The sequence below is a fragment of the Symphodus melops genome (genome assembly GCF_947650265.1).
Source record: "Symphodus melops genome assembly, chromosome: 8".
Lineage (NCBI taxonomy): Eukaryota > Metazoa > Chordata > Actinopteri > Labriformes > Labridae > Symphodus > Symphodus melops.
This window is the reverse complement of record NC_136698.1, coordinates 19,526,297-19,670,475: the sequence shown is the minus strand read 5'-3', so window position 1 is coordinate 19,670,475 and position 144,179 is coordinate 19,526,297. Positions and strand designations below refer to the sequence as shown.

The 144,179-nt window shown below is 39.3% G+C and overlaps 4 protein-coding genes across 16 annotated transcripts in view; 3 read left to right on the top strand and 1 right to left on the bottom strand.

The window, feature by feature from the left end:
* The window catches only part of szt2 (SZT2 subunit of KICSTOR complex), an 83,855-nt gene extending 68,377 nt beyond the window's left edge, over nt 1–15,478 (top strand). For 5 of the 7 annotated variants that reach the window (XM_079351230.1, XM_079351231.1, XM_079351232.1 and 2 more), the window contains 8 exons: nt 1,050–1,124; nt 7,511–7,724; nt 8,405–8,582; nt 8,683–8,805; nt 9,525–10,041; nt 11,565–11,675; nt 12,487–12,555; nt 13,086–15,478. In XM_079351230.1, the coding sequence (XP_079207356.1) occupies nt 1,050–1,124; nt 7,511–7,724; nt 8,405–8,582; nt 8,683–8,805; nt 9,525–10,041; nt 11,565–11,675; nt 12,487–12,555; nt 13,086–13,229 (1,431 nt within the window). In that variant the 3' untranslated portion in view covers nt 13,230–15,478. Of the gene's footprint in view, nt 1–1,049; nt 1,125–5,664; nt 7,207–7,510; nt 7,725–8,404; nt 8,583–8,682; nt 8,806–9,524; nt 10,042–11,564; nt 11,676–12,486; nt 12,556–13,085 lie in introns of those variants that run through there. The other 2 variants (XM_079351233.1, XM_079351234.1) reach the window with 2 other exon arrangements.
* Nucleotides 15,479–16,079: 601 nt separating this feature from the next.
* hyi (hydroxypyruvate isomerase) lies at nt 16,080–20,278 on the bottom strand. Of its 3 annotated transcripts, XM_079351272.1 has the most exons (8): nt 19,938–20,265; nt 19,730–19,841; nt 18,387–18,501; nt 17,439–17,517; nt 16,982–17,031; nt 16,835–16,904; nt 16,496–16,630; nt 16,080–16,408 (listed from the first exon to the last, which is right to left on the bottom strand). In XM_079351272.1, the coding sequence occupies exons 1-8, from the start codon at nt 20,134–20,136 to the stop codon at nt 16,353–16,355; spliced, it is 816 nt and encodes a 271-aa protein (XP_079207398.1). In that variant the 5' UTR covers nt 20,137–20,265; the 3' UTR covers nt 16,080–16,352. The 3 variants fall into 3 exon arrangements, with proteins under 3 accessions (XP_079207398.1, XP_079207397.1, XP_079207399.1); XM_079351271.1 differs by having other exon boundaries at nt 19,730–20,269; XM_079351273.1 differs by lacking the exon at nt 16,080–16,408 and having other exon boundaries at nt 16,977–17,031; nt 19,730–20,278.
* Nucleotides 20,279–30,714: 10,436 nt separating this feature from the next.
* On the top strand, nt 30,715–109,264 carry LOC306828688 (receptor-type tyrosine-protein phosphatase F-like). Of its 5 annotated transcripts, none has more exons than XM_079351236.1 (33): nt 30,715–31,034; nt 51,170–51,341; nt 54,939–55,084; nt 56,393–56,534; nt 58,534–58,722; nt 60,749–60,766; nt 63,157–63,267; nt 70,115–70,384; nt 71,284–71,862; nt 73,071–73,207; nt 74,094–74,238; nt 76,250–76,443; nt 77,449–77,575; nt 80,143–80,724; nt 83,078–83,175; nt 83,869–84,128; nt 86,422–86,503; nt 88,383–88,595; nt 90,344–90,507; nt 93,465–93,476; nt 94,118–94,227; nt 94,977–95,074; nt 95,608–95,731; nt 95,854–96,029; nt 97,076–97,195; nt 97,413–97,567; nt 99,040–99,325; nt 101,539–101,717; nt 102,357–102,483; nt 103,470–103,595; nt 105,846–106,000; nt 107,720–107,855; nt 108,447–109,264. In XM_079351236.1, the coding sequence occupies exons 2-33, from the start codon at nt 51,248–51,250 to the stop codon at nt 108,513–108,515; spliced, it is 5,424 nt and encodes a 1,807-aa protein (XP_079207362.1). In that variant the 5' UTR covers nt 30,715–31,034; nt 51,170–51,247; the 3' UTR covers nt 108,516–109,264. The 5 variants fall into 5 exon arrangements, with proteins under 5 accessions (XP_079207362.1, XP_079207361.1, XP_079207365.1 ...); XM_079351235.1 differs by having other exon boundaries at nt 83,066–83,175; XM_079351239.1 differs by lacking the exon at nt 60,749–60,766.
* A 6,197-nt stretch (nt 109,265–115,461) lies between these two features.
* On the top strand, nt 115,462–139,336 carry kdm4aa (lysine (K)-specific demethylase 4A-a). Its single transcript, XM_079350347.1, has 22 exons — nt 115,462–115,587; nt 118,548–118,712; nt 120,829–121,004; nt 121,447–121,561; nt 121,695–121,888; nt 123,424–123,473; nt 123,786–123,889; nt 124,050–124,187; nt 125,101–125,330; nt 125,636–125,799; nt 128,439–128,845; nt 129,270–129,366; nt 129,508–129,692; nt 131,262–131,466; nt 132,912–132,988; nt 133,804–133,859; nt 134,101–134,209; nt 135,042–135,230; nt 135,433–135,603; nt 136,684–136,803; nt 136,904–136,996; nt 138,515–139,336. Exons 2-22 carry the CDS (start codon nt 118,572–118,574, stop codon nt 138,653–138,655), a joined length of 3,162 nt encoding a protein of 1,053 aa, XP_079206473.1. The 5' UTR covers nt 115,462–115,587; nt 118,548–118,571; the 3' UTR covers nt 138,656–139,336.
* The last annotated feature ends 4,843 nt before the right edge of the window (nt 139,337–144,179 follow it).

Below are 144,179 nucleotides of genomic sequence, written 5' to 3'. Positions count from 1 at the left end.
AGCAGGCTAATGTTAGTGCCTAGCTTCACATTGCAAATATATTGACACAGGATGACCGTGATGTCAAAACACTTAAACACTTAAGCTTCTCACTCATTATATATATATATATATATATATATATATATATATATATATGTGTGTGTGTGTGTGTGTGTGTGTGTGTATAACATTATGTATTGCCATGTGGTTAAATACAGTATATTTGAACCCGCCCATGTTACTGTTTCTGCCTTAGTATCTCAAGGCAAATATTCCCAATGAGTTTCCCTTTTCTTCCTTTCTACTGTAGCTACTGAGTCTTTAGTCGCAAATAAATCCTTAGTCACAATTTATATGCTGAGCTTGTGAGAATGAACTGGGTAGGTTAAATTAGTCCAAAGTTTTTCTCCTCTCCATATATTTTTAAATACCGTGTTGTAGCCAATTTTGTGTTTCTTTAAAGCTGCATATATTATCTAGTTAAATTAAGTATTTATTGATTTGCCATGAAATATTTTTTTGTTATACTGCAAGTTAATTTATTTAATGAGAAACAGTCATTTATATCCTGTCTAGTTTTATCTGTAACGAGAGGTCACGCAGATATGGCTTTGAGTAGGTCTACGTCACTAGGACTGTATGAGATAGAGGCACTCAGGTGTAGTGACTGGATGGCAAATGTCAGGTTGAGAGGCTTGCGGTGAAACCAGTTTTTGACCACTTCTAACATAACACTTCACTGGCTAAAAGTCTTAGTTTTTTGTTTATAGTTTTGTACGCAGTCAGAAATATTTTTTGTTTACCTTGGATGTACCTGAAAGAAGACTTTTTTTTTTTTTTTGCAAATAAATCTATTTGAGGAGAAACTGGAGTCGGAGTTGGCAGTGCGTGTGAAATTGCATCACCTGGCCTAGCTCAGCCCACGACCTTTGGTTTGGAATTTGGAAATGTTTGGAAAGGCCGATACATACCGTGTCTGTATGTGTGTGTGCGCGTCTGTGTGTTTTGTATGCATAACTTTTATATGTGAATAACCATTTTTTTCCATGTTTTTCATTTTGTTCCAGGGGTGTTACTTCTGTGTGAAGCAGTATGCGCTGGAGTGTTCACGCATTCCCATGGGCCAGACAGTCAACTCTCAGGTAAATTCAATGCTCTGTGTTTGTATTTCTCATGAGTTGGCCTTTTCTTCTTCTGGGTATTGTGGAGGATGAGAGAAGACAAAAAGTATTCTGAAGGAGCATGTACTGACTTTCTTTTGAGCCAGTTGTTTTATAGTTTGGTAGAGGAAGGTTCCGAGGTCTTTGGGAGTTCAAAGGCTCTTCTTGGAAAAAGTTCCTTGAGGACCATAGGATTGATGGTTTTGATGTACCTGTCCTTGTACTTTATTTAGGAATATCAAGGTCTTCTTATTCTGATTAATATTTCCAGAAATAATTTTTTGATGAGTGCTTTCTCTGACAACACTTTGCTCGAAGATACTTGACTTGGTCAGTAAAATAATTATATGTCAGATTAAATTATGTGCTGTCTTCCATCGGCTGTATATCAATCTTTCTGTTTCTTTGTACACACTCTGTGTATTGAGTGCTAGTGGCCAGCAGTTTCCACAAGATAGATCTACAGCAGATGGCATTGACTTTGACATTTGACAGTCTGTTCCCAACTTTCCCATTCACTGGCTTTTCACTAGTACCAAGGCCTTGCAACTGCAAGTGTACTGGAAATGAGTTTGCCATGTTTTACTTTGAATTTTAAAGAAAGACTGCTTTAGTCAAAGTTACAGCTGAAACATTGTGTGTGTGTGTGTGTGTGTGTGTGTGTGTGTGTGTGTGTGTGTGTGTGTGTGTGTGTGTGTGTGTGTGTGTGTGTGTGTGTGTGTGTGTGTGTGTGTGTGTGTGTGTGTGTGTGTGTGTGTGTGTGTGTGTGTGTGTGTGTGTGTGTGTGTGTGTGTGTGTGTGTGTGTGTGTGTGTGTGTGTGTGTGTGTGTGTGTGTGTGTGTGTGTGTGTAGAACATGTTAGCGAGAGTGAGTTTTTCAGTCACAATAAGCCAGATTGATCTGAAGGTCTCCAGGGTTCAAAATATTGAATCTCCTAAAATGAGACTGGCTTTAAATAAAAGAGTATATTTAGAGGAGCTCATTGCAGGGCTTTCAGGGTTTTCAGCATTTATTTTGTTTAACTCTTGTCATACCCTACAATCAGCACAGGAAACATAAAACATACACCATAAATGTAAATCAGATGCCATATTGAGAAAAGCCTTGGTGCCACATCTGTTTTCGAAAAGCCATCCGGAAGACATGTAGGCGTTTCTTGATTTTTAGCTTCATTTCAAAGCACACTTCCTCCTAATTTTACTCCTTAATTGTTCCACCTGTATAGCTGACTGCTTCCTTTTGTGGTATTTATTTAGACAATTTGTCCAGATTTTTTTGTCATTGTAAATCATCGCTTCCACTATCCACTGGCGTGTCTCTTCCCAATGTTTAAACATGCCACTTTCATCCTTCTTTAGAAGAATGTCCCTTGATCCTACTGGCTTCAATCATTTTTACCTGATCTCCAAGCTGTCCTTTGTATCCCGTAGTTGCCATCTTTCTTAGCTTAAAAGAATTATCTTCGACAGATTTCAAAAAGTTTCTTATCTTGAAGAAACTACTCTGGTTAAGGTCTCAAATGGCCGACTACTACTTTTACTTGCTTCTCTTGTTTTAATCATTGATTTTAGCTCACCTTTTGGCACAATCAACAACAGTATTCCAATCATCTGTCTTGAATCTTTTGTTGGTGATACCAGGCCTAGGAAGCATTGGACTGTTTGTTTTTTTCATATCTAAAAATTCTTCTGTTAAAAATGGTGGTTCCCCTTTCTCTAACGCCCTTTCGGCTTGTTGGTTTCAATTTTAGGTTCCCTGCTATTTCATTTTTACCACCTCTTAATTGATTGGTTAATCTGTAAACATAATGTTCATTACTATTGCTACAAAGATGACACTTTGTATGGGTAAGTTTGGGTGTTCAAACGGAAGCAAGATGAGGGTTTACCTTGCCAAACTGTACTGAACCAAACCAGACCGCTTTGTGAAAACGAGAGATTCAGGAAGATTCTGGGAGCTAGAATCTTCATCTGGAAAGTTACACAAATCAAGTGCTAATTTAACAAAGTACAGAAATACTGGATAAAACAACAAATTCAGAAAATATAAAGTAAACGGCACCACAGAGCTTGTTAGCATTAGCTTGCTAACAGTGGGTGCTAGTTGACTTGATAGTCAAACATATAATAGGCCTGGTCTCAAGCTTTATATTCAATCTTGTTTCACAGCTATTACAGTCACTGATGAGACATCATATCTTCAGCAGACAGGTGGCTGTATTGATGTCTCTTTCCAAACTAGCCGGTCTGTGACCGTATATGGCATCAATCAGGTGAAACTCTTTTCCAATTCTTCCCATGGATGCCAATTGAGCGGTTATTGTCTCAGTTCTATTGGTAGTGGCTCTGAATCTTTTTAAATTTGGTCCAGCACTGCTCTGATATCAACACATCACCTCTGCAACCATCCTTTGAGAAAAGGCCTCAACATTTTTTCATTCCTAACAATGCCATCCAGTTCCCTCTGACCATGATTTGGTGGTCTGTGTCAGCGGTCATCCATGGGGCAGAGCTACTTGCTGACATTATTTTCAAAAAAACAAGAACAGCCCTGGAATTACATTTGACCAATCAACGGACTACGCTCTTGGGTTGGATTATTATGCTTGGCTACGGAAGGGTAGCAAAAAAACATGACTATACTGATCTATTGTTTTGGCACCATTCCCAACTATTGACAGTGGAAATACCAAAATAAGGTATTTTTATTATTATTATCATATCACTCAATCACTGTCTGTCTTTCATCAGAGCAATGGCTGGGCTTTACAAAGGATGATACACTATACCATAAATATCATAAAACACGGGGAACATTGGCGTGATCCATGGGCACAAACCAAAATGTCTCCCAATGTTATCATCAATACTAACAACAGAACGTGTTACATTGCAGTAGGCTGCTGGGTTAAGGCTAAATTATACATCACATGTAAATGGTTACTAGTTAAACATACTGGATGATATTGTGCAGGGCTCGCAGCAGTAGCTGGTAGGTTTTTAGCTTCTAATAGTATTTAGTTTTTTTTCAGAATAAAGTGTGTATTTAGTTCAGAAAATATTTCATAGAATTGTTTCACTTCTCCAACTTTCAGCTTGCCTGCCAAATCTACATAGTGCGCCTTTAAATAAAGCTGTTAGTTTTTTGAAGTTATCAATTGAATGTTTCTCATTTACCTGTTTTAACAAAACAGCAAGCGCTCTTACAAAGTAATTCCGATTTCAAGATATTTTGCAAGCAAGTTTTGAGAAAGTTCAAAATCTTGTTTTTTTTAATAAACGTATACGTGATGCAATATGACGCTTTTTGCATCACATGAAGAAAACTTTCAAGCAAAGAAAAACACTTTTTTTTTTCGTCTCAGGGCAAAATGAGGGCTGGACTCACAACCATTCAACACTACTACCATGTTTTTAATGATACACAGCTTCATGTAAATGGGTGAAGTATCCCTTTAAGCTACGGTTTCGCTAGCTTGTCAAAACTGCTTAATAGATCGATGAAGCAACGTCAAAATCAACCGACCATGGTGTAGTTAGCTTGTAGCATAACGTTAGCTTTTTACTTCTCTCGGCTGCATTAACCTTTCAAAGTTCAGAAAATGTTGTTCATCTGTAAAGATTATCCAGCTAAACAAAACAGCAACGCATCAGAAATGTGTTTGCCACAGAGCTTATTTTCTGCAATTATCCAAAATTCAATGTAAATAGGCAAATTTTAGTTACTTTTGGGTTGGCCTACAAAAATGCATCATCACTATTCCTACTAGTCGATTAAGCACCATTAAGTGCAAGCGGTGGACAAAATTGGCCTTTGCAAAAACTGCAATTGCCTGTGGCCTGCATTGTTGTTAACAGGCTAATGTTAGCGCACTTTGGTTAGCCTGTAGTTTCATATTGCACATAAATTACCACAGAATGACTGTGATCTAAAATTAAAAGTTAACAAGCAGTGAGTATGTTCTTCTTTTTGATGGTACTAAACAGCTTCATGTACTAGGCAGTCCAGTCCATGTAAACATGATGAAAACCAACAGCAGCCAGCGGACTGGAGCTTCTCAGTGATTGTAGACAGTTATGATTCAGAGACACATTTACACAGGATGCTGGATTTCATCTGTCTTTGTGCTAAATGTTGCACGTTCTGCCTTTAATACAAGAAAAACAAAAGACTGGTGAAAAAAATAAAAGGATAATAATTTGCGATGGGAATCCTGTGACACCACAACTGAATACAGGCATATGTAGGCAGTGGGAATAATGGTAATATACACACCAATTGATTACTGTAAATTGGAGGTCTGAGTGTGAACAGTAGTTTTATAAAATGAAAAACATGGTTGAGCCCATTCGGCACCTACTGAAATGAGACTCTGATGTGTGTATGTACGTTGTGCCTGTGTGTGTGAATTAAAAGACTTTGAGGAATGATGTTCTCCTTTATTCTTGTAGTACATTTTTGAGTCTCTTTTCCATCCATCTGTTTGTCTGCCTCGTCCCACCACATGTCATCTCTCCATCAGGGCAGCCTCCTCACCAAACCTCGTTGCAAGCCGTTCCCCGATGCCACCCCAGTATCTGACTGTGCGGTATGTCCCAGATATTCTCAAGGGAGGGGTGTATCACTACAATCAGGCTTCACCTCTCCCTGCCACTCTGCTTGCTGCCATCAGTCCTGGTCTCTTCCTTTTTAAATCTTTATGTTTGGGTTATGGTCTCTTCAGTAATGAATGGGTTTTTTAGTGATACAGTTGCTCCAACATACAATTTGACAGTAAAGAAAGCCTCTTAGTAAGGTGCATGTAGGATCTCAAAGACAGGTCTTTGGATTTCTTCTTTTGTTTATGGATCAGGTCTGAGTCAAGCTCCCATGTGATTTCTTTTCTATCCTTTACTTTCAACAGGCTGTTTGTCTCCATGCTTGCTGGTTATGGTGCTGTGGGTGTCTCAGCTTGTGATTTTTTTTTTAAGTATCCGTGCAACCACTGTTGTCCCCTTTGCTATTCCTTTGATAATCTCAGTGTAATTCCTCTTTTAATTTTGGTACTTTGGGGATTACGGGAGCTGTTTTCTTTTTTTTCTCCAGGATTCTATCATCATAAAGTTTGTCTTTGAGTTTCAATAGTTGATAATTCAATAGTGCCCGGAAACTGCTGCTCTGCTCGCCTTAGATGACCACTTGACTATAAAACTCACATTTCTTTAGACTGAACTGGTTCAAAACTCGTCATTATCAAGATTATTTCATTTGATGGCCTCTTATCTGAGCTAAAGAGCGAAAGGGGCTTTTTTTCTGTTCAGGCTCTGCTTGAATTATTCCACAACTAGTCAGTCAAAGACGGTGAAAGGATGCTATTGTTTAAGGATTATTGCAGTGTAAGAGGATCCTCTAGCTCTTACTCAATGCATACAAAAAAATTAGAATTCATATTTTTATCCAGGCAGTTTAAGTGTCAGAAGAGTCATTTGTCAGAAAAACTTCCAAAGGTTTGTCTAGAATACTTTAGTCGTGTCTTTACAGTTAACTTTCCCGCTGCCAGAGTTCAGGAAAAGCATTTCTCTGGGGCTTAGATCCCTGGTGGTGTTGGTTTTGTTGTTTGGTGTTCCGTGCACAGGTTTGTATTTCTTGAATTATTTCAGTTTTTCATGACAGAAAATGCAGAACAAAACATTAATGTGTGTTTCTTTTACTTGTCTTTTGTCAACTATCTTTTCATCTTCTTTTGTGACCCTGAATGATTACAGCTTCTCCGATCAATGTAGCCTCTGTCAGTTAGTTCACTTGCTCTCAGTGAGATGGACAGGAGACAAGCTGCTGCCCTGAAATTGAACACAACTGTTTGTTCTCATTCTCGCCATTCATCCCCTCTGTGGCAGAAAAGTTTTCCTTATCTCTATGAGTATGATCGGTAAATATTGGGAAAGGGTAAAGATTGATTTCAGCAGTGAGGTAGTTGTGGAAGCTAAAATGCTAGCTTAAATATTCTTTGTAGTTTGTCTTGTCTCTTTGATTCCATCAAGCTGTTCAAATACCCAGATAAAAGTGAATGGAGCTGTGGCACATACTGAAGCCTTTCACTGCTGCCATATCCATTTATAATGAACGTTTTGGTAACCTCGATTTTATTATATAAGAATTCTTATTAATCTGGTTGATATCAGATCCCTTAGAAAAGGCAGCAGGGCCTTAAGGTGTTCAGAACAAAGCAGTCAAAATTGGAATCAGCTGGTTGGCCAATTTAAATGCAGAGCAAGTTTACTAGTGGAAGACAACACGAATAATCATCAAGACAATAAAATCCTAAAGAGACTCCTGCTGGGTTTTTCTGTGGATGTCCTCTCATTAATCTGTCCTATTGTCTGTTTTAGCTCTCCATGCTCTTCACAGAGGAGTGTGATAAGGTGCGCGACCTCATGCACGTTCACTCCTTCAGCTACGACTTCCACCTCAGAGTGGTTCACCAGTACTTGGTCGGCTGCCACATGACTCTTCGACAGGGCTACCAGCTCACCGACTTCTTGGATGACTTCATCTCCCATCACCCTGATATTCCCAAGTTTGGTCGCAATCATGTCTTTCAAGGTGACTACAGTAATATTTAAAGTTAACTCCAGCCATTATAACAGAATCCTCATCCTCCTCCTTCGCAAGCTACCATCCAACCCCCTAGCACCCTAACCAAGCAGTTTCTCCCGCTACAAGTTGCATGTAGCGCTTTCACACTTGCAGAACTCTCCTAAAAAACTCCTGATATTTCCCTGCAGGAGCTGTCTGTGTGAATGCAAACAGCCACATTTTTTACTCAGACTTCACCTAGTGTTTTTTCTGCAGCAAGTCAGAGTGAGCTGATGTGAGAACGCAGCAGAATATTCTCTGGATAATTCACCTCAAGCCAATAGGAGGAGGAGAGACAGTTTATAAACTGTTACTGCTGCACAGAGCGTTGACTGTATTCATGCAACCGTGACGATATCCGTCCATGAAATTAAATGGCTGCATTATGTTTTCTGTTCTTCAGTATGGTCTTCTCCGCTCTTTTGTTGATATTGTCATTCCATTAGACTACATATATATTTTGCATGACGACAAATATTCTCATTATAGCGTCTTATAGAGGACTCTGTTGCTTCGCCTGCCATGTCTACGGTGTTTTTTACGTCCCCTTCTTACCTCAGAAGACTCAAAGCACTGTTCCCAGTCACGAGGATCAAGGATCTCTTGTGTTTACCTTTCTGAGAGTCTCTGATCATTTTGTACATCAGGGAGCTTCTCGATCTCCACTGGGATGATTACAGCTCACCAGCTCTACAACTACATCACTGACCACACCAGCACCTACGGCATGAAGCCACTCCGCATGTCCAAGGGTCCAGCTACCAGTGATAGTAAGAAAGGAACACCTGACCTACATGAGTATGCACTTGTGGCTCTTTGGAACAGGTGAGTGTATTTTAGGTCCCTACAATATATACACTATGTTCTCCATTATATGGGCCGCTTTATTTTAATATTCATCTTTTATTATCTTCATTCGTCTAAGTTCTGGCTCTTACAAGGATCTAGAGGGCCTCCACCACCATGATGACTTTGACGTGTCCATGGTTGTGTGCCATAATGCCGCCCCATTTGAGGAACAGTCAGATGGGGAGAGGCATTTGTTGAGGTAAAGATGATGTGATACTACCATCTAATGTCACAGTTTCAACTCTTTCATTGATGAACAATGTGTTTGAATGTAAAACACTGAAGGCGTGTTTTTTCACTTTTCTGATTAAATGCTTAAACTACCGGTACTTGTTGATGATCAGTTGATCAGTATTTTTTGGGCAACATTTGAGGTTTCTTTTCTAAACTTTCTACATTTGCCTCTAATTTCTGATAATGATATTAGGAAATTCATATCTTAAAAGAGCAATCGTGCAACACCTGTTGGTTTGACCTGATAACTGCTCTCATATCTGGCAAACCAAGGGGCCTCCAAAATGGCTGCGTGGGGGTGCCTTCAAAGTGTTTACCTTCTCTGGTCCAAAAAAAATCCAGATCATTCAGGACCAGGATCTAAAGTTAGAAGGAGGACATACTGGCTGCTGTGTTGTTGTCAGAGAAGCCAGAACTTCAACAAATCATGTTTCCTTAATGTCTGATCAGATAGTAAGAGACCTTTATCATTTCATTCAGTAAGGCTTCACACAAGACAGTAGATATCTTACTGATTTGACCTTCAAGGTTTTAGACAATTAAAAGCCAAAAACCATTTGATTTATCGCCATCTAATCTCATATCATATGTACTTTTTAAAAGAAGAATAAAGAATGATTGCTAATGGTGATGGATAATGAGCTTCAAACCAATCTGACGTTACTTATTTTCCTTTATGTGCAGGTTGCGGTTCTATGTAATCATGACCAGTCAGAGAGAGCTCTTCCCACGCCTCACAGCTGACATGCGCCGTTTCAAGAAGCTTCCTCAGATCCATCGTGAGCCCGGCGAGCTAAGTGGACGGCTTCCCCCCGATCGAGCTGAGGCCTGTGGATCCCATGGTGCTGAACAGGACCTTTGGGAGGAAACATCATCTGAAGCTGCAGCTGCATTGGCCCCCTGTTATAGCAATGAGTTTTTCCCTCTGGCAGGTTGTGGGGCAGAGGCTCAGAGGCTGCTCTATCCCTCCCCTCTGTTCCCTTTGCTCAATAATGAGGTAGCATCGGCCCGTAGACAGATCCAGACCAGTGTGGAGCAGGCCATGGGTCACTGCCGTAGGGACAACCTGTGGAGGAGGCTGTTCCATGGAGAGCACCTGGCACTGGACAAATTAAAGCTGACCAAACTGTCGTTCAGTGAGCTGGAGGAGCTGCTGGAGGCTGTTCAGAGCCGCTCAGTAGGGGAGATCGACCCACAACTGGTAAGATTGCCACGAAAAGCCTTTTATTTTCTTACCGTAATCTTGACACTGATAACTCATTACTACAACCAGGAGCTTATACGACACAGTTATTCATAACATGTCAAAATGAAGAACTGGCTCTGCTTCCAAATAATTCAGGTTCAATTGAAGTTTCTAAAACGAAAATTACCGTACATTTAAATTCAGCATTGGTATTTTTTTTAAAACTATCATGATTTTGAAAGCAGCATACCCTCGGTGCTCCGGCTGCACCCACTCCCCTCCCCTGTGTACTCCGTCTAAAGCCACGCCCCTCACTTACATTCACGAGCGCTGTCGCTCCAGAAGTGAACCTCAGCTCATCACTTGCATCGCGTAGAAACGACATCATCTCATGTCTCATTCAGGGGGAAGTAAACTCAAAGTATGTGGGGAGGAAAACTTTGGGAACCGCTGGACTTAGTGCACGTAAAGGGTAGCGAAGGAGCAGGGAGACAGGGAGGCGTGTGATTGGTTCATCAGATTGGTACCTCGTTGCAGACATTGGTCGAAGTTTTCGGAGACGTAGCACTGCTACAGATGAAAGATTTTCTTTGTTGCTTTTTCAGAGCATGAGTTATTAAATTCTGTCAGGACCTAAAGACAATTTCAACCTAAATCATAAAAAGTGTATCTGGAGAAAATGACCAACGCTGCTTTTAAGTCATGAAATCACCTCTGCAATCAAACTTCTGTCAAACCTTGTGATGTACATGGATGTAATATCCCTGCTTAGCTCCTTTACAGACTGTTTTTTCTATTTTTCTTTATCTGCTGTACAAAATGTATCTGTATTTACTCTTTTTTCATTAAGTTATCTTGAACTGTGCCCTCTGTAAGCAGTTTGCTGGCTCTTCGTGTACCATTAGTATTATTATATGGTTGAGAGACAGGTGTGATGTCAGTGTGCACAGTGGGTCGACTAAAACGTGTTACTTGTTCAAACCACACCTTTAACCCTCTCATTGTAATAATACATATATCAACACGATGTCTCAGATCTCATCTATCAATCAACTTTCATGACATATAACACAGCATGAGCTATCTGTACGACCGAGTGTCTCCCACCCAGTACTTCACTGATGTGCAGTTTTCAAAGAACTACTTTCTCTCTCTGCAGAGTGAGTGAATCCTTTCAAATGAAGACGTTTCCCAAAGAGTTCAGGCTATCATTGTGGAGAATGTGTTTTTGTGATTGATCTAACCCTTTCAGTCGATGCAACACTACAAATCATACTTACGTCTCATACGTGATGACATTTGATGAGAATATTGTCATCATTTTTTTTCCTGATCTAAACAATCAGTACTAGAGTCTCGTCCAGTTTTTTATCCTGTTCTTGGCTAGTCTTGTGCAACCATGATAATCACACAGGAAGTTTAGGCTTTTAAACACATAGAGCTCAGCTTTAATGATAGTAAGTCAATAAACTGTAGCTGTGTTGTAGTATGAGAGACAGGCAGCTTTGCTTTAATGGCACTGTTATGTGTTCCTGCAGGACTGTTTCCTGACCATGAGTCCAGCGTGGTACCAGAGTCTGATCAAAGTTCTTCTCAACCGCTTCCCTCAGAGCTGCAGACACTTTGACGACAATGGCATTCAATATCTGGTGAGAAGATGTTATATATATACAGTGTATATCTGTTATCTTTCATGTGGGAGCAATTTAAGCAGAGTAAGAAAAGTGAACTTTGCCGGATCACCCAAAGTCATTTATTTTTTGTGACATACGAAGGTTCACAAGCCACTAAGCAAGCCTCTGCATTTTCTGACTTCTGAATGTGAAATACAGGAAACTGTGGGCTCCATATTTAGTGTACAGAAAAGACTCCAGGGGGAAAGGAGTCCCCATTACAGGACATGTTTGGCTTAAACGACATATCAACATGCCTCAAAACAATTCTGTTATCTGACAAGGAAATGAAGGAGTTTTTGTCTGAGAGAGGGAGAGAGAGAGTTAAAGAGAAGGTTGACTTGTTAATGCATGCCATGCTTCTGTTAGTCTCTTCTCTTGTCAGATTATGTCTCTAACAGTTAACTTCATTAACTATTAATTATATCATCAGATGGGTTTTTTTTAGTATTTCACAACTTTTCCCATCTTTCCCAGCCACTGTCCAACTTTTTTTGAAATGTGGTCTCGGCTTCAAATTCAAAATCGGCCTTAAAAAAAACGAACAAAAAAACGGAATTTCCCAGCTTCAACATTTGATGTTTTTCTTTTTTGTGCTTTTTTGAATCAAATATGGACTTTCGGTGTTTTCAAATCATGTTCTGTTTCTATTTACATTTTGCACAGTGTCCCAACTTCAGGGTTTAATTAAAATATGCTTGAACTGTAAACTGTGGAAATAATGTTCAGACCTTTTACTGAAACTACTGTCAGTATTTAACCATTTGACTGTTTCCATTCAACACAGGCTGTTCTAAACCAGAAGTTCACAGACTGCTTTGTTTTGGTCTTTCTGGACAGCCAAGCTGGAAAAACAGTAAGTCTTTTTTCTAAATAAAGAATGTGTGACTTTTTGTTCCAGTGGATGGCGCCCTAGAACACCAACATTAAACCAAAACTGTTTGGCCACACCTCCACCACTCTGAATCCTCCAGCGACACACCTCCTACCTCTCTCCACTCGAGTTCCAACAAAGGAGTTATCAAATTGGAAGGCACATTAATCAAGCACTGAGCGCATGTGGAGGACAAAATGTATATATTTATTTTCATCTCGAGCCGCTTTGTTGTGTTAGCAGGCTAATGGTAGCTCGTACCTTCACGTCAAGCAAATTCACACACAATGTCCATGATCTTAAAAAACTTACTTGGCGTTCAGTCAAGCAGGGATTAAGTTCTTCTTTATGTTCCTCACTGAAACAGCTTTAATAAGCCAGCCCATCCTATCCATATAGTCATAACTCAGATGTTTACAGCACATATACTGGATTTTTACTGTACTTGTGTGTAATATGTCTATATATTTGTGACAAAAAAATATTTTAAATCCATTTTGTTCCTTTAACAGAGTCTCAAGGTTGTGTTTCGTGAGCCGCTGCCATCACAGCAGCAACCCGGAAGCAGCCCTCCTCCTCAGCTGGTGTCGATGTACCACCACCTGGAGTCCATCATTAACACAGCGTGTTATAACCTGTGGACAGGACTGTTATAGAGCGGATCACTGCTTGACAGGCGCTTTAAAGGCACCCCCACTAACTGTAGCATGGAAACAGTTAGCAGTAGAGGCAAACACAGGACGCTTGAGTTTATGAGATAATACTTTGACCCATGTGCTGACAGAGCAGCACTAAAAAAAAAGCTTCACCTCAAACAGTGATGTTACTATATTTATGCAATGCCGTGAATTTAATTGACACTCTTAGAAGACTGATGCCCAACTATAAGGTCAGCTCTCAGTATTTCGTTCTCCCTTGTTCCCGGCCTGTTGCTTCTCTTTAGGAGTTATTTCATCCATCAGCCCCCCTACCCATGCACGGGTAGGGGGGCTACTACTTCATCCAATCCACACAGGATCTATCCACATGGAAACACGGTTCAAAACTAAAAGGCCTAAGTAGTGAGTACAAAATGTGTCACAATTCATTGTGTTGTTTGGGATATGTTAAAATATTCCAGCACTATCAGTGACAATCCCACACTGAACCTGCAGATTCAGTAATCCTAACTGTGCAAGTGCAGCATGAACAGTACAAAGTGAAAACACTTCTCACTGTGTGGCTGCATTTCTGTGGACACTGACTAAAAGATGGGTATGACCAAAGTTTAATGTTTCTGTCAATCCAAGTTGTTTTTTCTCTGTGGCAAAATATAGGGGGGGGGAGCTTGTATCAAGGTTTATTGAACTAGGCTTGTTTTGAGACTGACCTCACCTTCCTTTAATCAGCCCTGCTGCATTTGAAGGTTAACTCTGTAGAGAAGTGGACCAGCCAACATCTAGACGTCTCACTAACTTTGGCATAGAACCCCTGGTCCACTCAAAAAAAAGATGCTCTGAGAAGCTAGAACTGGAAGATGCTAAATGTAATGCGTTTCTTCTGTAGCTGGAGACAGCAGAGTCTCAGTCAAATGGATGTGTGACTTCCCCAGTAATATCCAAAGAATGTTACCAACATTAAATGGGGAGCCATTTGTGCTAACCAGAACGTCACTGAACGTCTATAAACCTGCACACACTGGGTTCAGAATAAGTGAAGGAAAGGTTCTTTTATTTGTACGAGCCTACTTAACGGCTCAAATTGAAAGAGGGCAGCGTTGCTATTTGCTACCAATAAACCTCATCTAAAGTCAAAGGCACACTATTTCTTTACCATTTACTGTAAGGGGCATGTTGTCTACATCGAAGGGTGCACCTTCACTCACAACACGTTTACACTGCTCGCCACACACACATTGGCCCGCAGTAGTGTTTGGTATACCCAGCTACCTCCTCACACCTCTGTTGTACTTGAAGGATTTGGATTCCTGCTAACTTTGGCACCGATCATTTTAAGGACTGTTTTAACGTCCTAACAGTGAATGAAGTCCCTCATGGTAACGTGTTTGGTTTTACCAGTTGAGTGTGCATGCCAATATTTAGTTTTCCACATTTAGGGTTTGACCAAAGTATTATAACAGTTTTCTGGTGTAAACCCACGTCTTCATTAATACGTCTAAGTTATCTTGAAGTGTGCCTTCTCGAAGCTTAGTGCTGGCTCCTAATAATCCATTAGTATTTTATATTACAGTGCTGAGGTGTCAATGTGCACAGTGGTTAGACTTAAGTGTCAAAATGCATTACTCAAACCCAACTGCCGTATCAGACGCCCTGAAGTGCCTTTCCCTGTTTGTTTTTTTTCTTCTTTTGTTTTCCTTTTAATAATTCCCAAACGTATGAACAGATGCTGTTCGATTAGCTCTGCACAGATGATGTGTTGAAACACTCATTCCTGATGTGTTACACTGAAAGTGCCTGACTCCGTTTAGGGTATATAAAAGTACTTGCCTTTCATAAGAAAAAAAGGGGTTGAATGATTTTACATAATATAATGCACCATGTAATCAGAGCTGAGTATTTCCAGAATAAACTTGCAATGATGAGTTCTGCTGGTGTTATACGTGTGGAACAGTGTGGCTGATAATCAGAGCTGTATGTGCTTGCCAGCCTGATACAAACACGGAGGCTTCATGATCATTACAATCCCCCTTCATGGCTTTACTCTAGCTGTTCAATGGAAGGAAATAAGTCTGAATGTGACACACTGGAGATTCATCATGCAAACTGTGACCTGCAATAAAGAAGAACTCGGCATTTTCACTCTGTAATATAGTCATTGCACTGTTGTTAAATGTATAATATGTATATACAGAACAATTTATACAGTATGTCAAACGTTCAATAAAGTCCTGGGATGAATGAAAAGATTTTGAATCATTTTTGTATTTGGGTATTTTATATAGATTTAAGTCTTCCCAACAAATGACTTAAATGAGCAATCTGTCAGATAAGTAAGATGATAAGGTGAGCTTACTATATGATCAGACAGTAGGAAACATGCTCTATTGAAGTGCTGGCTTCTCTGTCAACAACACAGCAGTCATTATGTCCTAAGTTTGGATTCCAGTCAATGGAGAAGGCGATTTTAAGGCACCCCCACATGGCCGTTTACAGCCATGCGAATGGCAAACCAACAAGTGATGCACCAATGGTGCGTTTGAAAAATAGAGGAAAGGTAAACGTTGAAACTTCAGTGCTGGCGTCATGGCAACCTGCCTGCACATGGACTCTGGAGAGGAGGGAGACAGCACTCCCCAATGTTGAATTCGGATTGCAGTACCCGTTTTAAAAACTAGATATTACGTATTTTTCCTTTAACTTAGACTTAAACTAAAAGCTAGAAACTTTTTTTTTTTTTTTTAAATGAACAGTCTGAGCCAACGGACGAGATGAAGGTAGATGAATGAGAGTCTCAGGAATAACTGAACCTGGCTAAGTTTATGTTGGCAACAATAGAAGATCCCGTGGTTAAGAAATGGGGTTCTCGCCGAACAAGAAATGACTTTATTCATATTAATGAGAGGACAATACTACAAAGTGCAATTAAATTCAACATTTTTCTCGAAGTCGGAGAAAAAAAAAATTCTGATTCTCAGATTAAAGTCAGAATCCTAAAACAAACGAGACACGGCCCCCACAAAACAAAGGCCAGTGGGCTCTTCTGAAGAAAACAGTGTCAGGCAAAGTCAAAAAGTATGGCAGGCCTGCAGACAGCACACATAACAACACTGTGTGCGCTCATCACTGGCGGTGGGAGCAGTAATCTTTGAGCCAGCCCAGACCCTCCTTTGTTGATCCTACAGCAAACAGAGAGGCTTATGTAACATTAAAGCTTTACATTTATGTGAGTTATTTGTTAAAAAACTTCAAACAAAGACACTTACCTAATGGCTTGTATTCACAGCCAATGTATCCCTGGTAGTTGTGGATTTGTAATGTGTCGAACAGGTAACTGTAGTTGAGCTCTCCAGCACTGTCGGGCTCATTCCTCCCTGGAACCTGGGCGATCTGCACGTGACCTGAGGAAACAAAACTCCTCTTTAGATTGATGGTAGGCTTCGTATCTTTATTACATTTGGAGGTTTTTTTCTTAAAGTCCTGCTTCACATTACTCTACAAAAAATAGCATTTCAACGCTTCCTTTTCCATCAATTTTCTTGCATTTTAGCACAAATACCAGTCGCTTTATTCAACAGTGTTTTCAGTGTTAGTTTGTTTCTTACCAATTATTGGAAAATACTTTTGGATATTTTGTGTGAGGTTTCCATCCATGATTTGCCAGTGAAAGATGTCCTGAAATCGTCAAGAGATGCATTCAGTGAACAGATTCACTTTATTTTTTGTCATATTTTCACGTAGACTCACCATACCATTTGCAGCTTAATATTTGGCTTTCCAACCTTCTCCAGTATTGCAGCAGCTACAGATAAGAAAAGCCCAATCAGCTGAGAGGTAACTTGTGGCAGATGTTGTTTACACCACACAGGTTTGTTTTTCCTCAATAGGAAGTACAAGAAGAAACCTTTCAAACATTGTTACGGTGAAGAACATTTTAAATGACAAAGCTGCTCTCGAGGTAAACAAACTATTAATCAGTAGCTCCATGTCACTAATTTAAAAAAATAAAAACCTTCACATTTACATACCCAAATCTCTATTCAAAATGATAGATTTTTAATTAAAAACAACTAAATTACAACTGTTTCCAACATTAGTTACGGTGCGTTTGTCAGTAGCAGAAACATATCGATGTATCATTCCATTGCAGTCATCGAGAAACCTTTGTGCCGACTGGTGGTAAATGTGTTCAGAGAGAGACGAACTTACCCTGATGAGGAGAGTCCAGAAAATACCTGGGATCAGTAATCCTTGTGTTGATTGGTTCAATCATTCCAGAGATTCCTTCCTAAGAAAAAATAGCCACATTTTGTAACGTGAGGATGTGTGAAATAGTGCTTCAACAGATAGATTATATCAAAGGTTAGATCTTCATAGAGATTAGTCATAAAAGTGAGTTATTCCTGAAGGCAGAGGTTTCTATGATGCATACAAGTGGGATTACTCTTCATGATATTAATTATTCTGGCTACGCTAGCTAAACTCAAATTGTTAGCTGGGATTACCTCTTCTACCAGTTTACTGGTATCATTGGTATTGATGTGTATAGGAAACGACTCCACTACCATCACAGAGATACGAGACAAAATATTCAGTATACATTTTTTTTTAAAAAGAGAGGCATTTCTACAATCATTTGAGAACTTAACGAAGTTGCAAAAGTGCACATTTACAACAGTGAATGTGGTAAAGCAAGTCCACTGGTAGTAAAGTACATCACAGTGCTGAAACAAAGAGCGAGTCAGTGATACATCACGTCGGCCTCCTGCTGGCACGCCATCAGCAACAGCAGATACCACTGAACTCATGGTGTCATGACGCTGTGTGACTGGCACGTCACAAAATAAAACCAGCATGTTCTCCCATAGTGGCATGCCACAAGTGAGCCATGGACAGGAAGGGGGGCTACTATTTACAGTGCAAATGTATAGCTTTCAATGTTGTTTTTTACATCTTTGTTTTTTTGTTTTTTTTTAAAGTTTGAACATGACAAGAAGTTAGTTTAGAGATGAATCCGAGCACAAGTGCTGGATATGGCCATGCCATCTCCGCAGCAAGGTTTACTTGATGGCTTTTGCATGATGCTACGCACATTTAGACAGTAAGGCTGAGGGACAACAAGCCCTTGTCAGTCGATTTATGAAGGGTATCACCTACCTTTGAGAGGACATCTGCAGCATAGGTCAGGTTCTGTACAAAAACAGCTTCCATGTCCTTGGCAACCATTGCTCTGTTCGAACCTAAAGGAATCCTCCCAGCCATCAAGTGGATCCTGTTTCATTAATCAAAAGTACCTGTTAGTGTTATAATAACGATGCAACCCCACACATGAAGTCACCAGAGCTATAGAGAAGGATCTGAATGAGCTGCTCTTGTTGGTCACTTCAGACAGGAAGCTGCATCGCAAGCAGATTGGTACCACATCAGTCTGTTCTGGGCTTTGTAGTCACTGAAAAAAGTGTGACTGTCTCTCCTCCCTTCTCATGATGTCTACTCGATACATCTGAAAAACAATCAGAAACTCTCGTGTTGGCCATGTTATACAAGGTATTTCAATCAGGTTTTACATTTACACTCGAGGTGCAGATGAGCAAATGAATTAAATAGATAAATATGAAATGTTTAAAGAAATAAAACACGATAACTGGGTGGACATGACATAGACGGTGAGCACAATGGATTTTTGTGTACCTCACATACACAGATCATTGAACATGAACTGTTCAGACACTGTAAAAACATCAGATTCAGTTTGGAATCTGGCCATGTCCCAGACGTGTTCATAACAAAATCCCTTCTAGCATTGACTTTAAGCGATATCATTTGATTATTTGTGAACGGTTGCCACACACAGAGCAACAGTACGGCAGCTTTCAGCTGCAGGTCCAGCTTCCTTAAGTAGCAGTCTTTTTTGTAACATCTGGTGTTTCCAGGGCAACGACAAACATTTGGTGTCTGTCATGGCGGCTCTGTCATGGCGGTCACTGCTACAAGACATCCCTGTTACAACTATAAAATGAAGGATTTCTCTGGCTTTGTTAACTGTTACATATTACACTGTTGTGTTTGAAGTGATGTAAGTACACAGCATAATATACATAAAGGTTTGGTCTAGTTTTTATTCATTTAGATATTTTTTGTGTAAAAATTTGACATTTCCAGAAAATAAAAGAATATTTGGCATCAACCTGAACTGAAGCGGGCAAAAAAAGTGGAATCAGTAAAAGTAGAAAATAAGGTGACTATATGATATATCATTATATATTATATGTATCATTATATTATCATTTTGTTGTTTCTTTTAGTTACTAAAGCAAAAAGGTTAGTGTCTTTTTTTTTTAAGGAAGCTGAAAAAAAACATTAGCATTGCCTTAACTTTGAGTCAACACTTCAAGGACCAAGGACCCCCTTATTATTGTAACACTTCACTTGAACTTTAAAGTTGCATTGGAAACAAAATAAAAAGCTGTCCAGTGATCTTAAACCTCGTGATTTCTCACCTTTTACATTCCAAAGCTTTTGCATACTTTAAAGCCAGATCTAGACCCTCTCTGAATTCTTTCTCTCTTCCTGGTACTGCTCCAAGACCAAGATCACCAGACTTAACGTCTCCTGCAAACACAACACAAACACATGAGAAGCAGCTGAAGCTACTCTTTGTACTCTTCAAAAATGTGGGGTTGATGTTAAGAGCTGCTGTCTGGTTACCTGGCGGGGTGTTGATAAGAATCACCTCAACACCTGTAGCCTTTTTGGCATTCTGCAGCTCCTTCAGGTCACACTCGTACAGCCAGGCTGCCTCCACGGCTTGAAAGCCAGCCGAGGCGGCCGCATATATTCGCTGACTGAAGTCTGGAAGCTCCGTGAACAGCCAAGAAAGATTGGCACAGAACTTGAGCGAAGACATGTTAAAGCGACAAGCCAACGACCCTGCGTTCAGTTTGTTTGCACTTCTCACAGCAAAGCGGAACACGCGGTCAAGACAGCTACATTCAGATAGCGCTACACCGGAACAAGAAAAGGTCCCCTTTCAAAACAAACTGTAAATATGACGTCAGTCCTTCGACTGCAGTCAGTGTAATGCCACATGAAAATCATGAAATAACAATAGTTATGTTTAAATCAGTAGCCTAAGGAAAAAGCATGTATGTATTCGTCATGATCTGGAGCCTCGGTTGTTTATTTTGTTAAACAACAGTTGTATAAAAATGTTGTATTCTTCTTGCTCTGTGTACTTTGAAAATATCCTGAGATGAAGTATGTTTAAAAGTGAAAATTGACAATAACAAAGTTTTGTTATTATCACGTGATGGTAACGTGCATTTCGGCCAGTGAAATGCGCAAGTGAGTGTGGTGTAAAAGGCAAGGTTGGTAATTTCCTCCAGATAGACTTTTAAAGAATTTAGACCAAATTTTGGTCTAAATTGCCTTTAAGCCCTGACAGAAATTAATAATTTAAGTCTCTGAAAAAAGAAACAAAGAAAATCTGTCATCTGCAGCAGCTGTAAAGACAAACACTTCAAGCACTGTCTGCATTCAACCACATTTTATAAACCAATCAAGCTTTTATACTCAAAGCATGAGCTGAAATCCGCTTCTGGACCAATGGCGCTCGTGAATGTATTTGAGGGGCGGGACTTTTAAAGGAGCACAAAGGGAAGGGGGTGGGTGAAGACCAGACCAGGTGAGAACAGAACATGGAAAGAATGCAACTTTGTAAATCATGCTCGTTTTTGAAAATTACCCATCCTTTCTTCAGGTCCCAGCCCAGTTTCCACACAGCGGTCCTGTTTGTGTTTCCACAGCCAACTGTGCCCAATTTGGTAAGCAGTGTGTAAGCCGGATGCTAACAGCCCCATCAGCTATGATGTAATAGCGCCACATGATAGCAGCTAATCGCTAACAGCTAATCTGCAAATATATTCAACAAAGGAGAAAAACGCAACACAAACAAAAACTACAATGGAAGACATCCAGCAGTTCATCTACTCTGTCACTGACATGAGGCTCTTTATTACAAAACGCAATCCAGCTTTGTTTCAGAGAAGACTGTGTAACACAAGTAGAAATACAGAAAAAAACATAAACAAGCATCTGCAGGGTTTTGTTTGCCGTTTTCACGCGGAAAGTGACGGTTCTTTTGACCAATTAACGAACTGCAGTGTTTAGCTCCACCTTTTAGGGTCGATTGACATTCTTGGCACCCCAACAGAAGGGTTCCAAAAAGTAGTAAGGTACAGATCGGTTATTTGGGAATCTTTCCTGGCTGTGGTCTTTGAAAACGCCATAAAATGCGAGCCAAACCGAACTGAACTTGGTGGAAACGTGGCTTTAGATTAGTGGTTCTCAACCTTTTTTAGACCATGGACCCCTTTCAGGTGAGAACGAGTCCAAGGACCCCCTTATTATTGTAACATTGATAAGCATATATTAATGCAATGTACTAATGTATCATGGAGTACTCTGCAATGATTAGGCTACATTCATATATTACAAATAATTCAGTTTATAAACTTTGAGAAGATGTTGGCTCTGAGGTGTTTTTTTATTTTCAGGGATTTTTTAAAATAATTTTTTAACTATGAAGTGACAACACATGTCACAATCATATTAGAGTTGATATACTGGGTGTTAGATAAGTCACCTATTTTGTCTTTTTCCTAAATATTGACTCATTTAAGTAATTACCTCGCATTTCTCTGCGCATTCTTTTGATGGATGAGAGGAATGGAATCTTTTAAGTTAACAGAGTTTACTACCCAGATGAATCAAGAATGCAAGTTACAGAGTCTCTGGGTTCACGTTCATGTCCCTGACGACAGACAGATACTGGATTAGTTTGCAAAGTCTGAACCCCGGCTATTTTTCCTTCTTTCCTTTTTTAAATTATTCCGTGGCTCCCGAAGCTATGGTTTACGGACCCCACTTTGAGAATCACTGCTTTAGATTAGTGGTTTTCAACTTTTAGGTCACGATCATATGTGATACTGTAATATTTAGAGTCTGTGATCGGGCGTGAGTTGTGATTGTGAATCAATCTTTATTTGTGTAGCGTCAATTCATAAGAAGTGATCTCAAGAAGCTTTATAAAAAGTAGGTAAAAGGCCTTGTGCTTTGTCATTTAATATGACAAAAGAGCAGGTAAATAGGCAGGCCTTCCACCAATGATATGGTGAATGTGGAAGGAACACATTTTTTTTCATTGCATAAATCTAACTGGTTAAAAAAATGTGGGTCGCAGTTTTTATGGAAGAGTCTGTGTTGGGCCCTGAGGCTAGACAGAGAAACTCATTGGGTCGGCTACTTCTTAATTCCTTTGAATCCCATCCTGACATTTGTCAAATGGCAAAGAGGGGGGAAAGAACCACAGTGAAAGATAAGGAAGTGTTGTTATTGAAAAAGCAGTACTGGTTTCTCTCTATTACCTTCACACCAGCACATAAAGACAAAAAACTGTATTCTTTTTATTTTCTCTTTTTTAAATATGTTGCCTTTTGTGTTCTGCTGAGAGGAACTGAGACCCTTTCCACTGGCAGATTGTATGATCACATTGTTTGTATCTGAATGAGGCTACTTTATATAATTATTATTATTAAATTATATGAATTATTATTAAATCAATATTTATTAACCCAAAATATGATTGTGGTCTATTTAAACAATGAGGTCAAATTATTATTTTTTCTTGCATTCAGAAATTGTCAGTCTCACATGCAAGAGAATAACTTAACTATCCTATGTCCTGTCCTCTCTGCCTTAACTTTTCTAAATGATGCTTCGTGCCCGTTGTTGGGTCTTTGTAGAAAATATAACAAAGAGTTAAGGTCTTTAACCTGATTTTTTGTTACACATAACAAATAGTGAAGTCTTTCAATTTTGATAAAGTTGAATCAGTTTGTCATATTTTCTTCTCTCCTTTGGCTGGGAATTGTCCAGTGTTACCTATGCTAAAGATGATAAGAAAGGAAGCAGATTTTTTCTTAGGAAGGTTCCTAACTGAGGGAATTGACCCGGAAGCGTCTAAGTGGCGGCCATGGTAAGCTAAGGAAAGGTGGATCAATGCTTCCTTCTAAACCTCCTTTAGCAAAGGAACCAATTGAACATGCTTTATCAAAGGAGATGAGATAATGCTGTCCCAATATTCCTTGCGGCCGTATGTGACATGTGGACATGTGACTCGCGCATCTGACTGTTCAAGAAAACATATTTTTGCCAGATGATGTTTTATTCATCATATTTAAAAAAAAAAAAAAAAAAAACATTCTGTACATCTTAAAAGCAACAATTACAATTGTGACAACCATTTGGTCTCACTTTTGTTACTTATAGCCTATAATACTTTTATTTCAATTCCAACCTCTTGGTTATTGTGATTATTTCAACAGTAAAAAGGTACAGGAGAAAGTTTTTTTTGATAAGCTTTTAGTAATCAATTTTTTGAAAATTGTAAGTTTCATGGCAGCAGACCCACATCATTAACCTCCACCGTCACTTAATTACATTTCACATTGGCAATGCAAACTGATTGTCAGCAACGCGGCCGCCTTTCTCTTAGTCCTTTATGAATTCAAATACTTCCGGGTCGTTTCACTCAGTTAGAACCACTCTTCTAAGACATGCACTAAACTGGAGGAATATTATTATTTGACATCTTTGAAGACTGAGTGTCATGGCAAAAGACAGGAGGAGTCAGAAGTTTATCAAAGAAAATGAATAATTTATTACAAAACTTTCAATCGACAGACGCTTGTATTGGATTGACTTTTATCTTCCTGGTTTCATTTGAGATTGATATATTGCAGATTAAAAACGTAATGTCAATTAAAAAAAGATACTGTGAAAGACATGAAATGTAAAATCCCTTTTAAAATGATACAAAGAAGTGAATATTGTAATTGCCATAGATGTTAGGTACAATGTAAAAAAGATTTGGACAGATTAGTTTGGCTTGAACTTTTCATGATGCTGGTGAGGGAGATGATCACAGTAGTCAGTGTGGAAGAACTGAACATTTCAACTGTTACCCTTAAGGCTGCTTGAGGGCCATATTGCCAGAATAATCTGAACCTAGTCAACTGTGTCAGGCATGTCAACTATCAGCACTGAACAACACTGCTTATGAATTCTGACCCTGCAGAGCAGCTCGGTTCAAACATTAACAGTAAATAAAAGTACACATAATACTGGAAGAGTGTTCATTAAGCCCTAAGCTTATTAGTCCCACAACACAGATGCTTATGGGAAAATTGAGCACATTCTAATTTTAACAGACAGCATCTTGTTAACTTTGCATGGGAAATGAGATTGACCATTATGATTTGACAGTCTGTTGGCTCTGTGCAGCGCTGCCAGGGGAAAGCAGAGGAAGGCCTCATGGTCGATGAAGCAAAATGAACACAGCTGCAGTTATGTCCTTCTGTGCACATCTGTAAATTACATGTTTCACTAAGTTCTCAAAGAGAACAAGGTGTTGCAGTTTAGTGGTTTGATGGTTTATGCTGCAGCTTTCAGCAGGTGTTCCAGCTCCAGCACTATCAGTTTACAACAAATGCAAGTACATTTTTATTCATCATAATAAAAGATAACACTTGTCAAGATGAGATCACATTGTACTGGCGTATATGGCTTATCTTCCTCCTAACATGTACAAACTTACAGTCGATGGTACAAACACATCATTTCTCCTTTTGGTTAGATTATTCTTTTTCACGTATTGACAGCTCTTTGTGTTTCCTGTTTTATTTGATTGGTTTTGCCCTCCAGTGTTTCATGTCTAGTTTTACTTCTTGACCTTGTGGGTTTTCCCTCCAGTCTGATTACTCTTGGTAAATAGCCATCTGCTTCATCCAGTTGGCTTGAACAAGGGAGAAACTCATACAGAGCAACATCGTCATTTAGAACATTTACAGTTTAGACAGATAAAGAGACAATGCTTTTAGCAGTGCCAACAGTCATGTGGATAGTTTTTTGTTTCTTGTGAAATGTAATAATTTAACTTGTAGATATTTAACTTAAGTGCATACATTTTAAATATATTTACAACTATAAAAAAAACACTTTACAAAATTTTGGTAGTTGTACTTTTATAAGTTCAAAGTTTTATTTATCAAGGTTCTGTCAATGAATAAAGTGACTTTTAGCCCTATTGTTTGTTATTGTAGCCCAGAGAAGCATTTGGTGGCCCCTCCAGAGACCCCAGTCAGTCAGCTGGGCTGAGTTTCATGATGAAAGGAGCAACTCTCTAGACCAGGAGCTGGCAAGCATCATCTGCTGTTCAGTTGTTTCCCTAACCCCGAGGCCCAATGCAATATGTCCATGTTTCATCATCACTGCAGTGTTTTACTGCAAGCATATTAGCTTTGTAGTTTGACATTATTGGTACTTTTGTAATGTTGTGCAGGGCTGTGTGCCATTATGTCTGACAACTGAGTGAAGGACGCTACAATCCAAACATTTCATTTTACTTATGAAATGCATTTTACTTTATTGCCATATTTTCCATTTTTCGCTGGGTTTTTAAAGGTAATTTTTTCTTAAAAACACAAGACGGGATAAAAGCTAGTGAGGATACTGATTTAGTGCCCGCACTGAAGCTACTGTACTTCCATACAGAGGGGACTGGTTATTTAGCTAATTTTAACTAACTCAAAAGTCTACGCTATTTTGAACGTTTTCGCATTACTTTGTGAGTTTCTTGTTTAAGCATTATTTCCAAATGCAACATGTATGTGCTTCTCCACCTGCAGGGGAAATCGTACCATTAAAGGGTTTAAATTAATTAACTTGTTTATGCAGCATCAATGTGATGTGATTAAACATGCATCCCTAAACTTGTGATAAGCTACTGAATAAATACTGAGGCCCACAGACTCAGAAACCATAGTCCAAGAGTTCTCAGATGTCACACTTCTATCAGTAGTTTATCACAATCACTAAAGTTTAAATGTCCTCAGTATGTTGTTCTCAGCAGTGTTTTGTGTTGATTCCATTGAATTTAGCTTTGATATAAAGGCAAATATTGTCATTATCGTCGTGCAGCGATGTGGCGGTCGCATCAACTGCTGCCATGGAGAGTCCTTTAAATAATTCACATCACACATTTTTCTTTGTTTACATAAATCACACTGTTTTGCTTTTTAATGACAGTTTTTTCCTAATTTGGGTGCACACAATTTATTTAACATTCTGTCACATCAATTCATTTGCTGGCCTATGGTTTCATTTGTTAGTCACTTACCTTTCCTATTGTTTGCTGAGATCATCTGACAAAAGGCTGGCTGCCATTCAAAGATGGCCTTTTAAGCCCTGCCCACAGGAAGTGGGAGATACTTTCAGTGTGGACCAGAGAGGTGGAGACATGGGCTGGATCCCGGGTCCCTTATTTGCACCGAGTGTCCTCCGAGTTGTCTCCTCCACTTGCGTCTTAGTCCCGCCCACCAGAGATGCTCGGAGGAAACGAAGCTGAGGAGAGGGGACCGAGGAAATCAGCTTTAAGACACATGAGACGTCGTTTCCTTGACAGCGTCACATGAGGCGACATCAGCTGATCACGTTCAGCTGTCAATCAGCCTAACAGCTGTTTATGTCCACACAAACACGCACTGTATTATTTCTAATCAAACACACACAGTTACAGTGTTTAGTCTCCGACTCTTTACAAACTCATTGATGTTCATCATCTGTTTAAATGTCCCACGCTCCGTTTAGTGTCTTTTTAATGTCCGTCTTTTCTCCCGTATTAAACTCTGCTCATGTTGAGAAGTTTCACTGAAGTCTGATCCTCTGGAGCGTCCAATCAATGAGTGATATACAAGAAGGGGGCGTGTCTGTCAGTGACAAGACTTCCGTGAAGTCAGATCTCGTGTCTCCTCGGTCATCGCTCCTCGGATCAGCCTCCTCTCTCCTCGATCCTCTCTCCTTCGTTCTCTATAAGAGCTTTGGGACGATCCTCAACATGGCGGCTTTGGAACTACTTCCAGTTCAGCCGAGGACCGAGGAGACTGCAAATAAGGGACTTGGGATTGAGCCATGAACTCAGGATCCCACAAGAAACTATGTTTTTCTGCTGACTTTGATCTCTTTATTTAAGTATATTAATTTCTTTATAGAAAGTTCATTTGAAAGGTTGTTTTTCTAAGTTTGTTAAATGAAATTGAATTCCCCTTTGTGTTTTTATTGGACTCGTCCATATAACCCTACTTGTGTCAGTTAAGAGGTCTGTTTAGTTAATTTTATTTAGTTAACCTCATTTTGATTTGGTTACTGACCTTTTTCAACTTAATTAAAGCTAATTTGCTCTGTTGTACACCTTTTTCCTTTGGCTGATTGGACTGTTGCCTTGCCTTCCGTGACTCTGTTTTTACGTCATGTCTTACCTTGCCCCCCCGCCCCCCCTGCTGTTTGAAAGGGGCAGTCTCCCACTGTGAGGTACAAATGTGAACAGCCAGGTCAGGTGAATATCCAGAGCAGTCCTCCTGAAATGATCCACACTTTTTGTTGTTTGAGTGTTTATGTGGAAATCCTCTATTCACAGAGTTAACAGAGTATGTTTCTGAGGAAGGCTGCTGTGTTTTGTTTTGTTTTTTGTCATATTCTATCCGCTCCAACAATGCATGTTCCAAAGGGACATGAATACTATTCTGTTTTAAAGTATAAACTTCAACTTGTGCTCCCCGGGCAGTTTGTGATGCCAGCAGCACAGCCAGTCAGAGCATGTGAAAGCAGCAGTGCTCTGTGCTGAGTAAACTAGAGGGGGTAAACAGGATCATTCATGTAGAAACACAAATTCAGTCTAATTGCTGTCTCCTCTTTTTTTATTCTTTAGAAACTCTGGGTTCACTAAACTTAATAGTGATCAAAGTTTTTTGTCTAAGAAACTGTTCTAGCTATATAAAATGTCTTTTGTTGAATAGATTGGCATTTGTTCAATAATGGGCCCTTTAAATGCTTCGTTTAGCATTATAACAAGATTGCTGTTGTTAAATCAATTATATATGAAGTGAGACCTCTGTCTCTTTGTCTTCTTTTCCATATACTCACTCAACTATGCCACAGATCACACTCTCTTATATATGCTGGACCTGTTGAATAGTAACATCATACAGAATTGAAAATCTAAATGTGTCTGACAAATTCCTAAGGATGGTAGCAAAGCACATCTCTTATAAAGTAACTCGACCCTTTTTTAAACATCTTATAGGTTTGATATCTTAAAGCTTTTAGTTGGACTCCCCCTCTGTAAGCCACATGCTTACAGTATGTCTAATCTATCATTATTTTTGCCCTCATAAATCAATGAAATGAAGAAATACTGTGTCAGTCCAACAACACTGAACATTGAATTCAAATTCACCTGTAGGCCTGTTTGGCTGTGAATAAAGAGGTTCACATCAAAAGAGGTTGACTTGAGATGGGTAACATGGATGGGACCAGAGTACCCACTGGATCTGAGACCTCAGTGGAAGCTAGACTAAAAGCATCTGGTTTCTGTGTTTTAAGAAGACAGCCAGCAGATTTTCAGAACAGGTTTTGAGCCCCATCTTCTTGATGGCAGAGGGTTGAGGGTGGTTCATAAGCTACCTGAGGCTGCCATGTTCTGTAGAGATTGTAAAGTGGAGGCTCTCAACATAATGCCTGAAACATTCAAGAGCCCAAAACAAACAGATCTCTGTTCCATGTATACTGCACTGTATATCTCAAAAGGGGCCACTCTTTCCCTGTAACAGTCAGAGCAGAACTTTTCTGCTTTGTACAGGTATCAACATGCATAGGCCAAAACCTCACGGCCTTCCTTGTATTTCTGCATCAGCACTGCTCTTAGGCCACGTTCACAGGCATTAATGAAACTGGGATCAAAAGACAGGTGCTAGCTCGAAGTCCATGGACTTTTGATATCTGTCATATCTGTGAGAAACTGGATCCATCTTTAGGAGTGCATGAGGAGGCTGAGTATGAACACTCTTCAATAAAACAATAGCATCCAGTCAGGATCCAGTGGATTAAAGTCCAAGTCCAACTTTGATTTCGTCCATATCAGGTTTTATGCCAAATGGTGTGACGCTGTAGCCCAGGAAACTAAAGAGAGCTCATTTAAACAAAACTGTTGTTTCTTAAGCTGTACCTAAGTAGAACCTTCAGTGCATTTTTATTGCTATTGTCATTTAATGTTTCAAATTCAAACTAGTTGTGAGGTACAGTAGCTTACTTGAATGTGTTTAACTGAATTTCATTGAAGTTGCCTCTCAACTGATATAAAGTGAAATAAAGTGTTGCATGCTTATCCATAATAAATAAGTGATTGCAGAATGGTACAGTAGCATTTCAGGCCAGAATGGCAAGACAACAGTTGTCAGTGGGGGAGCAAAGTAAAAGACACAGAGAGTATCAAAAGTGAAGGAGAGAAACACTTAATAGCAGCCTGATCTGAAGGAGGGAAAGGTGGAGAAACAGGGTGTACAAGGGCAAAATGAAAAAAGATCAATGATTTGGGAGAGAGAGCAAGAGACGTAAGAGAAAGTTTTGGAAACAGGCACAGAACGAATCGAGAGAACTAAAAGACAACGAGCAGAGGGACGCCAGAAAGATTGAGATTGAGACTCCACCACAGAATCCTTTAAACATCAGCATTGAGCAACAGGCATCTGTAGCGTCTGTATGCCTGTTTGAGGGACAGAGCTTGATTTATACTGTATTAACGTTTTGTGAGAGTTCAGAAGACATTTTGAATTTTTTATTATTTTATCATTCCTGCATTTATAATTAGTCATCTCCATCAATGCCTTGTCAACCCTGTTATGTACTCTAATTATTTCTTTTATAAGGGGAATCTGTTTCATTCCATAAAGGATGTTTGTTAAAGACTAAAGTTAAAAAATAAACATCGTTGTAACGTTTCTAATGTTCACGTGTATTTTTTTATGCTTAGTAAGTAAGTCTGAAGGTTAAAGACAAATGTAATTAATCTATATGATTTTAATTATAGTTTTTAAACATTGACTTCTCTAGATTTAAACATGTCATTTTATTGATTTCACGACCTGTGTGTATAATAAGGGGTTGAGTGAGTGTTTTTTTTTTTTTTCTGATGGTTTCGATAAAAATTGAGCGCTGATCCAGAAAATACACAGCTTACATAAAAGACAAACCAAAACATGTTTAGATGGATAAACATGTAATTTAAATATTTAAAAAATGATCAAAATACTGAAAAACAAAACCGGTTGTGTTTCTAATCTCAAAAATCACTGAACGACCAAAGGCATCTAACAGCCTGCCACTTTCAAAGTTTCATTTATCGTATTTGCATTAAAGTTTCTTTTATCGTATTTGCATTTTGTCAAAGACGTAAAGTAGCTCTTTTTCGATAAAAAAAAAATAGGATCTATTAGTTGCTCCGCAATTTGCAATAGAAGCGTAGGCGTGACAGCCTATTACTTCAGTGTTTCCGGAAACAGTCGAATTTGACCGACACATTCCGAGGATGTGTGTGGAAGAGGTGTTGATGATGCTGGGCATTTAAAGAAAAGCCACCACGGACAGAGGACAGGGACCTGACGGATTACACGGTTTTATCGAGAGGAAAAAATCTTTTGCTTCAGTAAATCAGTGAAGAATTTTCCACACTGATCACTGTGCTTTACGGACCTTTTCCCCACTCACCTCGGAGAAGGACCAAGTGGTGCCGACTGGAGGATTTAAAGACTCTGTTTTAAACTGTGTCTGGAGACCACCCTGCCCTTCTCCGCTTCAGCATATTTCCCAAAATACAAAAACTAAAAAAAACAAAGCGGATATCCCTGCGAAATGGTGAGTGAGCAAATGTTTTAACCCATCTGTTGTAGGAGAATGTGTGAAGAAGATTTAATAGCCTAATATCTCCTGTAAAAAGAGGAATCAACAAGGATTGTATTTATTTACAAGTCCTTCAGCACTTAGCTGCTAAAGTTGCACCTACACTCACGGATGACAAAAGAAACACTTTTAACAAAAGTCTCAAGGAGAACTAAATTCCCACTGTTTATATTCAGCATGTTACCATGTAAAGCCTGAACGTGGACTGTGCAAAAATAAACAAATCAGGTTCAGCATAATAGGATCTTAGATCAGAGTTATATAGAAAGTAGGCTATTCTTATTTAACCGATCACTATCCACTGAATGACTGTGTCATCAGTCAGAACATGCTTTGGTCCCGGATAAACAATTGATTATAGCCTGTCCCTGAATAAGAAATAAAGACACCTGCGCAAGGCAAAGCACTGCTTTAAAGTCCGCGACATTCAGATGAGCACAATCGTGTATTGATTTTGTTAAGAGTTGACAAATCAGCATACGGCATGCGCAACATAGTAAGGGACATCATGTAACATTAATTTTTACATATTTATTTCGATTATCACAGCCTACAAGGGAACATAATGCGCTTTCTCCTTAAAGCATCATAAATACTGTATTACAATCCCTGTGGATAATTCAGACCTTACAGTTTCTCTTCAACGCAAATATAGCCTTATATAAAATCAAAATAGAAATAATAGAATAAGCAAAATGTGCTGTGTTGAACAGCAGATAAGGCTATAAGGCTCAGTGTTATACAGCTTTGTATCAGTATTGCTTATTTTAAAAAAGTTAGGGCATCAGGTTAATGATACTGTTAGATGGATGGATGGATGTGGAACATAGGATACAGTTTGATTAAATTGTTTGGTACACAGTTTAAGTTTCTGTCATCCCTCAGATTCAGCCTCATTTCTTGTGTGTGGCTTCCCAGCAGCTTGTGTGTTTTCACACTCATTATTAATCCAGTTTATTGAATGACTTAGCACTTACAATTTATTCTTTTGGCAGTTTTCTAAATCAAAGATGAACAATCAATCCTGTTTATGCTCCTGGAGGATGTAGCACTTTCTTGTATTTGCTGGCCCACCAATAATGTTCACAGTGAACAACATTTTTTCAAACCAATAATATAATAATAATAATAATAATAATAATAATAATAATAATAAAAGTAATCATTCATGTTCATTCATAAGTCTTGAGCCAAATAATTTATTAATATTTTTAATCCTTAAACTTTTACTTAACAGTTTTCCTCCTCTGACAGAGCCTGATTGTTCCATGTTATGGTTCCAATATCAGCCAGTATAGATGTAGCTTTATTTTGAATTGAATTAAATTTTGAAGCCGGTCAGACTCGCTAGGCCCAAACGTGTAGTGAGGGTCTGCTTGGAACGTCTGGCAGAACCCTCTGTTATCGAGGTCTTCAACTCCCACCTACGGACAAGCTTCGAATCCCGGGGGAGGTTGGAGACATTCAGTCCGAGTGGACCATGTTCTCCACCTCCATTGTCAAAGCAGCTGCTCTGAGTTGAGCAACCCCATAGCACCAGCAATCAAATATATTTTGCGCCACCACAGCCTGGCAGTGCACTAACTTTGCATGTTAAACTGTGCAGGAATTTGCATGCAGTTTCAAAATGAATCATACTTTAAATTGTGACTTTGAAAAAAAGTCTTTTTGTGTATGTGATTAAAATATTAGTCTAATGTTTCCATTATCTCGTGTTATAAAGCAGATGAGGTAAGAAAGGTTAAATGATTGGTATTTAAATGATTGGTATTTACAGTGCCTTGCATAAGTATTCACCCCCTTGGCTTTTTACATATTTTGTTACATTACAACCTTTAAATTAAATATTTTTCATGTGAATTGTATTTGATTGATCTTCACCAAACAGTATAAGTTTGTGAAATGAAATGAGAAAAATATGTATATTGTTTATTTTCTTCACTAAAAAACAAAAAATTAGTTAGTGCATAAGTATTAAGCCCCTAAAAAGTTCTGGTGTTATCAATTACCTTCAGAAGTCACATAATTAGTGAAATTACGTCCACCTGTGTGCAATCTCAGTGTCACATGATCTGTCAGTATATAAACCTCTTCTGAGAAGACCCAGAGGCAACAACACCACGAAGCAAGAGGCAGAACCAAAAAAAAAACATGAAGACCATTGAGCTCTCCAAACAAGTTAGCAACCCTCTGTCAGCGAGGTCTTCAACTCCCACCGTCTCACAGAGGTTGGAGACATTGAGTCCGAATGGACCATGTTCTCCACCTCCATTGTCAAAGCAGCTGCTCTGAGCTGTGGTTGCAGGGTCTCTGGTGCCTGTTGTGGCGGCAATCCTCAAACCCAGTGGTGGACACCGGAAGTAAGGGAGGCCGTCAAGCTGAAGAAGGAGTCATATCGGCCGTTGCCAGCTCATAAAACTCCTGAGGCTGACGGGTACTGGCAGGCCAGGTGTTCCGCAGCCTGGGCTGTTGTGGAGGCAAAAACTCAGGCCTGGGAGTAGGTGTGGGAGGCCATGGAGGAGGACTTTCGGACAGCCTTAAGGACATTCTGGAAAACAGTCCATCGCCTCAAGAGGGGGAAGCAGTGCTTACAGTTTAACAGTTGAGGTCAGAGTGCTGACCTCAACTGGGGGATGGAGTCGAGCGGTGGAAGGAATATTTCGAGGATCTCCTCAATCCCACTGTCACGTCTTCCAATGAGGAAGCAGAGGTTGAGTTCTCAGAGGTAGACTCGTCCATCACCCAAGCTGAAGTCACCAAGGTGGTTGGCAAGCTCCTCAGTGGAAAGGCACCGGGAGCGGATGAGATTCGCCCTGAGTATCTTAAGTCTCTGGATGTGCAGGGGCTGTCATGGTTGACACATCTCTGTAACGTCTCGCGTGGAGGTCGGGGACAGTGCCTCTGGATTGGCACTGGTGTTGGTCCCTCTTTTCAAGAAGGGAGATCAGAGGGTGTGTTCCAACTACCGGGGAATCACACTCCTCAGCCTCCCTGGGAAAGTCTATTCCAGGGTACTGGAGAGGAGTATCCGGCCATTATTCGAACCTCAGATCCAAGAGGAATAATGCAGAACAACAGATCTGGACCAGCTCTACACTCTTCAGCAGGTGCTCGAGGGTTCATGGGAGTTCGCCCAACCAGTCCACATGTGCTTTGTGGATCTGGAGAAGGCGGTTGACCATGTCCCCCGTGGCGTCCTGTGGGGGGTTCTCCAAGAGTATGGGGTCCGGGCCCTTTGCTAAGGGCGAGCCGGTCCCTGTATGAGAGGAGCAGAAGTCTGGTTTGCATTGCCGGCAGAAAGTCGGATATGTTCCCGGGCTGCCCTTCATCACCGGTTCTGTTCATAACTTTTATAGACAGAATTTCTAGGTGCAGCCCATTTGCTCCATCGAAGCTGGACCTCCAGCGTGCACTGGGGCAATTCGCTGCTGAGTGTGAGGCGGCTGGGATGAGGATCAGCACCTCTAAATCTGAGGCCATGGCTCTTGACCGGAAAAAAGTGGCTTGCTTTCCGGGTCGGTGGGGAGTCCCTACCCCAGGTGGAGTAGTTCAAGTATCTGGGAGTCTTGTTCATGAGTGGGGGGAGGATAGAGCGTGAGATCGACAGATGGATCGGTGCAGCGTCCGCAGTCATGTGGTCGCTGTATCGGTCTGTTGTGGTGAAGAAGGAGCTCAGCCGATAGGCGAGGCTTGATGTACCAGTCGATCTTCGTTCCTACCCTCATCTATGGTCATGAGCTTTGGGTCATGACCGAAAGAACGAGATCCAGGATACAAGCTGCTGAAATGGGCTTCCTCCGTAGGGTGGCTGGGTGCACCCTAAGAGATATGGTGAGGAGCTCTGTCACAAAGGAGGAGCACAGAGTAGAGCCGCTATACTCCTTCACATTGAGAGGAGTCAGTTGAGGTGGTTTGGGCATCTATTCCGGATGCCTGCTGGACGTCTCCCTCGGGAGGTGTTCCCTCCTCTGGAAGAGGCCTCGGAGTAGACCCAGGACCCGCTGGAGAGACTATGTCTCTCAGCTTGCTTGGGAACGCGTCAGGGTCCAGCCGAAAGAGCTGGAGGAAGTGTCTGGGGCGAGGGAAGTCTCTGCTTAGACTGCTGCCCCGCAACCCAGCCCCAGATAAGCGGCAGAAAATGGATGGATGGATTCAATTTTGAATTGAATTTTGATACCCAAAGTTTAGAATCTAACTGTGCATAACCTTGGGTGTGGAAAAATTAGGCCAATGCAACAGTGCAAATGCTGCAGTTCTTTGACTTCAGGCTGGCTCCAAAAGAGCCAGAAGTCACACACACCAATTCAAATAAACCCGTAAATAATAAACAGCAAAATAATGAAGGTGTGAAGTCATGAATGGAGGTGTGTTTTAATTAAAAGGTGTGTATCGATGTGATTCTGACATGTTGCGGACCTACACCAGTTAGGTGCCAGGCTGATCTGATTGACAGGCAGGCACGATGAAACAGTTTATCAAGAGGCTCAGCTCCAGCTCTCAGCTTGCCGTTATGTTGTCTGAAAGTTAGGCTGACACAGAATTTACAGCATGGTGACTGTCACTGCTAAGCCTCTAGAGTCCCGCGCAGTAACAGATGGGTGATGTCTATTAATATCAACAGTTCTAACAGTTAATCTTTAGAATTATAAAAGTCTTCCAATTTTGTAGTTCGTAGTTTTTTGTTGTGGTGACGGCACTCTGCATAAACCATTTTCCATTTTAATGCATCCTGTGGATGTCACTGTCTCATGATGTGTGGTGGACTGGGTGCAATTCAAGAGGGTGATTTAATTTGATTCAGCTCACTTTTACACTGCACTTTGTCAAAAGCTTGTCAAATGTTGTGTACCATAGCCACCGAGACACTTTAGTTTGCACACTGCCTTTTGGCCTAATGCTGCACTATGATCCTGAGGTAAACAGCAGGACAGTGAAAGAATGGCATACTGCAGCCCAACGCACTTTGTCAGTATTTTATCAACCGGAGCATTGTGTAACCACACTTAGCAAAGCCATATGGACGTTAACCTGCAAGAAAGACTGAAGGCAAGTGTTAGCCACACTAAGCAAACCTGTTTGACATTTGCTGTTTATTTGTTAACATCTGGCCGAGTTTAACCCACAGTACAATGCTTTTTGGTTCACACCCCTTGTTTGTTTCCATTCTCGTTTTCACATACACTACAGTGACCTTAACCCCAGTCCACTTGCAAGCGGTCCAAAGTTTGATTCTTTGGTCTACACCAGAGTTTGTTTGTCAGTTTACAGTCACATTCAATTGGCTGTCAGAACAAGCACAACCTTTCAGCGAAGGCTCACTCTGCTATATGCTTTCATTAAGAGTCATCAAAAGGTCAGCCCAACAGTGGAGGTAAATTTGAAGCAATACGTGAATTTTTATGGATTTAATGTGTTTGGTTTAAATCTTTTACAGGATTTTAATTGTGGGGACACATTTTTTGGTGAATTATTATGGTCAGAAGACTTGTGCAAATCTTCAAATAGTAAAGTAAAAGACATTGTTTGTTTGTGGCTGCTGTGGCGTTTGAATCGCCACACACTGCTGTCAGTGTGTGTGCTCTCTGCATTGGACATGTGCAACATTGTCATACGGTCTCAATAATGCAGATCTAATGAGTGAGAAAAACGATGAATCAAGTAATTTCATGATAACTTAGTTCAAGTCCAGAAGACAATTATGTTTGATGTGGTTAAAGTCAAATGAGAATATTTTTATATATATAAAAAAAATATATATATATACTTTTATTTTTTACATCACAAGTAGAGAAAACTATAATTCTAAGCAACTTCAATCTCATTAGTTGTTTTGTTGAAGTCGGCATCTCTCTCTGGATGTCTGGAACACACTGAAGTCCTCAGTCAGATGATCTGGGGGGCCAAAGCAAACAAAGACCACTTGACAATGGTCTGGCTAGATTTTGCCAGACATAGGGGCTTGTCCGGAGGGGCAGCTGGTTCGACCCTAAAAATCCTGAACTTTGATTGTCTGTTTGTCCTGTTTTTTTCCAGAAGGATGATGGTAGTTGTCTTTACAAGTCAATGCAGCCTATTTTCTTTTGTTTGTACTTTGAATTGTAAATACAAACTTTGCACATCTGTTTTACAAGGCAGGTAAGAGGAAAGTATTGCACCTTGGCAGCAAGGGCGGTAGCAGGGAGGAGCAAGGGGGCGCTGAAGCTACCCCAGGAATAGCTATAGCACCCCTCTTGCACTTGTCTATGGCAAGTGCATGATTTCCCTCTGTAACCTATTATAAATTTAATACATTTGATTATTGAGTTGCAAATTCTGACTCGTTATTGCTACACTATGCTCATTCATATAATATTAGGTGTTAACTGGCAGCATCAGTTTGTGATCTGAGAATCTGAGGCTAAATGTGTGTCTGTTGCTTGCTGCTTATGTAAAAGCACCGTCTGTGACATCATTTTGTTGAATATGTATTCATACTGAGGTATGTTTACTTATAGGCTTGTGAGCTTACATCTTTATCCCATGAGCTGAATAGCCTTATGTTACGACAGAATGTTGCAGAGCAAGTACTTATATGTGCGCACAATATATGTGTCGCGAGTGTTGCAGTATAAATTGAACTTATAACCAGCATGGAAAAGTTCAAGTCAGGATGGGGTTTCAAAAAAATATCCACATTGTTGATGATCCCCCAGAGCACCATCAAATCTGTCATCATCAAATGGAAATAACATGGGACCACAACAAATCTGCCAAGAGAGGGCCGGCCACCAAAGCTCATGGACCGAGCAAGGAGAGCATTAATGAGAGAGGCAACAAAGAGACGCTAAAGGAGCTGCAGAGCTCCACGGCAGATACTGGAGTATCAGTCCATAACACCACAATAAGAGGTACACTCCACAGAGTTGGGTTTTATGGAAGAGTGGCCAGAAAAAAGCCATTACTTAAAGATAAAAATAGTGAGTTTGCCAAAAGGCATGTGGGAGACTCCCCACATGTATGAAAGAAGGTGCTCCGATCCGTTGAAACTAAAATGAAACTTTTTGGCCACCAAGGAAAACGCTTCTTCTGGCGAAAACCCAACACAATTTATCACCCCAAGAACACAATCCCCACAGTGAAACATGGTGGTGGCAGCATCATGCTATGGGGGTTTTCAGCAACAGGAACTGGGAGACTGGTCAGAATAGAGGAAAAGATGGATGCTGCTAAATACAGGGAAATTCTTGAGCAATAGAAACTTATCCAAAGCGACTTGCATCTGTCATTGCAGCAAAAGGGCGCTCCACAAAGTACTGACTTCAGGGGGGTGAATATTTATGTACATTGAAGTTTTATATTATTTTGACACGTGTTGTTTGCTTCCCAATTAAAAAAAAAACATCTTCAAAGACGTAAGCATGTTCTGTCAATAAAATGATGCAAACCCTCAAACAATCCACTTTAATTCCAGGTTGTGAGTCAACAAAACAAAAGTCAACAAAAATGCCAAAGGCGATGAATACTTTTGCAAGGCACTGTATTTCTGTGTTTGAACACAGAAACTCACTCTTCAGGCCAAGTATGTGCTGCAGTTGGACCACTCCAGTCAAAAAATCTGTGCATGCCCTTGCTTTATGTGATGCTAAATGTGCATCTCACACTCACACAATTAATTGGATGTATGTATTTTTCATACATTTGCAAAATAAAATACAAATAATGTTTTTCTAGTTGTAATAGAGATGTTCTTGCATTTTTTAAGTCAACCTTTATTTTTTTAATCTTGCTTTTAGTTGCATGTCTCGCAATGGCTTGATTCCTCGTCTTTACACTTGTGCACATGGTGTATGTAAGTTGCTCCTTGAGCCTCCCTTTTTCTCTCTGTCAGACGTGTCCATTATCACTCCCCCCTTCTCCCCTGCAAAGCATGCTATTTTTTTTACTGCTGTGCCTCAATTAATATGCCTCATCGCAGATGGTTGATGGCTGATGACTAGAATTCATCCCTACTAATGAAATATGCCATAATTATTGTGACATGATTAAAAGAAAAGATGTGTTGGGTTTCCAACATGAGTGATAGCTGACAGATCCTCCACTGCCCTGTCTGTATCTCCTGTGAGGCTCCCTCCGCTCGGCTCCAATTGGTTGGATGTTATGGATGAATAGATTCCACTGTTAGGACTGTGACCTGGACATGCCCCTAGATGCTGACTGAATGTAAAATAATCCCCCATCATCTGTTCAAGGCAGTTACTGTGATGCAGTTGAGCAAGGAAAAAAATATCATAGAAATCCCCAGGTTTATATGAGAAACCACTTACTCTCATTGTTACTTACATCATTTATAAGTTACTTACATTTTATAAAAGCAAGATAAAGTAAATAAACAACAAATATTCTCCACAAAAATATATTTTTGACAAAAATTAGCCTAAAATTCAAGTAATTTAAACACACAGTATGTAAAATACGCCACTTGGGGGCCCTCAATCAAAACAATAAAAAAAGATGACGTTGAGGCTGGCAGGGCATCATGGGAGTGATTCTCTCTGCAATCAGGAATAAAAAGCCCTGAATTTGGTTATTCGGTTGGTTGCTCTGCTTTCGCTGTGCAAGTGTGTGCAGTCATACAAACAAAAAATGTAGATATGCCAAATATTCATCTGATTGTTCGGGGTCAGCAGATCAGGCTGTGACTAGGATTAGTTCTCCCTGTACAGTGAACAACCAATAACACGCAATCTGGCCGATTTGTCCCAACTTCAAAAACTGAACTGAACTGAAGACAATTTACAGTACTTGTCAGATATTGCAAAATGTGTTCCCAACGTTTGTTGGGATTGAATAGTCTCTTTTGGAGAAGAACATGCTAACACAAGAGAATGTCAATCACATGATAACAAACGATCATGTTGATATCATGTTGCAAAAACATTAAAAGGATGGGTACAGGCTGGAAGTCGGCACCTTGCGTGTCCAGTGTATATTGCGCTTTGATGTTTGTGGTACTTTGACACAATGTGCTGTATATGTTTCTGTGAACTGAGCAACTCTGTAACAACTGCACAAATGGATGCCTTTACATCAAGAAATGTGTCAGGATTGTGTCCAATGTTTTGGGATTCACTGCAGCAAGCGCACTAGCCAGCTGTGAGTCATGTTTACTGAATCTGCCATCCATTTAGCTAAGCACAACACCGATAGTGCTGAAATACAGTCTCTGAAGTTCTGTATTTTGGTCACCATCTTCTCCTCTGTGACCTGTTTCTCCAAAAATAACATATGCATCCATATTTGTGTATGCTTTGCGTCTCTGTTAAAGCATTGAGGGTGATGCGCTGACAGCCACACTTTATTGAAATCCTTGTCGCAGTGGAGTTTGCACACACAGGCTGTTGCACTGGCTTTAATACTCAGAGCTGTCACCAGTACACCAGTATCTCTCTGTAGGACCTTATTTGGTGAGTCGAGCAGAGCAAAAACTGTGTGTTAACTGTGCAATGAATGAGAAACTGGGCTCGGTCATCTCCCGCAACAGACCAGCAGCCTCCATTCTAATCTCTGTGCCATAGGCAAGGCAAGCTTCAGAAAGATGTTCCTGCTCGTCACAGGTGGCTGTGCAGGGTGCCTCTCCTCCTCCCTCTGTTGGTGACGCTGGATGAAGCCTTGAAACAGCACTTTGGAGCCATTTTCTTTTCTACAAGCCTAAGAACTATTGCTCTTTCACTTGCCAAGAACCTCCAATCTAATTTTCTCCGCTGAAAGAGGGATAGTGGCAAACAGGGGGAGATCCATAGCAGGCCTTACCCACCAAAAATCCAGATCAATCTATGTGACTAGAGAGTTTAGGAGCTCCAAGGAAAATACATGGTTAGTTACTTACAGTGCATGAGTATTTACAAAAAAGGGGACTTTATATACAGGCCGTTGCCAGACCTTTGTTTTTATTATTATCAGCTTACAGTACGCATATTTTAATAATCCTATATTGTATTTGTGCAGCACGCAATCATCACGTTAAACATAACCAACAGCAATATGACCTGCTAGCCTATAGCCTACACCACATAAGCCTATATTGAAGCAATGCTATGATGAATATCCATAACACACTTGACTATACAACATATTAGATGTAACACCAGAAGCATCTCTCAAACATTGCATTTTAAAGCAGTCAACAGAGGGATATGCATTGACATGAGACACACACACACACACACACACACACACACACACACACACACACACACACAGACTTTGAAACTACCAGTACTTTGAGTGGCAGCAGCACAGCTCTGTCCTCTCACCAGTCCTTCCTGTCAGTACAGCTGGATGCGGCATTGGAGAACCGCCTCATCAAAGTATCCTTCCATCCAGACTTAAACTTGTTTAAGGTTCTTTTTAAAAGCAAGCTGAATCAGCTGGGCCTTCTGCACCAGCAGCATACTGCGCCGATGCTCTGAGGAGACGCTTTGGAAAGTGGAAAATGAGTTTTCACACATTGTTGTAGAAGTTCCTAAAGTTAATTCAAATGTGTGCGCTGTGAGAACTATGTGAGAACATAGCCTGGATTTATACAGATACCCATGGCGAAATTAAAACTCATCCAGCTTTCAAAAATCCGCGGCTACAGTGACGTAGGCTACATCACGTACGCAGCTTAACTGTCTTTTTAGTCAGGCCGTGATAGGCTGTTGCAGTGTAGATTCCCATCAATCAAACACAATCACACCATTGTTTCTTTATAATTTTAATGTTTTACTGATAAAGAAAGCAACATCAATGCAACATGTAATTTGCACCTATGAAAATATAAAATTAAAGTTGTTGTTTTTTGTAAAGATCTGTGCCTCAAGTGGGTGGGGGTGGGGGGGGGGGAGGTTGTTTATACATAGAGCCAACTTTGGATCTCAAGACGCTTTACAAAAAGCAGGTAAAAGACTTTACTCTTTGCTATTTATTAATACAAAAAAAGAACAACTTATCAACTGAACATTTAATGCATAGTAAATGTTCCCCTCTTCACAAACAACAACAATCTGTGTTAGCTCTGACTGACTGATGGGTACCCAGACTCTTAGTCATTGGCGACCTGAGGCTGGATAAGTCTCATGTCTTGTTAACTTTATAAATGTAACATCATTTAATGCTTTGCTTGGCACCTACTCATCTCCCATGTTGTTGATGCAAGTGTGCAATTTTCTTTTTTATTGAATATCATTACAACAACCTGACAGTTTATTGCGCTTGGCCATGTGGGTGGATCCTGGCATTTTTCCAAATCAGGGCTGAAGTCCAATCACAAAGTAGATGTCCTGCTGTAGTTTGTGCAAACACTCTGCAGGAAAGCAAATGCTTCTGACAAGCAAACATGACCACCAGCTATTAGAGAGTGAGAGATCTCCGCTCAAGAAAGACTGATTTACATAAATGTAGTCTGGCATGGACTATTAACATTTTCCTACTTTTGGATAATAATAATTATTCAAGGGCTGCACGATGGTGCAATGGTTGCACTGTTGTCTCACAGCAAGACCGTTCCTGGTTAAAATCCCCATCTGACAGGAACATCTCTGTGTGGAGCTTGCATGTTGTTGTTCGTTGGTCAATAGTTTTGCCTGATGTATCCAAAACAGTTGCCGGTTGTCAGGAGTGGATAATAGGGCTGGGAATCTTTGAGTGTTGGAATCTATTTTTGTTTCAAAATGATTTTGGATTCATGATTCAAAGTCTATTTTTGAAATAATATTTTCCAGGCGATACTTTTTTTTCATAGTTTGGCTGGTCCTGCAACTTATAAGCCCTGTTTCGACCAAAGGCCCCCAGAACTAAAAGGTTCAGGGACTTCTCTTCAAGGAACAAAAACGTACCTGTGTTTCATGGTTGTGGGCGTTTCCAAGCTGCCTGAACTTCTAGGGAGTTTATGAAAATCAGGCTGTGTTGCTTTGCAAATGACTTTATTGATTAACAATGGAAAGGAGATGAGTGCTGTGTTTAGTGTCATTGATGAAAAGAGGACTCTAATCAAAATGTTAAAAAAAAAAGAACACTCGACATCTTTCATATTTCACCAAGACACAGCTTTGAGGGAGATTCATTTTTCAACCTCTGCAATGAGTGTCTTAAAGTTACTATTGTAGTTAATTATTTTTTGTGATTATACTTTAGAAAATCTGATTTTTTTTAATTGTGAATACAGAAGATCTGTCTAAGGATCCTTTTGAAATTGTATTGCATAAATTGGCCTAATAGCTCTTGATGTGTTACGTTAACATACCGGTCACATAAAGCCTGTTGTCCTGTATTGTACAGTTTAATTGCTTGCCTTGCCAGTTTAAACGCTATATGCGGCTGATAGTCCAGTGTGATTTATGTTTGTTTTTATATTTGTCTTAGAGTCCGGAGCAAGTTAAAGTCTGGAAAATATGGTAGTACATGCTTCATGATCTACTCCAGTCATCTGAGACAGGCTGAACTTCTGCTTAGTTAAAGAGCTAACCTTAGCACTTATCAGTAAGTGACTGATCAGCAAAAACAATCAATATAGAGTTTTGGAACTTATTTAAAATCTAAGAAGATAAGAATGTCAATGTTTACGCAGGTCATTTTTTCCCCACCTTAAGTGGATAACATACATTTGTTTAGCACTTGATTTAGGAAATCGTCATTCTGGGGCGATAAAAAATTCCAAACAGATTTCATCCACACTTGTGTTTGTATTTATTGGATAAGCTCCTTGAGATTTATCATCTCATTTTCAAGGAGGTCCTAACATAAGACAATTTACAACATGACAAAAAATGATGAACAATAAACACAATAAATTCAAAAGACAAGACAACAAGACAAAACCAAACAAAATGGTAACAATACATAAACAAACTGCAACTCACTAAAAACAAAACAGATTAATGAATGAAAAACATTACAACCAAGTGGTGACCAAAATGGCCTAGAGTAACAGAGAACAGAATATGAAAGGATCCAAAATAAACAAATGACGAGGAGGACAGTGTTAGTGATAACAAGAACACTTTGTCACTGAGAAAGAGGACAGAGCATTCTGAAACTAATGAAAATACATGATAGATCTCATCTGAACAGGTAAGTTATTCCAGTCGGTCAGTCCAGTTTAGAGAAATTTGTTCCAGTGCTGTTGTCTTCTTAGAGTGATTGATGGCCAATTTAGTGCATAAACAATGAACAATGATAAGTAGACAAAGAACAACCATGGATAAATCTGCATAGTCTATTTTAGGCCGAGTTGAGCTGAGCAAGATCAGATTTAGATGAGATTTGGTAGATAACGTCAGCATAATCAAAAATTGGCAGTATTAGTTGAGTGGCTATAGCCTTTTGCGAACATTGAAAATAAAGCAAGATTGATACAGGACACTATTAGCAAAATTGACTTTGCGTAAGACATGATCAATATGTGATTTAAAAGACAGTTCTGGTTTAAGCCAAACACCAAGATAATAAAATGATCAACTTAATTCAGATGTGTGCCATCATCGCAAGTGATAACCATGGGCTGAGCAATAGATCCAAGTTTCCTATGTGAGCCGAATAGCATTATATATGACTTAGATTTATTGAGAAGTAATTTATAAGATAAAAGCCAATTTTATAAACTATCTAAGTCAGACTGGAGTGAGCTTTATATTTTTGGTATATCAGTACTGGATGTATATATGAAAGTATCCTCAGCATACAGTTGAGCAAGACATTTGTGTTCATGGCAAACCATTAACAAAGACAGAAAAAGAAGTGGACCCAACATGGATCCCTCGAGAACGCCTTGCTGTTGTATCAACATATCAGACTTTTTCCCTGGAAGTATACACACTGGTTTCTATTGTAAAGGTCTGATTTAAACCTTAGTACTAAGTTATCAGAAACACCAGTTGTATGAAGTTTGTCCAACAGCAAGTAATGGTCAACAAAATCAAAAGCCTTTTTAAATCAATAACAATTGCTGCAGAGAGTTTACAATTATCAGCAGGCCAGAACATGTCAATGTTAATTTTAAGCAAAGTTGGAATGGTTCTGTCTAAAGCCAAATTGAAAACTTCATAAGGTATTATTTGCACTGAAAAGTTTGAGATTTGGCTATACATTATTTTTCAAAGACTTTGGCAATAAAACGGATGGACAGTTAATAAAATCAAGAGGACCCCCAACTGAAGTGGAATGATCCTAGCACATGTCCATACAGCAGGTAACTCACAGTTGGTTAAAGCCTGGTTCACAAGGCAGGATAATTACGCCGATTTTGGCTCCGATTCTCCCCTTCCGATAATCTTAAAGACGCCCCGATCATCATAAGATAATCTTATAAGATCATCCTGCCGTGTGTGGTGTGTTAAGACTACTCTCGTCTGGTCGGAAGAATGTCGGGACCGCTCCGATCTCAAATCGGGGATATTCAACATGTTGGATTGTTTTGACCCGATTTCTCATCATCTGTGGTGTCCCCCGAGGGGAAAACGAGCACGAGCCTGTTGAATGTGACGCATAGCCAATCAGAAAAACAACAACTACTCACCTCCATATCAACATGTAGCAAGTACAGCTCATGCTCCCGTAGTCTCCACTCCTTTGACCGACGCCTCTTTTTAAAACGTGTTTTTCAGATAAACCCAGCACAAACGATCCCTATTACATCCTCTTCGTCCGTTTGTTGACTCTGGAATCACGTTTGATCTCGAGAGGATTTCACGTCTGATCGGGGAATGTTCGCGAGTGAAATCGGTTCGTGTGTGGTCTGTTGATGTTGCCGTGTGGCCGCACATCACACACTGTACGACCAAAACTATAAAACCTCCGATTATTTATCGCCATGTGTGTGGTCTCTAAAGTTTGGGAAAATCGGCCGACAATTTTAAAATCCTGCCGTGTGAACCAGCCTTAAGGAAAGATTGAAAAGATCAGCAAGCGGGAACATAAGAATATGAGAAGCTACCTTAATGAACTTTTCTTTCCAACCAGACCAGCACCTCTATTCTCTTTTAATCTATTGATACATTTTGAACCTCGGTTGGTACTTTTTTTCCAAAATTAAAAGAATTTAAATAGGGTGAGTTGTTGCCTGCAGAGCCTGTGTCCAGATAGGGCGGCTGTGGCTCAGTGAGTCGTTGTCCTTTGAATGTAATCCAAAATTGCTCGGAATTCTTAACATTGGAGGTAAGAGATTCTATAAAATAGTATATTAGTATAATAGTATAATTCTATAAATTTTGAGTCATTGTCTTGCACAAATTCCTTAGTTTCCTGTAAACTTCCCAGTCAGCACCATCTCTTGTCAGACGAAATCTTGACCAAGCTATATCTCTCACGAAATAAGCTTATCACTTCAGGGCTGATCCAAGGGCGGTGATTACCTTTTAACCTTGACCTTTTCCAAGGAGCATGTGTGTCAATAACATTTGAAAACTCAGAATAGAAAAGGTCATAGAAAAGGATGTACTGAAAGTTCACGTTTTTACACTTTATCAAACTTGTTGGACAAACCAGAATTCAATTAGCAAAGCACTCATCATAGGTCAAGGCTGTGGTCAGCTTCACCACAATGCAAGAACAAATTGTTTTCTGTATGGCCCAAGCAGCGTAAGTATAATGAATCTGATTACAGTGTAACATATCTTGCACAGATGTCCTCTCAGCAGCCGCCAGTTAGAGCAGCAATGGTGCAGCAATAGTCCAGCAAAATCCTGACTCAGGGCTGGCTTCAGGCATAGGCCATCATTTGTAGTCACTGGCCCCATCCTAGGGTGCACTGGTGTGAACACTGCACATTTTGAATATAGGCCTGAATTAAACGAGATATATAAACCAGCTTACTGTGATGTGCTAGGATGTGAAGATATGGTGGTTTGCTATGGGGAACAGATTTTTGGATAATCAACCTCCATGTTGATGTTTTTTAATGCACTGTGAACACCCTATTAAATCCAAATGTTTGCTTAATCTAATTGGAGATGTGTACCTCACATTTGATGCACATACGCTATCATTAAACATATAACCATTCAAATTAGAGAAAAAGAGAATCAAGGAAATTAGACATTATTTTTAAATTGTTTTTACCTTCTTACAGTTTTTCTCATTTACTTCAGCTTAATTCTCAAATGCAGGACTGCACACGATTAAATACAATTATACTGATAAGAAATGGTCCATTAAATTATCCTAATTGTTCAGACATAGGTATTCTGTAAATATTCATAAGATGGGGTGTTTGTGGTGTCTGCTTGGCCAATGAGCTGCTAGATGACAGTAATAGGAAACAATGAGTGTCATTTTGTAGCAAGTTTTGTATGTGTATAAAAATGTGACTTCAAATAAAAGTGTGGTACATTGGATTACATAAAAAAATTACTTGAGATTATTACCACTCAAAGTGCTTTAACACCCAAAGGTCACACCTAAACATTCACACACTTATGTTATATACACTAAAGAGTCCATCAGTATTAACTAATCCCATTCATACACCGCTGATGAAGCAGCAGGAGCAACTTGGGTTTTTGCCTGAGGACACATCAAATATGTTACTACAGGAGCTGGGGATCGAACCCTTTTTTTCCAGTTTAGAGATGACTGACTCTACTACTGATCTATAGCCACCCCAACTGATGCATGTTATATCATGCTACCTGGCTTTTTTCACTTTGTATGTGTATGTGCAAGTCAGGCCCACGCTGGGTCAAACAGATGATGACATTTAATGTCTTAAATGTGACCATTTGTTGCAAACAATGAGACTCTTGAGGCCCTTTATCTGATGCTCTGATAAGGTAGGAGGAGCTTGTTAAATGATAATTTTCTTCAAATCAGTAGGTCCCTGATCCATTGAGCTTAGTTAGACTGCTGAATGCTAAAACTTTTGTAATTTAGCATTCCTAATGAAGGGGTAACATTTTTTTTGTTTTCTCAGCTGTTCAGCTCAGATTTCCTGAATCTCTTTGATTTGGCGAGCTGGATGGAAAGAGTTTGCTTTAAAACAGAAAGGAAACATTAAATTGAAATTTAATAAGCTCCAGAGAGTACTGCAGAGACTAGCCTGTTGGATCTCATACTGTAATGCTTTGCCTCCATTTAAAATTGCATCATATAATATGACTTTTGGGAGCACCCTGGTTTTGCCTTTTCTACTATTGCTGAGTTCTAAATGAATCAGCCAGCACATGTCTCTCCTAGACTTATATTAAGCGGGGGGGGGGGGGGGGGGGGCCAAAGTATAGTCTTTAAAAAAAGAAACTTTGGACATTACCAAAGACACTGGAGCTTAATTGCTTTAAGGGATTTGTAAGGGAGCTTTATACTTCATCTAATCCTTCACCTCTCTTAATTAGGAGGACTCAAACTCTAGAGGCACAACAGGACACATTTATAATGAAGAGAATCTTGAGCATCCTTAATCAAGCAACCAGACTCATACCCAATTACAGACTTGTATGTCTCCCATAGTATTTTTCTCCAGATTTTCCCTTTAGTAACATTTGAGTGAACTGCTTCTAACTGGTGAGTGATGTATTGACTGTCTGTCTTTAGTGGTTTATTAAATGTCTGTCTCGGCCAGGACACTCTTGAAAAAGAGATTTTTAATTTCAATAATTTTCTGTACTAGTTAAATAAAAATAATCGTAGGTTATAGGCATTAAATTTGCAAAATGCCCCTGAGCTTTTTCTGATTATTTAAAAAAAGGAGACACTTTTTATCATCGGCTACTAATGCCAAAAACTTCTCTCCCAGCTTTTGAATTGCAGAGCTAATTTTACTTAGTTACCATCTTCTTACCCCTACTTGCTTTTACTGAGATATTTTACTGCTTATTTTGTCAAATGACAATTGCCTTGGCGGATATGAATCATGCCCATATGTCCAGTACATTATGTGCCCTTATGGTCTGCTGTGAGTTGAATAAGACAAGAACTGGCAGGGTGCTGGCCCTGTGTCTGTAGGAGCGTGACGTCTCCAAAGGCAGGAGGTTTTGCTTCTGGCTCAATGGCTTGGTTTGCTTGGCTTGATGGCAGCCTGGACCAGGCTCTGAGGGGATGTAACCCACAGAGCCTGGCAGAGCCTTGAGCCCCGGCAATCTGCTGCCTCCCTGGATATTGCTGGGCATTGCTAAGATGCAACACCTTGTATGTCACAGCATCAGGGGAAAATCATGCCAAGACAAAAAAAGATAAACAACCCCGTTTGTAACACTACATTGACTCCAATGGGCATTGAGGACCCACCCTTTCCTAAATGTTCATTTTTGGACAGTTTGAACAACTGTGTCAGGGTTTCTAAAGCATTTTATGTTTACGTTTTTCATCACCTTGTGATGCTCTGTAAATGTTTCTACCTTTAGATCAGATTCTATTTGTACAACTCTCTGAATCCAAATTAGTAGAATCAGAATTGGGGCGACAGTAGCTCAGTCCATAGGGACATACAGTAGGTAACCAGAGGGTCGCCAAGTAATAAATTTGAATTACAGTATAATATGGTAGATGTCATTTGAAGAAAAGGTATAAGGTTTTTTCAGGCCTTGGTTCTCTGTCTGAGTCCAAACTACGCTTGCCATTGCTACTTTTTCCTTATCTGAATGGATGGTCTCAGGATGTCCTATGTTGCTTATATTTACTTAATATGTTTCACCAGCTTGCAATTTACAGAACTTATTTTACTCTCAGTGGTTTTACAACATTTAAACTTCCTTCTTTTTGTCATCAACAAACCCAGGACTTTACCACCTACAAAGATACAAAAAATATTCTTACTCATGTTCCACCTAATGGCTGCCTATACTTCAGCAATAAATAAATGGACTTGAGCTTGCATAGTGCTTTTCTAGTCTTCTGACCACTTAAAGCACTTTTACATTCTGTAGTATGTCACCTACTTCATCCATTACAAGTCACCATGACACATTCATTTTCCACTGATGAAGCAGTTGGAGTAATTCGGAGTTATATGTCTTGCTCAAGGACACATCAGACATATTTCTGCAGGAGCTGGCTATAGATCCCTCGACCTTCTGGTTGAGAGACATTGACTCTTAGAGCGACCCAACTCTTCTCCACTCGTGTTCGCAGCGGACACAACTGTCCTTGTCTCGAGCTGAACTGCTGTGTTAGCAGGATAACAGTAGCGCTCTTTAGTTTGTTTTAGCTTCACTTTGCATTTAAATTTTCAACCATATTGTATTCTTTTGTTCTTCTTTTCTATAATCCCTCACTTAAAAAGCTTTTATATGCAAAGTGGTGAGCTGGCCATCCCATCCATGTAAACATGATGTAAACACGGCTCTGACAACATCACAGAGAGTGGGACTTGTCCGTCAATTCATTATAAACAGTCATGACTCACAGATGTCACTCACTATATATAAATCGGATTTACTGGATTTCTGTTGTATTCATGGAAAAAAAGTTGCACATTCTGCCTTTAGATATAAACCACTGAATTTATTGTTATTGATGGTAACAAACTTGTTAACAAACAAACAAACTGAATTTTCCATCACCTCTCTCCCTTCCTCATCGATGGTGTAATTATGAAACCCTTCCTAATTTTGCTTAGAGCAAACACTGCATAACAAACAAAAAAGTTCTTTGAGTCACGTGTTGTCAAATGAACAAAGCCACAGAACACAGAACAGCCATATGTATAAATAAACACGCATGGCCACCAGTTCTACCCAACGTGCAAGCGCTTTGCTAGTCTTCTCACCACTAAAACCCCTTTGACACTGCATGTCACTTTCACCCATTCACACAATGATGGTAGAGGCTGTTATGTTGGTTGTATGCATCTGCATGGAAGCTAAATATGATTTATGTTGCTCTTAGTGCCTTTTTAGGAGGAAAATTTAGTTAAGCCTGGTCTGTGCTTTCGTTTGTGTTGATGAAGACAGGGTTGGTTTGCATTTGCTCCTTAAGTGTTCCTTTATGTTTATACCTAGTTTTTGCACCTTTATCTCTTGGAGTTGCATATGCAACTTGTTTTGTTTCTGTAACTACATGGTGTATTTGGAAACCAAAAACCCAGCCACTCTTTTAGAGATGTATATAAAAACATTGTTTCATATTGTCTTATGTCTCTGCAGGTGTCACTCAATTGTAGAAAGCTGTTGCCAATCAGCTGAAGTGTTGGAACCAGAGCAAAGTGTACCAGTGGTTTGACCATGGACCTAGGATTCAGATGGCTGCCTCCTCTCAACAGTGGTGCTCTTTATCTCTTGCTCCTTGCCAAACTGGTGATACCATCTCACACCGAAAGTAAGTCCTATTGTGCAAACAGTCAGAACTCTGCCCATGTTTAATCGTTTTAAAGACCGGTGGATTCTGCAGTCTGAAATACAAGACTGGGACCGTATTCACGAAGCCTCCTGAGCACTAAGAGTTGCTCCTAAAGTTCAGGCTAGATACTTGTAAAGATGAACGTTATTCACACCGTGTCTTAGCTCTTAAGAGAGCTTCTAAGGTATAAATCTTTATAGAGAACAAGAGGACTTCTAACAGGCTTGTTAGGGCTGAAGAGTTTCTCAAGCTGAGGAGAAAATGGAGAAATGTTCTTCAGACGCTACATGAAGAATATTAATGCCTCATAATGGGCTAAACAGATGAAAGTGATTTGTTCAGACATTTCGATCCATCTACGACTTTTTTCTGTGGTTACCTCCACAGTTGCATCCAATCACTAATTAACACTCTTTGCATTCCTTAATAACTATTAGCTTGTGAAGAGGCTGCTGCACAATTAAGCAGTGATTTCAGACATTTTGTGGGATGTAGAATTTTAAATTCAGTTTACAATTTATGAGATGTTAATTTCATAGTGTTTATGATTACACAATGTCTGACTGGATTCTATGATTGACTTTTTTCCTCCATTTTTTTGGACCAACCAATCACAGCTTCTGAAAACGTGGTTCAACCATACCTCCTCACTGAGATAAAAGTTTCTGTCTCTTCTCATGCAATTGATGAGGTTCAACCTGGAGGCTGAGTATGCACCCAGAAAAACTCAGGTTGTAGCAGACATGCTGTCCAGTAGCCGCCAGCAGAAAACGGGCTATGACAGAGACAGCCGCACAGATGTTCAGCGTAATGTTGCCACAGTGATGAGCAATGTCCCAATATCGCCGTCAAAAATTGACAGCATCCGAGCAGAGAGGGCCACTGACGAGGAACAAGAATTGACCTGGTACATTAACAAGGGTTGCCTGAACACACATCAGACACCCACTAAGGAACAAAATAGCCATAGATCTATGTGAACATGAAAAAGAGATTTTCCTCATCACAGGAGACTATTCTAGATACCTGAAAATACTTCACACACACACTAGCTGCACTTTGTTTATGCTTTGTTTGGTTAGATGCAAGGACTTTGTGTTCTGATTTCACGCCTTCAATTAAATACAGATTGTTAATTATTAATAAGATTAGTATTAAATTATTAATTGTGAGACTGATATTGTAATATTTGGTTGTTCTCTATTATCAGAGTGGTTTATTAATCTCAGTTTAATAAGAAATTATTGATTCATATTCATAACTAAATAAAGTTAATTATTAATTAGATAACCACAGCTTCTTCTCTCACAGACATTGTTTCTTTTTCCTTGCTCGTGTTGTATGTATGTTGCTTTGGATTATAGCGTCTACAAAGTGAATTGTTGAATCAAACTGAATAATAGACAAAGGATATTATCTTATTATCGAAACAAATATATGTCTATGTTCTTCTTACTGCAGTGGTTTGAATGTATTTATTTTTGCCTTTATGCCTCAATTTGGGACTATGTTTGCTTTATTGCCCTTTATTGTTATCCAGAGTTATTAGAACTGCTCTTGAATTCATAAATATTTTCTACAGCCTGTATGACAGACTTCTTTCTTGGAACATTTCTATTACGATTGTTTCCACCAAATACATTCAGTTGAATTTTGCCTTTGTGTTTATATAAGTTATAAGCTCACATGCCAGCTCCCTGCTACTATTATTACTATTATGAGTTGGGTTATTTGCTGCTTTTTTAATGGCTTGTTTGTTTGAATAGATGTGGCTCCAGGCACGAATTGGCTTCTAAAAATACATCATTATTGACAGAGTTAGATGATGATACATTTCCTTTAAGTTCACCTGGGAGCTCTCTGTACCCCAAGTCAATCTACATATGTCAACTAGTCTAGAGCTCTGCTGCACGCATCATCTCTGGAATCCCCTCTGTTAATCACGTGACTCCTTCAGCCACATTCCCTCCAGGTTAAATATCACATTGACTTCAAAATCCTTCCCCTCACCTTTAAGGCTTTCTATAAACTCGCTCCTCTGTACCTCTCTGAACTCCTTCATCAACACACCCACCCGCATTCTCAGGTCTTTTTCTTCCATTTAACTCACTACACCACCCTCATGCATGTGCACCACGGGGTCCAGAACCTTCAGTCGCTCTGCCCCCCCACATCTTTTTACACTGGTGCATTCAGTCTGATCATTCCCCATTCGATCGGATCATTTTATCGAGGTTCCTTTTTATCTCTGCTTTGTAAGATCAATCAATCAATCTTTATTTATATAGCGTCAATTCATAACAGGCGTTATCTCGAGACACTTTACAAAAGCAGGTAAAGGACCTTACTGTTTGTCTGTTAACATTAACAAAAGAGCAGGTAACAAGACCATGCTCATTGTTATGTTTACAAAAAGCAGGTAAAGGACCTTACTTATGGCTATATTACAAGAGCCCAGCTTAATCCGTCATAGCGTGGCAAGAAAAAACTTCCTTTTAACAGGCAGAAATCTTCAGCAGACCCGGGCTCATGACGGAACAGCCATCTGCTAAACTGTGCTGGCCTTGAAATGGGATGGGGGAGATGGGACAAGATGCAGAAAGAAGAATAGAATAGGATAGGTTGGGGGGGGTCTGGGCAGGCCATCCTCGGGGCGGGGGGGGGGGGCGGGGGGGGGGGGGGGGGGTTGTTTGGGCAGGCCATCCTCACCAACAGTCCCAAGGAACCTAAGAGAGCTCAGGAGCTCCCAGAAAAAGGAGAGGTTAGAATATAAAGATAGTGACAAGCAGTAATAAGATAAGAAAGCTGGGAGAGAGAGAGGGAGAGAGAGATAAGAGATCCTGGTGCCAGTTCCCCCGGTAGTCTAGGCCTATAGCAGCATAACTATGAGCTGGTCCTAAGCCAGCCCTAACTATAAGATTTATCAAAAAGAAAAGTTTTAAGTCTATTCTTAAAAAGTACCTAGTGTGTCTGCCTCCCGGACCCCGACTGGTAGACGGTTCCAGAGGAGTGGTGCCTGATAACTAAAGGCTCTACCTCCCATAGTACTTTTAGAGACTATAGGCACCACGAGCAGGCCTGCATTCTGGGAACGTAATGTTCTTGTCGGATAGTACGGTACAATTAACTCTTTAAGATACGATGGTGCCTGACCGTTTAGAGCTTTGTAGGTGAGCAGAAGGATTTTAAATTCTATTCTAGATTTTATAGGGAGCCAATGGAGAGAAGCCAATACAGGAGTAATGTGGTCCCTTTTCCTAGTTCTAGTAAGAACACGAGCTGCAGCGTTTTGGACGAGTTGAAGGGTCTTTAGAGATTTACCATAGCACCCTGCTAAAATAGAATTACAGTAATCCAACCTGGAGGTAACAAATGCATGAACTAATTTTTCAGCATCATTTGTAAAGTTTGTTACATGAGAAAATGTCATAACATCCATGTTTTCTGATGACCTTGAGAGCTTGGAAAAACACCTTTCATTAAAATGTATTATTATTATGCTTTCTTTTAATACTTGTTACCTTTTCTCTGCCCTTTCCTCTATCCCTCTTTTGTCAACCTTTTACTCCCCTTTAGGCATGCCAAGCTTCATTAAGTCCCCTGATGACCAGACAGGGATATCGGGTGGAGTGGCATCATTTGTGTGCCAGGCTGTAGGTGATCCCAAACCTCGAATCACCTGGATGAAGAAGGGGAAGAAAGTCAGCTCTCAGCGCTTTGAGGTACATTATAGTAAAAGGCCTCAGTTCTTACTGCCAGATGTGTTGAATACTTAGAAACTCCCTTTATACTGCTGAGTAGCTATCTGCATTTTTTGTGTCTGAGACAGAAGGACAGACAGAGCAGGGAAGTTGATTCAGGGATTATTATTTTGTAGAGAATGAAAAAGCGTCATTTGAATATTTAGAAAACTTTCTGAATCAATAATTTTGTTTAAAATAAAAATCAAGAATTTTCCCAGTTTGTCCACATCCTACACTTATGTCTTAACCGTGAAACCAGCCCCTTGTATAAGGGGAGTGTAGATTGTAGATCGTAGTTTAGTGTAGAAAGTTATCCAATGCAGAGTCCATTCCTCTCTAATCTGCGCTAGACCTGGATTTATTCAATGTGAAAGGTGTCATATATATACATGTGTCTTAAAATGGACTAAAACGGCACTTGTCAAGTCATCAGACTATTTAACATGCTTTTCCAACACCATCACACTGCGCCGTCACACCTTTTTATTTGCAATATAAGAAATGGTAGACTAGCAAATAAAACTTTTTGTCTTCTAGCCTTGAAATAACATTTTTTTCTAATATAGTACTTGATCCATCTTTTTCTCGATCCCTAAATCTGTAATAAAGAATTTTTCAAATTCAAATTTTTCAGGACGGCATTATAGTATCGATCAGTGGATGTTTATGCACGATAGGCTTTAAGTGATGATCTCTTTGGGAGAGAACAGACAAAACTATATCACATAAGATATGTAGCAGCCCCATTTAGCTGGAATGGAAGGATGCTTGTTTCATAATCAGGTTTTCAACTGTAAAATTGGCTGTCAAATGAGGCTTTTTCTAACACATCTGTGAATATGTGTGTGTGTGGATATATATATATATATGTGTGTGTGTGTGTGTGTGTGTGTGTATAGCAGTTTATATTTAGCTATATAGCTAAAGAAGTAAATGCGTATATTACCACTCATATATTTCTATTGAAGTGTTTGTAGAACTTTAGTAAAGACTGAAAAACACAATGAAACAAATTTAAAAATGTTATCATGGGAGGGAGACACGCAGTTACACTTTGGCGTTAACAATGATTGTATTATTATTATTCAAAGTGGAATCCAATCATCAGGGGATGCCACCAGGATGGGAATTAAAAGGTTAACACTAAAATTAAATAAATATATTGTATATTTATACGCATATTTGCTTTCTCAGCGATGCAAGTATGTTTCATTAACAACTATATGCTATTGTAATGTGTGGATCTGAAACTGAGAACAGAACACTGATAGACTTTTATCTTGCCAGGTGATCGAGTTTGATGATAGCTCAGGCTCAGTGCTACGCATCCAGCCTTTGAGGACCCACCGCGATGAAGCCATATATGAATGTACAGCATCCAACAGTGTGGGAGAGATAAACACCAGCGCCAAGCTCACTGTCTTAGAGGGTAAGACCTGACTAAATGTCTGCCCTCTATTTTATCTGTAATTGCCTGCACATACCAAGTATGCACATATTCATGTTGTCACCATTGATTGGACCGTGTGTTTTTGTTTGTTTTGTTAGAGCTTAACCAATGTGTACAGACAACAAAGTACACTGAAAGCCTACTTTGTGACTCTGTCCAACGTGTTTGTTTTTGTTCAGTTTAACCATTCAGATCAACTCAGTTTTACACAAATGATCTATGCCTATAGAAGCAAGAGGGAAAGATATTTGATATTAGCTGATATTAAACAGAAAGTTCTGTAGCCATTTTTCAAATGCACTGAACACAAAACATTAACAAAACAAAAACCCTACCAAAACAAAAACCCTTTAGTTCTCTTTCATAGAGTTCATTTTGTGTCACATTGGGAATGCCTCCACTTGACATCAACATCTCCTGTGTCTTGTGGGCCAGTTTCGGCTGCAACCACGTAGTTTAGCCACAGAAGTGAAGCTTTGTTGGCGGTTTGCATTTGTTCTTTAGGAGTTGAGCCTCAACCTCTAGCCAAACAGTAGTTTGTGGATTTTTATGGTTGATGGTCCGAGCTGTGGGTCAGACCTCCTTATGACCAACGATGGTTTGTTTCTTCACTGGCATTGTTGAGCAGGGCTGCGAAGGGCCATTTGATACCACACTTTTTGCACACACACGAGTGTTGTATTAGTGCATGATCCAGAGCCCAAAATGTTGTTTGTCACGGTGGCAAAACGTAGTACTTGGTAAGATAGACTTTCCTGAGTGGCAGCTCTTGAAGTGAGTTAAATCTTATTCGCTACAGAGTCCATATTGAGCCACTTTTTATTTGCAATATTTATTTGCCTTACTTCATTCTCTCTTAAGTTATCATTAGCTTCTCTATAACAGGTGATTTTGGATACCTTTCAAACTGGAGCACAAAGGAAGAGACTTGTCAATAATGTTTATTGACTGTTTCAGCAGTCAGTAGTGCTGTGGGTTACCTGTTTTATCTGACTAGAATTTTTGGTCAAAATGTTCAAATTCAGTTTGTTACTGCTATTTAAGATGTGTGAGCTTGCTTTTTTAATGAATATTTCATTAGGTGAATGTTTTACATGCTAAGTCAATATCTCTATTTCTCTTCCTTCTCCACAGCTTCCAGCCCAACAAATGCCTTATAAATGTGATGTATACAGATTTTAGACAGGTGTTTATGGGAAATTATATTCATATTGGTTATGAAATCAATGTTATCCCCCCCCCCCCCCCACCCCCCCCCCCCCCCCCCCCCCCCACCCCAGCCTTTCATATCCCCATCTTTTTTCCTCACTTTAGAATGGTGAGATGCTGCCAGTGAACCGCTGCCTCAGGCAAATGTTTTGTGTATTGTATTGTTGCTTGCTGGACCTAAATAACCTTCAAGGCTGACACTGGCTTATGGGTCCCAAAGCAAGTTATTATTTTAAAGCAACTTTGAAGTCCAGACACCAGAGCTGTAGTTATTTGAAAAGGGGCGTGCTCTGATGACTAAACAGTTGGTTGATGTCACTACAAATTCAAATGGTAGTTTACTGCCAAGGGTTAGGGTTAGGGTAGATTTGCAGATTGAGATATTGAACAAGTCAGTAGCATTGGATGACAGATTTGATGTTTTAGATGTGACAGTTACAAAGGATTAAGCTATGCTTCTTGCAGTGCTTTTCTTGGTACTATGGACATACTGTAAACAAGGACCCATGAGGAGTATTTCCATACCTCCTTTACCCCACTATAGTGCTGAATTTGACCTTTTATAAAATTCTGCTTGTCAAAAACCTTATAAACCTTCACAAGGTTTTTGATAAAGCAGTTTTTTTTTAAATCAGAGTGAGTCTGTGATTAGACTAAATAACTGTAAAGTTTGTTCTCTGTTCTCACAGGAATAGTTGTAATATTTTTTGATGTCATTATAATGCAGCTGTCTTAATGTCAATGTTTGTTTGCCCTTGTTTTCCCTTAGAGGACCAGATTCCTTTTGGATTCCCCACCATAGACATGGGCCCCCAGCTGAAGGTTGTGGAAAGAACGCGTACTGCTACAATGCTGTGTGCAGCCAGCGGAAACCCTGACCCTGAGATCTACTGGTTCAAAGACTTCCTCCCTGTCGACATCGACAGCAGCCAGGGGCGCATAAAACAGCTGCGTTCAGGTAAAGAACATGTCCAAAGACAGGTTTTTGTTCAGCAAAAAGTGACATTAAATGCTGTGGGCTTGACAGACAAGACAGTTGGCGAAGGGAAAAAACACCAAATTGTGAATCCACGCTTCATGTGTTTGTGTAATTAAATTGTGGAGCCTCTCAACCTTACTTACATCCTGGGACACAGATACAGACACAGACACAGATTAATGATTGAGGGACATGTTTTGTTTTGATACCAATTTAGGTTTCAATTTCCATGAAGATTTTGTCAGGCAGCAGTTGGGACCACAGGTGAGGTTGTGAGGTATTGCTAGCTGAACTACCTGAGTATTCACTCATTAATTTGTCAATAGTGTCACATACGGTCCTAAAGCAGACAAGCACAGATGGCAGATGCATGAAAAGGTCTTGGCTTACACAAGGCAAGTAAAATAACACATATAAGCCATCACTTCACCATGATTGTAAATGAATTGATCCCAAAGTTTAGAAACCCATTGGATAAAAAAGTTAATACATTTGTGACGCTGTTATGTAATCCTATAAAATAATCCATCTGGAAAAGTTATCTCTAATTTTTTTCGAAATAGATAACATTTTTTAAAAGCTTATCTTGTGCCTCTCCCAACTTGGCTTTTATAATAATTAGATATGATTCTACCAAAAAGGGACACAACAAAGACCTGAATGCTTTTAAATGCAATTATAAATTGTGAATACTTGTTGGTGCTTCTTGTTCTGGAGGATTGGAATAGAAGTGGACATTTCTAGGTAGAAAGATTGAAAATGCATGTAGCTTATACAGCAACAATGACTGTATGGTCACCACACCGTCAACAATGATAATGATGTATATAATCCATGGTCTACCAATTACATTTTCATGTGATGAACTTTAATTCTAATAATAATATTAATAATAAAAATAAAAACAGAAGTTTGATTCAATGTTGTAGCACAGACTTTTTTATTAGGTTCTCATGAGCAAAGTTGCTGTGATTTTCTGAGCTGATCAGCTGATACTAACTCTTCTTCTTTGAAGAACACTGCATCAGAAAAAGACTTTGTTTGCATCTTGTGAAAATATAAGAAGATATGTTATTTTTCACAATAAAACCCCAAAGTCTGTCATGTCATTCTGATTTGAAGGGGATGTGTGAATATTATGGCTGTAGGGCAGCTGTTTGTTGTTGCTATGTTGCAGTGCAGCCTGGTCCTATGAAAGCTGATGATGTTCCCTTTGTCAAACCCGGAGGGGCACACAGCTTTCAGGGCTTCCTTCCCTCTTTTTGTTTCTTAACACCGGCTTGGTTTATTATTCAGATTTTTAGCATCTGTATAGTAACCTTTCCTTTTCCCACTGTTTGCTGCATATGCCCTGATGTAGACCGATAGAAAGAAGAAGATTTATTTCATTGAGGTGTTTAAACTCAGAGTGAGGGAGCAGGGGTGAGGTGCCCCTTAGACACAGAGCTGGGGATGGAACCCTCAACTTTCCGATTGATGGATGGATGGATGGATGGATGGATGGATGGATGGATGGATGGATGGATGGATGGATGGATGGATGGATGGATGGATGGATGGATGGATGGATGGATGGATGGATGGATGGATGGATGGATGGATGGATGGATGGATGGATGGATGGATGGATGGATGGATGGATGGATGGATGGATGGATGGATGGATGGATGGATGGATGGATGGATGGATAGATAGATAGATAGATAGATAGATAGATAGATAGATAGATAGATAGATAGATAGATAGATAGATAGATAGATAGATAGATAGATAGATAGATAGATAGATAGATAGATAGATAGATAGATAGATAGATAGATAGATAGAAAATCGTAACTTAAAAAAAAAATCGTAACTTAAAAAAAAAATTCTTTCATGTCTGTGGGTTGTCCATCCAGGTGAGAAAAGAGGGATCCATCACTTGTATTTCCCCCTCTTTCTGATTTCCTGCCTTTACTAATGACTTTCTCTAATCTTATTTGCATTGAAAATTACCTCTCCAGGTGGTACACCAATCAGAGGTAAGAATGCTGAGAAGAGAAAATGTCTACATTTTCGCAATGCTGATCAGTCTCCTCCATCACCATCTTTCCCCTGTGATCACTGTGGCTCCTCATTTCCAGCTCTCTGTCCTTTTTCCTTGCTTTGACACTTTCTTGGGAGGTGTGAATGGTCAGGAAAAAAGACAAAAACAACAGCCATACACATGCTACTTCATCAGTAGTTCACAGAAAGTAATGGACTAGTCCACAGAAAAGGATTAAAATGCTGCTAAACCCTTTAGAATCATTATGAAAGCAGACACTTGTGGGTGAGGATAGAAAAAAAGGCAACAACCTTTTGGAAAATTCAGAGAAGATAAATAAAGCCTTCAGGAATTGTTGAATTAAATCACATTTGGTAATCTGTCTTTTTTTCCCCAGCAGCCAAAAAGGATGTTAGTGTAGATGAGAAGAAACCAGATTGGTCAAACTAATGAGCAACACAATTTTTGTAACATAAACCAGTGTTCAAATAAAGGTACATTTCAGGATTTGTTTGGTTTAAGTGTTACAGGCATGACAGTTCAAATCATGTTTATAGTTACTTTAAATAACCCAAGCTTAATTGTGATCTTATGTGGCCTTATCAGCAACACCCTAATTCAAATTATCAGCACAATATAGACCCACATAAAAATCTACCTCTCATTTAGAAAACGCAGAAATGCCTTTTAAACCACACAATACATATATAACTATATTTGCCTTTTTACTGAAACATTGTATTAATGAATGAATTAATGTTTATTTTATCTTATCTAGTTTGACAAGCATATGTTGCCATGGCAGGAGGGTGTTCCTGCATATAAACATTGATTTCCAGTAGCCTACTTACATTTCTTATATTACATTGCTGTTTTATAGCGTATAGTTTCTATGATCAGTAGGAAAGCTAAACAGCATTAACTCACTTGAATTTCTGTTAAATCTTCATTCACCCTCATGACTTTCTACACTTGCTTTGCTTTCTTCACACAAAGAGTACATCCACCTTTTCCGTTGATCGCAATGCAGGTATTGATAAACAGTTTAAAACAACCCAGCCAAAACAAGGGGGGAAGCACCATATCACAGGGGATGTGGCTGCATTGTATTTTCATTATTGCTTTTTTTCTTAATCAAGATCTTAAAGGCAGGGTGTGTAATTTTCCAAAACTAGCATGATTATGAAAGCAGCATCCTCTGCGTTCTCCGCCTTCCTTCACCCACCCCCTCCCCTCTGTGCTCCCTAAAAACCCACACCCCTCACTAGTGCCATTGGTCCTAAAGAGGATTTCAGCTCGTGCTTTGAGTATGGGCTCATGCATTCATGGGGTAGAGAGGTTTGGTTGGTTTATAAAACGTGTACCCAGTGCAGACATTGCTCAAAGTTTTTACATGTTTACAACTGCTAACCCAAACCCTTTTCAGAGCACATGAATCACTACTTACATTCAGGACCTAAAGAGGATTAGACCAACATCTTTAAAAGTGTATTTGGAGGAAATTACCAACCCTGCCTTTAACATTGTTTCAAACCCATTCCATATTGCATTTCAGGAATTTGTTCTGAAATATGTACATAATTTACATTTTACTATTCAAAGTGTGTTCTGTAAAACTGCATGATAATGTTCACATCTATGTTAATACAGCCTTTAATGAGTGTTTTCTATTTTATATCATAACATTGTTCTGACATCTGAATATTAAATAGCTCACAATGCAAACTTTTATGAATGGATTGTATAAATGGACAGGTAAGTCATAAACAATGTTGGGACCTCGACATTTTGTAACTGCAGCACATAGACTAAATTAGCAGTAACTAGTAAAGTATCCAGTTACTTTTCATATCTTTCAATGCCATCACAATTACTGAAATTTCGAAGCCCTCATTACAAATGTGAAACAGAGGACAACAAAAGCTCCTCAGAACAAAGCTGGTTTCATTGACAATGAGGCTAAGGTTAAGCTAATGTCAGAAAGGTGTCTTGGGGAAAAGGACGTCGCGCGATGTAAACACAGAAAGGTAATCATTAAGCAGTGAGATTTCTGTCTTGGGAATACCGACATTATTTCCCCCTGCTCAATATAAACAACGAGTACAGAGTTGAGTTTAAGTCTATGTGCGGGAAGGAAAACGTCTCTCTCAATAACGAAGCACCGAGCGAAACACAACAAGCATTAACAACGAGGTGATGCTCGTATGTGTGGTTAATTTCCAGTTGAATGACCATCTTGTCGTTGTTACATATCTTTTCCAAAAGGGTTTGATAGTGTTTTATGATTCAAGAATCAAATTGGAGATAATTCATGTCGTGAAAGGTTTGTGTCGGACTCAGGTGAATGTACCATATGGGGGATGTTACATCTGTTTTTTTTCCTAGGAGCTCTTCAAATTGAGAACAGCGAGGAATCAGACCATGGCAAGTACGAGTGCGTGGCAATAAACAGCGCTGGAACTCGTTATTCTTCCCCGGCCAACCTTTATGTTCGAGGTAAGCTTTCCTTTGACCTTTGTGTCCACTCCCTCTTTGCTGCAACTGAGTTTGTCACACCAATAACATGTTTTGAAGTGTTAAAAGAGTTCTTTGTGGATCTGCATCTGCGTTTTCAGAAGGTCGAGGTTTATATTCTTGGTCTTGCAGCAGTAAAAGGTGACACCTTTGCTGTTGAAAGAACCATTTCAGAGAAGGCAGGAATGAAATAACACCTATAAGTCGGATGTTCTGTAAAAAACATCCCTTTTCACAGTTTATCAGCTTAACTTAACTCAATCACTTTTAATCAATATCTAGTGCCATATCATTTTAAAATATATTTTGCGTATCATTTCAAGATTCTTGTCTACAAAGTCTATATGCCTTAACCTTTGTCATGTTTCTGTCTTCATCTCAGTTTAAGTTTGATCAAACATTTCAACAAGCAACATGTCACTGTATGTTGGTGTGCGTCTATTTTTATCTATATATGTGTAATGTGTAACTTCTCTTTGTGGTGCACCAGTCCAACTTATATTGTGTACATTTTTAGTGTTCTTGTTACTAACATTGTGTGTTTGATGTCCTGCTGCTGTAATGCCAGCCCATCATACGATCAATTCTATCTGTCTGTCTATCTATCTATCTATCTGTCTATCTGTCTATCTATCTGTCTGTCTGTCTGTCTGTCTGTCTGTCTGTCTGTCTGTCTGTCTGTCTGTCTGTCTGTCTGTCTGTCTGTCTGTCTGTCTGTCTGTCTGTCTGTCTGTCTGTCTGTCTGTCTGTCTATCTAATGCTTTTACCTCTTTTGTTGGCAAGAGTATTTATTACTAATGTTGTTTGTCAAATGTACCCTGTAGTGTGTCATATCATAAGTTGAGAATTTAGTTATTTATGTCCATGATTTAATTGTAGAGGAGAGATGGTCCTCTTGGTTAACTTAGCGGTCAAGAGAAATAGAGCAGCTATGTGGCTCCAGTGCTCCATGAGCAGTTGTTGATGTGCTCATGGCTCCATGGTATGTGCTTCGAGAGCATGCAAAAGAGCAGAATATGGCCTTGTGTCCGCATAGCATTTTTTTTCCAGGCTGAAAGAAACCGTCTGAGGAGGATGTGGGTAGACACGATCCTTAGCCAGTGAAACGACATACTGAAATATCATACAATATATCAATAAAGATTTTCCATTTGACATTCAGAGGAAAAGATGCTAGGCGCTGTGCTTTTTCTACAAGTGGCAGATTGCTACTGGGCTCTCCCCTCATTGAAAGCAATTGAAAACAGACGCTGGTGCTAAAAAAAAAGGAAAAAAAAGAACGCTAGCTGGACACAGGGTCTGAGTATCTTTAATATGGATGTTATAACCATTATATATAATGCTGCTTGTGTTTTTGTTTAAACATTCTTATGCTTTGTGGTTTTTGAAATGGTTCATGTGACAATGGTTTGTCATACCTTGTGAGTGTGTGTGTGTGTGTGTGTGTGTGTGTGTGTGTGTGTGTGTGTGTGTGCGTGTGTGTGTAGTGCGTGTTGACATTGTACAAGCTATTGTATTTACTGCTTTATCTGATACCCATGTCTATACGCAGGTATTTTTCCTATTTTACTCTGTTTCTCCTTGTCTTCTTCCTCCTTCTCCTTTTTTACCTCCTTTATTTTTTATTTATCTTCAATCCATAATCATTGCAATGCACCATCCAAAAATATAATCCAATTCTCACCAATCAGATCAACGAGAAGGTTGGTTTTTTTCTCTCTTTTCCCCATAAAGTCAAGGCCTGGCAGACTGGAGCCGTGCTGCGCCAGCATCTTGCCTGGCGCCTTAGGCCCGTCCCGGCCTTTTTATCTCAGGAGTCCCAATCCTTCCCTCCCTTTACCCTGCTGCATGCTAGTACATTCTGCTTTGTCCATCATCACATGTAACGCCATACAGCCTGCTCTTCTGAACTTTGTGAAATGAGCATGCCTATAAACCCAGCAAGAAAGTCTTTTTTTTTTTTTTTTAAACACTCCATCCACAGCAATGGATAACATGGTGTATGATGTGAAATGACTCCCTTTGGGATACATTATTTTAGACTTTCACATTACAGTGTATTATTTCTTTATTCCAACAAGTACAATGGGCAGTCTTTTACAAAGACAATTCAACTTTAGGACAACACGGGAGCAGGGACAAACGACATACTACACCAACAGACTACAATGAATTGAGACAGAGTGGAAGAAACACTGAGACTAAATAGACAGGGGGTAATCAGACACAGGTGAGACTGGTCGGGGTAAACAAGACAGGAGAGGCAGGAAACCAGACAACACTGAGAGCTACAAAATAAAATATGGAACACTGAAGAAACACAGAGAGGAACAGGGAGAAGACATTACAAAATAAAACAGGAAACACTAAAGACTAAATAAGTAAACACAATAACACTACACTAGGAAACATTCACACACAGAGGGAAAAATGAGAACTAAAACAAGACAAAAAATCAAAACTCAGGAATTCAAAACTAAATCCCGACACATGCTTGAACAGTTAAAGCTGGATTGTGTTATTTAATTGATGCTTGTTAAACATAAGGGGAACACAACTGACTTTTTGAAATCAGTAATAATGACCACTAATACAAAGCCTTACCCATTTTGGGTGCTTTGACATGCTTTATTTGTGAGGTCTTAGCATGACATTTTCAACCTATACTGTTATATTATAAATCACACCCGTCTTTAATTTGGGTATATCTGTGTTATATGTACCTGCAAAGTAATATGCAGTGCTTGCTCACGTCACAAAAATGTATAACTGTGTCATCATGGCCGTAATGTCTTTAAAAGCATGAAGAACACATTTTCATTTGATTTGACAAAATCAAAGGCATGGTTCATCCCAGTTGTCATCTGCTTTCTGACCATCACTATACAAAGAAGCATGCCCTGAGATAACGCTGTTTTTACTTTGCTATCCTCTTATACCTTTGGTGGGTCTTTGTAAATAATAATATTAGACAAATATAATAGAACAAAGAGTATGGTCCAGACCAGCTCTTTTTCTAGTGCCTCAAGATAACATTTGTTATGAATTGGCGCTTTACAAAGATGATAATTAGGGTGGATTGTGGTTAGACGTATGTTAAGATTCAACCTACCAGTGCTAAATGATGTCAGGAACCCCCTGATTTCAACAAATACATATAAAATGTGCGACCAGAGGATAAAATGACAGGGATGAACACATAAATACATTTTATGTGGGTCTTTTTATTCCCCGACTGTGTAAGATGGCTTCTAAGGATCTCACATTTCAGCAAAGGCTTCAAACAATTCACTTAAGTCAAGCTAATTGTGTAAGCGCTCAAAGTCTATGTACTTTTGCTCATAAGTTTAATATAAGACCACTTAAGCTGCCGCGCTGGGAGTCAGACTGAACAGCGGGGCAGTTTGTACAGCCTTACTCTGTAAACTTCAATATATCTAGTGCTGCTGCAGGCTACTTTTGGATTACATTCATGTTTACCAGTATATTTTCTCTTCAATGGACAGATACACACCTCAGGGATCGCACGTTTCTACAGTCACTGTCATACGTCTAAAGTCATGTGAGAATTCTGTGCTTTCAGGGGTCTAGCCCTGCGCTGATCTTAAAGGGACAGTGCTACTTCAATATGCAGATGCAGCTTTTTCAATCATTTTGACCAGTGTGTATCATATTTGTATCTATTGTGAGCTGTTTTGGTAGTATCAAGCTTTTTTGGACAGTGGGAGCTTCTTCATAGTTTGAAGAACCTTACCTCTTTTTTATCGGTTCCACACCGCAGGAACTTTTAACTATTTTTTTAGCTCCTCGGACCCCGTTTAGAGGAATCTTTTGAGCTCCGGCTTCAGAGTTGGCAGCATGGCAATGCGAAGAAAGACAGAAAAAAAGCCTCCATGGTGTGTAGTTCTCAGGGAACTCCCCAATGGAAAGTTCCTTATCAAAAAGTCCCCAGAACTGTTTGGTCCATGAACACCGACTGTTGATTTCCACATAATGTTAGTTTTTTGACTATTCATCCTCATGTGGGGTCTCTTCAATTTTAAAAATCTTATAATCTTTTAACTTTATGTGATGTTGCTTAACACATATTTTCTAATACTTCTTACCACTTCAAACCAATCTCTGTCGGACTGGAGGCTAGAAATAATTGCCATCGTCTTCATTTCAATAAAATGTGATATTCATTGGGTTTATATAAGAGAAAGACTTAAAGTTTAAAACACGATTGGGTAGCGGTCAACAAGGCACATTTAAAATATATCTATATCCATATGATTACTGCTTCTCTAAAAGGCATTAGTTTCTGAAGTGACAGTGGAAGTTTTTGAACGTCACTATTACTGCAAAATGATGCATTTCCTTGTAAGACTTTAATCCAGCCAGTTGGACCATAGTAATTATTAATGTACTGTGATGTTTGCCCCACCACTTGTCGAAGCTGCACTCCACTTCAGATACTCCTGTTTTTTGGACTTTGCATCTCAGGTCATTGTCATTCCTGCTCTCCCCCTTTTTTTAATTTTATTTTTATCTTGCATGTCTATAAGAATATGTTTCTGCCTGTGTCTGCACTCTGTATATCAAATATAAATATTGATGTATGTTTATGTTTCTGTCGATCTTTTTGTCTACCTCTCTAATTAATTCAATTCAAATGAATGTTAGTCAAATATAGACAATATGCAAATATCAACAATTATAACAACTATATTAACATACATTAATTAGAAGTACGAATCATTTTTAAGGGGTTATTAGTGGTAAACATTGAGTGTAGTTTGTTCTAAAGATCAGGGAGATGACGAAAGTCCACATCTATGGACATCTATTTAACATGATCGAAGAAAACCTCTTTCAATTCTTCATATTTTTTTTACAGTGGAACTCAGATTCTGTTTCGACTTGTCCTCAATGACAGAGTGAACACTGTATATCTGTATCACCATCGATTTTTATTTCTCTGCATGTGTTATCTTGATGTATATTCTCTATATTTAGTTCACTATCTGGATTTATATCTCCATTGATCACTATTTTTATATCTATATACTTATATCTTTATCTATCTATGTCTCTGTATCTCTACATATCTAAATATGTTCATATCTGTATTTCTCTTATATGGATATACAGATATAGAAATACAGGTATACACAGTAGAGCTGTTGAGATACAGAGATGTGTCTGTGTCTGTCTATTTATATTGCTGTTTATTCAAAGCAATTCATATCTCCTTAAATCTGTATTGCTATATATTTTCACTACTATCTCTATAAATCTATCTCAAAATGATATGTATCACTATATCTCACTCTCTTCTCTATATCACTATCTCTTTATAGCTATATCTCTAGCTCTCTATATCTTTTGTATATCTCCATATGCCTAGGTATATATCTATATCTCTCTATAGGTTGATATGATACTGATAGTTCAGACTGAACAAATCTCTCATGTTCTCTAGCCAAGCTGAACATTGTTTTTCTTTTAGTATGTGTATCTCGATTGATTTTTTTCATCACATTTAATTTGAATTTGAAAAAAGTCAAAGAAACAATATGTAGAATTTCGATTTGGTGAGGACCGATGGTCTGAGAGTGCAACCACAATGTCGTCAGAAACAAACTGCTGTTGCCTTCCCCTTATAGTCAGCATACATCTGTTGACAAACAGAGAGCGAAGATATTGTTAGAAGCCAAAGAACGATGTTGACTGACAAAGTGCAGGAATATTAGAGGGTTTTAAGTCAATAAAGAACATGACTCTGCCCGCACCAGTATGTGTAAAAGCTTGACTGTAACTCCAACATAACCTGCTCCAACATAACCTGCTGCAGAGCAGGTTAGGTTAAGTTATCGTGGTGACATACCCAGGTAAAAAGTAAAGCTCAAACCCTGCTTCGTAGTACAGGCCCCTGATTGTTTACTTGCTTAGTCTTTAGTGTTTCCTGTTTTATTTTTTAATGTATTCTCCTTGTGCCTCTGTGTTTTTGTTACATTCTTCAGTTCTCTGTGTTCAGTCTTCCATTCTTTACTTTGTAGTTGTCCCCAGTGTTGCTGGGGCCTGTACTACGAAGCAACATATCCAGGGTCTCTTTGGGTGATCTGGCTTCACTAACTCTAACATGAGAGATCATGCTTAACAGTCCTACCTTAGAACTGACTACAATAACTCCTGTTTCTTCTCATGTTTCTTCTCTTGTCAGATTGTTGCTTTCCAGTGAGCTAGCCAAGAAAAAAGAGATAGTGACCAAGTAAACATCACTGGAGATAATATTCATAAAAGACATATGTAATGTACGTTAGGCTAGCCACTAGCACTATCAGTGTCCTTGTTGTTTCATGTTTAACAGCTTTACCTGGTGCAGGCAGTCATCTAATCAATTATAGTTTGTAACCCAAATTACTGTAGGTTTGCACCATCTTCAAGTTAGTCTTTTACTTTTGGAACCTCACAAACCTATCCCAACTTTTATAACAAATTATCCTTTTCTATGTAGCCATTTAGCCTCAACCCATAAACATCATGGCAGTTAACCACAGGTTTAAAACCACGTAGAGTCGTATTTGAGCAATATTACTGGACCTTGTCAGTTGCCATAGTTGTTTAGTATGTCTTTGTCTGATACATGTTGTCTCGAGGGGTTAGGTGTAACATTTTGGGCCTTACAACAGTGCAGTTGCACATAGAGACAGAACCGAAGTCAAAATATTGTTCCTTTAAGACTTGCTTTGGTGCCCAATATAATTTACTGTAGGCTTATCAGCCTTACCTTACTCCCCCACACACATTCTGGGTCCTCTACCACTTCCTCTCTTTACTTCTGCAGTTCGACGTGTACCTCCTCGTTTCTCCATTCCCCCTACCAATCACGAGGTAATGCGAGGTGGGAGTGTCAATCTGACCTGCGTTGCAGTTGGTGCTCCCATGCCATACGTGAAGTGGATAAGTGGTGAGGTGGAGCTGACTCGGGAGGAAGAAACTCCCATTGGTCGCAATGTCCTGGAGATTACCAACATAAGGCAGTCTGCCAACTACACCTGTGTGGCCATGTCCTCCCTAGGCGTAATAGAGACCACAGCCCAGGTCGCTGTCAAAGGTAATGTGGCAAGAGCTTTAGATTAACTTAGCTGTGACAACACCACCTGAGGGAATTTCGCCTCCCAGGAAATACTTGAACTGCTTTTTAGAGGTCACACAGGTTTGAAAAATACTACAGGGTAAGAGACAGTTTCACGTTGAAAGTAAGAAAACTTTATTTAACAAAACGAAATAATACTTCAAATTATGAGAAAACTAATCGAAATGTAAACTGAATTATGCTGCACACAAATATAACTAATAAAATAGCACTTGACCAGGGAAGGGGGAGAGCTGTGTGCTCCCTCCCTGCCATACCACGGCAGTAAGAAAAACTTGGAAATATAAAACAGGAGTATCGCAGGCAGAGATAGGAAACGTCTATATCATCTTTTTATTAAAGTGTAATCATGTGTTCATCATTCTCATTATCTTAAACCAATTTTTGTGAAAGAAATAAGAAATTATAAAAATGTATGTAGGCTAAATTGAGTATTTAGGATAAACTGCCATAACAACTGGAGCAATGTTACCACACATAGTTTAGGTGTAGATGTTAACCTACAAGAAGGAACAATGGCTGGCTCTGTTAGCACTGCTAATGCTAGCAACAATGGCAAAACAAATTACACAACTTACTCACAGACAATTTTAAAGACATTGTACCAAATTTGGATGGTGTCTGAGTGTTTTCTTAACTTCAGTCTTGAATTAAAATGTCTGTTAAACCGAATGCAAAATGAGTACTTCGAGCATCCCTAGTGCTATGAAAATTGTGCTCAGTCTGCTGCCTCTGTACTGATCAGAGGAGGGGGAAAAAATCGTGAATGAGCATCTACTGAAGATAGACAGACCTTCATGTCAGGACTTTGGAGACTGGTTTTCTTGACTCTTCTCTCTGTCTCTGCTTTTTAACAGATTTACCTAAGCAGCCCACCTCCCTCACTGTGACAGAAACTACAGCTACGAGTGTCACCCTGACCTGGAACTCCGGCAACCCAGAACCAGTCTCCTACTATGTGATACAGTACAGAGCCAAATTGTCTGACAATGGCTACCAAGAAGTAGATGGAGTAGCAACAACTCGATACGCCATTGGAGGCCTCAGTCCCTTCTCTGAATATGAGTTTCGTGTCTTGGCTGTCAACAATGTTGGTCGAGGGCACAGCAGTATAGTTAACGCCCAAACAAGCGAGCAAGCACCCTCCTCAGCTCCTCTTAATGTCCAGGCACGGATGCTAAGCCCCAGCACCATGCTGGTCCAGTGGGATCCTCCAGAGGAGCCCAATGGCCAAATCCTTGGATACCGGGTCTTATATGCGTCAGAGTATGACGCCCCTCTCAGCAGCTGGCTGACACAGGACACAGATGACAGCCACTTCACCACCATCTCAGATCTCACTACAGATGTCACCTATAGTTTGAGGGTGCTAGGCTTCACCTCTGAAGGAGTCGGGCCTCTCTCTGATGTTCTGCAAATTAAGACCCAGCAGGGAGGTGAAAAAAAAATCATGTTTATGTCAGTACAATTCAAAACTATGACCCTGGGTACTTTTAAAGCTTTTACCTAACATTTATTTAAGTAGTATTGAGTTTTGTTCGATTGCTTTCTTTGCCGACAGGATGTGTGCAAAAACACAGTTGGAATAATATATTTGACAGAAAAAGAGAAAGGTCTGAATGTTATTAGGATCAGAGGAGCAGTTTCAATGTTAAATATAGATGAACCAAAGTGCAGACCAACAACATGTAAGGCGTTAAAAAGGACTTTTGCAGGCTTTGGGTGTCCAGGGCTGGGGGTGAGGCTTGAGCTGTTTGGAGTTAGCTGGGTGGTGGTCTTTGTATGCAGTGAGGCAAATGGACACAGTGGCAGGAAGAGCTGTGAGTCAAACAAACCTTGAATGACAGCCAGTTTGATTAGATCTTTCATCACTAAAAGTACACTGACTTAAGGCGGGCATACACTTTGAAACATCTCATACTCAAACTGCATGAGTAAATCACATTTGATGAAACTAGAGATGTCCTGATGCCAATACCAGTATTGGTATCGGGTCGGATACCATCTTTAACTGCATTTTTCTTGTAAAACTACACGGATACAACACCGATACCACTGGCCCACGGGCCACTAGTGGCCACGTCGTAAAGTGGCTAGCGTTGAAACACATGCACATTTTGTCAAAATCTGGAAACAATATTTGGGCTATGATCCTTAGCATAACAAAAAGGTGTAAGGTGTCTTTGTTGCACTTTAAGCCCAACTGCCTCTTAAAGGTGGTCAGCTAGTCATTTCATTTTCTTTGGTTTCATCGTCAACATTACCAGGCTTTTAGCTGGGTTCAAGTATTCTTCTGACTCATTTAAACATCTCCATGTCCTACTTGACTGCTTGCAGACATTCTCTTCCTCCTCACAATTTATCTTTGTCATATGTTCCTGATTGAGTAATTCACGTGTTATAGCTGACTTAAAAACTAGCACCAGGGGCATGAGTCATTCATTGAGAAAGTATATTCTTCATATAAAATACCTATGTTTAGTGGCTATTCTGAATACTGATAAATATAAACTTCAGTATTTGACCTAAAACAAGGCTTCTTTATGTCCTACCTCTAACCTACCTGGTTCCTATACTCTGTATTTTATGATGTATCTGTTGCAATCTATATTCTTTATCCTAATTTCATTCTGTATGTTTCCAGTTCCAGACATGTTGTATGATTTGGAAGCTGAAGCTGAGCTAGACTCCCGTATAATGCTCTCATGGCGTTGGCCAGTCCAGGACTCTATAATTGGCATATCACTGCTCTACTGGGAGGCCAACAATCCCACAGTAAAGGTTAGGACTGCCCTATCACATGACTCAACTGGACAGATTTGAGTCTTTTTTAGTCTGTTTCCAGAGTCTTTCTCGTATTATAAATGTTTCTTTATTGGTTGTTCTTAAAGATCTTATATGTGTGCCTGTTCAATGTCTAGTCCATAAAAAATAGTGTATATACAATCTATTTCAATTATAGCTGGATTCTTTGTTTTCATATATGTTACTATGTGAACTATGATTTTTGCAGACCGATCGTTTCAGACTATATTTCATATCATCAAAAAGGGCGTAGTTGCTGCATCACGTAGCTGCAGGGCAGTGCAAACTCACGAAGAAGATGAGGCCACTTGCTGAAATCCAACAAAACGTCAAAACGTGATGAATTAAAACTTTTTGTATCATTTGAGTAAGTGTGCGGGCCTGTTGGGTCTTTAAATACACAGCTCTATTTTTCCCTATCAGGAAAAAAGCACACAACTACAAACAATGAATTTGCTTACTGCAGATCTGATTCAGCACTCTCTTGGGTTTGCTGCATCTTGACAAGAAATCTCCCCACACACGTCATGATTTTAAAAAAAATTGACAGGTTATTTTGTCTTTATGCAAATATGTCAAGGGCTTTTGGCACTCCATCCACAGTAACCCGAAATGACCCGGATTTAAGTTGTGCTTCGTTACATGAGGCCCCCGATTATAACACATATTTCTTTATAACAAATGGGTTCTGGTTATGGAAACATAACTTACACAGGTGTAGTAACATAACTATGCATCAGCTTAGTTTGAGGAATTTTGAGATAATGACAATAGATACTTTCAGAATCATTTGCAAGACTGCTTTTCTTTGTGTTTTTGTCACCATAACTCTTGTGTTCTCCTGGTTTCTGTCTTTCCACAGCATCAGATTGTTTTCAACCCAACAGGCTCCTATGCAGTTGATGGTCTAAAGCCAGATTCACTTTACGTGTTTAGCCTTGCAGCAAGGTCTGACATGGGTGTAGGACTCTTTACTCAGCCTATTGAGGCCAGGACGGCCCAGACCTGTAAGTACCATTTCATTTAAGCATTTTTTTTCGTATATCATCATGCCATTTTTTTACAAACTGATTACAGATAAACCATTAGGGGTAAATTTGAGGTTATAGAAAATAACTGATAAGTCTATGATGGATAATTTAATGATCCTGCATGACCTGAATGGTTAAAGACCACTAGTTACCAAGTTTATTTAATTCAATTTAATTTAAAACAACTGTCACATCTCCAGCAACAAAATGCTAAAAAAAACAGACTAAAATGTTACCAAAACTGTAATAGCACCGGAGTGTCACACTTCCAAGGAAACCCCAGATGTTACGTTAGTGTCACACTTAATGAAATTTGCCTTTTGCTTTGAGGAGAGAATGTTGTGATTTACTCTTTTTTTAGTTTATGTGTTCCTTTTTGTTGTTGCTTAAAGAGCTGCAGGTCTTATGTTATCTTCGCTCTTTATTACTGTGAGAGTTGCAGCTGATCTTTTTCTTATAATTACCGTTTTTTGACTTGTATCTCCACCTATGTGCAAGAAACATGGTTCCAACTAAAGATGGTAGCCCTTGATGAGATGCGTGCTATTATAGTTAGTAGTGCTACGATGGTACAGTGATTTTTGCTTAATATTTTAAAGAGTAAAAATATGAATGGGACACATTTTTGAAACTTGAAACATACTAAATGATGATACTTATAGCACCACCATGTGGTGAGATATTAAGCCTTCTGCTTTAAATGCTAATAAGTTACTGACAGTTCGCCATATTTGCGCAGCATGTTCCTTCGATGCTACTGATCGTTTGCTGTGCAAGGGTCAGTTCAGAAGTTGTCGCTCTGTAGTATCAATTCACAACTATAACTCCTCAAGCCTTTACAGTAATCACACCAAAATGTTCAGATACTTTACACCACACATCAAATTTTGTTACAATCGGTTTAATGGTGTGCCCGTGAAGACAGTAAACTTTTGACTGTTATCAGCTACTGTAAAAACGTTTTTTATTTCACTGAATGTTTGACATTTGGATATTGGATGATTTTGCAGAATTTTACGTTATTTGATGTTGATTTAATAATAGAAATTTTAATAGGCCTGTAAAACCATGTTTATAAAAAAGAAAAGGAAATGTGAAGTTAAAAGTAAAGATCATGAAAGTTATCGCTGCAATCATTTGCCTGATCAATCTTGAACCCAGAGGTGAACTCTGAACGTGATGCTGATGTAATAAAACCAAGTGAAGTTTCCTGGTATCTAATAAAGCCTACCTTGTATTTTCATTCACACCTCGTGGTTATTAGGATTACTTCACCAGTAATTATATGTGAAGTATTCTGAGACAGTAAAGGATGCAATAAAAATGCTCCAAGATAGATTCATTCTCTTTTTCCGCCCTTGGGGACCCAAAGCAGTTGCCTGTCTCGCCTGTGGATAAGCAGCGCTTCTGCCTCCTTAGCTGTTGACTTTGTCTAATCTAGATTTACAATGAAATTAATGATGGCATGAAGATGACACCACAGTATTGGTGTGTGAAATGCCTGTTTATACCTGTGCCTTGGATGTCCTAATAGGAGGAGAGCTGCAGAAGGTGGGCATTAGTTTTCAAACTCTGTTATTTGTCTTTGTATTTCTAGTGTTTCCAGGAATCAGAATACCACATGGCCAAGATTAAATTCCTGATCCTTCAGTTACATGAAGGAAAACAAATCTGTTCAGACATACGCCATCTCTACCTGAGAGTGAGATGTTGAAGTTGTGTCTAAACTGTCAGTGTCAGTGATGGCTAGCAGTCAATCTATAATATAATATTTACACTGTTTGAAGTAAATATCTGATTCCATGCTGATGTCATATTCATACATGCCAAGCCACAGCAACACACACACACACACACACACACACACACACACACACACACACACACACACACACACACACACACACACATTGTCCTCTCTACTGAGCTAGTATGACCAAGGCTTACTATGTTTTCAGTTGAAGTTGTGTTCTGTATCGTGCTGCAGTGCCTGGAGCTCCTCCCAGGAAGTTTAAAGTGGACATCCTCAACTCCACTGCCATCAGGGTGTCGTGGAATCCTCCCCTGTCTGTGATGCCACATGCCCAGATCAGATTCTACCAGGTAGTCTATTCCAGGCTGGAGAATGGGGAACCTCATGGTCAGCCGACTACTGTGGATGTTACCCTCTCTGAAGCACAGGTACTGTGACTCTTCCAATCTAGTCTAAGGATATATTAAAAAGATGTTTTTTGTATTCTGGTGAAAATAAACTGTGGGAAATGAGTGAGAAAAACCCTATTCCTAAATGTCAGGCACTTATAAGGTCAACTTTTGGTAAGTAGTCATTTCTTTCGATGGAAAAAAAGAAACAACAATTTAACAACTAAAATGAGAGGTTAATGTTTTACTTCAGTAAATTAAGATCAATAAACAACTAAAAAATTTTATTTTACCCTTAACTTTCTTTTTTGGTGAAGTACATTTTTGGAAACATATCATTACCATTTACTTTAAGTTGGTTAATGCTGGAGGAAGTTGTTGTTGAAATCATTCATTCAGCCCTTTTCAGAGCTCCTCATTTTGTGCCACTATTGCATCTTGGTCCCATGACGGAATGTTGTTTTTGAGTGAGGAAAGAAGAAGTCCCTAGAATAAGAAAGAAATTGATTAATTAATTAATTTAATTTTATACACAATTTGATGATACATTTATTGTAAAAGCTGCTGCAGTGAATCAATGAAGTGTGACAGATTTATCATTTCACTTAGTTCATGTTTATAATGAAATATTTTAGTTTAGAAGAAACTCTCTTTCTCTTTTTGTTTTACCTATTCGGACTGTCGTTTCAGGGTGTGTTATTTATGCCCCTGTGACATTTCAACTTCAGTCTGAAGAACGTAATGATCCCCATCTGTCGTTTGTTTGAAAGTAGTAACAGAGGCCTTACAGGGCTTATAGAGGCGGTGGGGGAGTGCAGTGCTGAGTGTGTGCATTTCTGACTGTGTGTTTGCGGAGCTCCTGCTGTGCTGTGTGTGCTGCTTCAACGCTGAAACACAACGTGAATTCAAAGACTGGGACACCATACCAGAACCAATATGAATGATCAAAGAAGTAATGACAGCTGAGCTTCGTTACAGCACTTTTGTGTAAACATTTTTTCTCTCTTTCCCTTCATTCCTCTTTTTTGCTCTCTGTTTCTACAGACTCCTCAGGGGACCATAATAACAGGTCTGCTCCCAGAGACAACGTACAGAGTGACTGTTGCTGCGCACACCAACAAGGGAAATGGGGCTCAGAGCAAAGCCAAGGTTGTCACCACAACAGGAGCAGGTATGTTCTATATGAGCATTCATGAGTGCTATCTTTCTGTTAACACATCTATTTAAATATTTTCACAACATACACAAACATTTAGTGCTAAGATGGGAAAAAGTATGTTTTGAAATTGAATATTCTCTGGGTTCTGCTGCTACAGACTTATTTGACCTTGTATGACTATTCTTTTGTCTGTTGTAGAAATACTGTATGACATATATGATTCTCATGTCTTAGACCAAAATAATTATTTTGCTGTTGTTACTCCCTCCCTCCCCCCCAGTGAAAACTCTGTGTTGACCATAGTCAGTACATTCAAAGCAGCACATACATCCATTTAAGCATCCATATGCTGTGACATATCTTTGACTTAACATCCGGTGTTTCCACGGCAATGATCAACATTTCATGTTTGTAATGTCTGCTCATCTTGGCGGCTGCCGCGACAAGAATAGAATAAAATAGTCCTTTATTGTCATTGTGACCAGTACAATTAAATAAAAAAGTGCCAGACAGTGTTAGTGCATCAATAATACCAACATTGAAATAGTGAATGCATCCTTCCCGTACTACAGGAAAGAAACACACACTTAGCACCATTCATTCTGTCATTGTTATTGCACGATCCCGCTGTATAGTGTTGTGTTCAGGATTGTTTTTTATGGCATTGAAGGTGGTTATTGCTGTCAGATAGAAACTTTTTTTAAGTCAGTTTGTTCTTGATTTGATTGTCCTGTATCGCTTGCCTGATGGCAATAGTTCAAACAAGGAGTGACTCAGATGGAAAATGTTTTTTACAATACTCTTGTAGCACAGCGAGCACTGTGAAGGTCGTCCAGTGAGGGGAATGAGCTGTTGTAGAGCGTTTTTCTGGGCTACCGTACGGCTGCTAACCACACTCCTATACAGCATGTTAAGATGGATTCTATTGAACTTCTATAAAAGGATACAAGGACAAGACAACTTACAACCCATTACAACTATAAATTATGGATTTCTCTAGCTTTGATAAGTGGTGAAAATATTTTACGTAATGTCAGTACTTAACAAAATGATTTATATAACATAGGCCCAGTCAATTTTTAACTCATTTGTAAACGTTGGCATAAAATTCTACATATTATACCTATTAAGATAGCAAAACAATCTTGCAAAAAAAAGGCATGTTCAAAATCTTTCAGTTTTTTTGACTGCAGGTGCATGTTAACCTGTATGAACTATGTTCCCATGTTAAGTGATCTCAGTTACATAGTATGTAGCCAGTCCAATAACCTTGTGTTCAGTGGCGGCTGTTGATTATTCTCCAGGAGCGGCACAATTCTTTTAACCTGGATGTACATCTTTGTTCACTAGCTTGATACTTAATGTTATTAAATTGCAATTAGCGGGCTAACATAATTAGCAATTAAGAAACTGTCTCTTGAACCTAAGGCCCCGTGTCCACGTAGTGTTTTTTTTTCAGCTGCAGCATTTTTTTCCCCGTTGTTTTCAATGGGTATAGGGCGTTTGCAGCAGAAAGCAGCCACCTGGATGAAAAGCGCCCAGCGTCTTTTCAACAAGCGCTCTGCCATTTTTGTGCGGCCACTCCAAGCGGCTCAAGTTTGAAATATTTCAACTTCTCAAAAAGGCGCTTTTTTTCAACAAACCAATCACAAGGCTAAAAGGTCGATAGTCGTAATGTTGGCAACCAAAAACAATGGAGGAGACGTTGGGCTTGGCTGTTTCAGTGTCATAAGCCTAAAATATGATAGAAACCGGGCTTCATCCAGCAGCAACTCCCGGACAATGCAGTCATATTCCCCATATTGTTGTCTCCTACGGATCGTGTTGTACCCACATCCTCCTTGCTCCGTGTCTGATCGGAGATGTGATAGCGTAGCCGTCATTATGAAGCTCATCATCCAGACAAGGTAGGAGGGCGAGAATATTCTGATTGATGCTCATAGTAAAGAAAACAAACCATCTGAAGTATAATAAAACATGCAGTAAAAAGTAACAGAGCCGTGTCGTTCATACAGCAACCGTTGTCAACAAACTGTTGTCATAGAGACAGGACGGATGTTTTACCGCTTTTCTTCTCAGTGCACAAACGCTTCATGCACACACAGCCAGTGCTTTTCTCTTCAGAAAAAACGGCAAGGTGGGAAAAACCTCTTACTCTGGCCTAACCCTGTTACTGTGTGTCAAACACATCATTTAAAGATAAGAGATGATAGGTAGATTCTCAGCATCTCTGCAGTCTGTACCACTTGCGTAAGCAAATTAAGAGGGTGTGCTTGACTCCTGTGCGGAAGATGCTACAGTGCTTGGACTGTCAAAATAAGCACAATAAGCAGATGTTGTGTGTTTATCTGGTAAAAGCGGCGGGTTCCACCAAATTGTAATTGTCTGCTTTATGTTGTTTGAAGAGTAATTTATTTAGTTAGTTTTCCAGAAGTTTTTCCTTGCCAACAATATCTGTATTTTTTACTTTTATAGGAAATAATGGTTTTTAGTGTTTGATTAATTTTGGCGGATTTTTTTTTTTTTTTAAGTAATCAAAAAATTGGTATTGATATTTGAGAATATGTCCTGTCTTCCAGTGCCTGGCAAGCCAACCATGATGATCAGCACCACCATAGGGAGCACTGCCCTTATCCAGTGGCAGCCCCCCAAGGAGATAGTAGGGGAACATGTTGGATACCGTCTGCAGTTTAAGAGATCAGAAGAGGAAACATTCAGTTCCAAAGAATTTAGGCATACAGATGATCATTTCACATACACTGGTCTCTACAAGGGCGCCACCTATATCTTCAAGCTGTGCGCCAAAAACCGAGCAGGTTATGGTGACGAGTATGTAAAGGAAATCAGCACCCCTGAGGACATTCCCACCAGCTACCCTCATAATCTGAGTGTGGTTGGACTTACTGCCACCTCTACCAACCTAGCATGGAACCCTCCTCCTTTGGCTGAGAGAAATGGAAAGATTGTTAAGTATGTGGTTGTGTATCGTGATATTAATAGCCAGCAAAATCACACCAGCAGTACCACAGAAACAGAATTGATTATCCAAGATTTGCAGCCTGACACAACCTATGACATTAGAGTCCAAGCTTTTACCAGCAAAGGGGGAGGACCTATGAGCCCCAGCATTCAGAGCAGAACCATGTCGACTTCCATGCCAGGTAAGCCTCAGTTTATATATTAGCAATGCATTACCATGCATTACCATGCATTGCTGTAATCTGATCAATGCATGACTCCATGGCATGCGGGGATATCATTTTAAGAAATAACGTACAAATAAACACGAATATCATCTGTAGGTTGAGGCACACATTTACAATTTTGGTGACCATATTCTCAGGTCAGGACATGTGATTCTGTAGCCGCTAGTATTGAGTGATGTCTCATTCCTTGAGCTCCTCAATTTGTCTTTAGAGGTACCAACAAAGAGAAGGGATGGGATTACATTAATGAAGATGAAAAAAAAGATCTATCCATAAAACACATTTAAAGTTCTGAAATTACTATGACACTGCTCACAGTATGCAGTTCAACTTCGACAGCACAGCGCTTCCAAAAGAGCATGTTTCCCTCCTGTGAATGCTGTTCTTTTCTCTTCCCTGTTTTGTCTCATGCTTGTTGCTTGAAAAACCTGTTTGGTTTATGGATGAACACACCAAAATTGACAATGTGCTTCAACAATATAATATGCTCATATGCATGGTACTAATGACATATTTGATGGCATAGACACAGAAAGCTTACTCTTTTTTTTGTGTGTTTTTTTTAATGTGTTTGTGTGCAGTTCCTTGTGTTTGTATGTGCATGATCGTTAGGATAGGGTCATTGTTTTATGTTTTCCATTAGCACAACATTGATTGTAATGATTTAATAAGATCATTTAACAGTAAGATGATGCTGTCATATTTGTATTTCACAATGGTACAAGCAACAGCTGAATATGAAATATGACTTTAATAAACGTGAAATGTGTAATACATTTAAAACTAGACTAATATGTTTTTTCAAGTGATTGTTAAGTTAAATAGATTGTTGTTTTTGAACATAAAAAAAAATGTCTAGATGAAAATATGGACTCTTTCAATTTGCCCATTGTGGTACAATGCTGCCACGAGGCAAGAAACTAACAATCCTAACAAATTAAAATACAAGGACAATGTTTATTAATATTGTTTTAGTGTCTAATTTTAAGGATGAAAAACACACACAAACAAATCCTCATTGATATAATACCATAGATGGATATTAACACTATGTAAAAACATTTTTTGGTGGGTCTTCAAACCAAGCTCCCAGTGCAAGCAACTATCATTCATGCTTGTGATTTTTTACATGTTCTGGTAATTAAAAATCACCTTCAACAACCTACAAGAGAATATTTCCAGCAAATTTCCAACTGATGTAAATTTCACAACTCATACAAAGGTCCAGAAAAATGCAACAGCTGATACACACGTAGATAAAATGCAACCAAAAAAGTACACCCAGAAAAGATGCAATATAGTGTAATAGGCTGCTCGTAGTACATTTGCTGTACAGACTCAAAAACATACAAAACGAAAACAAAAGAAAAAGAAGTGCTGTAAGACTTTATAAATAACATCATTAATTAAGGGTAAATGAATAGTTAATGAACTTTTGTTATTCTACTGTAAACAAACGTTGAAATTATAGCTAATGTTTGCAAATTGCAGATTGATATGTTCACAGTTTATTGTGGAACTCATAACATTTTATACACGATATAAAGTGTTTATGATAGTAAACCCTTGAGAGAGGGTTTCGAAAACATCTATAAAAATGACTCAGATACATGGAGTAGATTTTTGTTCATGTCAATCATTGATTTGTAAACATCCTTGAACATGAGTTTGATAGCTGTTAGAAAGTTTGAACTGAAGATACTTTGGAAAGCATCTATAAAAACATTTTAGATGATTATTACTTTATCAATGGTTATTGGTTTGTAAATCATCTCACTATCTGTATGCTTATTGCAAAGTTCTAGGTTTACTATCATTTGGTCATCATGAACACTTGATAAAGTGTATAAGATGCTATTATATGTGCAACAATAAACTGTTACGAAACTATCATTTCATTGCTTAAGAGTAAAATAAGTAATAACTAAAGTTTATCAACAATCGTCAACAATCAGTTCGCCTTTTATTGATTGAAGTGTTACCAGAGGAGCAAATCCATTCCTTATATCATAATCAGCTTGCGGCCTTCATCTTGATCATTGCGACCCGTACATGACCCTGATACAGGCCAAATGAAAACACAATGGTCGAATAAAATCAATAAAGTCGATCTTCATACTTAAAATGTTTCTGGAGCTTGTTGACCTCTTTAAGCCTTTCAGTAGTATTTGGGTCAAGTTAAAGTTGAACCAGAAAATCCTACTCTGCTTCCACAATGCTTACATGCGCCACAACTTAACGTTTTACTCATCTAAATCATATCTACAATGAAACGGCCCACCTAATAATCATCTAGACCTTTCTTCAGTGTTCACTCAGAACTTTGGTGTGAAAGCTGTGACGAAAACATCTGTCCTGCTGACCTGGGAAGTGCCTGATACCTACCAATCTCAAGTTCCTCTCAAGGTAAGATCAGCCTGAATGCACCATTTAAAAGCAGCTGTAGCACTTTACATGAAGTCTTGAAGTGGCATCACTGACACACCAAACGTTTGAACCTTTCATCTTGTCCGTACCCCAATAGCTCTTTCTTAAAACATCCTGAAATCATTAAATTCTGCTTCTTTATGTAGACAATAATGATTGACATAATAATAATTAACCTAATCACTACCAGTTTGTAAAGGCATGTTTGTCTTGTGGACCAGCCATCTGCACTGTGAAGTCATAATAATAAGATGTAAAAACTTTGTTTATGAACATGAAGGAGCAACTATCAAATCAAGTATATTTAATTCATACTCAGTGTTGGGGAGTAACAGCAATACAAAAGGGCACTGTTGGTAGTTTATCCCAGAAGTTTGGTTGTTGTGTCGCCTTGACACAACAAGGTTAGACTGCAGTAGAACTCTCAATTGCAGTCTAAATCAATCAAACTGGTGGGTCGGGACCTAGTAGTGAGTGGTGAATGTGTGCCTGAAAAAAAATGGTATCAAAAAGTCTGTGCAGCACTTTTTTTGTTTTGTTTTGTTCAGTTTCTTGCATAAGTGAAGTGTTTTGTAATGATTGAGAGCCAAACTGCACCAAAAAGGTCACTCTGTTTTCCGACACTAAAAATGTATTTGGCGCTGCAAGTAAAAAACATCATCCTTCCTGCAGATCCTATACAACCAGCAGAGTGTGGAGGTCCAAGGCAACTTGAAGAAGAAGTTGATAACTCAGCTACAGCCATCTACCAATTATTCCTTTGTGCTAATGGGCCGGGAGAACAGTGCTGGTGGCCTCCAGCAGCAAGTTTCCATTAGAACAGCTCCAGATCTGCTGAAGGAGAAACCAGTTCAATACCAACAGGATTTCGAGGAGGCTGGTAGAGTTACCATCAGCCTGCCCAGGGTTGCTGCTGCTGGAGCTCCTGTCAGGTCTGTTGGGTTTTCTTGTCTGGATAAAAACATGTTTTTATATGATATGTTGCTAATTTAAAGATACCATACCATTTATTGCATCGTAAGCACATTTGAATCAGCAGCAGACCTTAAAGTGGTTGTAGGGTTGTATCTTGTCACCCTTACTATTCATCGTTGTCATAGACTTTGTATTGACGAAGTCTGTCATCGGGGCAAACCTCGGCATCAAGTAGGGAGGGGACAGACTGGCAGATCTGGACTTTGCGGACGACTTAGCTCTGCTTCGCCATTCATACGCTGCACTCCAGGAATTGACCAACAATCTGCATGAGCAAGGGGAAAAAGTCGGCCTACGTATAAGCCAAGAGAAGACCAAGGCCATGACCGTCGCACAAGACCAAAACATTCCACTGCTCACCGTAGGCGAACAAGGCATAGAATACGTTGACAACTTCACGTATCTTGGAAGCAACATCTCAAACATTGGAAAAGGATGTACAGATCAGAATCGGAAAAGCGAGAGTCTTCCAACGCCTCCGGAACATCTGGTCATCAAAATCTATCAGTACGTCCACAAAGCTGCGCCTCTATATGTCAGTGGTCATCCCTACAGTGACCTATGCCTGCGAGACGTGGATGAAGACATCAAGCATCACTAACAAGCTGGATGTCTTCCACCGACGGTGCCTCAGATACATCCTGAGGATCTCATGGAGAGACCACATCACCAATGAAGAGGTGATGAGATGGGCAGGGGTAGCACCATTGTCCGACATAGTCTCTGACAGGAGAAGGAGAATGGCTGGACACGTACTCCGACTGCCAGGAGAGAGACTGGCAAGTGTGGCGATGGACTGGGTACCAGAACGGGGAAAGAGAAAGAGAGGACGGCCAAAGAAGACGTGGAGACAAAGGAAGTGCCAAGGAAGCCAAGGAAGACCTAATAGAGATGGGAGTCAGCTGGCATGGAGCTAGAAGGGTCGCCAGTGACCGGAACAAATGGAGGGGACTCGTCGCCCAATGTTCCAATAGGAACGGGAGGAACTAAGTCTAAGTAATATAAACACTTCCTGGTCTACTCCTGGGAGCTCAGCACTGATGTAAAGTCATTGTGGACTATTGCTCAAGTTTTATTTTTTTTACCCATTGTAGTTGTATTTCTCAACATTTCAGAATTCAAAGTTCCTTTACTCTCCATCAGCAAAAGTAAATATTTATCATGGCATAGATAGAACTATCCAGCCAAATACAAAAATATATGTATGCATTTGTAGCAATTTCTTTGAATTCCACAACCATTTTGGTCACCTTCTCTGTTCTTCTTTGTTACAGTCTTTACTAAAGTAAAAAGCTTCCAATTGAACTTCTGTTGCTACTATCAATCAATCGATTATTATTTGTATAGCACTAGTTCATAACAAGACTCATTGCAAAAGAGCATATGGACTACAATGCATGAAGGATTTCTCCTTTGTATTCCTCTTGTTCCTGTAGTCCACACTTCCTCACTGCTGAGATGAAAGTCGAAGCAGGCCGTGTATGAGTGAGGACAGCAGTGGTTGTTGGGACGACACAGTCCAATGGTAGTGGCTTGGTGTCAGGGATGTCAGGTGGTGGTTGTGAGACGACACAGTCCGATGGTGGTCATTTCCCCTATCCCGTTTTCAAGCCCAGCGCAGTTGAGCAGACGGCTGTTCCATCATGAGCCCGGGTCTATTGAAGATTTCTGCCTGTTAAAGGGAAGTTTTTTCTCGCTAACCTATGAAGGATTAAGCTGTGTCCTTGTTATATAGCAATAAGTAAGGTCTTTTACCTGTTTTTTGTAAAGTGTCTTGAGATAACACTTGTTATGAATTGACGCTATACAAATAAAGATTGATTGATTGATTGGTAGTGGCTGGGCGTTGGGGAAGTTGCTGAAGGTTCGGAGAGCTCCATCTAAACTACTACTACTAAAAATTTAGAAGACTTTTTCAAAAACTTCCTACTTGATTCAAAATATTGGTAATAAATGTCTGAAATTAAACTGCATCACTTTACTTAAGGAATTTTTAATTACTGAATTGTCACATCTAAAACAGTTACAGAAAAGTAGTCTCTTGCAATAAATTTCACATTCCCTCCAACAATTATAATAAATTCTTCAGAACAGTTCAAGTAAAAGAGATCATATAGGAAGTCAAATGAAAAACTAAAAAAATAAATCAACTAAGAATATACGTTTTAACATTAAATTCCTTAGTATTTACTGTGCATGTGTGCACAGCATAGTGGGCATACTAAGGGTGTGTTTCTGTGTTTGACACAGGTGGTACTACATAGTGGTGGTCCCTGTAACCCAGAAGTCATTAAGAAAATGGGAGAACCCTGAAGACATGGACATAAATGAGGTGAGTGGGCTCCGCACCACAAGATAATTGGGAGGATTTTTGGCCTGATGCCCAACTTCCGACCAAAGTCAGCAAATGTCAGACTATCTGTAGATGTAGACATCCTTCTTAATTTTATTCACGTTGAGTTGATGTTGTGGTCTACCACACAACCACAGGCAACACTTTTCTCAGTTGAGATGTGGCTTCGGAAAGGGTAAAAAATACACCCCATCGCCCAACCTCTCAGGATACCCTGTGTCAGAGTTGCATGCCCCATAAACACAGTTTGACCATTTTTAAACTTAAAATCACATTTAAAAAATCCCAAACAAGCAAGGGCTTTCTGCAATGCATTTCAATGGACGTCCGGGCAGAGAATGTCCGAGTGTATGGGAATGGCTATACGCACTGTTATTGGCTCATTGCGTTTGAGGACGGGGCTAAGCCATAGATCAATTAGGTGAATTCAAACACTTTAATTTTATTCTTTGCCTGTTTGCAAAAACATAATATCATTTTTCAAAGTCCTCCTGATAAGATAGAACAAGAGCAAAATCAAAAATAGTTTCTCGGCTGCTGTTGCTCTCCCATTTTTGATCTCGAATAAACACTTTGCTAGCACCTACGTAACAGTAACCCCGGAACCAGAGGTGAGCCAGTCCATTGTGTTAAAAACCGATTATGGACTTTCCTCCATTAAAACTTTGAACAGACTGGCTCGTTTTTATGTATTTTCTGACAAGCCAGCTAAGTGGTTACCCATTTTAGGTATGAAATAATCACTTGGAGGAATGACAGGGTCAAATTTTGCTCAGAATTACTGAAAACCAATACATACTGGTGTAATGTTGGAGTTTGACATTTTAAGAAATATATATTATAATTGCTGCTGCACTTTCTTTGGCTCGTGTTGTTGCCCACTGTGTGTCCTCCTTCCAGAGAGAGACCGCTCCGCTGCATACATTACATTCATGTGAAAGCAGTGTGAATAAATCTGATGCTGTAGCTAGCAGAATTGCATGAGTATTCTAGGACGCTCCTCTCCTTGTCCTCCTCTGTTCTCTGTCTCTGCAGTGTCTCTCAGTCAATGGAGTAGCAATTGGAGCTTGTATGTGCATCTAAACAAAATCAATCCCGTCATTCATCTTATAGAACTGTTTAATAGATTTGGTTCGTTCACAACGTCACAACTCTACTGTCCACTACAACCCTTCGCCTCAATACATTACATTTGTGCCAGTTTCACAGAAAAAGTAGCATTTGTATTTTCACGGTATTTAGTCATAACGTTGGGATTTCTTAATACCCTGGTATACAGTAATACCGTGATACTGCCCAAGCCTACCTTATGTGACAGCAATTCATTTGAGTTTCATTGTATTACACTGGCAGTTCTTTGTTACCAGCAGCTGTTTCCAGTGGAGTGATCTTTTAAAGACTAAACATGGCTCGAAGAAAGATATCGACTGATATGATGGTACTGAAGTTTTTTACTCTAATAAATAATATCTGTCAGGCTCTACTTTGAAAGCACAATGCAGATGATTTTTTGATTTATTACAATAATTACTTGTACCAGGTTACATGACCATTTCTCATTGTCTCTCAAACTCATCTCCACTATGAAATGTGTTAAACCCTTTCTCACCTTTTGTATCCATTTGTATGCCCTCGTTTTGTTTGAACTGTTTAAGTAAAGTACAACTGGCCTGCTCCATAGGAAAATGTAGGAAAAGTATGAGAAAGCATGTCATAGTGGTCTGAGCCCCTGTCAAGAAAGGCTTGACTACAATATCCAAAAGAGATACATTTCTTAATTAGGTTGTGTTTGTTTCATTGTCACACAAAGTCATGTTATGCCTGTTCCCAAGTGTCCTGTTGTCATCCCTCCCTGCAGCTCCTGCAGGCTGGCCCTGACAGCAGTTTGCAGAGAAAGCGGAGACAGAGCCAGGATTTCCCTCAGCCTTATATTACTGCCAAGCTGAAAGATCTGCCTGAAATATTTACTCTGGGTGATGAGAAGACATACAACAGCTACTACAACAAACCCCTTACTGGCCAGCAGCAGTATCGCTGCTTTGTTCTGGCAGACATGACAGAACACGAGTCTGTGAGTAGTGTTTTTTATGATTAAGGATCCTGATTGTATTCACTGAACACACACCATGAACATCTAGCAGCCTGCTATTAAATGACTCTGTTGAAAAATAGGTTTTAACCTCAATTGTACTTTTCCTAGTACTATTACGGTTTTGAAATAATTTTGGCATGGAAATGTTGTTTATTTTGAAATTGACCAGACAATCTGCTTGTCTGTCTGTTTTCCTGTCTGGTATGATCTGCTTTGCAGAATTGATACATATCTGTAGCGCGCTAGGTCAAAAATGGACCTGCAGTGTATTTAAAATACGTTGTGTTCAGACGAAACGTAGCACAAGCCTTCTGAACACAGCGATTAACTTGTGTGGTGGCTAACTACGGCGTAGTGCGCGGTGCTGAAGGCCCACAGCGCTCACAGAGTATGTGTGAATGCACTTTATAGGCTATTTAATCCCATTTCTAATATCTCAGGTAAAAACTGGTGGAATTAGTGGAGTGGCTAAGTGCTTATTTTATCAGAATGTTTTAATTTATGATACATGCCTGAAATTGGCATGAGCAGTCACCATGGGTCACAAGAAAACTGTCTGAGACATTTGAAATTTTGAGATGGCGGCCATTTTCCAAGATGGCCGTCACCTTAATGGAGCAATCAAGTGATATAATGGTTTATTTGGTGATACTAGCAAGAAAATTGGCATGAGCAATCTCTGTGGGTCACTTGACAATAAGCCACACACAGGTAATTGAAATGTCATGATGGTGACCATTTTCCAAGATGGCTGCCACTTTAGTAGAGCAGTTAAGTTATATAATGGTTTCTTTGGTGATACAAGCGTGAAAATTGGCATGAGCAGTCTCTGTGGGTACCTTGACAATAAGCCACCCACAGGTACTTGAAATTTTAAGATAGTGGCCATTTTCCAAGATGGCCGCTACCATAGTGGAGTAGTTAGGTTTAAGAAATCATTTAGTTGGTGATACAAGCTTGAAAATTGGCATGAGTCGTCTCATAGGCTCATTTGACAAGAAACTTCCCACATGAAATTTCATGATGGCAGCCATTTTTCAAGATGACTGCCTACCGGCATGTGTATCTTTAAATGATACATTTTCTTATAGAAATGTACTGGGTTCCTCAAAAGACTCTGTCAAGAGGCGGGTTGACTCTGTTCTGTCCGACTTCTCCCCCAAAACCTATCCAGTGTGGTAAAACCTGTCAGGAGTTTCCTCCCACTGGCAAAGCTCTCAAGGTTCACTGAGGTACACAAGCTCCCTTACCACAACAAGGTAACTGTCACAAGGGAGGGGGTTTTTTTTGTCTCGGACAATTTTCTTGTCAAGTGACCCATGGAGACTGCTCATGCCAGTGTTCACGCTTGGATCATAAATTGAAAGATTCTGACAAAAAATAAGCACTTAGCCACTTCACTATAATAAGTGAGAAGATGGATTTACTTACGAGACATTTGAATGTTTTTCATTGTTGAGGCTAAGCCTGAGAGGAAAAGCTAAAATGCCTAACTAACAGTCAATATCATATTTTTTTACACACAGTCATCTACAAAAAAAACATAAATTTACGTAATTCCCCAAATCTTTGTGGAAACTCATTTTAAGTCAGTTTGTTGGATGTAAGCTGTTGAGCCAGGCAGGTCACAAAGGCAAAACCAGAGCTGTTAAATTAAGAAAAGCATTATGTCCTGATCTACTGTTTAACTATGAACTGACTCTGGATCTTCCTCTGGTCATTTGCAGCAGAGCACATTTGCTGCCAGCCCGTTCTCTGAGCCAATCATGATGGAACTCCGTATTGGGATGAACCTACAGACGGAGGACACAGAGATGCTGTGGGTGATGGGCCCAGTCATGGCTGTGATTTTAATCATTGTCATTGTCATTGCTATTCTTCTCTTTAAAAGGTAAGTCTTACAGACATATACCCCTGCCCTCTGTTCGTGCAAAAACTTTCAACAAATTCACTGTTGCAAATAAGTTCAGCTTCAATAATGCTAGGCCATTGAGCCTCCATCCTGAACCCCTTCCTAGCTGAGCAATATCTATATCACTGTCCTGTCATACCCTTTAACTGCAGATGTGTGTTGTTTACAAGAGTCAGGAACCAACAAAAATAAGGTAGAAATGTGAGAAGAGTGTGCTGGAAGGGAACAAAAGGTTAGTCCATTAAAGGTCATTTGTTTTAGCTGATACTCTGAGGCCAATGTAGTTTCTACATCAAAGGATGAAGGAGAGCTTTTCTTATGTACAACTAAACAAAGTTGACAAGGTAAACATTTAAATTTCTTCTCCTTACTATCAAATATTTCTGCAAGAGTAATCTTGGAGGAATGTTATTAATGTTACAGTATTATAGTGAGACTCTATAAATATTTTGTATGATATCCATTTTTTTTTAAATTTACTGTAAAATGAGACCCATTGTAAGCAGAGATCCAAAGGAGAGGTGTCAGCACCCTCAACCTGAGATGACACTTCCCTTCCTCAGTGTTTAGGACTTAAATCACATTAGCGCAGAGCCAGCCAGTTAGAAGAGTGAGGAGGATTCATCAATCTTTATCAGTGTTGCGGCAATTCATTTTTACACTTTACAAAAGAGCAGGTAAAAAGACCTCACTAAATTTTGTTACAAAGGGCCAGTAAATGGTCATACTCATTGCTATACTACAAAAACACAGCTTAATTCATCATGACCACTTAGCAACATTTAAGCAAAAGTTCAGTTCAGAAGTAGACAACTTGGGCAAATCCAGGCTCATGACAAGACAGCCATCTACGGAAAGTGTGTGGGGCTTGAAAAAGAGAATAGGGGGAGATGTGAACTGTCTCTTTCCTGTCAGTACCTGCACACGCAAATTCCTGTTTCTTTTGAATTTTTTTTCTCTAAAGTTTTACTCGCCATGTTAACCATTCATCTTTAAATATTTTACTTTAAACCTTAATGTGATTTTTGAACTAATGTAGTTTTACCATCAGAATGTATTTTAAGAAGTTGTTTTTCAAAGCATCAAGCTCTGAGATTCACCGACTCTTTCTTCCAGCAGCCTTCTGTCCCAATTTATTATTATTATTACTGTTATCATTATTATTATTAAGTTCATGTCTGACAACATCTTGGAGACGACCAAACCTGACTTTTTGTGGTCATCATTGGTTGTGATAATAATTTACCCAGTTTTTATTTTGCCCTGTTGAAGTTATTCCTTTCTTAGTATCGACTCTGTCATGTTTTTCATGATCAGGAAAAAAAAGGAACTGGACCCAATTGCAGATACCAATAACAAAGTTATTTATAAACTCATATGCCAAACAAAGAAGGTAAATAAAAACTTATTTTCAAAGATGTCCAAACTGAAAAAAATCCACTTAAAGTCAAAAACACAGAGAGCCACAAGGAATCACAGGCAAGAACTGACTCTGAGATCCGACAGATTGACATCCAACATGGGGAACAATCGATAACAAGAGGGACTAATGACTGGTTCAAAGTCCACCATGATTAAAAACTGTGACAACACCATTTCAAACTTTATGCTTGACAAAACATGAAAGGGAGTTCTCCAAAGTTCTTATTCCTTACACTGTAAAATGTGTGAATAATATCAGTCTTCACCTGGTAATCCAGCAGAAATATCATAAAGATATTATTTTAAATCCCAAAAGTGCACCATCTTTTGCACACTCACTCTCTCTCTCTTTCTATCCACACTGCACTCGCCGTGTGGTCATTGTGACTTTCATTCAAACTTCATTCAAACAAGAACCAGGTCAAAAAGACAAAATAAAATCAGAATTAATGTTTTCAGTGGTTTGTTTAGTCATAGTCAGACTTTTTCACAAATTACATTCTGTAGCAGTTTTTGGTTTCAAGGGGCTATGAAACTTTAAAAAATAGAGCAATTCCAGTGTCACCACAGGCCGCTAGGCTAACTGCACCAACAACATATTGCTATGTACACAAGCGAGCATCTTCATTGGCCGCAAAATTCACATGGTCCAGAGGAGTTATCATAGAATCCTGTGGTCATTCTCGTGTTCGCCCGACGCCTGTCAGATTCTAGTTTGGCTTGACGGCTTTCTACATATAAAAAGCTTTTTTGGTTTCTTGTGCTTACATGGAGTCTGTGAAGGAATCTGTGTTATGCTAGAGGCCGGTAGTTCATTTGTAACAACATATTCAATTTTAGTTTCGTTCTCCATCCAGTCAGGCACAACTGTTGCTCTCTGTAAGTAGAGTTGTGTTAGGAGGAACACGCAGAGAACGTCACTCCCTGCAGCTTTCCAAAATTTCCCAAAAAAACGGGTACATCAAAAAATAAAAAGTTATACAGGCAACACAGATAGACAGTGAATGTCTCATTTTTAACATCAGTTAATTGTTCTCTTACTAATGGGCGATAAAACATAATATAATGTTGTGAGAAAGTTACACATAGCCCCTTTAAGGTGAAACTGCTGCATTTACACTTTTTATATCCTGCAGTATGAAATAATTATTAAACTTATCTCTGAGCCATGATCATTCCTGGTCATTTTGTTTTTAATTAAATACTAATCATATTTATTGGTAAAAAAAATGAACTGTGGCTTTTGCTTCTCTATTTGGTCATGGGAGCAGTATTTTAATCGATGTGTTGATATTGATGTATCAGACAGATAGATGTGGCATTTTGTGAACTGATATTCTCTGATGCTGAATTGTGCCCCATTATTCAGAATATTTTTTTGAATTTTGCTCCATTAGTTAAATTATTGTTTTACTTGGACATTTTGTGGCACTTCTTCAGCTAAGAAACTTGAAAATGAATCATTTCTTTCTCTGTTCCCTTACACTCTGTTCCCCTGCTTTCTACGGATGCAGCAAACAAGAAAGGTACGTTTGTCTGTTGTTACTTTTCCCTCCAGAAACAACACTAATCTTAAGCTGTTTGCCTTCAGCAACCTTCTATATTGTACAAAACATGCTGCTGTCAGACAATTACAATGATGTAAAATGAAGGAAACTAGTCCTTTGATTACAATGTGAAGCCATAATATGGGACATTTTGAAAATTAGATTTGCAAAAATCAAAAATAGGCCCTACTGTATGTGTATATGAAATGTAGAGTATTGACTCCCTCTGAATTTGCTGGTCTCTTTGCTCCCATAGATGGGACAGCTTCTCCTTCAGCTTGTGTTTGTCCATTAAGAGGCTCAAACATATTTAATATGTTGTTTTCTTCATGTGAACCCCTCCCTCTCCAACCGTTAACTCACTTTACCATGCTGGTGGAGAGTGAAGGCCTTGCTCATACAGGGGTACACTGTATGTACTGTATGTCGTAGAGTACAATTAAACCAAAGGGGAATAAAACATTTAGTGTACTAAGATAAACAAATAAGTTAACCAACTTAGAGATCTATTTCACATGAAACGATCACAGGTGCTGCGTTCATCCTTATCTTCAAAAGTAACCTTTAAAGTATCGCGGCCCACTTGGTAATCTCCTCTCAACTGTACTTCTTTACCTTAGGAAACGAACATGTCCAGCGAAGGACGAGCACATGAAAGGGGTGAAGGATTCACTTATGGCCAACTTCTCAGATCCTGTGGAGTTAAGGAGACTCAACTATCAGACTCAAGGCATGGAAGTGCACACAAACACACACACACCTACACACACACACACACACACACACACACACACACACACACACACACACACACACACACACACACACACACACACACACACATCATCCTAGCATCGACGTGTCCCTAGCCAGTGGCTAAAAACACAGTTCCAAGAGATGGTTATAAAGATCATGTCTGCAGTGGAAATAATTGTTGTTTTATTTATAATTAATCTGATGGCCAGTTCTTTGGTGTGAATCTCTAACTTGAGCAGAAAATAGTAATAAGCAGCACCTATAATAAGCAGGATCCAAAGTTAGATTTGAACTGAAACACAGAAACACACAACTCTCATAAACACACACTGTGGTTCCATTTAAGTCATGTTCTCTCAACCGGATGGTTGAGGGTTTGATCCCCAGCTCATCCAGCAACATGTCTGATGTGTCCTTGGGCAAGACACTTAACCCTGAATTGCTCCTGCTGCTTCATTGGTGCTGTATGAATGTGAGTAATTTGGATTAGTTCATTTTGATGGTCTCTCTACAGCAGCATCCTTTGCCATCAGTTTGTGAATCACTGAATGTGTGGGTGTGACATGCAGTGTAAAAGAGCTTTGAGTATTCAAAAGACTAGAACTGCGTTTTATACACTCAAGTTCATTTACACTGAGAAAACAGTGAGTGCAGGCGTGTCATGTTTTAATGCTAATACTCTAAAGTGTGTTATGAAATTAACTTTTCCCTCTTTCACTGCAGGGATGAGGGAACACCCACCAATATCTACATGTGACTTTGCAGACCACATAGAAGGACTCAAGGCAAATGATGGTCTGCGCTTCAGTCAGGAGTACGAGGTATCTCATGAAACAACACACTTTAATCAGTCTTTTGAGACATGGCATATGACTTAGTTTGTTTTAACCGGGCTAATTTAGTGGGGTAAGAATGACAGTTGAACCCCTATAAAATAAACGTTTGAATGTATTGAGTTTCCTGCACTCCAAACAAGCAGAGGGTTACAAACTAGAAAAATAATGAAACCAGTTTCAAAGTCTTCTTTGCTGAAATTTAATTAAGGACCGTGTCGTGAGGTCAAGTTAGTTAGATAAGCTAGACTTTTTTGTTAAAACTATTTTTTGATCGATGAAAAAAAATGGATGACTGCAGCTTTCTTTTGACTCACAACAGTGCATGATGGGGAGTTTATGCTAAAAGTAGCTTTTGCAGTTTTGAATTTTGTGGTCAAACAGCTTAAACCACATTTACCAGCAGAGGAAGCCTTTGAGAAGAGGCAAACCATCTGCCTCGTCGACTAAACTTGGACACAATCAAAAATTAGGAAACAGCCTATGACACCAGGTAAATCTGTTTTTTTGTCCCATCTCAGTCTATTGATCCAGGACAACAGTTCACCTGGGAGAACTCAAACCTGGAGGTCAACAAACCAAAGAATCGCTATGCAAATGTTACTGCCTACGACCACTCAAGGGTCATCCTTTCACCTGTGGCTGGTAAGAGTCACACAGTATTTTTTTTTTTTAACCTCCCTGTTTTTCAGACGACTACTTTACCCTTGTATGATTCAATTCTATTTTATTTACTGACTAAGTATCTCTACATCGCTTTAAAACAGGAGTTCCAGGAAGTGACTACATCAATGCCAACTACATTGATGGCTACAAGAAGCAGAATGCTTACATCGCTACCCAGGGGCCACTGCAAGAGACGCTGAGTGACTTCTGGAGAATGGTCTGGGAACAGAGGACCTGCACTATTGTAATGATGACCAGGCTTGAGGAGAAGTCACGAGTGAGAACCTGATGTTGTTTGAAAGTTAAAAATTATACTTTGGGCTGAATGCACACAAGAATTGCCCCTGTACATGCACAAGTCAGTCAGAAACAAATGAATTTAAATTAGGCTGATTGAAGAAAAAACTTAACCAAGATAAAGTGTCAACAAAGAGAAATTGCTTTTACAGACTTATTCACAAAAAAAGCTTATGTTTGATTTAGAGTAAACAGAAAAGAACAGGATGAATACTTAAAATACAGAAGAAAGAAGGAATGTATCTTGTTTGTTTGTTTGTTTGTTTGTTTTATTTAATAGGACTTGAAATAAGTGGAATAAATATATTATTGGTAATTGATGGAGATTAGGGCCAAGTCAAAGAGAAACAGTAAAACATTTCTAAATTAAACTTGTAAATATATGACTTAAGAATAATGTTGTACTTTCACAAGATGAATGTTGTTATTTTATTCTATATCGTCGAGTCACAACTTCTTCAAAAGTAAAAACCTTTACTATACTTTAGTAAAATAGATTTTTTTTCTTTACGATGCCAATAATTCTCTGTCTTATGATAATAAACTAACACAAAGTCATTTTTAAAGTCGAGGGCTTTATTGAATTTCTTGAAGATATTAAACAATATATTCCTGAAATTAAACATTAAAAATTAAACATTTTGAGGAAATATGTATAAACATAAAGAAGGAAAAAAACATGTGCACACCAAGGAGCTCCCAATGACTCCAGTCATCACTCGTTAATAAATACTCAAACAGGGGCTTCTTTGTTTGCAGATGTTTTAGCTTTTTATATCATACCCACATAGGGATACTGTGTCTATTTGCTATCTTTTTTTAAATTTGGAAATCTCTGGTTGTGAAATGAACATAACATAATTGGATAGAGCTAGAGTCAAGCTGTATTCAAGACAGCTCACATATGAGTAAGTATTTGGGAGGATATAAAAGATGTATGTGATGCTCTAAAAATAACCTTTAGTGAGGACCATGAACGAATGCATAGACTAATGCATAGACTAAAAACTGTGTTTCTGTTCGCAGGTAAAATGTGAACAGTATTGGCCCAGTCGAGGCACCCAGACATATGGGATGATTCAGGTGACCATGCTTGACACTGTGGAGCTTGCCACTTATACCTTACGTACATTTGCCCTCCATAAGGTGAGCCACTTGCTGTTGGTTGCAGATGATATTTGTATGGTTCATGTCATATAAAAATACACTTTCTCTCTAAAGGATCATTTACAGGCAAGGGTTATTCCCTTTGTGAAAAGGAGAATGATCAAGTTTCCTTAAATGTTTTAGTGGGTTAATTCATAATAATTTGCTCAATGTTTCTGTGTTGAATCTTCTTTTAAATGTGTGTGTGCTTTACCAGAATGGGTCGAGTGAAAAAAGAGAGGTACGACAGCTCCAGTTTATGGCTTGGCCTGACCATGGAGTGCCTGAGTATCCCACCCCAACAATTGCCTTTCTACGCAGGGTCAAAGCCTGTAGTCCTCCAGACGCTGGACCAATGGTAGTCCACTGCAGGTAAGCTCACCTTGACATCAGAAGGCCTTAGTATACTTCAAAGTTTCAATTAAATTATGTACAGTATGACACTCAAAATATTAGTGTAGAAAAATTCCATTACCGTTATGTGAATATATTGTGAAGTTATATCTTCTTAAATTGAGAGTCTTACTCACACTGAGGGGATGACACTTCCTTCAGTTTCACTCAGAGGCTCAAACATGATTGAGGTGGTTCTTTTGTAAGTGAACCCCTGTTTCTAACCTCTGCCACCACATGGGGAAAGAGTGGTGGGCCTTCCAGCTCAGGGACGCTGTGTCTAGGGGCGTAATAACATTGTCCTCACATCTGCTACTCTCTTTGCCTCACAGACACTTGCTGGTGAATACAGAATGGGCGGGTATGGAAATAGGAGGGGAGGGAGGTGCCGCGGGATGAAGTAGTTTGTCACATAGAAAACCCAAGTGGCAACCTCCGTTCTTGAAAAATGCAAAAGTGACTGAGTACTTTCAAAATTATGCTATTTTTGAAACATAACCAACCCTTTTTGTTTTCTTATTCTCTGTTTGTTTTTACCTTTGGAATTTGAAGTTGGGCTTTAAGTATCAGTAAGCCTTTTTTGGACTTTTTTTCTTTTTTTTTTTCTTTTTCTTTTTTTCAAATAAATGATTCTGTTTTGTCTGCACATAGATTCAGTATCTTCTCAATTCCACATAGTGACATAGACTTTAGCCCCAATAATCAGTCCAACTGAGAGATCATGGACAGCATCGCACTCTTCAATAAGATATTCCCACCATGACCCTCATCCTTGTTCTTTTTGTTTTGTGGTTATGTATTATGTATGAAATATATTACACAGCAGGTGAGATATTTTTGCAGTTCCTTAAATGTTTCTGGGAATATATAATATCTGTTTGTTTGTTTGTTTGTTTGTTTTTTTATGTTTTTCATAATCATGAAATATTTAGACAGTTGACCTTCAGGGCCACCGTACTTTTCACTACTCAAATCTCACACTGACTAGTCACACCTATTCATTCGCACACTGATGGTTGATTGCCATGTAAAGTGTCCATCAGTATTGACCAACATCATAATACGGCCGACCTTCCAGTTGGGAGTTGAATGACTTATAAAGTAAAATGATCTCAGGACACTTTACAAAAAAGAGCGTGTCTTGATTGTACTTTTAAAAGACCCAGCACTAGGATCTGCCATGAACAAACACTGGCAAAATATTTCCTTTAACTCCAAAAAAACAGCAAGCATAAGCAGACTCATCGCTGCAGGCAGTCAAGCCAGACTGAGACACATATGCAGAGCTATGTATATAGGCAACTGTAAAAGATCATGAACACTTTAGTAACTGCTGAGTAGAGTAACACAATCACGACTATGCTGTTAATCAAGAATATGCGTATCAAATCATGTTGGTGTCACATTGATGAACAAATGATTAACAGTGTTTTCTCTTTGTTTTCTATCAGTGCGGGTGTGGGGAGGACTGGTTGCTTCATTGTGATTGCAGCTATGCTGGAAAGAATAAAGCATGAGAAGTCTGTGGACATCTATGGTCACGTTACATGTATAAGAACTCAAAGGAATTATATGGTGCAAACAGAGGATCAATACATATTCATCCATGAAGTTCTACTGGAAGCTGTAACATGTGGCATCACAGAAATTCCAGCCCGAAACCTGTATATCCACATCCAGAAGTTTACCCAGATTCCTCCTGGAGACACTGTTACCTTCTTGGAACAAGAGTTTAAGGTAGATGCCTTTTTGTTGTTGTGTTGTTACCTCCGTCAAGGAGGTTAAGCTGTCTGTGCTTTTCTGTGTTTTTTGGAAATACGGTTTTACATTCCTTGTCATTTGTATTAGGTTTGTCTGCCTAATATCCATTATCACTCAGTGGGGCTCTGACAATGGAAAAACCTGAATATATGCAGGTAGCGCTATGACTATGATGGAAAACTTAAAGGAATAGTATAGTGGTTTTTTTAAGTGGCTTTGTACAGTATGAGGTAATTTTCATTATAAGTATTTGTCAAGTCACTTGGTGTGTTTTTAATTCAATGTTCCCTCGACTTGAGTAGGGTTTGAAGTTCAAAGAGGACACGCTTCACTACTCAGCTTCTTTCCTTGGATATTTTTTCCAACGTATTTATTTCACATCTCAAACAATCCCTCACACAACTTGCACCAAACCTACAGTTGGTGCTGCCCTCTATTGAGCAAACCTCAAACCAATAAGGTTTACTGTGCAGAGAACTACAAGTACGTGTAATGATTCGATTTAAACCAAAAAAAATACACATTTAGGTCTGAAACAGTAAAAGTTAAACATTTTTATTCATTATTGCTTGTCCTTCAATTTTAAGAAGTGGAGATTTATTTATTAATTTAACCAGGATGGTCCCATATAGATTATGAACCTCTTTCAAAGGAAGGCCTGGCCGAGACAGTCAGACATAAAGCGAGGTCCCTTTAAGGAGAGAACCACTGAGTGCAAGCACAGAAGCTAGGCTATACATTGCTGCATACAGGGTTGTTTGAATGCGCACAGAGACAGACTGCAGGGTATGAAGCAGAAACACCAGCAGTGAATGTCTGGCAGCAGACTGAACGTGGCACACATGAATCTTATACCAGCCTTTGTACCTGACCATACCTTAAGCTCTCGGAGGTGCACGGATGTGCTGGACTTGTTTGGCCCCATCCTCACTTATCCTGTGCTCAAATTATAGAGAGAGAGATTGTTACTACTGTCAATTGAAATATAGCGAGCTACACTCATTAAAGTCCCACATTAAAAGACCTCATTACAAAATAAAGAGAGCATTTGCCTCAACCCACAGCGTTCACATCTCCATGTCACTAAATAGAGAATACGTTCCAGGTTACCTGCGATTCTGGTTTGGTACAGTGGAAAAGGCATGTCTGTTAGTTTGTTCTGTTAGTTTGGATGCGTTTCCACTTTCTGATGTCGAACGTGATCAAGACCAAACTTTTGAAATAACATTATTTTATGTATCCTACTTCCTCAACATTCAGTACGTTGACTGGCACATTTTCATGACTGATTTAGGAGTCTGCACATTATCACACTAATTTTTAAACATTGCGGAAAAAAAGATGTGCAAACTCCTAGATGTATGAGCTGTGTATACATGAGGCCCCAGAAGTCTACAAAACAATACATAGAAATAATCTTAAAAGTGAACGCATACTTGAGACTTGAGCTTGGACAGCGCTGTCATAGTCTTCTGGCTAGTTAAAGTGCTTTTACACTGCAGGTCACAACTACACATTCACACACTGATGGTAGAGGCTGCTGTGTAAAGTGACCTTCAGAAGTTACTAACCGAATTCATACAAACATAAAACCTGGCTTCAATTCAAAACCTCACAATCTGTGTTGCTAATGTCCTTCTGCCAATAAAATATACATTCACAGGGATCAGTTTACTTGCAGCTGGAAATCGTTGTATGTCAAGTTTGCTTTTATATATTACAAACTTTGCTTTGGAAGTGACGTACGCTACATACAGGACCTGTTTTATATTTGTGATGTGTCATTGTGTCATTATGAATTTGTCATTATGTGGGTATTATATAAAATGATAAGACAAAGACAAACAAAAATCAGTCATCATGAAAAGAACCCAACCCAGTCCTGATTTCACTTGGTTTTATTGTATGATCATTTGTTTCCTGTACTGTTCTGTCTGTTTATTGTTGTAATATATTGAGTTTCATGTATATCATAAACCCATCTAGGGCCCATCGAGGCGTGTGTCAACGATTTATTTGCTCATACTTGTCTGTATATAAATACACATAATGAATAGAATGTTGCATAATCAGGGGTGCTGCTTGTCAACAGAAAAGGCATGCAACTGCTTGGAACCCCCAGACCAGTAGGGGGCTGATTATTGGTGGCCTGAAGAGCGTCAGAGACCTATTCTTCTCTCTCTTTGCAGAAACTGGCCAACTATAATGCACATACCTCAAGATTCATCAGTGCCAATCTACCATATAACAAATTCAAGAACCGCCTGGTGAACATCTTGCCTTTTGAATCCAACCGTGTCTGCCTGCTGCCAATCAGAGGGGTGGAGGGATCGGACTACATCAATGCCAGCTTTGTTGATGGGTACAGGTATGTCGATAAAAATAAATCAATGCAGAACATGAACCACAGGAACTAGGAGCACACAGGAGCTGCAGGACACAGAGGAGAAGAGTAACCTTTATCCCCACTGCAGCTGCGGGTAAAGTGAAGTCCCCTACAAACCACGCAGGTTAGGTGGAGGGCGTAACGTCCCCCATAGGACGCTGCACCCTCCACCTAACCTGCGGGATAGGGCCCTCGAGGGGACTGTTGGTATTAAGAAATGTTAAAAAACCTCAGTAAAAGACACACAAGAGGTTTCATAAAAGCCCTGCAAGACAACCATATGATTTGGATAAAAATGTGACTAGACCAGTGTCAGCGGGTGGAGCTCTGTATTTGATAAAAATTGACTTTGACAAGTGTATGGCGGCCCGTGTCTTTGAAAAAAACTTGAGTGGCCACTGGTCACTGGAGGCACGGAAGAAGACACAGGTGTCCAAGAAGTCGACTTGGACACCTGACAAAATAAAGCAATATGGGCTCTCTCCTTTTATTGCCTTTGGGTTTATTTATAGTATTACTGAACATCAGAATTTAACATAATTAATTATATTCTATTAGCTTTATTAAGCAGTCAAATTAGATAAAAAGCTAACACAAACAGTTCTTTGACCTCATTTTCAGGCAACAGAAAGCGTACATTGCTACCCAGGGCCCATTACCTGAGACCACGGAGGACTTATGGAGAATGTTGTGGGAACAAAACTCCACGATTGTTGTCATGCTCACTAAACTACGAGAAATGGGACGGGTAACGTATCACTGTCACTTCATCAGTTGTGTCATATTATTACAGTATAAAACAGAACTTTCTTCGAAACAGAACTAGAGCCTTTAATCATATTAAAACCCTTCTCCTTAAAATGATGAAACTGAGAACACTTAATGCTGTCTTATCCAATTCATAAACCATCGGCGTAACAGTGGGACCAGTTTGTGTTTCAGTGGCTTGCCCTCCTCCACGCTGCAGGACATAACCCCTCTATGTTTACCACTCTGTTGCATCACTTCTTTTTAATTTAAACTCCTATAATGCTTTCTCACTTTTACAAAACTCATAGACCCTATCAGGTGAATGACTCCAAAGAATAGGGGGCTGACAATTGAATGCTCAACCCCCTCCCTCCATGTATTTGCTGACTTTTGGTTCCCCATCCCTCTAACACATTAGAGGGATGGGGAACCCTGAGCTCTCTAAAGGAGTGGTCACACTGGCAATCCGTACCGTGCCCAAGCACGCTTACAGTATACCCTAAAGTCCAGTTCTTTTGACCAGTGTAACCGCTCTGTTCCATGCTGAGGCACGGTGCACTTCATGCATGAGCACAAGTATGCAGGGACACAATGCTGACAGCGTTATCTGACTAAAATGATTCAAAATAAACACTGAAAATTCAAAAATAACTAAGTACTAATTAAGTAGTAAAGCACTATCCCAATGTAATCATTAAAAGCACCTCATGCAAAATGTGCCCCTGATTTATACATAACCCTCATGTACACAAAGCATTGACAACAAACATCCTTCCTTTTGGAAATAAATTCTTCACTGCAGTGTTACATTGATGGTGATTGATTTCTACAACATAAACTTGTGCAATCCTTGGTCCTCTGGACTGAGATCCCCATGACCTTGTGTTGACCAAGAGACCCTGATTTGCTCAACCATTGAAAGGAGATCATTTCTGCAACAGATAAAGAAAATAATCTGATGCATTTACTGCTTCAACCATTTAGGAAAAGTGTCATCAGTACTGGCCTGCTGACCGCTCTGCACGCTACCAGTACTTTGTGGTGGACCCCATGGCTGAGTACAACATGCCTCAGTACATCCTGAGGGAGTTCAAAGTCACAGATGCAAGGGTAAGTTCTTCTCAGCAAAGCTTCACTGTTGTTGTATGAAGTAGTATTGGTACTTTGAAATGGGACCTTTGAACCCCAAATCTATGTTTTTTTTAATAATTGAGACTAAGTAGGATAACCAGAATACAATATGTCAGATTGGACTTATCACTGTTGATTAAACTATAAAAGATGTATTCTTTGTCAACAGGACTGTTTCAAGTTAACCTTTCAATCACTGCTCAGCAGCCCATGATCTCTTACAGAAAAGTGCTTCTCTCTCATATAAGGGCGACCATTTACCCTGTGTGTCTCACAACTTCTACATTTGACTCACTCATTGCTCAAATCTCTTTTCAAAGTTTCTCTTTTTTGATTCCCTTTAGTATACTTTAGCACAGTATCTTTATCCAAATATATTATTTTTAAATTTGCTACTGTAAATCCTTCAAAGTGTTGTCTTTTTGATCAACATCTCAGCCCAAACACTAGCCAATAGCTGGCAGAGCCAAATAAGACATTAGACATCCAGACAAGGAGCAATGTTGCCACAAAGATGGAGGGGAAGAAGAAGTTCTTTGAAAGGGTTTCAGGAAACACCGCCTTATTGAAATGCTGATCCTGAAGTGAAGCCACCACAGGCCTCTTGTCCTGTGGCAGCATCACCTGGGCCATCATCAATCCACAGTCCAGAGAAAGTGTTGTAAATTCTGTCACATTGTGCAATGAAGTACAAAAAAATCTGAATTTATCAAACATCCAGCAATCGTACACACATTGTTGGGTAATCAGAGCTGATAAGTCCCAGTTCTTAATCAGCAGGCTTTCTGGGACATTTTCATTCAGAAACACCTCCAATAAAGCATTAATGCTAACAACACACCCCCTTTTAAACCATGGAAACATACATACCTCGCCAAATTAATGACAACGAGCAAAGACAGGAATGGCAGTGCATTAGCTTAAATAGAAAACGTTAATAAATAAATAGATAAATGAACAACTTAGACAAAAAAAGATTTGATTTTTAACTTCGTGGGGAAGTTACTAAAAGCAACATGCTGCATGAGAGAAGGGAACAATCGCTGTCAATTCTGTCAGACAGAAGAGAAAACATTTCACAAATCAAGCAGAAGACGTTTAATATTAAAGTGATACTTCACTCGTTGAAACATGAATCTGTATTGACATTTGGTCGTATATTTAGTAAAAATTTGATGTAAATGTTGAAGTTGGTGCCGTCTTGATCAATAAATTGCAGGAAGCGTCTTTTTGGATCATGTGGATGTAGACAAGAAGTCCCAGAATGCACAGCGGCGCAGGCAACTCCCTCTGAAGCGAGGTTGTTCTATTTATAGTATGTCTACAACACATACGGCCGTTTCCTCAACTTCATTTTTTTATATGCTTTATTAATCCCCTAGGTGGAAATTCTGGTTTGCACTCTGTTATTGTAGAGACACAGACAGGCCTGAATCACACACAAGCACAAGCAGGACCTGTGGACATACATTAATGGAGACATGTCAAAGTGCGGCAGCTGCCCCCACTGGAAGAGCCCCCTGAGCTGGTGGGGGTTGTGTGCCTTGCTCAAGGGAACGTCACTAGTGCTCGAGAAGTGATCTGGCACCTCTCCAGCTACCAAACCAACTTCCATATTTTGGTCCGCAACGGAACTTGAACCGGCGACTCTCAGGTTCCCAAGACAAGATTCTGGCAGAGAGGTCCCACCCACTGATCTGCAATAGGTCTGTTGCTTTAGTGGGTTGAAAACATGAGCAGCTAGTGATGTAGTTTCACTCCCTCTAACCAAAACAACCTGTGATGACACAAAATGACGATTTTTGCTACATTGAGGCTCCTTTTCAGAAAAAAAATACAGCACTTTCCTTTCTCAGGGGAAAATGAGGGCCGGATGCACGACCATTCCAAAATACTACTAGGTTTCTGTGCACTCATTACGCACAGATTCATGCTTACGCACTTCTGATAAATGAGGCCTCCGCAGTTTGGCTAGCTATTATAACACAAGAACTTGCATAGAAAACAGTGGAACACACAATGTCAGGGTTCAGAAGAATGTCTCTGTGTCTGCCATTATAGCATTAAGTTAAAGCTAAATAAAACTAAACCCAAAGGTTTAAATATTTGTTTTATTTATATGTATTGCTTACTATTTTAGCTAGTAAGTAATACCAACCCCTGAATGTTCCCTGCTTAAATGGTAATTTTTAAATTTTATCTGTCTCCATTTTTCTGTGTGCTTGTCAGGATGGTCAGTCAAGGACAATCAGGCAGTTTCAGTTCACTGACTGGCCAGAGCAAGGAGTGCCAAAAACAGGGGAGGGTTTCATTGACTTTATTGGCCAAGTCCATAAAACTAAGGAGCAATTTGGACAAGATGGACCCATCACTGTGCACTGCAGGTAAGTGTTTTTTGTGTAACTGTGGTTGTGAGATAGAATAATAGAGAGCTTTAACGAGATGTGCGATTAAGGTACAAAATGTTATTTGATTTGTCAAATCCCTGTAACATAGTTGAGTCATGCAGCATGCTGCCGCAATGACACTCATGGCTCATTTTAATTTACAAGACGCCCAGACAGAGCAGTTTGACATTCAAAGGTAATATGCACCAAATCCATCCATCACATGGAGTTAAAATATCACCTATGTTTGACAGGTGACAGGTGCAGCTAATCAGACTGATGTTAGTGGGCCACCTTGTCACTACACAACTGTTTTGAAGTGTGAGCATTGAGAATATCTGCACATCAGAGAACAACACAGAGAACATGGAAGTTATTTTACTGACTTTGTGTCTTATTTTGAGTAATGTTAGTCAGATACAGCTGAAATACTGGGTGGGGGGGGGGGGGGTATCTAGATCAAGTATATAATTGATCTGCGCCTCCTTTGATAAGCTGATTTCTTTATTTGCTATGGTTACTGAACTTTATAAACAATGTCGATGGAACGAAGTTCTCACTGAAATTAGCAAGATTTATGGAAGCCAGCCTGGCTTAACCCTTTAGCCACATTCATGGCATACCCATCTGAACAACAACAAGAAAAAGCGACTACAAAACTACGTTTACAAAAATTGTAAATAAACTCCTGTCAGGAAATTCAAGGTGATTCAGAGATGTCAGATACTATCCATCGACGTTATGTGGCATGGGCCGAAGACAGGAAAAGTGCCTCTGACAGGTCCTTTTTTTTAAGCAACTAAGAAACAAATGCACTTCTCTCATCAAAAAGGCTAAATCAAAATACTACTCATCTGTCACAAATGAGAACCTCTCATCATCCACAGAATTTTTGGAAAGTGATTAAGTCTTTATCTGTAATTAAAGGTCCTCAGTCTCTGCCGACATTTGATCTAAAAGACTTGGTCCCAGTGTATGATAGAACTGAGGTCCTAAACTGCTTTAACAAGCATTTTGTATCATCTTGTTCTTTGTTTGATTTCACAGTGTGACTCCCTGCACAGACCCTCCAAGGTTTTCAGGAGAACCCTTTAATTTGGTAGCAAGTGCATAAAGCCCTCAAAGCATTAGATCACAGAAAACCTCCTGGACCTTACTTCATAGAGCCCTACTTTTTGAAAATAGCAGCAGATTTTGTAGCACAGCCTCTAACAATCCTTTTTAATATCTGAATAAAAAACAAAGAAATCCTATCCGTTTGGAAGTCAGTTTTTGTTACCCCCTTCTTAAAAGGAGATGACCTAGCAGCTTTAACTAACTACAGGCCAATATCACATTTTTGTCACGTCAAAAATTCTTGAATCTCTTGTGTGTGATGATCAACTAAAAGAATTTCTAACCTCAAATGATCTTCTCTCAAAACTGCAATCAGGCTTCAGAAAAAAGCACAGTACCATCACTGTGGCTACAAAAGTGATCAGCGATACACTAGTTGCTCTTGATAAAAAGCAGTACTGTGTTTAACTTTTGATTGATGGAACATGCTGCAAAAAGATTTGAAAATAACTGAACTGATATCTTTAAGTGCCTTTAAATCCAGGCAAAAAGAGGTTTTTAACCTCAATGGGACTTTTCCTGAATAAATAAAGGTTGAAAAACATAAATGTGTTTGTCTGTGAAAAATGTGATGAGTCTAATTACGTAATTCTCCAACAGTGCGGGTGTTGGTCGTACTGGTGTATTCATTACTTTGAGCATTGCCCTGGAGAGGATGAGGTTCGAAGGAGTGGTTGACCTCTTCCAGACCGTCAGGACTCTACGAACCCAGAGGCCAGCCATGGTGCAGACAGAGGTAAGACGTGCACTTTTACCTTTAGCTTTGCACACTGAGCTTGTATAGCAGTACCCTTTTTTGTTAATGATTTAACTCTGCCTTCCATTTTTAAATCATATTTAAAATAGTGCACCTGCTCCTTAAACACAGACCTGTGCTGCACACGGAGGAGCTGCAGGCACATGAAGTCCAAGATAGAGTGAGGACAGGCCATTCAGAAGTGTTTTGACTGTAGGGACCAGTCCGTAGTTCAGGAAGCAATGAACAGATGAACTTATAGATGTAGTGCGCAGCTATATTTCTTCCTGTCTTGATAGTGTGATCCTTAAAAAATGTCTTTATACAAATGCATGGATCACTAAGGAACTGAAAAGTCTGCTTAGGGAGAAAAAAAAGTTTTGAGAGGCAGGGTAAAAAAAAACTCATGTTGAAATTAGAAAAGCAGTTTGATATTAAATTGCAAATAGAAAACTCAAATATAAAGAAAATATTGAATTCAAATTCCACAAGTATATTCTGTCTGAGATGTCATGAAATGACAGGGCTGCTAAAAAAAAAAGTGAAACGTGAAGTTGAAGTTAAACATAACAACATTTTGTTTGTCACCAGGACCAGTATCAACTATGCTATCGGGCAGCTCTGGAGTATCTGGGAAGCTTTGATCACTATGCAACATGACTTTACCAAGAAAGGCTCCCTGAGAAAAAGTCTGTGTTTGCCCTGAGCCATATCTATGAAGTTCAACTCCTTCTGTCCCTGCGGCTTGATGAAAATGCCCTGAGGAGGACTGATGAGAGGATGAACATAGCCGGAGGTAAAGCAGATCAGAGGAGACGTCGAAGGAACTGGATAAACCCTTGCTGGACTGGAACTATGATTCTGCAACCTATCCAACACCAAAAGCTCCAAAAGAAATATTTCCTTCAGCTTTGCTTCATTTGAATTATTTACCTCATCCTCTCATCTCTCACCATTTTCTTTCTCCAGATAGCAAAAACAGTTTTTCTAATCTTTAGTTACATTTACTGTACTAAGTTATATGTCTATCTATAATTTATTATGTAACAACTCACAAACGTCATAATTTATCTCATTGAAACTTTTGTTTACTTTTTTGGAGAGAAGACATGTATTTCCAACATAATTTTGTGCACACATTCAGAGCTGCTGATTATTTGAATTTGTACCGTTGATATCATAATTTATGAAAGGTTTTATGCATCATATTTTTCACGTTTTACTATCTCTTCCAAATGTTAACTCAGGTATACTAACTACAGTTTAATAAATATTTGTGACAACATAAAATACTGATAACATGGCCCATGCATGAAAAAAAATTAGTGATGCCATCATGAAAGAACTCTAACACCCCATTTTCTTGTAAGGTGCTTATAAAAATAAATTAAATTAGTTTAGTTTCTCAACGTTCAAGGATAAAGCCATCTTTATTCTTCATGCTGTTTTTGTGTCAACACGAATGTGGTCGTCAGTCGCTCAATACTTTCAGAATATGTCTATGACCATGCACAGAGTGTTAGTTCTTACTACAAATATAGAGTTTGAAAAGGGCTCATAAATCAAATCAAGTTTAATTTTAAAAAGTTAAGCACTGCTCCTATGACAGGTTGAGAGTGTAGTTTTAAGCATCACTTAAAAAGCAAGACTCAAGCAATTTGGACAGTGCATACAACATTTAGTCTAAATAAACAACAGAGAGACTCACTGAATTGTTTTCAATTTATTGAAAGAGAGAAATAAAATGTGAAAACACATTTTATTCAGAGTTTCATTCGGAAGTGGGATAAACCCATTACATAATTGAGACTGCGGATTGTGTTTCATTACATCACAAAATACCATATCCCCAGTTTAGGATCAATTTACAGACACTGTGATGCTCTTAATATGATATTACTGTTTACTATGTCCAAAATACCATCCAACCTGCTATAGTTACTTTGATTAGCTGAACATAGTTTAACTACTCTTTACAAGTCACCAGATTGTTTATACACATACTTATTTCACAAAATGATTTTACTTTTGCTAAAAACCTAATTATGATCAAACAAGACAATGCACTGGTGTTTCATGGAGTGACCAATCGGCCCACCAACACGGTTCTGACATTGTTATAAGAAAGACATTTATAATGATCATACATTTCTAACATTGCAATGTTTCGTACCACATGCCATCTTCTGCATACATGGCTTTGCACAGGCAGGACAAAGAAACAGATTAACTAGATGCCCATTCTTTATTTACTTCACATCAATTATATATTAATGTGTTGCACTGGGACAGAATTGCAATTGACACATGGCAACATCTATGTGGATGCAATAACCAGGTGAGCTGAGTTTTAGAGAAAGTCATGTTGACGGTTCTTTTCGTCCAACGGGGGGGGGGGGGGGGGGGGGGGGGGGGGGGCTATTCATTGGATTTGAGTATTTGTTAACAAAGCAGATTAAAAATCTTGGAAATTTAATGTTAATAAAGTTGAATTATTGATATTGATATATGATATATATATATATAAATATAAGCAGGGCAGAAGAGATATTCTTGTTCAAAACAGATCATTTTTGAAACAGTGGGAGTAATGTTGAAGAAAAGTTGAAAAATATGCTGACCACTGAATTGCTATGCCATTAGAAGAACTCTTGACACAGCAGCCTCTGCCATCAGTGTGTGAATGTGGTGTGACTAAGTGAATGTGACATCCAGCGTAAACACCCTTTAAGTGTTCAGACGACAGTGTATAAGTTTAAGGTTATTTACCATCCACATAATACCTCAAATAATTATGCTACAACTTCTGATAGTAAGAAAATGAAACTGTTTGCTCAGTGGTGGGGTCAGTCTTCTCTCAAATGGAAAGTTCTTTAATCCCAAGCTCTTCCAGAAACATGTTGATGTGTCCTAGGGCAAGACACTTAACCCCGTCAGCATCATGTGAATGTGTATGAATGGATTAGTTCATTAGTTCCCAACCCCGGGTCACGTATTAAAAAAAAAGTGGAAAAACATTATTGGAAAATGTATTCAACAGTCTTTTGGTAAGTGTGTCGTACTATTCTGATAGGATTTTGTCAATGACAGCTTTTGAAAGCAATGTATCCCTTTTTTGGGGGTCCTTGGGTATTGGGGGTGGGCTGCACTGAAAAAAAAGATTTTAATGGACTGGATTAGTTAATACCAGAGGTAAGTACAATTCATCAAGTTTTATCATCAGTTAATCAGTTAATTATTATTCATCAAAAAACACTAGTTTTTATGCAATGTCAATAGATCTGGGATCTTAAGAGGCCAGTATGACTTAGAAAACTAAGTTACACATCTGTATTGATTGTTTTTGATATACAGCATCACCTCCCCTGATGGTCTGTCTGTCCACACTGAAACTGTATTTTCTTATTATCTCCATCAATTAAACATCTGCTGTTTTGTGTGTATCACCTGTTATACAGAAAGCTGCTGATTCTGACCATATAAACCATTTCAAGATCCAACCAACACAGCAGCAACAGTGTACACATCTGTACACATTTTTCTTCTGTCAGCTTAAGGTTCTCTTCCAGTCATATTATTCCAACAAAAACAGAAATGCTACATCAGCAAAGCGCCCCATGATCCTAATACTGTAAAAGACTTCATCCAAACACACAATTGAACACTGTTTAATTGTTTTCTCTGTGCTAATTTTGGACTTTTGGCAGTCTTGTCTCTACTTGCGTTGAGCAGCTAATTATTTCTTGGAAGTTGGGATAAAGAGAGATGCAGAGAAAAGAGATGGGTAGAAACAAATCAACAAGAATAACACTAATGAATGAAATCAATTTATTGCTACTTTATAACGCCAGTTATAGTGGCAAAAAACTCAAGTGTGGTATTAGTGTAACAACTAAAGCCTGGCTCTGCACTGCAGGATAATTGGACTGATTTGAGTTCCGAATCCTCCTTCCTGACCATTTCGAGTTTGTTCCGACTCAATGCTGCTCGGAACAGATTAACCGACCAGATTATCTGGTAAAACAACTAAAAGAAAATACAATGTTTTCCAGCATTGTGCAACATGTTGATCTGAATTCAGTTGGTATCAGTGAATTCAAGCCTAATATGGAAAAGGTGCAAAAGAACACGTAGACCTTAAAAAAAGTACATGTTGATTTAATCTCTTAATCTTAATTTCTGGTCTCATGGAACAAGATAAAGGAAAAAACTTCAATGTTAAAGCAGCTTCTTCAACTTGAACCATAATGCATGATGCCACACAAACTTTGATAGTGACCATTGGTTGTAGCCTTACTTTTTTAAGATTTATTTTGGGCTTTTTGTGCCTTTATTAGAGGGATAGGACAGTGGACAGAGACAGAAACCAGGGAGAGTGAATGGGGACTGAGATGCGGGAAAGGAGCTGCAGGCCGGAGTCAAACCCCGGCCGCCCGCGTTGAGGACCACAGCCTCCGTACATGGGGACACGAGCACGAACCACTACAACACCAGTGCCCCCTGTTGTACATTACTTTTAGCAATGTATCATGGGATACAATAAGTATGATTATGTTTACTTAGAATTTGGACACCACTACAAAAAGCCTATTTACAATAGCAGTGTTGTCAGATGTACAATAACTCTTGTATTTGTATCATCATTTTGATCAATAATTGCAGAATATGCTAAATGTGCAATCATTTTGCAATGTCTTCTTCATTTTTGGGGATTTGAGAGCAACCGATCAACTTTCACCACCATTCACCACTTGACCAGGATGCCCAGCGCTCTGCTGCCAGGCTTTACCTGGCTGATAAATCATCACCTGATGTCCCGTTAACACCGGCAGATCATTTTGCCAAATGGAGTGTAGTTGCCATAACAACTTAAGACGCTCCTCGTTTAGCTACACAGCTGCTAGAGGTGAAGTACAAACAATCTACACTTTAACAGTTTGTTCCTTTTTACATATTTACATTACTGTGGTGTGCAGATCATTGTTTTGCCATTCAGTGTGGTATTCATGACCTGTCTCAGTTTCTGTTTCAGAAAGAAAATATAATAATATAATAATGTTGAGCAGACGATGGAGAGTGAGAGAAAAGGAAAGAGCGAGAAGGAGACAGAAAGACTGCAGCAAATGGTGACGTTTTTGAGTTACACATTTAAGGTTTTCATTGAAGAGGACATGTAGGCTACTTTGAATGTATACAGTATAAGGAGCCAGAATGTATTAAAACACTATCAAATTTGGTATGCTTTTTAATATGTCTGGGTTAATGCTGCATGCAGGTGCTTCTCGGATGGTTCAAGTTTCTGAGTTGTGAAGTCTGATTTCAGTGCGTTCACATGATTTCAATGATTGATTTCATATGATTTCGGGATGTTGTAATAACCATTAAAAAACTATGAAGAAGATTAGTGAATGTCTTTGTTATTGGTTATATTTTAGCAAACCGTTTATTTTCAATACATGCATCTTAACATGAACAATACATGTCATACCTGCCTCTGCAGATTGTGTGGATTCCAGGCTCTGACATTTTAATTGGTCCCACTGCCACCAGTGTAATGAATGTTGGGTTCCGAAAAACTTGGTAGGAAGTTACTGCCGCAAAGTCAGGGCCACCAAATAACCACAGAATGCAGCTTTACACAGTACAATTTAGGATCTTTATTAACACAGTGAACACGTACATGGGTAGAATAACTACAGAGGAGCCTCCAGTTACCTACTTGGACAGAAAAAAGGGCTTCCCCTATTACCCTTTACACACAGGGCTAGACATCTAGCTTAAGGCACGCCAATGCAACACAGCACGCTACACCCTCTACTGGAGGCACATCACACTTTGCCACAACATCCATTTGTCCTCCACTGCACTCATGAACACCACATGGAAGAGAAAAACTTCGACTGTCCCAACGTACTACGGTAAACTACCCCGCTATGCCGAGCCCACCCCACACTAATAAAACACATCAATGTTAGGTTTTTCAGTTAGTTGGACCCCAAAATACAGAGACTGACACTGGACGTGAAAAGTTCAACTGTAGTTTTATTGTTTCAAACACAAAAAAAAGCACTCAGTGAAGGCAGGGAGCTGGCTGGCCAGAAGTAGAGGGAAGTAGAAGGAGGCACACCAGCAAATCTGAAGACAGAAGAGCAAAGGTAAGTAAAAACACGTAACTTATTGCACAAAATATATCCAACAGGACCATGGGCTCAGTAAACAGGAAGCAGGAGGAGACACTACCGAACATGACGGAAATATCAATTAACAACTGCCGGACTGTGCAGGGTGATTGTCAATGATCGGAGGGGGGGGGGGGGGGGGGAGGTATGTGAACTTTCAAGGCCTGGGAGGAGAATTGTGGACCTCTCTCCAACACAATGTCCTGAGGAATGCCATGCAGTTCCAAGAAAATGCTGGGTAAGCAGAGGTAGTTTAGGTAGGCGAATGAAATGAACCATCTTGGAAAACGTCCCAGGTTAATTTATCTCCAAGTATCCAAGGCAGTATATATAGTCCCTACCTTGACATTGTCTTCTCAATCACGGTGGGTAAAAATAACTAAAAAATCAATATGATTTTATGTTCATGTAGGCTATTTTGCTCAGTTAACTTTCACCCTAAAATGTTTATTTTCCACCTCCTGTTGACATTGATAGTTTGAAGCTATTTCCTTCAGAGTATTTATGTCAAAGACCATGAATGCATTTTGTAGGAGTTCTCACTAATGTGTGCATGATGTAGTTATGGTAGTTACAGTGAAAACGTTTGGGCACACTTGAAAAACTCTGCTTTGTCTTACTGCTCTGCAGAGAAAATAATGTTTTGTTTACACTATTATAAAATTCCTACTGTTTCACAAATGCTCATCTTTTGTCTCCAGGTAAAATTTTAGAACCTTTACAACCATCCCCTGCTGTCCCTGGGCCGCCTGCTTCTTATGTCCTCATGTTTCCTACAGGCTTGTTTGATATTGTTTGTTTTGTTGCACAGGGGATTTGAATTTTGTTTTGTTTTAGCACATATCTATAAAAATTATTATACCATTTTGTTCACGTTTGTTTGGGAGTCTTTTATTTTATTTTAAATAATGTTAAATATAAAGCTGAATGCCACTTTTCATTAAGTGTTTGAATGTTGTCTTTGGTGGTCAAACTGGCTGCAATATAAGGGGGCGACAGCTGCAATCTTGCCTATGGCACCAAAATGGTTTGTCCCAGCTCTGTCCACAGACCACAGTGCACCTTTAAAGTAGCTATACAAGGACCTCTTTTGTCACTTTCTGCCATGGCAAATCATAGTATCAGGCTCCATAAATGTATAATAGTTTCAACTTACGATGAGAGTAAATCAACTTAAAGCTCAAATTTAAACTGAAGAGGGCCAAACGGGCCCCTGAATTGGTGACACTTTCATGCATGGTCTGTCTCTTAGCTGCATCCTCGTTGGTTTTGACAAAAAAACGCAAAGACATAGGGAAGAGGCAAGAAAAGGAAACATAAATGCAGTTTTTGGTGATACAGCGACTCTGTGTAAAATATTAGTGGGCTATGGTTGGCTGGGAGCTACGCAAGCTCCTCCTGCGGAGTGACATGTAAATAAACACACACTGCGCGCATGCGCATGTGACTGAAATAATGGAGGACTGTCTTTTCTATCCCGTCTCATGATGTCTGTATTTCTACTTTAAAAGGCTTGATCGAGGAAAAAACGACTGGTCAAGAACTCATTTTACGTAAGCTTGCTATTGAAACTTCATAGATAGTTTGTTGTTTGAAAAGTTTGTGTCCAATAAACTAACAAGCAGCAACAAGCAGTGGTTGCTCGTCGGTTAGCTTAAAGCGTAGAGGCAGCTGTCAAACCTCAGTCCGTAGACTCGACGATAGCGGTTTATTGGACTTTTATTAAAAAGTTATTTGGTTTTTACAGAAAACGTAGGTTCTCTGAATAGGACCGCCGTTTGTTTTTTTAGATAACTCTTAAAATAACAAAATCCCCGAGACCCCGAAAGCTATACAGGGTTTAGCATGTTAGCTAAAGGACTAGCTAAATAATTTTCCGAGGAGCAGAGCTTTCATTGGGCCACGGTGTGTAACAGACAGGTTATTTACCCAATCACAGACTCAGGATCAGAATGTAGGCGGGTTATTTTGTAGACATGGCTACATGCTGAATTCCAAGTCCCTATGGTTTGGAATTGTAAAGACCATAATGCCAATGATACTTGCAGGGGTTCCCAAACTTTTCAGCCAGACACTGTCGACCCTCACTGCCCTAAAAATTCTTAAATCATTTAACACAGCCGGAAGCACCAGTACGCCTGTCCAAACACAGGCATTAGACCAAAATATAAAGAGAACATTCTCATATTATTTCAGTGTGTCTCTTAGTGCAGTTTTATCTACATAGACCAACATTTTTGCAGTCATCTGCAAACTTACATGTAGAGGATTATTTTCAAATAATTGCATTATAGAATAAATCTAACTGAAGGGGCTATATGTAACTTTCAAAAATACTGTTTATAGCGATACCACATGGCTGTCAGGCGAAATGTGTAACGGCCTAATAATTTATGTATAGCTACAAGTTACATATATATGTAACTTTTTACATGTATAAATTCTTTTTGTCACCCACTAATATGCAAACCTTTAACTGATGTGAAAAAGTAGATGTTCACTGTTTATCTGTGTTGCCTGTAAAAAAAGAAAAGAAAACGGGTCCAGTTTTCCGTCAAAGCTCCAGCCTGTGTGATTTTATGTTCGGTCTCAACGTCCTCACTCCGCTTCGCTTTGAGAAATAAACAGTACAAACTACAAACCCATCACACACTCCTGGTCGTTACCTGCACAGCCAGAGAACGCCTTCCACATACTTCTATCCGTCCACAGACTCATGTGTATGACTCCTCTGGAAACATGATGCCCGTTAATATCCAGAGTTTCAGGGCCGATGTTGATTTCTTTTTTTTTTTTTTGTTTAGTTTGTCTCGGTACAGCACACATTTTGTGGCGACTAAAGATGGGAAAGATTCCCTGTTGGGGTGCTTAGAATATCGATCTAACCCTAAAAGGTGGAGATAAACACTGCAGTCCGTTGATTGATCTTGTACAACAGCGGTATTAAAAGACAAACACAACACCGCTGTGTTTAAATACACCAGTGAATTTTTTTCGGCTGTACTTCTCACGGCACAAAGCTCTCTCTAAAACAAAGCTGGATTCACTTTTGTAACAAAGAGCCACATGCCAATGCACAGTTTGTCACTCAGAGTTAATTGTCCCGATAACAAGCGTCTGTAGCTCAAAATACTATGATGTTATTTCTCCTTTCATTTACCCATTCCTATAAATAAAAAAAAATCAGCAGCGGTGGTCACATTTGATCCCTTAGCGTAAGTAATATAACGATAGTTTCTAAAGAGATATGCATCGAGGGGAAACACTGCAATGACAAAGTAGATGAATAGCTGGATGTTGGTCTTTGTTTGTTTTGTTGTGTTTTTCTTCTTTGCGGGGTACACTGTGTCACACTGCTATAATGTCACGTACGTAACTGACGTGGTTATCGGCATCCAGCTTAGACGCCGCCTACCAAATATGGCACAGTTGGCTGTGGAAGCACAAACAGGATCAGGCTTTACCGATCTGAACCAAACTGTACTGATCCACACCAGACCGCTTGTTGGAAACGGGGCTTTAATATGTTATAATTATTGAGAGAACAGAGATGTTTTCAGCTTTTTGTTGCAAAAGGAGATAACCTTTTGTTCAGGGTTTTTTAAGTCACCTTGTGTGTGTTGGTTTTCTTAGAGAAGGGAGAGAAGAGATACCGAGGGCGTTGTCTCAGCTGAGGGTCTACCTCGCTGACTCGCACGTCAGCTACCAAAACAAATGTAACCCGAATGTAAGAAATCACAGGATTATATACAGTAGTAAGGTGCCTCCTCTAAAATGTTGGTGTGCTGTGTCAGCAGAAGTTTTAGCAGAGGTGGGGTGATGTTCGTGTGTTAGTCTCTGATAAAGAAAGTGTCCTTGAGGTGTTGCACCTGGAGAAGACAATAGAGAGTCTATGCTGCAAGTTTAGAGCAAAAGGAAGGGGTACATATAAGGATATACGGAAGAGGCACATTGGCCTAACAGTACAGTCATTTGTTAAATGGTTATATACATTCAATGTAGGGATAAACCTAATCAAATCTAATGCCATGTGCTCCTTTAAAATGAACTAATGACATTGATGAATACACTTATATATACTCTTGATGTGTCAAATAGTCAACGTTCCTCATTTTCAGCACTTAGGCCACTTGACATTTTTAGTTCCATTCAGTTTTAACTATTGAAAAAAATGGTGCAAATGTCATTTTAAAAAACACAAAACTAACATGTATGTGAACCTGATGCAAATTGTGCTCTTTAAAAGATTTTTGAATTGGTCATCTAAACGACACTTATCTGTCACTGACCCAGCGCCTGAACTGTGGAACCAGTTACACCAGTACATTTTCCCACCTAAGCACAGAATCAAACAAAAACATTAGCAGGGTATTGATACGGCCCGTTATGTGAAGTGGCCCCTCATCACTGTTGGACACTTGGTCACAAACTGAAATGTATCATATATATAAAGTGGGATACAGTCACACGTGCATATCTTTTAATCCTCTTGCTTTTGTTCTTTACTATGTAGAGTCGAGGTTGAAGTGTCGATCTCATGATGACTTCTGACGTGCCAGTCCAAAGCGTAGGCTCCAGGCTGATGACCTTCACCCCCTCCAAAGAGGAGTTCAAGGATTTCAACGGGTACATTGCCTACATGGAGTCAAAAGGGGCACACAAAGCTGGAATGGCCAAAGTAAGTGGAGTGTGTTGTGTTCTGTCAGGGACTGCTGTGTGTTTACTGATCATTTCTCTTGAGACCTACTGTGTGTTCAAGCCTCTACTGTATGTGAGTTCACAGTTTAACGATAAAGAATATTATTTTTAGCAGTGGTGCTCGGTGAGGTATTGAGGAATTAATTGTAAAAAAAGACGAGCCCTGTGAAAGAAATACAGAGGCAGATACCTGATTGACATCTGACAGAAGATCTTTTTGCTTTGAAGCAACAGCAAAATATGGAAACTCAAAAGGTCACTGCCAAAGGCTAAATTTAATAAGAAGATTTTGTCTCAATGTATCAGCAGATTAATGTCTTTTTGGTCTTTAATCCTGATTATCGTACATTTCACGTATATGGCACTTTTGGCATCATATCATTCATTATTTAATTTATTTTGATGATGTATTATTCAATCTATTAGGCGTGGTAGGTCTCACGTCCTTTGGACTGATAAAAGACATTTGATGTAAAACGTCACACGTTATAACAGTCAATCAGGGACAGGATGTGTTTTGTTTGTTTGAATGTGCCAAAGTTGATGCAATTGGAAATTTATCTAAATGCATTTTTAGAATCAGTTTAACTTGGGTGAACTGTGCTCTTTTTTAGGGATGCTCGATATTGGCTTTTCTACCGATATCCGATATTGTCCAACTCTTAATTTCCGATACCGATATCACCGATACCGATATATGCAGGCTTTTTACATCAACACTCTTAGGTAACAACAACATAAAATATCTCCTGTGGAATTAACACATTATGCCTAATTTTATTGTGATGCCCCACTGGATGCATATGTGAATGAAACATGGCTTTCCAAATGTACACACTGAGAAAAATAAGAGAACAACTTAAATTATGGAAAAAAGTGCCATATTTATTTAGTGTTAGAGAGAAACCTCAACAACAAACAGCCTCAAACAACACCACAGACAATATAAAAAAAAGGAAGAGGCATATCTTCAGTCCATTAGTTGTAAACAAACATAGTCAATGAATGACTGGCCATAACTTGTCAAATAATATACTCAAACTGGGCTCAATCTCTTTTGAGAGTAACAAAATCCTCTCTCCTGATGCCTCCAGTACTCCAAAGGGCATCCTTTCGAGGGGATGGCTTCTCCTAGGTCATGCATGCACCTAAAGAAAGAATAAAAAAGAGAGACAGGGAATAAATATATAATAGAATTCCTCCATTTCTTTAATAGAATTTCTATTATTTATTTTTCTTTGAAGCACTGACTGCCAAATGGTTATTGTATTCATTGTATGTAATGTATATTTTTAATGTGACGCACTCAGCACAGCAGATTAAATTTAGTTTGATGATTAAGTTAATCAATTACTCACCTGCGCTGTCTCGCTTGTAGGTGCTTGAGCTGCAACTTCATTCTCTGCAAGGATTTCTTGGTACAAGGATTTCAGTTGACTCTTTAAGTGACAACTGTGTGGTTTTCTTCGGTTTCGGCTGTTGCTTATTTTCATCACTTTGCTGCGCAAATGTAGCATGCAACTCTGCGTGATTCTTCTTGACATGGGTTATTAGAATTGATGTATTAAAGGAAGACACCTTGTTTCCTCCTCGCATAACCGACACTTTGCAGTCATTGCAAATTGCAAATTTATTATCCGTAGTTGACACTTGGAAATAGTTCCAAACCACGGACACCTCATTCACCGGGTGAGCTAACTTGTTAGCCACGAGTCCAGCGTGTTGTATTTGTTGTTGTTTAACGTCATCAAGCGCGCGCCCATAAACGTCTCGTGCTGCGTTCATGCAGACTCGGAAATTCCAATATCGGTTGTAAAAATCCGATACCGATATTTCCAAATATTACGTTTTTAAGTCAATATCGGCCGATAATATCGGCCCTCCGATATTATCGGACATCCCTACTCTTTTTCTATAGAGGTATAAAATTCAACAAAATATAATATCAAATAAACAGACTAAATGAGATAATAGTGCAGAATATGCTGAAGTTAACATGGGGTAAGGTATTAATTAAGGTATAAAATCACGAATATAGCAACCAAAACAAATTCTATTCATTCTATTTTTGATCTCTTTTGTTTCTTCTCTTGCAGGTTATTCCACCTAAAGGCTGGAAACCGAGACGGTCTTATGATGATATTGATGACCTGGTTATTTCAGCTCCAATTCAACAGGTGGTGACTGGCCAATCAGGACTGTTCACACAGTACAACATCCAGAAGAAGCCAATGACTGTACATGAGTTCCGCAAGACCTCCAACACGGACAAGTCAGTTATATTTTGATTTCTTTTCATCTTATTTACTTGCGTCTACCGCCCCATATTGGTTTTAAAGGGAACTGCATAAAAGGAATTGAATCTTTCTAAACGGCATTCACAGCTTTGTGGCTGTATCGATGCTGTAAAATCTGCATTGATACAGGTGTTGGCAAGGAGCAGATGATGATATATTGCCATATTGATTTTTAGAGCACAGGTATACACCAGACCAACTTCAATATTTTGGTCCATATCAGAACTTGAACCGGGGACCCTCCGGTTCCCAACCCAAGTCCCTACGGACTAAGCTACTGCCGCCCCCTATGCCACAAATAACTGATAGACAGAATTTGTGCTATGACTAAGATTATAAAGCCAACTTGTCACAATAAGGTGTTAACAAGCTCTCTCCTTGAACATGTGGTTTTTACTAACATCTCAAATATCACAGGTTCTGCCATCCGAGATACGTGGATTTTGATGAGCTGGAAAGAAAGTTTTGGAAGAACCTGACCTTCAACCCACCCCTCTATGGGGCTGATGTAAATGGAACCCTTTATGATCCAGTGAGTAGTGAAGAGATTTCAAAGTGCCACAGACTTCCAATGCAGTACATATACATCGACATCTTGATGTTTTTGCCCAATCATTTTGTGATTTATTTTAAATCCTTGTCATTTTGACTTTGGACCTCTGCAGGACGTGACTGAGTGGAACATTGGCCATCTCAACACCATTCTTGACACTGTAGAAAATGAGAGCGGGATCAAGATCAAAGGAGTGAACACACCTTACCTCTATTTTGGGATGTGGAAGAGTGCCTTTGCATGGCACACAGAGGATATGGACCTGTACAGCATTAACTACCTTCACTTTGGAGAGCCTAAGTCTTGGTACAGTCACTTTCATATGACAATCCTGGAAAGACAAGTATCACTATTATTTTTCATTTTAGGCTTTTATTTTATATTTTCCAGTCTGCCTGTCTTATAAACTTTAAACACTTAATGATCATGTAAAGCCATGCATGTTACATGTGACCTTATGCACAAGAGGTAACCGTACTCAGGATCAGTTCCTGAGACTAAAGGCGGAAAAGATCCCCAAATTACCGACTCGTGCTGTCCTACTTTTTCGGACTCTTCTGTTCGGGTGCCAAGAATATTGATCCGACACTAAAAGGTGGAACTAAACACTGCAGTCTGTTGATTGATCTCATTCGACAGCGGCATTAAAAGACAAACACAACCCCGCTGTGTTTAAATACACAGTCGATTGTTGTTTTTTTTCAACACACAGCACACAACCCTCTCTGAAACAAAGCCTGACCTCGTTTTGTGACAAAGAGCCACATGCCAACATCTAGGTCCTCACTCAAAGTTAATTGTCCTGAAATCAAGCAACCATAGTGCAAAATACTATGAAGTTATTTCTCCTCTCCTGTTTACTTTCTTTTCTCCTCTCTTAAGTGAAAAAAAAATCAGCAGCGGCTGTCATATTTCAGGCATAAAGGGGAAACACTGCAATGACAAAGCCGATGAATTGCTGAATGTTGGTCTTTGTTTACTGTGTTGTGTTTTTCTTCTTTGTTGAATTTATTCGCGGGGTACACTGTGTCACACTGCTATAATGTCAAGCTATTACATAGCTGACGTGGCTATCAGCATCCGGCTTTTCGCCGCCTACCAAATATGGCACGGTTGGCTGTGGAAACACAAACAGGATCAGACTTTATTGAACCAAACCAAAGTGTACTGATCCACACCAGACCGCTTGTTGGAAACAGGGCTTAAGACTCTTTACGTGCCTTTATAATGATCAGCTTGTAAAGAGGCTGCTGCACAAATGTTTAAAGTTTTTAAAGCTTTTAAAGTACGTCTTAAAAATTATCACACATAATAATTTTGAAGTGTTTATAATTAAACCATGTCTGACTCGATTCTATGTTTGACTTTTTAAATCTTTTTTTTTGTAGTAACCAATCACAGCTTCCCAAAAAATGTGTCACACCTAGTAGTGGGGTCAACCACGCCTCCTCGTGATGATGAACGTCTCTGAGAATGTTCCTTAATCAGTCCTAGGCCAAGAGTCCTTGCGAGGACTTTTTTAAACTAAGTTAGGAGCTCTCGCTCAAAGGATTCTCTGAGTGTTTGTGAATATGGGCCCTGGTCTCTCTTCTCTTGCTGGCCTTGCTTCAAGTCCGTCTGCAATATGCTTGCCCAAACTGATACCTACTGATTTAAAGAGTAATGAGAAACAACATGCGATGCTCTTTATTAAAGACATTCACTACCATATAGAACAACATAGAACTCAGCCTACAACTCTCATGCCACCAGTCATAAAAGAGCAGTACACATAACAAGCTAAAATGCTGCCAAAATGATCACCATGATTAGAATTGATGTTTGTATGTGTTGCTCATCAGGTATGCTGTGCCTCCAGAACATGGGAAAAGACTGGAGCGACTTGCAAAGGGTATGTTATGGTTTCTTGTAGAACTGAATTTTTTTTATTAATGTATTATTACAAGCAGTTTCACACAGTTCCAATTTCAACCAAGTTTCACATCCCAGTGTTTCCCAATAAACTGTAACTTGGTCGGTCCACCCAGTAATATGTACCACAGTACGAGTTACTCGCTGACCTTTTTCACCAAGTTTCTAATTATTTATTTTTGTTGTCTGTCCAAGATTGTCATTAGCACTTACATTTGAATGTCCCATTTAACAGATTTAATATGCATATACCATCAGAAACACTAATGTTTATGGTTTTCTCTCTTTCCAGGTTTCTTTCCAGGAAATGCTCAGAGCTGTGAAGCCTTTCTGCGCCACAAGATGACCTTGATGTCACCCTCAATCCTGAAAAAATATGGCATACCGTTTGAGAAGGTGACGCACATTTATTTTGTGTTGCACTCATAAAATATAGTTGGAAAAAAAAAACCTTCGCAAAATGCAGAACAATAAGGACTTTATAATTGAATAATTAAAAAATAATGGAAGTTTGAGCCGCTAACAATTCTTGTAAATGTGTTGTTTTTATACTCAGGTAACTCAGGAGGCTGGGCAGTTTATCGTGACGTTCCCATTTGGCTATCATGCTGGTTTCAACCATGGATTCAACTGTGCCGAGTCAACCAACTTTGCCACCCAGCGTTGGATTGACTACGGCAAACAGGCCACTCTGGTACACAAATAACTAACGCTTCACCCATTGGCTATTTTCTGACTAGTTTCGGCAGTTTATCCTCTTGGAACAAGGACCAAACTTTCGGGGTTCCTGGTGTAGCTGGATAATTCACGAAAGAGAAATCAAAAGCCAGACTTTCTTTAATTTGTTGGTAATTGTTAGTATCACACCCATTGGGTTCAGAGTACTCCAACATCATGCTGGATCTCCTGTGTGAGGGGAGGTAATTAAAATAATACAAATAAATACATGTGGGAATTTGTTGTGGATGCGGTTTATAAAGTTTGAGTCCATAAAGTTATTTCACCAATGGTATCCAATCCAATCCAATCCAACTTTATTTAATTAAGCACTTTAAAACAACCACAGCTGACCAAAGTGCTGTACAATAAATTAACAAAAAGTTCAAAAAGGCATAATACACAATAATTTAAAAGATATAAAAACATGACTCATGGTATGCTGTTAAAAAAATAAATAATGGGGTTGTGAATATTCCTTTTAAAAGGGACCTGACAGAAAAAGTTTGACAATCAAAAAATTGAAGAGCCCCGCCTATTGGCATCGGGCTTACATGCCGCCTACCAAATAGGGCACGTGTTGGCTGTGGAAACGCAAACAGGATCAGGCTTTAACGAGCCAAACTAAACTGTACTGATCCATACCCGACTGATTGGTGGAAACAGGGTTTAATTGTTATTAGATGGGTTGGGTCCACCTCTTTCCTCCTTTTTTTTTTTTTTTTTTTTTTTTTTTCAGCACACAGAAAAAAAAGCCCTGAGACACAGTATTCAAACATAGAGCTATAGGCAAACTTATGTCAACGACTTGTGTATACTGTCAACCCTGATAATGAAAGTAACTGTTTTTGCATCATTGTGTCACTAACATTTTGGCCTTTGTTTTACAGTGTTCATGCCGCCAGGACATGGTAAAGATCTCCATGGATGTGTTTGTACGCAAATTTCAACCAGACCGTTACAAACTGTGGAAGGCAGGCCAAGACAACGCTCCCATCGACCACTCCAAACCCATACTGGAGGCAGATCAGTGTCTGAAAGGCAAGACCAAGGCCTCAGCGCCTGTTCCTAATGAAGCTGAATCTGACGAGCCAACGACCCCTGTCCAGGAGGACAGAAGGTGTGGTATTACTTTCTGCTCACTCTCTAAAGATACTCTCTGGTGATTTTTGGGCGATCTTAATGGATAAAAAGGTCTGTTAATTGTTAAGAGAGGTATAACATAGCTTCAGTTTTACAAACAGGTGCTGTGTTATCTACTGTATATAGTTCACTTATTATTGATTCATAGCTCATACTACTACACTTTCAAATATTTAATGTTGAAGGTTTTCTCTGAAATGCACTCTAGACAAACACATGTGGGTTGGCTGTCAGGGTTTCCCTTTGAGTTCTGCTAAATCTGTAATGTCTCCCATGAATTAGTTCCAAGACTCAAATTGGGAAAAAGCATCAACTTGAAGTGTTTGGAGCCTCTGAAGACTTCAAGCCTGAGCTTACCATGAAGGAAACAGTAGAAGTTGAGCCAAAGACAGCAAAGTTGATCGATGAGGACTCTTCAGCCAAAGTCCCAGACATCCCAGACAAAGGTAAGTGTGTAAAGATAGTCTCTGAAGTTTTTACGTGAAATCAATCCATAAAAATCTTCTTATGTTATTTATGATTTTATGAACAGAAACTCTATAATAGTTACCCTTTAACTGTTTTTTTTTTTTTTTGATTTCGTCATTTGAATCTTTGATCTCATAAGACTGTTCAGGGATAAGGGTGCAGTGTTAGCGCTCCGACCTCTCAGCCTTCACACTGGTGTGTGCCGTTACTGACTGCACTTCCACTGAGGAAGCTGACAGCTTGTCAGGTTATGTTTCAATGAGCTGTGCCAGAGTCTTGGGCTTGTTCCCCCTTACACCAGTTTACCAGTTTTGTTCGAAAAAGCCCAGACTTTGCCAAACAGCTCCATCTAACACCTGCAGCAGTGTCCTGCCTCCGAGCACATTCACTTCTCTGTGCACACTGAAAGCCAACAGTTCAGCTGGAGTCTCACCTCCACAGGTCACTCATTGTCTTGAATTTAAGTTTCTATTTAAACAAACCAACACTTCACACGGTTTCCAGGGGCTTTTATAAATTTAAACGTGTTCATTACCAAACACGGTTCATCAGAAAACATCAACAACAACAAAAGGGTTAAGAAGGGGGACTTTTTCTGTCGTTTCATTGTCATACTAAACTTAATTCAAAAGGTGCCTTTCAACCGGAAGGCCTCTTCATTTCATGAACTTTTCAGTTATTTATATATAATTATTTATAATTATTAAATGTTTTCTTTATTTATATATATATATATATATATATATATATATATATATATATATATATATATATATATATATATATATATATATATATATATTTATATTTATATATATAAGTTTCAGTTATCTTTTGGATTTAACTTTGAGATGGACTTTCTTTTCCCACCATGCAAATACAAGGATCAAGAACAATCAAACATTTTAAAATGTAGTATGCCTTTGGTTTTGATAACATTACAATTCATTTTGGAATTAGTAAGATATTGCTTTTGCTTCGGACAACTGCTGTAAGATCAGCAGAGAATAGTGAGTGAGTAAGGGCCCAAAGCATGCCGGGGTGTGTTGTGACCTCAGGAGCGTAACAGCGAGACGTAGCAGAGCAGCAGGCCTTCCAGTTTGATTTGTGTAAAAGTGAAAGTTTAATGCTACACAAAGGGCCACGACCTTTTGTGTAGAATCTCGCGGCGCACAACAGGAGACCCTAAACATAAGAAGTCTGAAAATGCTAAATTTGGTCATTATTTCTACATTCAAAATGATGGTAGACTTCCTGTTGGTTTCTGACTCTGGGTGCCAGAGGATTTTATGTAGGTCCTGACATGGTTAACGTACAACAAAATTGTAATGCATGTCGGAGAAAAAAAACCTCTATCGGAAAGAGACGTCAAACTTTGACCGAACGGCCTTTAACGAAAAAACGTGCAGAGCACAAGGTGAGATCTTCAACATGTCCAGGACAAACCCCTCGGACAAGTTCAAATTTTCCTTGCATTCAAGACAATATGAAACACTTCTGTAATGTTTTGACTATAAGGTTATAAGAGGGTTTTATGTAGGTCCTGACATGGTGAATGTGCATAAAAATGGTCATGCATGTAGGACAAAAAAACATCTATGGAGAGGCTTTTTTAAATTTTCAAGGGGGCGCCACTGAGCCATTTAGCCACCGCCACTTATTATACCCACATGACCAGTCTTAATTTTATTTAATTTAATTTCCTACTGGGATCATGTGTGTGACGTTTGTGTGACTCTAAAACTAAATTAAGCCTCTCACCAAACTACTTCCTGTTTGCGGCGAACAACGCATCTGTATGGGGAAAGAGTTTGACGTAGATGTTTGAGCTTGAAACAGTGGTATGGCCACGGTGTTAAATTTGTAGCTTTAGCTAGTGCTGATTCAGAAGCAGCAACTTCCTGTTGTCAACAGGTGGTGCATACAGGTGGTGCATACAGGTGCAATACAGGAATTTCAAGCATGAATACGTTCAGGGCAGACCCTGGATCGTGCATGACAAATTTTGAAAAAAAAATCCTAGTGGACTTCCTGTTGACATTACAGCCAAGCGATCACTGACCTTTTAGTTGGTTTTGGTATGATTAACATGTAAAAAAAATTGTCATTTGTGTAGTTAAAAAAAACAATTGTGTGTCGTCAAAAGGGACTCATTCATTCCCGAGTTCAGTAAACATCAGGGATTACAGAGCTTGTTTGAATTGTTAAATTTTCTGATCAGTGTTTTTATAATAGCTCATGAGAAAGTTTTGTTACAGTACAGTAAAAACATTCTTCTAGCTGGATGTCAACTGGCTTTGTGGGTTTCCAGTCTGTTTAGAAAAAAAGCCAAATCTTCCCAGCCAGAAGGTGGGGAGGATTAAACAGTAACAATAAGCATATATGTATTTTAAAACACAATATTGTACAGACAGTCATGTACTTCCCATACTGCAGCATGGACACAACTCTGATTTATATTCAGGAGATCCTTATCCTTAAGAATATTGTACTAAGCCAAACCCAACAGTTACTTATTGTATAGGATGAAACAAATAACAGTCACATCCTAGGCTAACATCTTGCGATGGTTTTGGCGATAGTTGCTATAATGCAGATTATTGTACTTTTCTTTCAGACACCGTCAGCGTTAAGCTGAAGCCTAAGCCGGACAAAGAGAAGAGGCTGCAGACGAAACCTCCGTTTAAAGTCAGAACAAACAAAAGTTTAAACAGACGGAGTCCTTCGAAGAAGAACAAGAACAACACATCAAATGTGGATGTCTCTCCTTCCAAGACCTTCGATCACTCAGACATGGCTATATGCTCTGAGCAGGCAGGCAGCAGTGAGGAGCCAAAGCTTAGCAGCAGCTGCAGTCAGACACACAAATTATTCCAGAGGACTATGAGCCCTGCAGACGTACTGCATGTGCACAGCTATGCCAAAGGAGACTACGGAGAGGGAGAAGCCCCAACCAAGGAAGAGAAGCAGACTGATGGCAGTGATTGCGAGACACAGGAAGACAACCAACATATGTTCAAAAGAGTGAGTGGACATTGAGCAACATTTAATATGGTACTGCATATTTTAATGGATCTTAGCCAAGTGTCTTGTAGTTGTGATCATATCAGTCGAGCCTCTCAAGTGTAAATATTGTACCTTTTTTGAATGCCCTTTTAAAGCAGGGAATTTGTTTGTGTATAGCAGAACAAAACACAGTGACCTCCAAAGATCATATTAATAAAAGACATCCAGCCACGCTTTGTAATAGGATCTGAAAATAATCACAGTTTGGGTGTTTTTGCTTGGAGAGAAAATCCTATGTGGCATTAAATACTCAGATTTGGAGCGGATACATCATGTAGAAAAGCAGGTTGTGTAAAAAAAAAAAAAAAAAAAAGGGTCAAACATGAGCACATCCGGAGGGTAAGTGAGAATGTTGCTGATTTAAGATATTCCTCTCTGCCAGGTAACAAAAGAGGTGGGTGGAGAAGTAGAACCGAAACCTGATCTGGGGCAGCTCCCAGGCCACCATCCTCTCATAAAGGACGGCATGAGCGATGAAGGTGAGTCACATCAACTATAACCATATGATGGGGTTGCCTTTCATTTTGATCACTATTGCTTAGGGTGTTCAATATCCTCCCTCGTGTATGCGATGAACCTAAATCTAAATATTCACTTTTGTCATTGTGTTTATTCATCAGAGACTCCACAAGAGGCTCTACCAGCAGATGAGGGTGGTGTGGAAGGGGAGAGCTGGGCTAAACCTCTGGCTCACCTGTGGCAGAGTGGACCTTCCAACTTGAAGAAAGAGAAGGAGTACAACAAGCGCATGGGCTCCAAACCTCCATTCTGCTGCATCTGCGCACTCTTCTACACATACCAGCAGGTAGTCTGCACCAGCACTGACTCCCCCCTACAGTCAAAACCACTTATCCACACTGCTCAGAAAAACTGAAGGAATACTTCACTGTAACACCATGTCACATTGTGAACTAATTTCACCTGCTTTGGTGTAAATAAAATTGACAAAAGGTGTAATGGACAGGCAAAGCAATACAGTCACCCAATATGGGAACGGTTTTGTGGCAACAGACATATTTATCTGTCCTTATCCTTCCAGGCCTACCTTTTTTTTAGTTCTGTGTTCTGCTCGTGTCCTTGTCACTGCAGCCGGCAGCATTAGGTCGCACCCGTCGCCAAATCAGATGGTGCAGGTCGTCCAGGGTGGCGCATCCATATGTGCACAGGGATGGTCTGACAGGGCGTTAGAAGGGCATAACCCCCGCCCTTTGTGTGAGGAAGAACGTTTCTGATCAAACTCTCAGGTTGACTCGAACCTGGTGAGCGCATGGAGACGACAGCCTTCATGTTGCTGGCGGCCTGAATGTCTACCAGCTTGCTTTGAATAGCCGCTTACTCCACAACCATCATCGATTAAAAGTCGACGTAAATGCTCCGCCATGTCCAAGAAGTGGACATGACGGACAACAGTCGCAGCCTCACAGCTGTATTTGATTACCAGACACAGTTATCCTGTCCATAGATTTGTGTGTGACAAGAAAGATACTCTTAAAATAACCATGCACTCCTCTAATACATCTGCATTGTAAATGGCCTGTTATGTTTGGAAAGCACACAGCAAGCCTGCAAAGATGCCCTGTGTTGTTTAGTTACATTTAGTTTAATACAAAATCACTGGCATGGGAGTATCCAGATTTTAAAGTGGCAATTTTTCTGTGATGGACCTCTGAATGCTCAGGACATGTTATTGCTTTGTTTGTATGGTGACTCAACAGATTGTATTCCTTTGCAGTAGGAAAGTAGCAGTTTCCATTGCGAATGAGGAGCACAGTTACAGCGTTTGTAAAAGCTGGCATGATAAACAAATACTTAATCTCTTCATCAGAGCTGTGGTTTTCTGAATCAGTTTTGCGTTTCAGGCTCTTTGAAAGCGTCCCATCGCCTGCCTGACGATGTGAAAATAGCCTCTCTTTTTTTTTTTTTACAAATCATGACACAGCATACAAGTGACAAACCCAGTGATGGGCAACATGACAACGCCACAAATATGTTGCCAAATAATCAAAATTGGCCCCTTACTCCTGGCTGCAGTGTAGGTGATAGGAGTCTGTTATCACTGGTCAAAGTTAAGCCTTCCATCCATTTGGGAAGAACACAAAATAAATGTTTTAAAAAGTAGATTTGTAAATTAGACCAAAAATATTTCTTTTATTTTCCTTGAAAGTCCGACCCCCACAGTGTCTGTCCAGAAATAGCTGGCCTTTGTAGAGGTGTGGTTGACGATCTCTGATCTGGACAATGTAATGCTGATCCATGTGAACCCGTAGTTATGATTGAAGAAAATGTTCAGGATGAGGTGAAGTCTAAACTCTCCAGAGCATCACGTCTTGCCAAGTGTAATGACCTCAATGTTTCTGTGTGCTACACCTGTCAGACTGAATGTTCAAACAGTCTAGGTACTCCTGTCAAGGTGGCTGGTGGGCGGATACGGACCAAACCTCTGATCCCAGAGACATGTTTCATCACCACCACAGAAGAGGACTCTGAGTGTGAGGAGCAACCTGTCACACCTCATCTCGAGGAAGATGGAACCAGTCTTCTCATCAGCTGCTCTCAGTGCAACGTCAGGGTCCACACCAGTCAGTACACACAGCCTTCTGTTAGAAATACATCACACAGCTTCTATGTACCACATACAGTACGTGTTTTCTGACCCAACACAAAAATGTAATATCCTCCATTTTAACTCACACAATTGTATTTTATTCCTGAACTGTGTTACTATATACTATACTATATTTAAACAGCTGCAATATTAAGTTGAGATCTTCAACATCATTCAATCCATTTTAATTATATAGTAGCATTATAGCATTATTTATTTATTGAGAAAATAAATCAATCTTGAGTAACTCCAAACACTTCTCCTTGAAAAAACAACGTATTTTAGTGTAACAGTGGAGAAATTACTTCTAAATTAGACTTAAAACATTACAAGAATAGATGTTATGTTACAAAATTATAAGTTTAACTGAGGCTCATAAGTGGAACAGTTGTAGTTGAGCGGCTCCACAGCAGCAGCCAGTCTACAAGTGGAACCTCTAAGACCAGGGCACGAAGAAACTTCCTGGACAAAAAAAAAAAAAAAGTTAGTGAAGCTGTTTTCATAAATTCACTCCCGGAAATATGTAGATAATTTCAGGAGGGATAGGGGAGCTGTTACAATTCTTTAGTAACAAGTGGTAATAAGGAAGAGTTCTTGAAGACATGATGAAGACTGAAAACTAAGAGGTTCTAAAGCCCCGTTTCCACCAAGCGGTTCGGTTCAGTTCGTGTTGGTACAGCACCCATTGTGTGACATTTTCATTTCCACTAAAGCCGGGAAAGATCCCCAAATTACAGCCCGTACCGTCCTGCATTTTGGTGCTCTTCTGTTGGGGTGCCAAGTATATCAATCCGACCCTAAAAGGTGGAGCTTTTTTCATAATAATTTTCTCATTTTGTAAAATAAATGGTGAAAGAATCGTATCGTGAGCCCAGTATTGTGAATCGTATCCAATCGAGAGTTGAGTAAATCGTTACATCTCCACAGGTGATGGATATCATTAATTTCTTCATTCCTTTTCCAGAGCATATGAGTTATTAATTTCTGTCGGGACTTAAAGACAATTTCAACCAAAATCTTAGAAAGTGCATGTGGGGAAAATTACCAACCCTGACTTTAATATGTCCACACTGAATGAAAACAGCTTACTGCATGTGCATTAAAATTCCATTGCTTTATTTCTGTGACAGAAATTGTGGTCAGTTATGCCAAACGTTGCATAAGCGAGAGAAATTAAGGGGAATACGATATCAGTGAAAAAGGGCATGAAGTTTTTGTTGAGGGCTACAGTATAGACAGAAATAGCTCAATGGAAATACGACTTTCTGTCAGCCATTCAACCCAGAAAAGAAAACTATATAACTCAATTGCCTGGGATTAGCACAACATGAGGGAAGAACCTTAATAAAGACGATAACAGAAGAAAAATGAGTCACTCATTCACTACAACAGTGTGTCTTCTGTGCTTCTATACTCCAGGCTGTTATGGTGTGGATCCAGCCAGTGTGAGTGAGGAGTGGAAATGTGCACGCTGCAGGGCTGGAGCCATGACTGAGGTTGGTTTACAGGCTTTATTTATTTATTTACATTGTGTTAAAAAAACATCCTACAGCCTCTAACTGGTCATCATATTAAAACTTAAACTGTTTGAGCTCCAGCTGTCGTGGTAACGGCACCGAACCCAAATGTAACTTTGCACATTTGTTAACATTTCGACTTTCAGTCAAATGAAAACGGAGAACCAGCTGGTTTAAATGGAGTTTGTCAAATCTGGCCAAAAAGTGTAAAACGAGGAAACAACTCATTTGAGCTCACAAATTAGGCGTAGTATATGGTCTGCAAGATTACAGTAATAGTGCAAAGGAACCTTTTGAAATCCAAGGAATCTCCCTGAACGTTAAAGCCAACTTTTTTTTTCTCTCTGAGCGACTTTCAAAAACGGGATGCAACTTATATTCCGGTTCTATGGGGTCATCTCATCCTTGAACCAGAGGCTCACATATACAGTACATTTAGAAATCCTTAAAAGATACTGAAATGGTTCCCATAGCACCTTGTAGACAAGGTTGTATATGTGGTGAAAGATATTTCAAGTTCTCCGCCTCTGCTGTGTTTCAGCTTTGTGACAGAATCATTGGCTGCATGAAAAAGGAGTCTATGGTTTATGATTGGAAACTCTTAACTAATACTTCACACTGAGAGTCTCTTAACCCTGCGATTATCATGGCCTCAACAATACAGCCTTATAAGTATAATGGACAATGGGCTGGGGTCTTTCAAGAATTTATAAACAACAGTACAAATAACAGAAGTGGTTTTCTAATTTTCTAATGTTGATTAACATTATTGCCTTAATTTGTTCTTTTTGCAGAATTGCTGTTTGTGTTCACTGAGGGGTGGAGCACTGCAGAAAGCCAACAACAACAAGTAAGATGGTCCACATGTTTATCGGGTAGCGATGCATGTGGCTTTTTTAGGCTACTTTAATTTGATCTTCTCAAATTGTAGGAAATGTTCATTCCAAGTGCTAAAAGTAATGTGAAGCTGCTGTTATATATATATATATATATATATATCTGGAAACACACATATATATATATATTTGGTCTTACTGCAGGATGGAACCATCATGTCATATATAAACAACGTTTCGTGTGTCCTAATGCAGGTGGGTACATGTTCTGTGTGCTGTAGCTGTGTTGGAGGCACGCTTTGTCAACATCAGTGAAAGAAGTCCTGTGGATTTAAGTGGAATCCCTTTGCAAAGATTTAAACTGGTGAGTTCAAAAAGCCGGCAGGAGTGAATAAGAAGCAGATTGCTCCTTAATGTGGTGGGAGGTATGATCACATTTTCCAAGCACCTGTACTTCCAGATAAATAACCATCATGTGTTCCTCTTAAACCCAAATAATATATTACCTCACCTAAATATGAAATTTTTATTTCAATTTAATTAATTTGAAAATAAATGTATATTTATTTAAATATTTTAAATGAATATGTAACTGTGTATTTGTGTTGTACACTCAAGTCCGACTTAAACTCTAATTTTCATGACTTGTGACTTGATTCGTCTTGTGCACTGAGGACTGGTACTTGAGCATTTATGAATTGACTACATTTAATACAAGTGCTGTTGCCAGTAAAGGAGGACAAGGAGTAGCTAAACATCTGACACACAGATCAAGAGAGAGCAGGAGAGGTAGAGGCAGGAAATGAAGCCATCGTTAGATGAACAATATTGTCTAGCAGAGTGCTTGTTGATTGCTTCTGTTAGTCTAAGTGTGCAGTGACTTAGAAACAACAGCTGTAAGACACTACAAGACAAACAATTTAGCTTTATCTCTATCGTAGTAGCAAAAAACAACAGGAAGTAGTAGAGTAGTACGTCAGGACGTCAAGACAGCCGTCCTGAAGAAAGAAGATGAATAGCTTGATGTTGGTCTTTGTTTCCTGTGTCGCCTTTTTCTTCTTTGTAGAATTTATTAGTGTGGTACACTGTCACGTTTCTATAATGTCACGCTATTACCGGTACATAGCTGAGTCAAACTTGATCAATTATGATGATGATGATTATGACCCTGATGCCTATGTTAAAATCTCCAACAGAAATGTTACTACTGTAAGAAGAGGATGAAGAAAGCATCAGGCTGCTGTGTGCAGTGCTCTCATGGCCGCTGTCCAACTGCCTATCACCCCACCTGTGCCCAGGCTGCTAGAGTACTCATGCAGCCGGATGAATGGCCTTTTGTCGTCCATGTTACGTGCTGTAGACACAAAGGCCCCATTCAGATTGAAGTAAGGGGCCAGTTTGGATCTATGAACCTCTTTTTAAGATCTTACTTTAAACTATCGATTCATTATTAACCCTTAATCATTGCCTTAAAAGTATTGACATTTTTTCTAGTGTTTCCATATGAATGCCTTATAGACACTGAAGCAGTTTTCAGTAATCATGTTTTGATCATAAAAATGTGATGTTTTGTATCTCCTCTGACAGCGCAATAAAGCCGCCATGCATGAACTAACTGTGGGACAGAAGGTGATTTGCAAGCACAAGAATGGCCGCTACTACCAGTGTGATGTGGTGCAGCTGTCTAAAGAGACGTTCTATGAGGTCAACTTTGACGATGGTTCCTTCAGCGACAATCTCTTCCCCGAAGACATTGTGGTACGTATACATATTTTGGTTCAATTTTGTCATTTAAAACAAAACAGAAAATACATTAATACAAAAAATACCAAGTGTAAATCTAAAGTGTTATTCATGTCCCATTAACACTTATATTTCTGAGTCAATCTTGACCTTAAATAACAGACTCTCCATTAATAAAAAAAAAATGGCCCAAGCAGCTTTTCCAATCAATCACTGTTCATTATTTGTATAGAACCAATTTATAAGTATTATCTCGAGACGCTTGGTTGAAACGACACAGTCTGATGGTCGTGGTTGGGACGACGCCGTCCGATGGTCGTGGTTGGGGCAACACCATCCGATGGTGGTAGTTGGAACGACACAGTCCGATGGTGGTGGTTGGGGCAACACCATTTGATGGTGGTAGTTGGAACGACATAGTCCGATGGTGGCGGTTGGGGCAACACAGTCCAGATCACCAGATCACCTTGCTGTTGGTTGGTGGAACCCTGTTTTCAGTTCTGTGAACCCATTGGGGTTGTTTTCTTTTGTTTTTTTTGTTCTTATAAACCTTTTGAAAGGCCTGAGCTCAGTGTGAGGACCCTATTGGAACGGTGCGTGCATCACATTTAAGAGGTGCTTTGGAATCCGATATTTTAAATAGACCTGTTACTGGTCTATTAACTGTTTCTGTTCATGGTTTTCACTTCTATTTGACATGTAAAGATCACCAGTCCTCATTGAACCAGATGTTTCTGATGTATCTCATACATTCTAATTGTCAACAACATTTTCACGTAGAGTTTACTTTGAAAAGTTAGTGGGAGAAAAAGTTTGGATTGTTTGGTTCCCCCACTGCTTTACTAAAGTGCTAATGATGAATTGATGTTGGATGCTGGGTCTTTGTAATATAACCAGGAGTCAGGTATTTTACCTGAATTTTTAAAAGCGTCTCTAGATAACAGTTGTTATGAATTGGCGCTAAACAAATAAAGATTTATTGATTGACCTTGTAATAATGCATCCACCTTGTTGTATGCGTGTGGATGCTAAACAATTAAAATAATTAACTATTATCAGAAGTCTGTAATATGTTTCTTTTGTGTTTATTGTTAGAGTCGCAACTGTTGTCAACTTGGACCCCCACCACAGGGTGAAGTGGTTCAGGTGAGATGGACAGACGGCTTGGTCTACGGAGCCAAATTTGTGGCAGCACATGCAGTCCACATGTACCTGGTAAGAATTCATTCATGTTTGTTATAATGAAGTGATTGAAAATGATCAATTGGTCACGTTTGGGGCGCAAGTACAGCTAAACTGTTGTCTCTTATTGTAGGTGGAATTTGAGGATGGTTCACAGCTTACAGCTAAGAGAGACGATGTTTACACTCTGGATGAGGAACTTCCTAAGAGAGTCAAATCCAGATTGGTAAGTGCAAACCGAAACAGCACATTCACTGTTAATTCTACTGTGCATGTAAACTTTGATTTTCATAAGTCTTACAGCCTGTCCTAACACCATGCAGCGTGAAGCGAGCGTCAACAACAATATTGTCTTCTATTGTAGTGTCCTATCTAGACGCTCTGTCTAGGAAAGAGTAAGGAGGCGGCTCTTCACGACACTGACGCTCAAATTTCTCAACAGAGCTTGCTAGCTTGTAATACAAAGAGGGGATAATGGTGCATTACTAATATCATTAATAATATCTACATTTGTGATTGAAATGAGCTTTGACTTGTGTCAACACCAGAGAAAAACGTTTTTTCTGCTCTCCGCGTACCGTTCATTCACGAGCCTCTGTGTTATGATTTGAGTCAACAGCTCCTGAATACAATGTTTCCGTTTTTCCACCATCAATACAAAAGCCACAGATGTCATATTTCTTGCAAGGGGAAAGAATTATGTAATTAACAGATGGACAGCCAGTGTACAATTATTTGTGGTGTGTACAAGGGCGAAAATCTCACGGGGGGACAACAAACAGGAATTTTTTTTAAAGAGTAATTCCTGGGGGGGGGGGGGACACCAACGCTGCCATAAAAACTACTGTTTTATCCAGAGAGGGCTTGATAAAAGGCTGAAAGATGATGTGCTGACTCATGTTTTTGAACTATACTGAATAATGAACTGTCAGCTGGTCATCTGTTTGATCAAACTCAGGTGTGAATAAAAGACTAAAGCAATGACAGGAGGGGGGTCTGGGGGGATTCTCCCCCAGGAGAAAAAAATAGCTGTTGTAACGTGTATATGAAGCTTTTTGGATTATTTTGAGACTCATTTCTTCTCCACTTTTTTTCTCTGATTGACACTGAGAGTAAATATCATCACGATGTGAAACTTATAGAGACAGAGAACTGTGATCTGCAGATAGGAGCGTCTCTATCTCCAAATGGCTATGGCCACACTTATTTCAACAGTAGTTTGCATGTTTTACTCTTCATGAGGATAATAAAATTATATATATTCTGAATCTGCAGAGTCTTAGCTTTCTAAAGAGACCTTATTTGTGTTTCAAGAGCAGTGTTGACTTTTGTCTGGAGAAAGTTAGTGATCGTCTCCAACTCACTCACACTCACACCCCACAGACACTCGAACATGCGCTGAGGTGTTTTGGGGGGGGGCGGGGCTTCCGGAATGGACGAAACCACTGCCAAGGCAGGGGGGGACCAGATCTTTAAAAACTTAAAAAACAAACTTTTTTTGCGACTTTATTTAGAATAAGTGTTTACAACGCATATTAATATATTACTCAGAAATGTTTATGATGACATTATTACTGGGGGGGACAATTCACTATACCTCTAGGATTGGGGGGGTCCGGACCACCCTGTCCCCCCCGGGATAATATAACGCTTGCATGCTGTTAGGACACGGTGTTAAAAATAGTTGATCTGGCAGTGTTTTCATTCAGTAATATGATAATAATATTGTGTTTTGTCTCTGCAGTCCAAAGCCTCAGACATGAGATTTGATGGAATCTTTGAAGAGAAGGAAATCATCAAGGAATCAAAGAGGCAGAGAGTGATCAACTCGCGCTACAGAGGGGACTACATAGAGCCTGTGATTTACAGAACAATTATGGAGTAACCCTATCTGCGTCTCACCACACCAGCACTGACTGAGTGGACTGTGATAAATGAACCTTCACTAAGCAGCTTTCCACAACAAATTGTAGCTCCGGATGACTATTTCTTAGGAATTGTCTGTTTTTTTTATACAACTTGGTAATCTATTTTTGTTAAGAGAGAATTGTGTTGACCTGGGTTGAATGCAAGCTGATGTATTATAGGTTTAGAACTCAACACAGTGCAGTAGGCTGACGCTTAGCCATGACAGTACCAGGTAAGGAAGGAAACGTGAAATGAGAATTTGTTCTGACGCTTTAATAGAATTTGAAAGTGAGGCGCCGTAGGAAAATAAATTAGGTTGACATCAAGTAAAAGAACATGAGTGGCCTTATTTAAAGTAAATGTATTGATTAATTTATGCCCTCGTATTTACAGTTTTTTATCTATATTGCTGAGTCATGCTGAGAATAGCTCTCATACTGCAATAATTCCTTTTAATCCTCTCCCCGCTACTTTAATCACAAGTGTGTGACCGATGCTTACGCTCATGATCAATCTGTCAATTATCTACTCGATAAAACCACTAAATGACTTTTCTTTATTATATAGGAAATTAAGAATAGAAATGCTCATGACCATTTCCTCATCTTAAAGTGATTGACTTTGAAGTTTTAGTTTCACATTTGAGATGCTCAACAAGTATTCAAAATTTGACCTTTACCCTGAGGCTGATACTTTTTTTTTTTTTTAATCAACATAACATTTCACATATGAAATTGTGGCCTTTGTTCCCAGTCATGTTTAGGATTATTTATGCAACAATGTGAACACAATATACAGTAAATCAATGAAGTCCTTTGAAAACGTTTCATTTCTTTTATAACTTCTTGGTTGCTCAGCAAAATTGTGTCCACTGTTCTGTTCATTAGGTGTTACATTTTGCCAGGTCTGTGTTAAGCACTGAGAAAAAGATCTCTGAAAATGACATGTAAAAAAACACACAGAAGTATCATTCACAAAACAATCAGTGAACTGAACATTTAAAAATCGTCAACACTTGAGTCCTTAGTTCCATTTACTTGCTAAATATCTGGTTTGGTTTTGCTTACCACTCCAAACGGATAAATAAGACAACTTACCAGTGCTTTATCTTGACATGGGATTATGAAGCCCAAACTCTTTAAATCCAGCACAATTCATCTCTACAGGATGAAATCAGAATGTCTCAAATATTAAATATCTGTTAGAGTAATACTTCTCCTCAAACAGTTTTGAAAACATAGCAACTTGTCTCTTATAGCTTGTTTCATGCACCAAAAGGAAAGTAGAGTTTTTACTCACGACTGGCTTTCAAGACAGCTTAATGAAAATAATCTTAAAATGTAATGGTAAAAAGAAATCAGCTGATCATCTAGGAGTCTACACATCTGGATCATCTTTTTAGTTGCATACCAATATGTGGTTAGGCCAAATTATTTTTCATCTTTTCAGAATAAAGAGTCAAACTGCCTGAGGGGAGGCTCTTCCACATATTTAGATATTTATAGAAGGCCAACCCAGACATGTAGTGAGCAGACAGACAGGAAGTTAATGTGCAGTTTAAACCTTTTGAAACGTTTTCTCAAGAAACTCCAAATAGATGTATAATAATATATGAATTAATTATTTCTTGAAATATGAAAAAAAAGCCATTTAACTAATTATACCTCATCTTTAAATTAAAGATGCACCGATCCACTTTTTTCAGTTCTAATCCGATTTAGATACATATACTGATCAATATTTATGTGATCATAACTCATAGTGTTGTTACTATGTGTGAGGCTACACTAACCAACTTGCATTGTGCTTGCTTCACATACAAACAGGAAGCAGCAGGTTTTTAAATGTTTTAAACTCAAGTGTCAAAATTGTACTTGACAGAAGGAGTTGTTCCATCTTGTTGTGAATGTCGTCATGAAGACAATTTGTCTTCACTTCTTACAGCTCAGTCTGAATGTCAGGGTGAGCTGAGAATGTTGAAGGTGCCCGACCATATTTCTTCACCTGTGAAGTGGCACCGTGAATTCGATATCCATTATGTAAATGATGTCAATATTAGACCCGGATTGGATCGGTCCCATCTCTACTTTAAAGGAAACTAAAACTACTTTCAATTCAACTAAACTTTAAAAGGATTGCCATTCAATTGAAGTACTTTTGGAAAGTCATCTTTGTGTTACAGGCACAAGTCTGCAGTCACACTGCAATCTTAGAGGCTGATGTGCATTTTCTATTTTTTTCTACAGTGTATTTACAGGTTCCTTTTTATTTTCAGAAAACCTTTGTTTCGCCACTTTTGTATTCAGTTGTGATTTTCATTTCTAGAAGTGCAATCTGCTTGATGAGTTAAGTAGTATTAAGTGTTTGCACTTTCTTTGAAATCTGTTGAAAATACCATTTGTTCATTTTTAACATTTCACATGGAGTGTGTGTTCTTGTCAAAGCCCATTAATCATATTGCACTTTTAACAACTTCATATTGCCTTCATGATGTCATCATTTGCCTGTTTTTTATTGTTCTGTTGCAAGATTGCAAAGAAGGGAATATACATTTTCTAGTTGTTGTTGATAAAAGTCCTGCTTTAATGAGTCGGTCAAGAATATGTTAATGTTTTTAAAGTTTGAATACAATTTTACATTGGGTTTGTGGGATTTTTCTATTCCATTGTGTTGATTTTTTTTTTTTTTTTATAAAACTCTGTGTTTTTACAGATACCTACAATCTGTAAAGTCCCGCCCCCCCAAAGAACTCTCCATCCACATTGTGTCATTGCTGCGAGAAGAAACTGATTATAATTCAAGCATTTGATGTTTGTTTTTTAGTCAACAGATTTGGCTCAGCTCTTTTTGTTTGTCTTCATTATACATCAACTAAGTTTATTAAAAAAAAGAAGAATTTTCTTGACAAATTATTTTGTACACAAGGTATCCTTTATGGTGGTTTTACATATTGTAATGAAAGAGAGGGCGACTGGATCAATGGGGAGTCAATCGCCTCTGAATCAGAAGTTTGAGGGTTTTATTCCCAGATCCTGCAGCAACAAGTCTGAAGTGTCAAGAGAAAGTCTAATGGTGATGGAAGTTTTTTAAGATGGAGTCATAGATTTAAGATCTCAAAAATAAAGAAAATAAAAACGTGCCTGTGACCCCTAACACTGCCAGAAGGGTCTATCAGGGAGCGCTGGCTATTGTCACTGAGATAGCTAATGTTCCACTGGACAGCATTACACTTTCATAGCGATAACAGCAGCCTTATTAATTGTCAGCAGAGATGGAAGGGCAACACAGGATCTCAACAGCGGAAATGGTTGGGATAATTTCTTTGTAAATGTCAGGTGTATTACAAATCTCTTTGAGGACATGGAAAAGCTGTGGATTCATATGAGTATCGTTTGAATTATATATGAGTGAGCTTCAAAGACAAACATTTTGAGTTTATTTGTCGATAATATCAAATATGTTAGTGGTAAATATGTCTGCAGAATCACAGCTGTTTGTTTTGCTGAATGCAACAACAGGAAACAACTTTAAGTTAATGCAGGAAAAGAACACAATTGATGGATTAGTTGCATTACACCTAACAGTAACATGATGTGGGGTCGCCGGTGGCGCAGCGGCAGTGCGCGTGATCCCATGTATTGAGGCTCAGTCCTCGCGCGCGGGCGGCCCGGGTTCGCGTCCGGCCTGTGGCCCATCTCCCGCATGTCTCTCCCCACTCTCTCCCCCTTTCCGACTCTATCCACTTTCCTCCCTCTATAATAAAGGCATAAAAACGCCAAAAAATAAATCTTTAAAAAAAAAAAAAAAAAAAAAACAGTAACATGATGTAACAAACATTTGTTTGAATTCCTCATACTTACAAATTCGTTGTCCTCTTCAAGTGTGTGTGTGTTGGGCTAATAGATGGCTCAACTAGTTTGTGGCACGGGAGCATTTTCACTAGGCGATGTAGTCAACATCAAATAACAGGAGAGCATGAATTCCAAAAACATGATAAAAGAATGTATAAAAGCAATGATCACCTTCTTCACATACAAAAAATGAATAAATTAAATAAATACAAAGGCAGTAACACATCATAGGTCAACTCAATGTTTAAACCAAATGCAGATTGTCTCCAACAGATCATGAACAGTTGGATGCGCGAGTCCCTTTAAAAGTTGCCGCAAGGAATTGTAGGGCGGCACTTTTTCATCTCCGTTTGTAAAGGACGGTCCAGTGTTTCCTATGCTAAAGGAGGTTATAAAGGAAGTATTGACCCACCTTTCCTTAACTTTTAGAGAATTCAAACTGCTCTTATCATTGCCGCCACTTAACTGTTTCTGGGGTTAAGGAAAAAATGAGAGTGAAAAGAAATAGGAGGGATAATCCGAACGCACCCTATGTCTCTCGGCTGGCCGGGGAACGCCTTGGGGTCCCACTGGAAGAGCTGGAGGAGGAAGTGTCTGGGGCGAGGGAAGTCTGGGTATCTCTGCTGAGACTGCTGGCCAGATAAGTGGTAGAAAATGGATGGATGGTATATTTTTCAACAGAACAAAACAAAAACAAGGAATCTGGGACTAACAATTTTCTAAAAAATGTAAGGACCTGCAAAAGATTGGCATTAAACTAAAATCAAATGCCTCAGCGAGAGATGGACTCTGGAGTTAAGTTTGGGTTGGACTGGTATTCCTAACACAGCCACCAATTGATACAGCTGATCTGCTGAAAGCATCCTATTGGCCAAATAGTTCTTTAGCCGCTTTATTTAAACCGCTCTCGTCCGCCTATGCTTCTCTGTATGCTGCTATTGCGAGGCGGTTTGTAACCCGCCTCCTCCCCTGCTCCTCCTTTTATGCTATTCTGACTTAATCAATGTCATGCTTGTAATGTATGCTTGCTCTGGGGGGTTTGCTGCTTCTCTCCACCAAATATACAAACTCCATGATTCCAGGTGAGTGTCATGATTGGGTATAAAAAGAGCATCCACAACACACACAGTCATTAACAAGCAAGGATGAGGTGAGGTTTCACAATTTGTGAACCACTTTGTGAGCAAATAGTCCAACAGTTTAAGAACACACAAACTTTTCTCTATGTACAATTGCAAGGAATTCATAGACTTCATTATCTAAAGTCCATAGTATCATTAAAAGATTCAGAGATTCTGGAAAAATCTCTGCACGTAAGCTGCACGGCGGAAAACCAACATTGATTGCCAGTAACCTTCGATCTCTCAGGTGGCACTGCATTAAACACCAACATCACTCTGTAAAGGATATTACCATGTGGGCTCGGGCACACTTTGGAAAACCATTGTCAGTTCGTTGCTACATCCACAAGTGCAATTTCAAACATAACCATGGAAAGCGAAAGCCACATGAACAACACATAGAAACGCAGCTGGCTTCTCTGGGCCAAATCTCAGTTTGGGATGGACCGAAAGTGGGAAAGTGTGCTGTGGTCTTACGACTTCACATTTCAAATTGTTTTTGTAAATCTTGGACGTTTTGTGCTCCGAG

What these genes read in the sequence shown, in the direction of transcription:
- hyi (XM_079351271.1), bottom strand. Translation starts at nt 20,136, where the DNA reads ATGTCTTCGCTCAAGTTCTGTGCCAATCTTTCTTGGCTGTTCACGGAG. An exon ending in TCTGGACTCTCCTCATCAGG is followed by an intron (nt 17,032 to 17,438) that starts GTAAGTTCGTCT and finishes TCTTATCTGTAG; the next exon opens with CTGCTGCAATACTGGAGAAG. An exon ending in CAAATATTAAGCTGCAAATG is followed by an intron (nt 16,905 to 16,981) that starts GTATGGTGAGTC and finishes TGACGATTTCAG; the next exon opens with GACATCTTTCACTGGCAAAT.
- LOC306828688 (XM_079351235.1), top strand. Translation starts at nt 51,248, where the DNA reads ATGGACCTAGGATTCAGATGGCTGCCTCCTCTCAACAGTGGTGCTCTT. An exon ending in TCAGCTCTCAGCGCTTTGAG is followed by an intron (nt 55,085 to 56,392) that starts GTACATTATAGT and finishes TTATCTTGCCAG; the next exon opens with GTGATCGAGTTTGATGATAG. An exon ending in CATCCTTTCACCTGTGGCTG is followed by an intron (nt 95,732 to 95,853) that starts GTAAGAGTCACA and finishes GCTTTAAAACAG; the next exon opens with GAGTTCCAGGAAGTGACTAC.
- kdm4aa (XM_079350347.1), top strand. Translation starts at nt 118,572, where the DNA reads ATGATGACTTCTGACGTGCCAGTCCAAAGCGTAGGCTCCAGGCTGATG. An exon ending in CCTGTCCAGGAGGACAGAAG is followed by an intron (nt 125,331 to 125,635) that starts GTGTGGTATTAC and finishes CCCATGAATTAG; the next exon opens with TTCCAAGACTCAAATTGGGA. An exon ending in TCTTCTACACATACCAGCAG is followed by an intron (nt 129,693 to 131,261) that starts GTAGTCTGCACC and finishes TACACCTGTCAG; the next exon opens with ACTGAATGTTCAAACAGTCT.